Source organism: Equus caballus, chromosome 3 (genome assembly GCF_041296265.1).
Source record: "Equus caballus isolate H_3958 breed thoroughbred chromosome 3, TB-T2T, whole genome shotgun sequence".
Taxonomy (NCBI): domain Eukaryota; kingdom Metazoa; phylum Chordata; class Mammalia; order Perissodactyla; family Equidae; genus Equus; species Equus caballus.
This window is the reverse complement of record NC_091686.1, coordinates 68,112,072-68,225,563: the sequence shown is the minus strand read 5'-3', so window position 1 is coordinate 68,225,563 and position 113,492 is coordinate 68,112,072. Positions and strand designations below refer to the sequence as shown.

General features: G+C 37.1%; 1 protein-coding gene and 1 long non-coding RNA gene across 9 annotated transcripts; one reads left to right on the top strand and one right to left on the bottom strand.

The window, feature by feature from the left end:
• The first annotated feature begins 47,538 nt into the window (after window positions 1-47,538).
• Window positions 47,539-113,224, top strand: ALB (albumin). 7 transcript variants are annotated; one of them, XM_070261695.1, is made up of 16 exons: window positions 47,539-47,714; window positions 94,156-97,265; window positions 97,970-98,027; window positions 98,905-99,037; window positions 100,355-100,563; window positions 101,125-101,257; window positions 102,086-102,183; window positions 103,945-104,074; window positions 104,983-105,197; window positions 106,416-106,548; window positions 107,682-107,779; window positions 108,807-108,945; window positions 109,544-109,767; window positions 110,935-111,067; window positions 111,717-111,784; window positions 113,057-113,224. In XM_070261695.1, exons 2-15 carry the CDS (start codon window positions 97,187-97,189, stop codon window positions 111,756-111,758), a joined length of 1,824 nt encoding a protein of 607 aa, XP_070117796.1. In that variant the 5' UTR covers window positions 47,539-47,714; window positions 94,156-97,186; the 3' UTR covers window positions 111,759-111,784; window positions 113,057-113,224. The 7 variants fall into 7 exon arrangements, with proteins under 7 accessions (XP_070117796.1, XP_070117797.1, XP_070117798.1 ...); XM_070261696.1 differs by having other exon boundaries at window positions 47,549-47,718; XM_070261697.1 differs by lacking the exon at window positions 47,539-47,714 and adding an exon at window positions 76,249-76,364.
• LOC138923640 (uncharacterized) lies at window positions 50,467-80,726 on the bottom strand. Of its 2 annotated transcripts, XR_011437551.1 has the most exons (3): window positions 80,441-80,726; window positions 61,726-61,805; window positions 50,467-50,831 (listed from the first exon to the last, which is right to left on the bottom strand). It is a non-coding gene; the product is annotated as an uncharacterized lncRNA (long non-coding RNA). The 2 variants fall into 2 exon arrangements; XR_011437550.1 differs by lacking the exon at window positions 61,726-61,805 and having other exon boundaries at window positions 80,441-80,694.
• Window positions 113,225-113,492: the final 268 nt, after the last annotated feature.

Below are 113,492 nucleotides of genomic sequence, written 5' to 3'. Positions count from 1 at the left end.
TGCCCAACATAGGCAACTACAATGAAATGGCAGCATAATATGTTTAAGCAGAGAGGACTAGGCAGCATTGATAACCACTCCCCCTCCTGCATCTTGCTTGACTACAGTGGACTGAAAAGGAGATACAGAATGTAAATTTGGTGAGAACCCAGTTGCGTTCCACAGGCTTGCCACAGGGCAGGGTGAGGCAAACTCATGGCAGAGGCTATGGTGTGAATCCATGGAGGGTCCTATTGAGAAGACACTGAGATCCATAAGTTCTGGAATAAGGGCGAGGGAAAGCAATCACACTTTGAGAGAATAGATTGCAAGTTGTATCAACAGTGGACCTTTCAGCAATAGGTTTAGACAACAAGAAGTCCACTTGCCCCTCTGCAAATGCCATGATGGTGAAGAACTTAGATCCTGCAACCAGATAAAATCTTAGAAGAAAACAGCCTAATAATACCTTAAACTTTTGAATTCCCTGAAGTTGAGTCCACAATTGATATGAAATTGAAAATGGACTGTTAAACTAGAGGAGAGTAAGAAATCTTGATATGGCAAGGTTTGGGTTTTTATTCCTGACTAATAAGTAAAATAGTCCTAGTGTCAACAAATGACACACTCTGAAATGTAAAACTGCTGGGTCTAGGTGGGATGCACAGTAATAAAGATTCCTTGGCTTTAGCTAGGAGCTTTGGCATTACTTACTATGTTGTAGCAAGCAAGTAACCTTTTGTATTTTAGGACTTAGACAATGTCTATACTGTGATTGAAATTTTAGGGAAATTGGTGGAAAAATGTCACAATTTTGGAGTGTGTCCATTATTGAGGTCCTACAAGTAAGGGATGCACTTCATTTCAAGCTAGCTATCTGAATGCCGAGGAAAGAGGATGTATTTCTAAGATACCTCTTTTCTGCATGTAGTCAGTAAACCATGTAGCTGAGAATCAAAATGAACCTGCATCTTGCAGGTTTGGGAAACCCACATTTTCTTTTCTGAGCTTAAGTTAGTGCAGACAAAGGCAGGAAGTTGAAAACACAGTATCCTTGATCACCTCATGCATCTCTTGCTGTATATATCCTGTCTGACAGAGCTTGACAAATTAGTCCTATTGCAAGGAGCCATTCGCTGAGCTGCAACATGGGGGCAAGGGGACAGACATAAAACCTAGCTGCATTCTTCCTAAGCTCCTGCCTCAGCTTATAATTTTGGATGCAAAGGCCAAAATAGAAATACTTAGTTTAGTTGGCTGGAGGATAGGTATTATAGAAATATGTAATTAAGTTTAGTTGGCTGGAGGGTAGACATTGCATGCCAGTCTTGCAACCCACTGGTAAGGGACAGAAAACAGATTTACACACCATCTCTGTTTTTGGTTTCTAAACCACAGAGTTACCAAAAGCAAAGTGACCAACAGCCAACTAAGATCCTAAGAGAATTGTATTGACAATAACACCAAGCCCTGCAAACAAAGGCCTACAATTGCTTAATTCCAATACCCTCATGTGTAGCAAGGGATAAGGAAGTGTCTTCCAAGGAACAAACTCAAGACCACTGTATTAACTGACCAAGAAGTTCATCTACTAGCTAATTAGGGTACCCTTAATCACTTATTCTCCTTATTAAGTATATACCAATATCTAATAAAATTATCTTTATTATGCTGTACCATGAAGAGCTGCATCCAGATCTGGCCAAATGAAAAGCACCTCATCCAGAACTCTTGGTTTTCATGCAAGAATCAATAATTAGATAAGACTTTGGCATGCGTACCATTGGGGAGGGGAGTATTTCAGTTGCCCATGGGCAACCTAATTACATTATCTTAAGCTAGGGCATTTTTAAAATTGTATGTAGTGAAAGAAGCACAATTATAGATGCTGGGTAGCCAAGGGGTGGAGTGCAGTAGACAACAATTGCTTTTTGCCTGTCCATCTTTTCAGGAAATACCTTTCGTCTACCTGATAAAGCTTTCAATGATGTGACTCTTTTTTTCCCCCTGCCGTAAAGATAGGACGTGAGCCAAGCCAATCTTTCTAGTCATCTAGGAAAAATTTTACTGAGGCCAGAGCTGCTGCTGACCATCTTTGACCCACCATGGAGCAAGACTATCTTACTATGTAACGAAACCAGAAGAAGACAAATACGAGCAATAGAAAGTAGAGTCCAGATGATATCATTTGAAATCCGGGATCATATAATCACCCATTGTCTTTCATAATTAAGTGGCCACTAAGTTCTACCTTTTCTCCCACCAACCCCTGCCACCCTCATTTAAGCTATTTTAAGGTAAATTTTATTCTTTTGCAACTACAGTAGTCCTGACTAATATGTCTGGGTGGCATAGTCACATTTTTAGAGAATCTTACAGAACAAAGACTGAAGCAGTAGTTACAGTTGTCCCACCAACACCACCATGGAGACATTCCTTCAGTTGCCTTCCTTGGAGAAACTGTGTTTGACTTTATTAAGGAAGATAGTGATTTAAGATTACTTCCCAGTCGCCAAAGTCTAGCCTCTTTTCAGCCCCTACCTTACCTGACCCTTGTGGAATTAGGCATCAATTGTTGCAGTTTCCAAGGGGGCCCCAATAAAACAGTTTCCCTCTTGCCCAGCCTGAGCAATATGAGAAATAAAGGATAGAAATAGGGGCCAAAATATCACTTTATCACTGATAAAACAGTTGGTTGATGTTACTTGGTGTGAAAACCAAATAGACTTGGCAACTGATCCCCAGAATTAGGAGCTGTATACCTCCAGTTCCTAGCAATGCTTGACAAGGACAGCATAGAGGATCAAATGAGAATTCGGCCTCTGGACAACCTCCTCTTGGAGGTTGGCAGACAAAGCTAAGTCAAACATTCCTCACAAATTTACTAATCATATAAATCACTCAATCTCCCTAAGCATAGAGAAAGACCTGGAACTGTTGAGGTCCTTTCACAGGAAGCAAACATCAGAAGCAAGCAAGATGTTTTCTCTCCTAGCATCCTTGAGCAATTCCTGCTTGAAACCCACTGTTTTTAGTTTCCGTGATAGCTTCCTAGTTGCTTTATCTATCTAATCAATCCTACTTAGTATTTATAGGCCTTTCTTCTATCTGGCTCTTAAGTATTAAGAGTTCCCCATGATTCAGGCCATTGCCCTATTTCTATTTTATGTACTCTCCCTAAGGAATCTCATTTAGTTTCACAATTTCAGTTACCATGTTTAAGTCTAATGAATTCATAACCCTTATCTCCAACCCATATAGATCCAGGGTACCAATGGAATTACCATGTTTAAGCTAATGTTCCCTTAACTGTGTCTTCAGCCTAAACATCCAAGATTACCAAACCCTGTTCGTTCTATGTCCTTGTATCTAATTACTTTTTTTTTCCCCTGAGGAAGATTAGCCCTGAGCTAACATCTGCTGCCAATCCTGCCCTTTTTTTTTGCTGAGGAAGGCTGGCCCTGAGCTAACATCTGTGCCCATCTTCCTCTACTTTGTATGTGGGACGCCTACCATAGCATGGCTTGCCAAGTGGTGCCATGTCCACACCTGGGATCCAAACCCGCAAACCCCAGGCCACCAAAGCAGAACGTGTGCACTTAACCGCTGCAGCACCGGGCCGGACCTAATTACTTTCTTTGTCCTTGCCGCCACTGCCTTAATTTGGCTTGTACCATCCTTCATCCATACCATTGGAATAGTCTATTAGTTTTCATGCCCCTGATTCTACTGTACTCCATTTTTCCACCACATTGCCACCTGAGTTACTTCTCTACCTTGTAAAAACAATTTATTTTGGAATACAAAAACAATACATATTCATTGTAGAACACTAAGAAAATATAGAAAAGCACACAAAGAGGAACATAATTCCATCAGCTAGAGATAGCCACTGATGCATTTTAGAGCAAACCTTTTCAGTGTTTTCTTTTTTTTTTTTTTTTAAGGATTAGCATCTGGGCTAACAACTGTTGCCAATCTTTTTTTTTTTTTTTTTCTGCTTTATCTCCCCAAGGCTCCCCTGTACACAGTTGTATATCTTAGCTGCAGGTCCTTCTAGTTGTGGTATGTGGGGCGCTGCCTCAACATGGCCTGACAAGCGGTGCCATGTCTGCGCCCCGGATCCAAACCCTGGGCTGCTGCAGTGGATTACAGGAACTTAACCACTCGGCCACGGAGCCAGCCCCTCAGTGTTTTCTATGTGTATTTTTTTCTCTAGTTTCCATCTTTAATAAGCAAAATCACAATTACATTATTTTATAAAAGGAAGTTTTATATTTTATAAAAAGAAGTTTGGAAACTATTGGAGAAGTGGGAAAGGAAACAAGTATTTCTAGCTTCCTGTAGTTCACTTTGCCAAGTTGGCAGCAGGTTTATTCTTTTTCTGGAATTGTTTTACTTTTTCATTGTTTTTTTTTCCCCACATTTAATTGTACAAACCATCAAGCTTTTCTTCTCCCAATAGACCTAAGTAACACTGGATGCTTTCTTTTCGTTTTAGACTGACCAGCACGGTTCTCAATAAATTAATTCAGCCAATTTGTATTTTGCTTTAAAGCAGTAAATAAATGTCTTGAGTGCCTACTTTGTGCCAGAGTCTATGCTAGACTTTGGGACTCTATGTGTATTTTTAAATAAAATGAGACGTCTGCTGCTGCTTTATAGTATGCTTTTTAAAGGAAAAAATAATATATGTGAGCATATTTTCGTCCTTAAATTAAATGTCCTTGATAATATCACTCATATTAAATAGATAAGGGATATATCAATTTATTTAAGACAAACATTGTAAACTGGCAGCCTATAACCAAAACTGGTATATGGACATGCTATAGTTTTTCATCATAGCATTTCAAAGTTGTTTCAATTTTGAATGCCTTTACACAAGATATGCTCTCTTCAATTCCTCGCAGTTTCCAAAAATTCCTATTATGTTATGCTCAGTATTCCCTCATTTTTGTCACCTACCTGTTTTTATTTTGTTGTTGCTGTTTTTTTTTTTTTACGTTGGTGTTTGAGTTGAAAATGGACAAGTTAGCCAACATAAGAATATATTTTCATTCATTCACCTAGTATTTGTTGCCTACCTACAATGTACCAGGCGCTGTGTTAGGCAAGAAAATGGTGAGCAACACAAACATGGTCCCTTATACCTTCAAACCTATCGTCTAGTGTGAGAGACATGCAAATGAAATAACTGCTACAAGGGAAACCTGGCCTCGGGACTCTTGTTTTGTTTGCGGGATGGAGTTTTCCTGAGGAAGTAATATTTGAACTGAGGTCTATAGTAGGAACTACTTAGGCAAAAAAAAAAAAAAATAGAGAATATTCCTGGCCAAAGGACTATATATGCAAAAGTCTTGAAAAGAGAGATATCAAATTGTGTCAAAAGGGCTGAAACACAGAAAGTGAGTGGAATAGTGTTTGCGAGATGAAGGTGGAGAAGTTAGCAGAAGCCAGATCATTCAGGGCCTTGTGGACTATGCTAAGGATCCTGAGACAGATATTGAGAAGAAATCTGCCTTCGTCTAGTTGCTATCCATCCAATGACTCTAGTCTTCCTCTTTCCTTCTTTTTTGGTCACTCCTAATATGACACAATTTTGAGATCTCCTTCACCCTGTGATCACCCTTTTTTAGAATTTATAATTTTCTTAGTCTACTGCTCTGGAAGCAGAGCCAAGTAAGAAATAGTTAAGCTGAGGGGCAGGGGGATAACAATCTAACACAAATAGTAATTAACTACTGGCCACTTTAGTAGAACACAGTTGCTGCATAATTCAAAATCAATTAAATGTTATTGGGTCATGAATATATATTTTATGTTAAATTTTCTTTTGTTCAAAAATGTATCATCTCTTAAAGTTTAGGTTAAAATTAAAATAAGTATTGCTTTTCTGTTTGTACTCTTAGGTTGGGTAAAGAAGGGAAAAAAGCAATGGAAAAGCTTTTTTCAGAGATTCCTGGATAGCAAGAGAAAGCCAGCCTGTGATTAAATATATGCCAAGGATAATCTACAACTAAATAATGTACATTAACTCTTGGTTATGAAGCAAATAAGCTACCCACATTTAAGTTTTCTGCTCCATTTTATGTTTGTTAGTTTGACAATTTTTGTTCCTGTTTGTTTCAAAGATTTAAAGTAGTTACTGCATAGAGCAACTCCTATATAAAGATTTGTGAGTTCCTGAATTTTTTACTTTCAAACTGAATGTCAAGAGAAACATTTTCAGAGTTCAGATTGAGAGAAAGCAAGTATATTAACAACTAGCAAGAATATGAAAAGTTAAAACACTTCCTGGCTTGTATCTTTCTCAGGAAAAACTGAGTCCATTAGAAAGTTGGGGAGTGGTCTGGTAATACCAGAAAGAATTTAGGGATTCCTAAGGAAATCTTTGATTCATTCATTGATTATGCCACAAATATTTATTAAATACCTACTGTGTGATATACACTATTTTGGGCACTGGGTATAGCTCCTACAAAAGTGCATTGTTTATGAATGCATTTTTGTGCAGGAAATCGTACAATAGACCCTTGATGTACACATAAAAGATTCTCCCAGTCACCTTCTTAAATCCTCAAATAAGCAAATATTTTATATCATGTAACTTAACCCAGGAAATAGAGGAAAGTATAACTAATCTTTAATATTTTCACAAATAACAATAAGTTTAAAAAACAGGAAAGTTTCTGGTCTAGCTTATGAGGAGCTTAGAAGTTGGCACTCTGTCCTGGTAACAAGTAAAAAGCTGAACAAACTGAAAAATCAACAACTCTTAGATCCATCAGAGCAGTGAGGTCACAGGGCAAACCACTTCCCCCAAAATTGGAGAGACAGACAGATGGACATAGAGAATCACAGCTTACTGGAGCAGAAATCTCCACAAGAACCAGTGCTGGGGTAGGGAAACCTGAACTGTAATTGACAAATTGCTAGAGGCTTAGTGTGGCTAAGACTTGAGAGTTAGAAATCCAGGAGGATAAAATCATAAGGGATCCCCATGCTTTGGTGAGTTTTACTTCCAGGACCCCTACCAGGTCCTCACAGTGAATAATACTGTTCATGTTTCTGGCAGGGGGAGGAGAAAAGTAATGATTTTGAAGTATACCAGAGCATTATGGTCTTAATAAAGCCTGCCCTCAGAAGAAACTATTTTACCAAGACCTAACCTGCTGAGGTTTTATCAGATCCTAACCTAATTAGGGGAAGGGAAATACCCAGGTCTAGCTCCCTCTAGCTATCCTGTCCCACCTTAGGGGGAGTGCGAAGGGGAGAGACTGAGCAGCACTATTCACTATTGAGGGACACAGGCTCACCAAAGACTGAGACCTAATCACAGGACTATAGAACACTTCACTTCCCTCCATATCTTACCACTGCATTTCCAAAGGCCTAATTACTACAGTTCCTTTTACCTAGTATATCATGTCTAGCTTTCAATGAAAAATTGCAAGGCATCCTAAAAGGCAAAAATCATACTTTGGAGAAACTGAACAGTCATCAGAACCAGAGTCAGATATGGCAGGAATGTTGGAATTATCAGACCAGGAACTTAAAAATTCTGTGATTAATATGGTAAGGCTTTAATGGAAAAAGTAGACAACATGCAAGAACAGATGAAGAATGTAAGCAGAGAGATGAAAATTCTAAGAAAGAATCAAAAAGAAATGCTAGAGATCAGAAACTCTAACAGAAATGAAGAATCCCTTTGTTGGACTCATCTGTAGACTAGACACAGCTAAGGAAAGAATCTCTGAGCCTGAGGATATAACAATAGAAACTTCCCAAACTTCAGAGAAAAATCACTGAAAAAAACAGAACAGAATATTCAAGAACTGTGCGACAACTACAAAAGGTGTAACATGCATGTAATGGGAATACCAGATGGAGAAGAGTGAAAGCACCAGAAGCAATATTTGAAGCAATAATGACTGAGAACTTCCCCCAAATTAACCTCTGACACCAAACTACAGATCCCAGGAAGCTCAGAGAACACTAAGCAAGATAAATTTTTAAAAACTGCACCTAGGTATATAGTATTCAAACTTGAGAAAATCAAAGATACAGCAAAAATCTTGAAAGAAGAAAGAGGAAAAAAAACCTTATCTATAGAGGAATAAAGATAAGAATTACATTGTTTGTGCATACATTCGATTACATACATTTCTCCTCAGAAACCATGCAAGCAGAACAAGAGTAAAGCGAAGTATTTAAAGCATTGAGAGAAAAAAACACCAACCTAGAATTCTGTGTACTGCAAAATTATTCTTCAAAAGTGAAGGAGAAATAAAGACTTTCTTAGATAAGTAATAATTAAGGGAATTCGTTGCCAGTAGACCTGCCTTGTAAGAATTGTTAAGAGAAGTTCTTCAGAGAGAAGGAAAATAGTATAGGTCAGAAACTTGGATCTACATAAAGCAATTCATTGGAGAATGAATAAGTGAAGGTAAAATAAAAACTTTTATCTTTTCTTATTCTTAATTGATCTAACAGATAACAATTTGTTCAAAGTAATAATACCAACAGTGTATTTGATTATGTAGACTTATGTGTGTATGTGTGTCTGTATACATATATATAAGCATATGTATAAGTGAAATAAAAGACAGCAATGATACAAGGGATGGGAGGAAAGAGTTAGGAATATTTCGTTATAAGGTACTCACATTACCCATGAAGCAGTGCAGTGTTAATTGAAAGTGGGTTTAGATTAGTTGTATATTGCAAACTTTAGGAAAACCACCAAAAAAAGTAAAGAAAAAAAGCATAATTGATATGCTAAGACAGGAGACAAAATGGAATCAAAGGAAATGCTCAATACCACCAAAGACAGAAAAAGTGTGGAAGACAAAAATAGGAACAAAGAACAAGGGCAGCAAATAGAAAACAGTAACAAATATGATAGATATTAATCCAATTGTATTAATAATAACTTTAAATGTTAATAATAACTAATTAAAACACAGAGATTGTCAGAGTGGAGCAAAGAAAGCAGGTGGTGAAATAATAGAATAAGAATACAGAAATAGACCCCATGCAAAGCAAGCCCAGAATCAGAAACATACGTATATGGCAACTTGGTACAGAGAGGAGATTATAATTCAGAGGGGGAAATGGACTATTTAATAAATTATATGACAACTGGGAAAATAATAAAATTAGAGCCCCACTTAATACCATACATAAAACCTAACCCTAAAAAGCAGGAGTTTAAAACTCTTAGAATAAAATCACGGAGGAGGATAGGACTTCTTAAGCAAGATACCAAAAGCATAATCCATAAAGGAAAAATATGATAAATTTCACTACACCAAACAGAAACATTCCACATGACCAAAGATACCCGCAATGGATCTAGTGAATTTGCTGGCTCACCGTTCATTTATTCATTTAATGAATATTTATTTGCTTAGTTGGTGGGGTCCCAGCTGTTGACAAAATAAACCAAATTCCTGCCCACATTTAGCTATTCCAGTGGGAGAGTAAAACATGAAGAAAAATAAAAAAGAAAAGGAAGATAGGGCTAAATGAGGGAAAGACTTGTAATCTACCACAAGATAAAGTTAGGAGAAGCTGTACTCTAAAAGTGACAGCTGAACAAAGAACTAATGGAGGGACAAGAGAGAAGCGTGCAAGTACTTGGGGGGACAAGCATTCCAAGCAGAGGAATAGAAATGCCTAACTTCCTTCTAGTATGTCTTTCTGTACAGAAGATATTGAATAACTGAAAACTACTTTACCCAGCCTGCCTTGCAAATAGGGGTTCAGATCTGATGGAGGTTCCTCCAATCAGATATGTACAAATCACAAAAGACTTGACATCAGAACTGAGTAGAAAGAAGGATGGAATGTGGACATGCATTTTGCCGGTACAAATTTTGGCAGACGCTTCTGAAACTTGAAGATTTGGCAGGAAGTTATCTGATCATAACCAAGATGGTGTGATTTTTCACCCAAAAGCTTTAGCAACAGAGGTAGAATGGTTTTGGAGCCAGATGCTTTAGTTATGATTTAAATTTGGCAGGCACCTTCCTGATCTTGGCAGGAGCAGTAGCTCCCCTGGTAGCCCTAATGTGATGTGAGGCTTTAGGTATTAATTCTGGAAGTTCACTTAAAATTCACTTCATCTGTCCACCAAAATAATTCTGTAAGCCATTTAATGTCCACTAATATACTCCTTTCTGCTGAAACTACAGTATATTCTACTCTCTTCAACTTAATTCTGACCAATAGAGTAGTACCATCAATGGCTATAGATGACATCCTCTCAAGAAAATGGGAACCTGTGATGGATTTTCTGACCTCGGTGGGTTTTTAAGGAAGCAAGAATACTAGCATCAGTTGATGGGACCCAGAAAATCTGTTACTTAAGTGATCACCTGTGATTGCCTGGAATGAAGTGCCTACTGAAGGCAAGACTTGCAAACCATATTACTATAAAAGGGAGAATGAGTAATACAAGGTTTGTGGGGTGGGCCATCTGCTTTTAACTGTACCAAAAAACCTTAAATAAAGACAATGACAAACCAGGATTTAAAATTCCAGGCTCCAGGCATGATTACAGATTCAGGGAGCTTCTGTAATTGCCCTAAAATAAACTCTTGCATCTGTAGGTCCAGAGCAACCATATCTGAAAATAAGATATAGAGTCTGATCTTCCAAGTTTCAGAGTTACAATGGAACCTGATTTTATAGGATTTCTGGAGCTTATATGTAAAAATCAGGGACTACTGGGGATATAGTGAGACCCAAAGAGCATTTGGATTAATTCAGATAACTGGGATCCACAAAACGTTGACTCACTGAATCCCCCTTGCCAGCAGCCCCTCTTCCCTTTATGTTGAGGCTGTCCTTTCCCTGCCTGAAATCCCTGGAGCAACCTCACTTGAGGAAGCTACCTCATGCCTCACCTCTGCCACTTCTTATATCCAGTCCAGATCTATAACTAGAGTCATGCTCCATTAAGAGAAGCTCTGTCACATGACAGGGACAAGATTTTGCTAATTTTCACCTCCAGAAAACTGGGAATATGTATAAAGATGGAGAAGCAAAGAACAGGATTTTTGATAGAGTCAAATTTGTTGACAGAGGATTCTCAATTCAATGTGTTTAAAATTATTTTGGAGTGGTTATAATCATTTGTTTGCTTGAGTGACTGAAATGTATTTTCAATGGTGGACAATGTTCAGTGGATTTGAGACGTCAGAAGTTCCTTAGCAAAATGCAGAAGAAGGAAGAGAAATATTTAAGGAGAAAGGAAAACTTCAGTGGATTTATAATGTTCACTTTTTCTCCTACTCTCCATTGTCTCTCAGAAGGCCCCGGAGGATACTCCCTCCACCAAGATATTGAGAAAATAGTGACAGAAGTATCAGCAGTCTTAAAAAGGTCAGCGCTCTAGTTTCCGTCATCTAAAGACTAGTAATAAAATGGGGAAAAAATGCTATTGAAAGAGGTTCTCTGATTTTAATAGAAATGATTTTGTCCCACAGTAGCACAGACCAAGTTATAGCATATAAGCAACAGAGGCAAGGTAGCTGTGATTGCCATAACTGTAAGACTACAATGGTATTCAAAGTGAACGGATCTTTTGTAATAGCAAATTGACCATGAAGTTCCGTAGGACTTAAATAGATAGGCAGCTCACAGGAATAATCGGGGTTGCCACACTGTACATAGCCCTTAGCAACATTTACGTTATAGTCTATGTAGACAGTGTCTTCTGGAGCACAAGACTCACTGTGATGAGAATTGTGCACCCTTGAATTGTGCAAAATGGTGGCCTTGATATAACTTAAAACGTACTGAAAATCGCAGCTTCTTACCTCGTCTCCAGTCCTGAGTCATTTCACAGTCCTTAAGAAGCCCAAGAAGGGGTCACATGTGGAAGATACGTGCATCACAGGTACATGTTGTAAATCTTTCTCCTTTCCATAAGCAACTCATGGACATTTGCTAATGCTTGGTCCCACTTTTTTCACCCTATCTCCATCCACACCCTTGCCATGTCCTTACCATAACCAGAGTATAGTTCCTGCCCCCTCACTTTGGGCTCAGTGGTGTGACTTGCTTTGGCCATTTTCATGTAATGAAAGTAACATTGCGCCAGTTCTGAGCCTAGGCAAGTATTTGCACATGTATGCCTGACTTCTTGCTTCTCTGTCACTGTCTTGAGAACACATCCCAGCTATTTCACTGATCCGAGGAAAAAAAGAGTGGAGCAGGCCCACACCAGCAAACTTGCAGCATGGAGCAGAGGTACCCTCAGCTACACTGCAGATAAATGAATAAGGCTAGCTGAGATCAGCAGAGCCACCCAGGCACGGTCTTTCACCCCCTACCATTAAAAAAGAAGGGCAACACCCAGTGGACCTCCTTAGATTTTTGAAGATAATATATGGCATTTGTGTATGCTGCTCCAATCTATTTATTCTAGACTACAGCAACTGACCCACAGATGTGAGCAAGAATAAATAATTGTGTAAACCACTGAATTTGGGGGTAATTTGTTGTGATCAGTATGATACCTGTGCATTGGGAAAAGGGAAATACCCAGAAATTACTGGACACTGACTCTTAGCATACTTGAATCTCCAGGACTTGGAATGTCACTATGATCCACCAATTAGTATGGCTGCTTATGGAAGTCAGGTGTTAAATGGAGTCTCAGCCTGGGACTGCCTCATGATGGTTCATAAACCCGTTGTCTTGTTATTTGTCCAGTGCTTTTATGGACATATATGACATTGTAGGAATACCTACGTTACCTTCCTAATCTTTGAAATGAGGGCATTTGTGGCAGGAAGGGCCAGATGAAAGCTTCTGAAACTAGTTCCCTACAAAATTAGTAAAGCTGCATTCCTTGGGAATTTGCAGAATTAGTGCTACCATAAAAGACTTGAAAGACGCAGTAGCAGTGATTCCTGTCTATTCACATTTATCTATCCTCTCTTGCCTAGGTAGAAACAGATGAGTCTTGGAGATAACAGTAGATTACAGTAAATGTAATCAGGTACTGACTCTAGTTACAGCTGCTACTCCAGATATGGTCTCTTTAATAAAGGAAATCAACACAGCCTCTAGCAGTTAGAATATGGCTATTAATCTGACAATTGCTTTTTCTCTCCATCGCAGTGAGAACTCCAGAAGGTGTTTGCTTTTACCTTGTAGGAACACAAATATATTTTCATTGATCTTTTTCAGCTCTCCAGCTCTGGGTTACAATCTAGTCTGCAGAGACCATTACCATCTCACCATCTCATAATGCTGTATAACATCAGACTGGCCAACTACTTTGATGATATTCTCATAGAACTGGGTGAATAGATTTCAGAGACTGGATAATAAACTCCAATGAAAATCCAGGTAACTGTGACCTTACTGAAATTTCTGGGGATCAGGTGGTCTCAAGCATCTCATGATATTCCCTCCAATGCAATAGGAAAAGTGCTGTACCTTTTTCCCATATCACTAAAAAAGAGATAAAGCACTTGATGAGCTTCTTTGGATTTTATAAGTAGCATATACTACATTTGGATGTGCTACTCCAGTCTATTTAATGAAAATTAGCAAGTTCGAAAGGTCCTCAAAGCAAGAGAACTTTCTAGCTGGTCTAGGCTGTAGCATGAGTGATTGTCATTTAGCTGCATGACCAGTGATTAAGAGTCTATGGCAATCCCTGATGAACATAGATGCAAAAGTCCTCAACAAAATAACAGCAAACGAAATTCAACAATACATTAAAAGAGTCATACACCATGATCAAATGAGATTTATTGCAGGGATGCAAGGATGGTTCAACACCACAAATCAATCAATGTTATACACCATATTAACAAAACAAAGGATAAAAATCATATTATCTCAATATATACAGAAAAAGCATTTGACAAAATTCAGCATCCATTTATGATAAAAACTCAATGAAATGGATGTAAAAGGAACATACCTCAACATAATAAAGGCAATATGTGATAAATGTGCAGCTAACATCACACTCACTGGTGAAAAACTGAAAGCTTTTCCTTTAGGACCAGGAACAAGACAGGCATGCCCACTCTCACCACTTTTATTCAACATAGTATCATAAGCAATTAGGCAAGAAAAAGAAAAAGAGATATAGGCATACCTCATTTTATTGTACTTTGCTTTATTGCACTTAGCAGATGTTGCAATATTTGTGTGACTCATTTTATTGCAATATTTGCTTTATTGCAGTTGTCTTGAATCAAAAAGCCATCCAAAATAAGAAAGGAAAAAGTAGAACTGCCACTATTTGCAGATGTCATGATACTATGTATAGAAAACCCTAAAGATTCTGCCAAAAAAAAATCTTAGAACTAATAAATGAATTCAGTAAAAGTTGCAGGATACAAAATTAATTTACAGAAATTGGTTGCATTTCTTCTATAGACTAATAATGAGCTATCAGAAAGAGAAATTAAGAAAATAATCCTATATACACTGGCATAAAAAAATAAAATACCTAGGAATAAATTTAACAAAGGAGGTGGAAGACCTATACTCTGAAAACTGTAAGACACTGATGAAAGAAACTGAAGATGACACAACTAAATGGAAAGATATACTATGCTTATAGACTGGAATAATTAATATTGGTAAAATGCCCATACTACCCAAAGAATCTACACATTCAATGCAATCCCCATCAAAATACCAATGGCATTCTTCATAGAACTAGAACAAAGAATTCTGAGGTTTGTGTGGAACCACAAAGACCCTGAATAGCCAAAGCAACCTTGAGAAACAACAAGAAAGCTGGAGGTATTGCATTCTCTGATTTCAAACTATACTACAAAGCTATCATAATCAAAACAGTATGGTACTGGCACAAAAACAGACACAGATCAATGGAATAGGATAGATAGCCCAGAAATAAACCTATGCCTATGTGGGCAATTAATCTATGATAAAAGTGGCAAGAATATACAATAGGAAAAAGACAGTCTCTTCAATAAATGATGTTGTGAAAACTGGACAATTACATGCAAAATAATGAAACTGGACCCCTATCTTACACTATGTACAAAAATAAATTTGAAATGGATTAAAGACTTGAATATAAGAATTTGAAATGGATTAAAGACTTGAATATAAGACCTGAAGCCATAAAACTCCTAGAATAAAACATAGGCAGTTAGCTCTTTGATATCAGTCTTAGCAATATTTTTTTGGATCAGTCTCCTCAGTCAAGGGCAACAAAAGCAAAAATAAGCAAATGGGATTGCATCAAAATGAAACCTTTTGCACAGCGAAGGAAACCATCAACAAAACAAAAAGGCAACCTATTGAATGACAGAAGGTATTTGCAAATGATACATCTGATAAAGGGTTAATATCCAAACTATATAAAGAACTTACACAACTTAATATCAAAAAAAAAAAAAACCCAAACAACTTGATTGAAAAATGGGCAGAGGACTTGAATCAACATCTTTCCAAAGAAGATATATAGATCGCCAACAGGCACACAAAAAGATGCTCGATATCTTTAATCATCAGAGAAACACCAATCAAAACCACAATGAGATATTACCTCACACCAGTCAGAATGGGTAATATAAAAAAGACAAGAAATAAGTGTTGGCAAGGATGTGGAGAAAAGCGAACCCTTGTACACTGTTGGTAGGAATGTAAATTAGTGTAGCCACTATGGAAAACTTTATGAAGGTTCCCCCCAAAATTAAAAATAGAACTATCATACAATCCAGCAATTGTATTTCTGGGTATTTATTCAAAGAAAATGAAAACACTAATTCAAAGAGATATATGAACCACTATGTTCATTGCACCATTATTTACAATATCCAAGATATGGAAGCAAGCTAAGTGTCCATTGATAGATGAATAGATAAAGAAGATATGGTGTATACATATGTATACACACACACACACACACACACACACACACATATATATACACAATGGACTATTACTTGGCCATAGAAAGAATGAACTCAACATGGATGGACCTAGAGGATATTATGCTAAATAAAATAAATCAGATCAAGAAAGACAAATACTGTATGATTTCAGGCTCATAGATTCAGGAAACAAACTGGTGGTTACCAGAGTGGGGAAGGGTTGGGGGTGTGGGTAAAATAGGTGAAGGGGATTAAAAGGTACAAACTTCCAGTTATAAAATAAGTCATGGAGATGTAATGTAATGTAAGGATAGGGAATATAGTCAATATGATTGTAATAACTTTGTATGATGACAAATGGTAACCAGACTTATTGTGGTGATCATTTCATAATGTGTGTAAATATCAAATCACTATGATATACACCTGAAACTAATAGGATATTGTACATCAATTTAAAAAAAAAAAAAAAGAGTTTATGACAGATCAAGATGCTGTTTGGAGCTTGTGGCAAGCCCCAGTAAGAGAATCACAATGTAGGCCCTTAAGGCTTTGGATCAATGGTATATAACTAACTATTCTCCTTTTGAGAAACTGTTCCTGGTTTGACTTGTGAGCCCTGGTAGAAATTGAACACCTTACCATGAGAATTTAAGGACTTGAAGTCTTGGATGATGTCACAAACGTTATTAGTTTTATCTAATCTAACAAGCTATAAAGCTGCATATACCCAGAATCACTCTGACATCAACTGGAAGTGATACATAGGAGATTGGAGTAAAGTTGGCCCTAAAGCCACTAGTAAATGATGTAACCAAGGAGGTAACTCACATTACCAGCTGCTTACTCTTTCTATATTGCCGCCATTCTATCAATTCACACTTGTGACAACAGTGGGAATTCTCTATGATCAGTTGATTTAGGAAAAAAAAAATTCAACCTGGTTTGCAGATGCTTCTGGAAAATGAACTGGCTCCTGCCAGAAGAAGATTATCATAGCATTACAGTCTCACTCAGAGATTTTTGCTGAGCTAACATCTGTGCCAGTCTTCCTATATTTTGTATGTAGGATGCCACCACAGCATGGCTTGAAGAGTAATATGTAGGTCTGTGTCCAGGATCTGAACGCACAAACCCTGGGCCACCAGAGCAGAGTGCATGAACTTAACCACTACACTACCGGGTTGGCCCCTATCTTTTCAAAAATTGTTCTTAGTTTTGTTGGTCTTTTTTAAACTGTTTTTTGGTCTCTATTTCCTTTATTTCTCCTCTGATCTTTGTTATGTCCTTTCTTCTGCTAACGTTGGCTTAGTTCTTATTTTTCTAGTTCCTTGAGTTATGTTAGGTTATTTGTGAAGTTTCTTTTTTTCCTTAATATAGACATTTATCATTATAAACTTCCCTCTTAGAACTGCTTTGGCTGTATCCCATAAGTTTTGGTATATTGTGTTTCTGTTTTTATTTGTTTTAAAATATTTTTTGATTTCTCTTTTCATTTCTGTTTTGATCCATTAGTTGTTCAGGAGTGTGTTAATTTCCACATTTGTGAATTTTCCAATTTTCCTCTTGTTATTGATTTTGTTTCATAACATTGTGGTTAGAAAAGATGCTTGATATGATTTTGGTCTTCTTAAATTTGTTAAGACTTGTTTTGTGTCCTAACATGTGATCTATCCTGGAGAATGCTTCATGTGTGCTTGATAAGAATGTATATTCTGCTGCTGTTGGATGGAATGTTCTATATATATTTGTTAGATCTATTTGTTCTAAAGTGTAGGTCAAGTCTAATGTTTCTTTATTAATTTTCTGTCAGAGTGATCTATCCACTGTTGAAAGTGGGAGGTTAAAGTCCACTATTATTTTGTATTGCTGTCTATCTCTCCCTTCATATCTGTTAATATTTGCTTTATATATTTAGGTGCTCCAATGTTGGGTGCAGGGGTTGGGGGGAGGATGGCAGCCCTGGTTCTGGGGCAGTACAACAGTGGTTCCTTTGGGGTGAGTGCTGTAGCAGCATTTCCCTCTCTGGGAGTCCCTGGTTGCTGTGGCAGTTGGTTACCTCAGTGGAAAAAATCTGGATGTCCCATGTGGACTAGTCTCCTGGGGTCTGTGTGGATGAATGCTAAATTGTCTTTTGCTTTGAAAGCTGCCGAGTCCACAGCTATTGTGGGAGCTTTTGAGGTTAGCAGTTATAAAAGCTCCCAGGGTCCTCCACAAAGCTGGCCACTAAGGACCACAGTGGCACCTGCTGCGAGGTTGATACTGATAACCTCCACCCTTCTTCTTCATTCCTAGCTGTCTCCTGATGTCTCAGTTATGCCAGTCTCCCCAGCAATCCTTTCTGTGCAGTTAGTCTTCATTTCTTGCTCCACTATTTTGCTGCAGGTTTTTAATTTGACTCTGAGCTGTGTGGGCTATTTTTGCTCCTGGAAAGCTATCTAATTGTTATTTTATGTGGAGGGGTGAAGGCTGGTATCTCCTACGCCACCATCTTGCTAACATCACTCTCTAAGAAAAAGTCTTTATATTTACTCATGTAGTTACCATTTCTGGTGCTTTTCATTCCTTTAGGTAGATTTAGGTTTTCATTTGGTATTATTTTCCTTTTGCTTGAAGGACTTCCTTTACCATTTCTTATAATGCGGTGTTGGTGATTAATTCTTTCAGCTTTCTTTCATGTCTGAAAAAGTCCTTATTTCATCTTTGTTTCTGAAGGATATTTACAAAGGGTAAAGAATTCTATGTTGATTTTTTTCTTTTTAGTACTTTTAGGGTGTTGCTTCACTATATTCTAGCTTGAGTTGCTTCTGATAAAAAATTTATTCTCATCTTTATCTTTGGTCACATTTATATCATGTATCTTTTTCCTCTGGCTGCTTTTAAGATTTATTAATTATTACTGGTGCTAAGAAATTTTGCTATTAAGCTGTGTTAGGCAAGACCAGAACAACATTTAGTCTAGGATTAAATCTTACTCACCACTAAGGCAAGACCCTTCTTATATCCTGTCTGATGTTTCTAAAACATGAGGTTTTCCACTCTGGCTGTTGGGGACAGGTGCTGTCCTAGTCCATGTGTGAGCTGTGAATACTCTTTCCTCCAGTGCTTTTGGGTGGTTCTTCCCCCAGCGTTGGGTAGTTTCCTCACATGCATGTGCTGATCAGTTCTCAACCAAATATTCAAGAGACACTCTCTGAAGATCTCTGGAGTACTTTCTCTGTGCAGTTCTCTCCTCTCTAGTACTATTCTCTTCCAACTCCAGCCTCTTTGACTTCCCAGCTCCTTCTCCTCAACTCAAGGTTATTCCTCCCTGCATTGCAGACTGGAAATGTTCTCCAGGCAGTAAGCTGGAGTTATGGTATAGCTTACCTCATTTATTCCCATATGACAGGGAACAAATGTCCTTCATTGCCTGATATCCAATGTCTTGAAAGCCATTATTTTATAAATTTTATCCCTTTTTATAGTTATTTCAGACAGAAGGGTAAATCTAATCCCAGTTACTCATCTTCAGCAGAAGCAAAAGTCCAGAGTGATTTTTAAAAAGAGCACAAATCTTTTCATATTATGTTCCTCATAAAACCTGTCAATGGCTTCTCATTGTTCTTAGGATAAGGTCCATAGCCTTTAGCAAGGTCTCCAAAATCTGGCTGCTTATTGCTAATCTTATGCCACTCTCCCCTTACCCTTTCTGTTTTAGCCACAGAAGCCTTCTTTCACTTGCTCAAACTCAACAGACACTTCTGCCTGTCCTCCCCTAGCCTCTACACCATACGTTGTATACCCACTTTTCACCCAGTAACTCAAACCTATACTTCAGAATTTGCCTTGACTGTCATTTTTTCGAGGAAACTGTCCTTAGCCTCCCTCAATAAGTTATGTTTTTATGATTGTCCCCATAGGCTTAGAGATCAACATCGAGATTAAGGAGATACTCTGTAATACATCAGGGTGTCATGTGAAATAATTTCTGAGGGTCTTTCAATTATAAATTTCTATGATTTGATATACTGCACATTCTTTAAAAACAAATGAATGCATCATTTTGAAAACTATCTTACTTACTAAGACTATAGTATTTTGCTAAATTTAATTGTAGAAGTGTTAAATGGGATCTGGTAGCATTCAACTTCTCAGGAAGGCTTCTTTGAATGGGATTAAACATTGCCATACACACTGCACCTCACCTACAATTTGTTATTATTTGCAAACTCTATGTATTGACTAGGTACTCAGTATTATAAGCACCAGAGAGGTAATACAAAATCAATTCCATTCCTCAAGAAAATTAAGATTTGTTTAGAGAGATAAAGCCTTCATGTAGGAAACAACAAGGAATTGCCAGTTATTTACAAGATAATGATGGGGCCAGCCCAGTGGCGCAGCGGTTAAGTGCACACGTTCTGCTTCTCGGTGGTCCAGGGTTCATTGATTTGGATCCCAGGCACTGGTTGGCAAAAGCCATGCTGTGGTAGGCATCCCACGTATAAAGCAGAGGAAGATGGGCATGGATGTTAGCTCAGGGCCAGTCTTCCTCAGCAAAAAGAGGAAGATTGGCAGTAGTTAGCTCAGGGCTAATCTTCCTCAAAAAAAAAAAAAAAGATAATGACTAAATGCATGTGAAGTTGTATATTCTGTAAGTCCTGCCCTTGCTACTCTGAGAGTGAGAAGGACTAAGACAAATTGGGTAGAGACATCAGCCACTCAATTTTACGCTAAAGAAGGGACCCCAGAGGCAATATCAGGTAGGTTTGTTAATTATCTGGAGTAGCTAGAAGCAAAAGGAGGCAAAAGATAAGTACAAAGCATTTCCCAAGGAGAAAAGCTGGAAAGCAAGTCGATGAAACTGAATCTGTTATCAGGTGCAAGGAATGAATGTTGGGCCAAAAGCCAGAAGGCAAATCAGGGGTCATGAGTTGTGTCAACACAGGAATACAGTGGGAGAAAGGAGCAAGATGGCAACGAGGCTGGAAGATTCAGCACTCTGGATGTGAGGAGGGCTGAATTACCTGAAGCTTTCTGTAACTTACCAGGGAAGCTTACCTGTTACTGAAGCTTAACTATTATTGAGTATAAGGCCGGCTGACTTAAGGAAACTGGTTAGGGGGAATTTGCCCTCTGACTCCTATAGAAACACCCAGGCTTGCCCTCTCTAGGAAGGGAAGACTTTCCCAGGGCTTGCCCTGGAAGGTATCAGTTCTCTTTGGTAAGAGGTTCTGTTCTACCTCTGTGCCTTAAATGAGTCATATATGGCCATGTGCCCCGGCATTTGCCTGCTGTGATCTGTTCACTATAATTATTGTGTACATGCCTCCCTGGTTCGTCATCTGTACTCATTCATTGTGTAGTCCGTCTGGCCTCTGACTGTGGCTCCATTCCCAATTTATAGTTCTGCTCTTGTCCTTTGAACTAGACTTTGGTGTTTGGTTTCCTCTTTCTGGTTATTGGCTTACTCTCAAAAGAGTGTTCTAATGATCATCCCCACTTCAAACTACTTCACTTTCACATTCTGTAGAGACCCAACCCCCATTTCTGTAGAGACCTTTACCCCTATTTCTAGTCATGGAGCAGTACCTCAACTCAATCCACTGGATCGTACACAAGGGATTCTCATCAGTGGTTGTTCATATGTATTTCCTCTATTAAGTGCTGTCTCTACCAGTTGAAGTACCAGAGCTAGCTATAATAACAACGAAGTCCAGGTCATTCCCTACTCTGTACTTTGGCTCCTTGTATGTGGCAGTTGGTTAAGTTGCAAAGGCACTAAGTGCACAGGGATTAGTGAAAATGAATTTGGGATGCAGGAATGGTAAACCTTGAAGTGGAAGGCCCCACTTTATGGGTCAGGAATCTTGTTCTCCTACAGGCTAGAAAGTAGTGATGGGTGGTTCATGCCTATTATGAGAAGAGCCACAGAACCTGCTTTTTGTATTGTTTCCCTTAGTGTTCAGGACTGTCAACTTAAGCTTTCACTTATTTAACAGATGCCTATTGAGTGCCTACCCTGTATGTGTTTGGCACTGGGCTAGAACTTGGGGATACAATGGTGAGCAAAAATAGGAATGGTCCCCGCTGTTACTGAGCTTACAAGCTAAGTGGGGGAAAGATATTATATATTAATCCAAAGATTATTTAATGGAAATTATTGCTAAATACAATATAATAATATAGCTATCCCACATAAACAAATGTAAATATAGTAATATAACTATAATTAACGGAAAACTATAACTATGTTAAGTGCTTTAAAGAAGAAGTACATGGTACTATAAAACAGTATAATAGTGCTTTCCTGGGAAATTATGATTGATCTGAGATCTTAAGGGAAGACAGGAGTTACCTAGGTAAAGAAGGGATGAAGTATATCCATCCTAAGTTCCTTTGGTAAAAGGAACCATGGTGGATTCAAGTAGTTGAAAGAAGGCTATTGTTGTCATTTGTGTCAGAAAGCTATAAAAAGCATGTTGCCAGATGAATCTAAGAAGCAGGTAAAGGCTGACCATAGAGGGCCATTGTGAGGATTTCTGTCTTTACCTAATAAAAGATAGGGTGCCATTGAAGTATGTTAAGCCAGAGAGTGCTATGATTTGTCTTTTGAAAATATCATCCTAGTCCTAGTTGCTCAGGTGGAGGAGGCCAAAAGGATGTAGGGAGACCAGCCAGAAGGCTGATTTTGTATATTCAGGCAAGATATAATGCTAGCTTAGACTACTGTGTTGATGGTGGAGGTGGCTGGAAGTGGTTGGATATATTTTGAAAGATATATTTTGAAATCAGAGTTAATAGGAGTTGCTGATGAATTAGAAATGAAGTGTGACAATTTCCTCAAATCTCTGACCTCTACCCCCATCCTTGATCACTTTTAGAAGATGGTGTCATCTCCTATTTTACTAAAAAAATGGAAGCCATTAGACAAGAACTCCCTCATTTATCTGCCGTCAAACATGCACTAGAGAGGGGCCTAGGGCACTCAGTGCCTTCAGGCGAGAGCCAGATTTCAATTAAAGCAAGGGAGTAAAGTGAGAACTCAGAGAAATTTCTAAGGATAAAGGAGTGTGTTGTGGATAAGCTCTCGCTGTTGTATTGGGCTTTTTACTAAAGTCTAGAATTCCAGGAAAGAGTGAGGACCGATCTGAAGAAAGGAAATGGAAAGTGTTATGGTGATAATGGTGAAGTAAAGGATGAATGACCATACAATCTGTCATATAATGGAAGCATGGGTGAAAGGTATGGTGAATTTTTTTGAGGGGGCACAGATAGTGGGAAGTGGTCAGAGAATTTGACCAGAATGGTCATAGATGTAGAAATTGGCAACCCACATGTTGGAAGGTCTGGACAGTGCAGGCTGCAGAATCTGAAGACTCACATGCTGCAGGGCCTAAGTGATGGTGGGTATGAAAACCAAAGAAGCCAGACTTCTATCAGGAGATGTCCATAGTTCCTTTGGGTTGTTTTGGATTTTTTCTGGGAACTGACACGACAAAGATTATGGTGATGCTAGGCATGAAGGAAAGCAGCAGACATGAAATCCATATTTGCTGAAGAAGGGGTGTGTAAAGATTGTTACAGACCAACTTCTCAGTTGTAAGACAGGTGATGGTTTATTTGATATGTAGCCATGGGAAGTTTTCTTTTTGCTTCCAATCGATCATTCTTTTTAACCCTTATTTGTGGATAGTGATTAGGAGGGGGTGAATTCAGACATGGAAGGATCTGAGGGATGCACTCTAGAAACACAAGACTAATTGCAATACATGGCCTCATTCTAAATTATCAGGTAGTGTATGGAGATGGAACACCTCCTTAATCAGCAAGGCAGCAGGGTCTGAAGTAGAATATGCACCCATGTACAGGATACTTTGTGCACCATCTTGGTGAAAGCAAAAGAATTATACTAAATCTCTAAGAAGGAAAAGGGCTATGACAAACCATGATAAGTTTCTTAATGAGCTCTGAGAGATCAAGGTATAATTTTTCCTGGGGCCTCCTGAGCTGCTTTGATTCTAGATGTAAATCTTGCAAGCAGTGGTATGCATCAGAATGCTGTGTCAGAAAAAGGATTACCAGACATCCTCATGGGCCATGTTTAAGATCTTGAGTGAACCTCAGTTTCCACCAGGTAACCATTTGCCTGGGCTTCACTTTCGTGAAGCAGCATCTTGACTTTTTGGGGCCCCTTTCAGTAATTCTTGAGCTCCTGCAGATGCTGCTTGGCCCAAGGGTTTGCCTCTTATCACTCCCAATGAAGTCTGTCGCTTCTAGCTGTGGTTGTAGGGCCATGTCAGTCTTTGAGCAAAGACCCTCAGACATGAATAACCTTGCCTTCAAAAAATTCGTAGATTCATTTTGCCCTGTTTGTACCTGGTGAATACATGATGTGGAATTTGACTCCCCAGAAGAATATGACACACTGCACCTGATATGTGCTTAGTTCTGTTGTCATTTATGCTGTCCCTTGTTAAGAACATCAGGTCATAGGGGAGTTTTAAGCCCTCTCAAGTGAGTATATCTAGACCTTAAAGACAGTATTTATGGTGTACATGTCCAGTCTCATATATTATGTAACTAATTATTGCCATAGACAGCTTTCTCTAGAAATATGTGCACAGGCAAAGTTCACCTCCACTTGAGGCACCCTTATGGCAAGGATTCCTCCATGGAGATGATGGAGAGCTCTTTTAATGATGAGAGGAGGAGATGGATGGCCGCGTACGATTGAGATTAAGGTGAGAAAGCTCTTTCTTCCTTGCAAGGTAAATACCATTTGTAGACCAATGATATCTTATCTGGTTCCTCTAACTTTTTTGGCTGGAAAGGGTATCATTCAGGATTCTGACAGGATAATAGAGCCGCTATAAAATTTATGGGAATAAGAGATTTATTAAATGTGCAAGGAGCTGTGGAAATGAAAGTCTGGAAGAGGGAAGTCAGAGATTCAGAGGAATCATCACTAATCAGTAGTTTCTAAATACCTGCCCAGTGGACAAGTCCAAGCTTGCTGGGAGAAGCAGGAAGCCAAGTACTTCAGGCTACCGACGTGCAATGGCGAAGGGGGAGCTTGTGGTGAGGTCTATGGAAGCTACTGCCTCTGGGACATTTTTGCCTTCATGTTGCTACTGCCTCTGTGGGTCCATAGCCAAGTACCTGGTGGAGGGCCTAGGGTCACTGTTGGCCAGCAGGACCAGCAGCTGGGAAGATGACCAAATGCAGGGAAGGACAAGCTAGGACCTGCTTACATTCTGTGTCAGTTTGCACCATGTCTAACCACAATGACCTTATGAGAATTATGGCTTTTGCTTTACTTTTGCCTTCCAAATCTTGTGCAGTTCCTCTTTGGGTCAACTCTAACCTAGTACTATAGAGGTAAGGGAATTTTTGGAAATGTAGCTTTTGGCATTAGCTAAATTCACATAACACAATCCGGCACAGACATTCAAACCCAAAGCTCTCAAAAATTCTTTTACTTGAGTTTCCTCAGAGGTAAAGATGGCATAGTAGTCCTAGGGCCACAAAACTCTGGAAATCATACGAAGCTAAATTTTTTAACATACCTAGATCATGGAGACTCAAGAGAACACCTGAGTGTTGCAATGCCTGAAGAGTATCACCAAACTTAAATTGCTCCAAGCGTGTCTGCAAGACCGTTTCCCTGATAACATTCCTTGAATGTGGATTTGATTTCATGCTCCCTCTGAGTTGGTCTAAGGCCTTGGGGATGGACAGTCTCATACCAGCTCAGCTTTGCAGTTGCAATAATTCCTGGCAGAATTGGGGTTTCTCATTCTTCTCTTAAAGAGTACCAGGTCTCCAGCAAAGAGGCAAAGAGGGCTGAGAGTTTGCCACAGATATTTCATCTATGGAATTCCAAAGGGCATAGAAATCTTCTAAGAGTGGAGTACATTCCCTTTTTTTTAAATTTGAGCCACAAATGCAAAATAGATGATGTATTCAACTCTTGATTTACAGTTATTATCTGCTTCTTGTTTCAAGAATGCCATTTAATAGGCCAGATTTTATATATACATACTCCAGAATGAGAGCATCAAGTTAAGTAGTTGTTCTTTGGCCTGTGGGAACGCTAGGCTCAGGTGAAGTTCAATGTCTAAGGACTCCAGGAGTTCACAGCGTTGTGTGTCTCTAGTTAGTTGATGATAATAGCCCTCTAACAGCAGATGCTTATATAACATATATGCCTGGACTTGTTCTCCAAAAATGTTCTATCTCAGTACAAACTCAGCAGCTGCTATCGCTTCTTTTTTCTTCTTTTCTGCTGTCCTCCTCTCTACTTGTCTATCTACACTGGAAATTCATCCTGCTTCTGAGAAGGAAGTCATAGCTATAGGAGGTCTGATTAGGTGGCTATGCAGGAAGTCTGATGAAGATTTTTAATGAGCTTGTTCAAGTTTCTTGGAGGAGCAGTCCAAGCTATCTTATTCCAGTATGATGACACTGTGATACAACATCTGGATTCCTTTCAATGAAGGACTGAGGCCTCAGCTGCTGAAGGGGCTATCTGCAGACAACCTTAAGCTTTCAGCACCTTCGGAGATTGCCTCAGTTGCAGAGATCCACATGAGAAATCCCATACCCAATAACTGATTGATGTAGGGTAGAAAAACCTCACCATCTGGAAGACCATTCTACATCCAAAGTTTCCAGTGGGTTTGGCTGGGGCTGTTACTTGACTTCTCCCTTTCCTCACTCCTGCTTCCTTTCCCTTTCTTTCACAGATGCCAATCCCATGAGTACTCCCTGTACACTAAACTCTGTCTTAGAGTCTACTTTCTTGGAATCCAAGCTGCAACACCTGTATAGCTTGTGAGAATCTTTCTTGGAGCTGTACTTGAAAAGCCGGATGGTTAATCCTCCTCTCAGCCTTCCTCCCCTCAGATACTAGCCTTGCGGTGAGGTTATGGATTAAAGATGTATTGTTAGAGTGAAAAAAAGTGCTATTGACATTTAGAAGGAAGAAAGTGATCAATGAGAGCTCAAGCGACAAAGAAAAGCTTTCCAAAGACTATAGTATTTATGTGGTCTTTGATAGGTGGTAGAGCATGTCGTGATTGTATGACACAAGAGATGATCCTGTTCTCCATTTCCTCCTCCAATCTATTCTCCACTCTTCAGCCACATATTTTCAAATTCAAATACGGTCAGATTGACTTTCTTCTTAAAATCCTCAAAGTACTGCTCATTACTAGTGGTATAAAGTTGAAACTCTCTTAAACAATCTTTTGACCTGGATCGTGTCCTAGTTCTCTGGCCTCATCTCTCATTCCTCAAGTCTACTGAATTTCATTCAGTTTCTCCAAAGTACCGTGTTAATGCGTTCCTGGGCCTTTTCACATATAGCTCTCCTTGCCTAGACCACTCTTTTCTCCTATCACTAAACAGACTTCAACTTATATTTCAGGACTTAACTTCAATGTCACTTCCTCTGGGAAACCTTGCCTGACAATGTAGTTGCCTTCTTTGGCCCTGCCCTAGCCTCTGTACTTCCCCTGGAATACCAGTTACCCAATTTTGTTTTTCTTGAACACTGTAAGCTCCCCAATAACAACACCTAATGTTTGTAGAGGGCTTACTATGTGCCAGGAACTGTTTTATGCACTTGACATGTGTTATTTCTTTTAATCTTTACAATAAACTTATGATACAATGTTATCCCCTTTTGACAGCTAAGGAAACAGAGGCAAAATGGGGGTTAAGGAACCTCACAGTAAGTGGTAGAACCTGTATTTTAACTTGGTTTGTCTAATTCTGGAGGCTGTGCCACCATTACATTGTGGTTCGGTGCCTGCCCCCTGCTAAGAACTCAAAAAATATTTATTGAATGAATAATTTAACAGGCCCAACCAGAGGAGGAGAAGAGCACTCAGAATTATTGGGAATAAAGTAGAAAAGTTAGGTCCAGATTATGGAAACTCTAGGACACTGAGAAGTAGTTTAGACTGGAGGTGGCGGGAATAGGGATTCATTGTTGAAAATACTTTTTTAAGGAGATTAGATTGGCAACAGTTTGTGCAACTTTTACTCTGTGTCTTCCACTTCAACCTTCAGCTTGAAGTTAGAACATATAGAAAGAGGAATGATGAAACATTAATAGGAAAATTCAATAGTGCATAAAATGTAAAGGTTGAAATTGTGTTTTCTTTAACCGAAGGTCATATACATTTAAAGAGGCAGAGAGTATCTTTTTCAGATAATTTTATGGTATGGCTATTAAGATTTTACATTTTTAAAGCAGAAATAGATTTTTAAAAACATTACTTCCTACAGGATATTTAGGGGCAAATCACAGTTTTTAAGAATTTAAGTGACATCTCCTTACCAAAGCTCTTTTTTTGGGGGGGATAAGGAAAATTGGCCCTGGGCTAACATCTGTGTCAGTCTTCCTATATTTTGTCTGTGGGACACTGCCACAGCATGGCTTGATGAGTGGTGAGTAGCTCCGTGCCCAGGATCTGAACCAGTAAACCCCAGGCTGCCAAAGTGGAACGCATGAACTTAACCACTTAGCCACAAGACCAGCCCCCCAAAGCTCTTTATATATGTATATATTTTTTTCATAGACTCCTCTTTTGAAAACTTTTTTTTCAAGTAGGGTTTTAGAGTTCCTGTTAAATCCAAAATATTAAAATCAACTGTGACAATCTATAATTTTAATACTTTCTATTGGTTCTGTGTTCACAAGGCAAATATTACCTTTTGTTGCAAGCAAAGCCTCTGTTGACCCAAGTGTCTTAACTGGAAAACTTTGTTGTTAATCTCTAAGTGTGAAATTCCACCTTCAAGTATGTTTGTTGAGGGTGGTAAAGACTTAAAAATCATTGTCCTCTAAAGTGATTTGACTACATTGAGTGAATACCAGAGATCGTTTAAACATGGTCATGGGGCTTACCCAGGAGTAGCGTAAGCATCATAACATTCCTCTTCTTTCTTCACCCCGTCCCCATCCCCCATTTGTACTCATATTACACTGAGTGAAAAATCGTAACAATATCTTCCTCTTACAATTCTAGTTGTTCTCACCCAAAAGTGCCTTAAGTATTTCAAAGCCATTAATCAAGGGTCTTCAGTTCTTGTAAATTTTGTTTCACTTTCCATTTCCCCATACATGTACTATGTCACTGAAGAACATTGTGACAATCTAGAGATATACATAAGAGTTTTGTGAAACAGAAGAGACCAGACTAACAGGAAAAGACTTGTCTTTGCATAGCTGAAAGTCACTTTTTATTGCCCTGGGCAGTATCTATATAAATCTATACATTCTTGTTTTTAGAATTTTGGAATACAAGGGTTGGGAAGTGAAACAGCAGTCATTTAAAATAATATAAGTAATACAGTTTATGTTTTTTATTTATATGCTATAAAAAGTTGTATGACTGTAAGTTCTATTCTCATTCTCTCTTGTTCCCTCTGTTCTTTTCACTCTCCCTCCATTTTTCTAAGTGTAGAGTTTGAGACCTGATGTAAGTAATAGAGAGAATTTACCATACTTTTAAGAATATTATCTTTAACATATTTCAATATGTATAATTATTAGTTTTAAGATACTTTTAGACTACTGAGATGCAAATCAAAATGCAGAATAATTTAAATGACTGAAAATGTAATATATAATATAAAATGATATAAGAAATATATTATGATATGATATGTATTCCAAAAAAGAAGCCTGGGAAGACCCCGTCTAAATAAGTCATTTTTGGGGGTCTTGTGGAAAGTACTTCGAAAAGATAGGCAGTAATGCTCTGGAGCAACTGAAATTGAGGCCTGTGCGACTTCAATTGTGAGACACAGGTCATATGTATTAAAACATAACGAACAAAGAAAACAGACAGAAGGTTTGAATATGAGCCTCAGTGAAAATTCACAAAGGAGGAAGTTTTGCTTTTGGACATTGATTTGCAATTGAGCTGCTTCTCTCAGAGGCAACACTATGTAGCATCTGGTGGATTGTGAGGCAGCAGGGATTTGTTCATTATTAAGGAGTGTTGATAAGTCTCCTAAGCGGTACTGGAGAGGAAAACTAGCTACATGTAATCATTTATTTTAACAGGTGACAAATCAGGTATTTTGAAATAATGGGGAGGTGAATGAGGAAGATTTTATCAATAAAGTAAAGATTAAAATATATTAAATGTTCTGAATATGATTTGAAGAGGTTTATAAAACATGGAGGAGCATAACTGGATATTCTAAATTAAAACAACTAATTGGGAAAATATTAGCCTCTATGCTGACAGAAGCAATATCTCTTATCGTGTGCGTTCATACAAAGCCATAAGCTAAATACCAAGTTCTCAAAAAAACAAAGAATATCATTTGATTCATTTAACAAGAAAAAATTAATAATTAGACATGGAAAAATTGGCCAGTTTCAGTAGTGAATGCAGTTTTAAATAGCAAAATATTATAATTTTATTCCTGTTAAGATACTAAAAATTTCAGAGAAATTAAAATGTCCGATAGCAAGGTTATCTTCAAATTGTTATTTTTTGCTGGTATCATCGTAAATGGCTCAAACCATTTTGTGAAGTTACTAGGCAGTAAATATAAAAAGTTATACAATTTCTTCTCCCTTGATTCTCTAATACTCATAGGAATTAATCTTGTGAAAAATTCCAAAGAAGAAAAAATGACCTGCATTGTGGTTTCACAGGGTGAGGAAGAGCAAAATACAAATGGCCAACAACAGAGAATTGTTTAAATTATGGTGTGGGAACTCAATAGAATCTTATACTTCCATTTGTAAGGGGTATTTGGGGTTCATGGGGACAATAGTGAGGTATTTCTCAATAACTAAGATTTAAGAAAAATAATGTTTTTGCAAAAGGGAGGCAATGAGATCAAAGCATAAGGGATCAGTGTAGAAGAAGGAGAATGGCTCCCAGGCCCAAAGTAGATATCTGTAACTAGAGTGAATTTATTGGCACATTTGTTGAAAGGATGTGTCAATTGAGGATAGGGTTGCTCAGCAATGGAAACAACGAAAAAAGGAGGTCTTGAAGACAAAACAGGTCTGCCCACCCAACACTGATTAGGACCTTATTATCTTGCTTAGAAGTGCTTAAAGCTATTATGGGTACAGGCATTCAAATTACATTAGGGACTCATTTGTTTGAAGTCCATTCTAATCAGGCAACCTCCCTATCATTAGACATTTCATGTAGCTTACCTAGAGGGAGAGAATGTGATAGTCAGGTTAAAGCAAACACAGGGAGGTAGGCTCCTATCTTTACCTCTTTACTTCTCACTGTAAATTGATAAATTGCTATTTTAGTTTCATCATATGTCAGTCTCCTGGAGGTTTGTTAGAATGAATTGATATCCCCATGTTCAATCAATTCGGGGACAGGGAACAAATTAGGTGTCCTAGTCTGTAAATGAGGAGACTGAAGAATTTACTCAGGTAAGTGGCACCTTGTGGACATGACTAGTCACCTGGCCTTCCACAGGTGATACACTACCTCATTTCATAGTCTTTGTGTATCTACACATTAAGATGGTAGTTATGAACCTGTGCAGCAAGTAGAAAAACAGTTTTGATATAATTTTAAGTGAAAAAGTTAAAGCAGAACATTTTGTCTATCAAGAAAGCAATAATTTAAAACATACGTGAATATGGGCACAAAAATAAGGGAACAAGGGAAAGAAACAGTGACTGTGTTAGGGAGCATGTCAACAATATTTCTTTTCTTTTACTGTCATTTTGTTTGTTTACTTCATAAAAATCAGAAGAAAAATAAAGGAATGCATTATATGGGTATAAAGTTTTACTATAATAATGATATTTAATACTATAAATAATAGCATATTTAATAATAATTACAAATATTAAGCCATACCAATTTTAGAGGCATTTTCATTTCTAACTGACCTATGAATCTGTTATGGTCAATACATGGTAACAGAGAAAACTCAAATTCAGGGGCTGGTCCGGTGGCATAGCGGTTAAGCTCACAGGCTCCGCTTCGGTGGCCCAGGTTCATTGGTTTGGGTTCTGGGCTGGGACCTATACACCACTCCTCAAGCCATGCTCTGGCAGCATCCCACATAGAGGAACCAGAAGGACCTACAACTAGGATGTACAACTATGTCCTGGGGCTTTGGGGAGAAAAAAAAGAAAAGAGAAAGATTGGCAACAGATGTCAGCCCAGGGCCAATCTTCCAGGAAAAAAAAAGAAACCTCAAATTCAAAATGAAGGTGCAATAGCTACATAACTATATATTGCATACCAAAACAAATATTTTCTCGACATGTGGCTTTTCAATTTTCAGTCAAGTGAAAGCATATTGAGCATTAAGAGTCATCTTCTAAACATATTAAAGACTTTGAATAATTTCTGGTAAATTACATTATAATAAATGTATAAATAGAAAGCCTGGCCATATATGCTTGAAATTTCCTTTTTAATAAGCAGGTCTACTTCTTTATTGGTAATTTAATGTTTTACTTCATTCCTGGTTTTCTCTTCCTTTTTCCTAAGTTATTAAAATAACTTAAAAGAATTTTTTTTTGCATCTCCTAGTTTCTCACAAATTAAAATTTATAAGAAATAATTTTTTTAGGGAGGAACTCATAATTTAGAAGCCTAACATAATAGTGATTTCCATTTACCCCTTTAGCAGTTAAAGGTTTTTATAGAGTATCATGATCTATGACTTAAATATTAAATGAAGATTATTGTTGAGGGCATTGGACTTGTACACCAAAATAAAGTAAAACATGAGCATTGCCCAAATATAGCTTTGAGATTTAAATTTTAACCTGAAGTATTTAAGTAATTTCATTCAAAAAGTGATTTAATATAAACAGAAGTGTTATCGCTGCAATTCTCTCCTTTCCTTTGTGTGTTTCCTCTTTTGTTTTAATCTCTCTTCTGTCTTTTTACCACTGAGTCAGGTTAGTGAAAGTCTGCATCCCACCCCACCCCCAGAGTGTGAAAATAGCAGTCACTGTTTACTCATTTTGAGGGAGAATACTCTTCCAAGAGGAAATTTGCTTATGACTCCACAGTTCTGCTTTTCAGGGTTCAGCATCAAAGGCTATTTTTATCACCAGTCCTCCTTGATTGTCCTCCTCCTGCTGGTGTGGAAGCTAAAGAAGCCACTGCATCTGAGTCAGTCACTGCTTACCACATTCAGAACAATTTCTCAGGGATAGTAGTAAACAAGGAGTCATGGACTATACAGTTAAACTGTGGTAGCTTTCTAGAAAAGTAAGGAGAGAGTAGATTTTATCGTAAGTAAGAAATGAATGGAGCAAATTGCATCTTTGGGTACATCATATCTCCAGTCAAGTCTTCAAAATATGTTGAACTCAAGTAAGTTGAAACATGTTTGTTAGTCTCTATGCTTCTAATTCATGACAGGCATAAATGTGAACTTAGAGTTTAAAATTATCTGCTTTTTATTTATTTCTAGATCGGCAGTGACTTTTACCTCAAAGCTCGGAGATACATTTGTAGGCATAGATGTGTACAGCATGTGCAAACATAGGTAGACAGAGATAGACCCAATTTCAGGAGGTTATAGAAAATACATAGCACACTATACTCTTGAATACACCAACCACCTCCCACCTCCACAGTCAAACACAGGTACGTCCTTGGGTGTCTTTCCCTTCCCTTCTACTTCTTTGGGTATACGTGGAAAAAAAACCCAGGAAGAAACGTATAAATAATTGTAAAATACAAATAGACATCAAAAGAAGAATCAAGGAAAAAAAAGTGAAGAGAAATTAATACAGCTAAAATGCTAACTTTGGATACTAGGGGTTCTACCTATAATGTTGATTTTTAAAAAATGTGTCTTGAAATTAGTTAAGGAAATAAACTTAAAAGGCTTTTGCATTGAAATAAATACAAAAGCCTTTTCCGTTGTCTCTAAAAGTTTTTAAATAATCCATGTTAAAATACTCTACATGTGGTCTGACTAATGTAGTCTTGAGGTTATATTTCTCTATGAACTGGGCTTGTATTATGTTAATGAAATCTTGGATTATATTAGCTTTTTTTTAAAGCATCCAGATTATATTTTAGCTTTTTGTGAGCCAGGCCTCCACTAAAATCCTCTAATCCTTTTTACATGATCATTGTCCAATATTTCCTAAATTGAATTTTTGAACTTAAGGGCAGAAGTTTTTATCAATGCCTGCTGAATTGTATCTCATTTACATTACTTCTTTATTCTAGTCAGTTAAGGTAATCATTTTGAATCTTGATTCAGTTATTGGTCATATTATTTACTGCAGGGGTTGGCCAATTTTTTCTGTAAAAAGCTGGATAGTTAATATTTAGGCTTTGTGGGCCATGGGTCTTTGTTACATATTCCTCTTTTTCTTTCATTAAAAAGAAAACTCTTAAATGTAAAGACCATTCTTATCTCAAGGGCCCTACAATGGCAGGCCTGGACCAGACTTGACCCATAGGTTGTAATTTAGGGACCCTGAGCAACTGTATTGATTATCTATTGCTGTATAACAAATTATCCCACAACTTAGTGGCTTAAAATACCAAACATTGTTATCTCACAGTTTCTGTGGATCAGGAATCCAGGGAATGGCTTATCTGGATGCCTCTGCCTCAAAGAATTGTTGTAATGAAGGTGTTGTAATGAAGGTGTTGTCTGGGGCTACAGTCTCATCGGAAGCCTCAACTGAGAGACGATCTGCTTCTGAGCTCACTTATTCACTGCTGGCAGAATTTAGTTCCTCATGGGCTGTTGGACTGAAGCCTTCAGTTCCTCACTGGCTGTTGGCCAGTAGTCTCCCTCTGTTTGTTGCCAAGTGGGCCTCCAGAGGGCAGCTGGATTCCATCACAGTGAGTTAGCAAGAGAGAAGAAAGAATATGCAATATGGAAGCTATAATCTCTTTGTAACCTAATTTCAGAAGTGACTCCCAGCACTTTCGCTGTGTTATATTCATTAGTATTACAGTCCTGCATCACTTAATGATGGGGATAAATTCTGAGAAATGCATTGTTGTCATTGTGTGAACATCATAGAATGTACTGAAGGGGAACAAAATTTGCTACCCCAAAATGTATTTCTTTAACATGAGGATTATTTTAGACTGATTATTTTTAAGGAACAAGGCTCAAAAATTTTTCTTGTTACCTCCCCCTTAACTGCCTAAAAGAATTCAGATTAAAAAACCTGTCTCAGGAAGCGAGCTATCACCTTAGCAAAACATGAATTAGGTGGTAGATAGGGAGGAATCTAGAAAAGTCTGTTGTTGGGCTCTCCTCTGTGTTCTTATGTTTCTGTGTGGTGAAACACTTTTTGCAAATGTTTGCTCATTTTCATCTATCTGTGAATTACCTTCCTTCCCTTTGAAGTCCCTGGCTCTCCCCACCCCCAACATCTTCTTTTGTCTTTAGCTGAGGATGGAATTTAAGCTGAAGGGTTTGGCCATTTTGATGAGTTACTTGATTTTTCTTGTGTTTCTCCCATGTATGCATGTTATTAAATTTTTGTTTGTTTTTCTCCTGTTAATCTGTCTGAAGCAATTTAATTCTGGGACCAGCCAGAAGAACCTAGAAGGGTAGAGAAAAATTTCTTCCTCCCCAACAGTACTTACTCAAACCTAGATGGTATTTAGCCTACTAAACACCTAGACTATATGGTACTATGTACTTATGGGACTACCATCGTATATGAGGTCTGTCATTGACTGAAAGGTGGTTATGCAGCACATAGCTGAATATCCATACTCTAACCAGAATTGGCAATATAAAGTGCCATAACTTTAAGTACTATATCACTCAAACTGCAATCCCACTGACAGCCCAAAGATTGTAACTCTTTCCTCATCAAGTAATATAAGAGTCATTACTTCTTGGATATATACTATGAGCCAAATACTGTGCTAAACAACTTTATATGAAGTTTCTCATCACTTCTTCTTAATAACTCTGGGAGGTAGGTGCTATTATTATGTGCATTTTACAGAGAGATTAAGCAACTTACCTGTGGTCATTCAACTAGTGAACGATGAAGCCAAATTTTAAAACCCAATAGCCTAAATCCAGAGTGCCTTCTCTTAAAACAGAGGCACAAGTGTAACATTTGTTTATTTGAAAACTGCTAAGGAAACTTTTCCTAGGAAACATGATTGAATGATTTACTAGAGTTATTATTTTTTTTCAAAGTTTGATGCCACTAGATGGCAACATTTTCAAAAGTTTTTATTGCTTAAGGTGGGAAAGTAACTCAATTTATTATTATTATTTTATTTTAAAAATTTGGCTTTATTGAAGTATAATTGATAAATAAAATTGTAAGATATTTAAAGTGTACGTCATGGTGATTTGATGTGTGACTACATTGGAAAAGGATGCCCTCATCTAGTGAATTTAACGCATCCATCACCTCACATTTTATTTATTTGTTTGTTTGTTTGTTTGGTGAGAACATTTCAGTTCTACTCTCTTGGCAAATTTCAATCATACAATACAGTGTTATCAACTATAGTCACCATGTTTTACATTAGATCCTCAGACCTTACTCATCTTATCGCTGACAGTACATACCCTTTTACCAAACTCTCTCCATTTGCCCCACTCCTCAGCCCTGGGCAACCACTTTTCTACTCTGTTTCTTTGAGTTTGATTGTTTTTTTTATTCCACGCGGTAGTTTTCTTTCTCTGCCTAGCTTCTTTCACTTAGCATAATGCCCTCAAGGTCCATCTAAATTATGACAAATGTCGGGATTTCCCTCTTTCTCATGACTGAATAATATTCCATTGTATATACATAGCACATTTTCTTTATTCATTCGTTTGTTGATGGACACTTAGGTTGTTTCCATATCTTGGCTATTGTGAATAATGCTGCAATGAACACGGGAGTCCAGATATCTCTTTGATATTCTGTTTTTATTTCTTTTGGATATATACTCAAAAGTGGAATTGCTAGATCATATGGTAGCTCTATTTTTAATTTCTTGAGGAACTTCCATACTGTTTCCCATGGTGGCTGCACTGATTACATTCTCATCAACAGTGCACAAGGATTCTCTTTTCTCCACATCCTCACCAACACTTATCTCTTGGCTTTTTGATGATAGCCATTCTAACAGTTGTGAGGTGATATCTCATTGTGGTTTTGGTTCACATTTCCTTGCTAATTAGTGATGTTGAGCATCTTTTCATGTAGCTGTTGGCCATTTCTTCTTTGGAAAAATATCTACTCAGTTCCTCTGCCCATTTTTAGATTAGATTGTTTGGGGTTTTGCTATTGAGTTGCATGAATTCTTTATATACTGTGGATATTAGCCCCTTATCAGACATATGATTTGCAAGTATTTTCTCCCATTCTGTAAGTCGTTTTTTCATTTTGTTGATGGTTTCGTTTGCCGTACAGAAACTTTTTAGTTTGATATAATCCTGCTTGTTTATTTTTGCTCTTTTTGCCTTTACCTTTAGTGTCCAATCCAAAAAAATAATTGCCAAGACCACAGTCAAGTAACTTACTCTCTGTGTTTTATCTAAGAGTTTTATGGTTTCAGGTCTTATCTTCAAGTCTTTAATCCATTTGGAGTTAATTTTTGTGTATGGTGTAAGATGAGGTACAATTTCATTCTTTTGCATGTGGCTTTTCTCAACACCATTTATTGAAGAGACTGTCCTTTCCCCATTGTATATTCTTGGCTCCTTTGCCCTAAATTAATTGATCATATATGTCAATGTAAGTCTATTTCTGGGTCTATGTGGTTTTATCCCTGGGATCTCTATTCTGTTCCATTAATCTATGTGTCTGTTTTTATGTCAATACCGTACTGTTTTGATTGCTATAGCTTTGTAATATAGTTTGAAATCAGGAAGTGTGATGGCTGCAGCTTTGTTCTTCTTTCTCAAGATTGCTTTGTTATTTGGAGTCTTTTATGGTTTCACACAAATTTTAGGATAGTTTTTTTCTATTTCTGTGAAAAATGCCATTGGAATTTTGATAGCGATTGCATTGAATCTGCAGGTTTCTTTGAGTAGTATGGACATTTTAACAATATTAATTCTTTCAATCTATGAACACTGACTATCTTTTCATTTGTTTGTGTCTTCAATTTCTTTTATCAATGTCTTATAGTTTTCAATGTACAGATCTTTCACCTCCTTGCTTAAATTTATTCCTAGGTATTTTATTCTTTTTGATGCAATTTTAAATCGGATTGTTTTCTTAATTTCTCGTTCTGATAGTTAGTTGTTAGTGTATAGAAAAGCATCTGATTTTTGTATATTAATTATGTATCCTGCAACTCTACTGAATTTGTTAATTAGTTTTAATAGTTTTTTGGTAAAGTCTTTAGGGTTTTCTAAATATAATATCATGTTATCTGCAAATAGAAACAGTTTTACTTCTTCCTTTTCAAAATGGATGACTTTTCTTTTTGTGCCTAATTGCTCTGACCAGGACTTCCAGTACTATGTTGAATAACAGTGGTGAGAGTGGGCATTCTTGCCTTGTTCCTGAGCTTAGAGGAAAAGCTTTCAGCTTTTCACTGTTGAGTATGACATTAGTTGTTGGCTTGTCACATACGACCTTTATTATGTTAAGGTATGTTCCCTTTATACTTAATTTGTTGATAGTTTTTTTTTTTTTTATCATGAATGGATCTTGAATTTTGTCGAATGCTTTTTCTGCTCCAAAAGAGATGATCATATGAGTTTTATCCTTCATTTTTGTTAATGTGGTGTATCACATTGATTGATTTGCACATGTTGAAACTTCCTTGCATTCCAGGAAAAAAAACCCACTTGATCATGGTGTATGGTCCTTTTAATGTCCTGTTGAATTCAATTCGCTAATATTTAGTTGGAGATTTTTGCTTCTATGTTCATCAGGGATACTGGCCTGTAGTTTTCTTTTCTTGTAGTGAGTAGTTTTAGTATCAAAGTAATGCTGGCCTCATAAAATGAATTTGGAAGTCCTCCTTCCTCTTCTATTTTTTGAAAGAGTTTGGGTAGAATTGACATTAGTCCTCCTTTAAACGTTTGGTAGAATTCACCAGTGAAGCTGTCTCTCCCTGAACTTTTTTTGTCAGGAGGTTTTGATTACTGATTCAATCTCCTTACTATTAATTGGTCTGTTCAGATTATCTGTTTCTTCATGATTCAGTTTTGGTAATTTGTATGTTTCTAAGAACTTATCCATTTCTTCTAGGTTGACCACTTTGTTCATGTCACTTTTATGACTGATTGGTTTCCTGTGAATGAATTATTTATCTTTGGTTAGCCAAATTATAATTGCTTTATTTGTAGGAAAGTTTTTCAATGATGTAATATAACTGTGGCAGAGATTTAAGTGGACAAAAATTTGAGTGTTATGTGCTTTTTATATTTGTTTACTTTAAGTTTTGCTTTAGTTTGAAGTTGAAGATGAGTTCTTATGAAACTTAAAATTTCTTCCTGGAGGTTTTTCTTCATGCCACAATACTGCCACCAAGTACTGTATGCTTGTTTGTTTGTTTAATATCAAGCATAGCAAACACCTTAAAAGCACTTTCAGAAAAACATTGTGCTATAACAAACTTTAGTGATTTTACAAATAAAATTTGTGCTGCCTAGAATGCACCTCTCCTCCTTTACATCATATATTCTTATATGTATTTAAGGTCTAATTTACATATATATCTTTTTCTCTGTGATACCTCTCACACTAATGCAGGCAGTTAGATCCCTCTAACTGCACCATCACAGCACCATACACATGGTCCATTTGAGCCTTTGGTACACTACATATGTCCTAGTGATATACTTATAAGTCTGTTCTTCCACTCCAATGGGACCCTCTCAAAGGCAGTCTTCTTTAAATTCAAATTTGTAACCCTTTCCCCATCCCACCCCAGTCTCTGTCCAGAGTGCTTAGCATTGTGTCTGACAGTACTCTCAATATCTGAATAAAAAAAATGACGTGATATTAAAATATCACAACTTATTCATCTAATCCTCTACAATGGCATATGAGTTCTTTTCACATTTTTGCTATTACATACAATGTTTCAAAAAACATCCTTGTTCCTGTCTTGTATGTACAGGAGAATTTCTTTAGAAGCTCTAGTAGCAGATTTGTGAATCATAGAGTACATACAGTACATATAATTTCAATTATAGTTGACATTTGTCATTCTCTTTGCCTGCTTATCACCTAATTTGCCTGCCTGTGCTTTGGGAATTTCCCATTTTATGGATGTGGTGGGAGGCAGAGTGTACTTTCCACTACAAACAGTGAAAATGTCAAATACTTGCTTTCTCAGTTTCCCGTGCACCTAGCATGTGGATATGGGATCTTGGCTCTGTACTTGGAATTAGGAGCCAAAACATCAAATGAGAGGAACTCTAGACAGACGTGTACATCATTGCAAGAAGATTAAATCTTGTAGCAATAGTTGCACCCATGCTATTGGTGGCATTTAGTATGCAGAGCCAACTCTGTTTACAATGTAGGCTGCAACAACTGATGATTGGTGGAAGCCATAGTAGGGTTCTCTTTAGACCACTTCCATAGTGTGATTTTTGGCATTGTTTTTGGTGCAAAGCACTGTCTCTAATCCTTTTAATGATTTCCTATTTTGCTTAAGTCAGTTGAACTTGGTTATTTTTTGTTTCCAACTGAAAATGCTGACTGGTATAGATAAAAACCAAGAGTAGGCTGAGAGTGTTGTTTCTAAATATCCTGAACAGTTGAAAAAAAGAAAAAGGAATGACATTTTCATATTTTTAACTTAGGGCATAGACTGAAAATTAGCTAAAATAAATCTGACCAATACATATGATAATGGAATCTGAGCATCCTAGACCAATAAAAAGGAAGATTATAATTTAAGATTTAACTGAATTTACTTAAATGAGTACCTTTATCAGAAATTTGATTTCTAATGTACTAGCTTAAACATCTTGGAGTGGTTTTAACTGTTTTCTTTTTTGGTTGTCTTAAATCTAGACAATAGCTCATACTAAAAAAAAATTAACATACCATCAAGAAAAAAGGGAAAAGAATTAAAAGATTTGAGAGGTAGAAATGTTAGATTAATTTGTTGTATGCATTCTGCTCTTGTCACTCCTAACTGTATTCCTCAATTTGGTCCAGAAGACAATCCCTTCACCAAGTCCTTGAGAAATACATTGGTGAAGAGAATGCCAGCATCTTATGGACTTCCTTCATTTCAGTGAGGATGAGAAGATTCTAGGTTGGCAGAAGCTAATTAGAAACACTTAATCAATAGAGACAAATTGGCATGATTACCGTAATGGTACACAGTAAATTCTGGACTATGAGACCAAATAACTACTTGATTAGAGTTGCCTGTGATGAACAACATGCTATCAAATAAAAATAACCAAAAAGTTGGTCATGTCCAGCAGTATTCCATCATCAAATGGGAAGTAGTATATATGGAACTGGGCCTGAGACTATCTAGAGGCACAAATAATTTGCACATGCAGATGACTCCCATTCTGAGTATGTTACTTCTGCCACACTGTCATTTCTCCCCTAACCTCACTTAAGCCCTCATGAGGAACTCCTTATTACCTAAATATTTGACTCTGGTTAACAGATTTGTCTATATGACTTGTTGGTACCGAGTGGAAGTGAACTGCTACTTCCTTACAACCACACTCGGGGCTGGCCCTTAAGGATCGTAAGAAGGAATTCATCCTAATGGGTGGAATTTTGAGAACTTCAGGTAATTTTCCAGTTTTCATGGAAGGTATGGACTGAGTCATGAATCTACACTCACTCATGGTCATTAGCTAATGGAACTGGAAGGAAGAAGAATGGAATGTTAGAGACAAGGGGTTTGAGAAATAAAACACATGGATAGACCTCTTTTAATGGACTCCAAATATGAGAACATTGTCCCAAATGAATGCTCATTGAAAGGCCTTTACCATAGAAGAGTCTCTTAATAATCAGATGGACAAAATGATGATTCCTTTAACTGTCAGTCAACCTCTTTCTATGCCCACATGATTGCTTTTTCAATAGTCTCATGAATAAAATGGCCATTCTGCAGGAGTTGAGGCTATGTATGGTTTTTAAATTCTTAATGATTTTTGAACAAGGGGGTCTCACATTTTGCTTTTGCACTGGGCCCTGCACATTATATACCAATGCTACCTGCAAGAAGAATCTTTAGCTCCAGTGAGTTAAGAGGGAGTCTTTTATAACATAATGTTAGCACGAGAATGATATCCATCACTTTTTGACGTATAATGTAATGTAATTAGAGAAGTGACATCCCATAACTACAGTCTTGGTTAGAATCAAGTAACAGGTCCTTCCCACACTCAAGGAGAGGGGATTATAAAAGGGCATGAATACCAGGAGGTGGGGACCATGAGGGCCACCCCTAGAGTCTTTCTGCCACAGTGCCATAAACTGGAGTAGAGTAGGTGGAGAGTAGGTAGCTAAAAAGGATATAGATGGAGTTTCTCTGCCTGCCATGCTTTTGTTAGCACCACTATTGTATGGAGTTTATGACTGTCTTATTTATAGTCGCTGTATCCCACACAGCACTGTCGCCAAGGAACTGATTTTATGGTTTACTGTTTATCCTTTACCTCCTGCCCAATAGGTTGTCAGAATGTACTACTGAAGACTAACTTATAGTGCTAGGCAGGGGAATGCAATATCTTGAGAGGTCAGCATGCTGTCTTGTATGATGCATTATATGCTTGGAACAAGCAACCAGTATGTGGTGAAGTTTTTCTCCTAGGCAGAATGCATGGAGTTGGGGAGCAATGCCTATAAGTAGTGGACAAAATTACACCTAATGCCCTACTTATAAGTTTTTTGCATCCTGTCTTCAGAACACTAGTTTTTACTGGTTTATTTTACTAAAATAAATTGTTCCACCAGGGAACAAGAATAAAGTTTAATTGAATTGAAAGTGGACACAGCCAATAGGCCATTTGGGCAATTCATGCCACTGGACAAACCAAAAAAGGAGGTTCTGGTGTTGGCAGGGTGATAGATTCTATTTATGAAGAGTGATAGGCTTGTTGCTACACACTGAAGGCAAAGAATAGGGATAAAATCCTTCTTTCTCTATAACTTTTATAATTCTTATTTCTTTTCTGATTTTATTGTCTGAGAGCTCCAGTATATTGTTGAAAAGCAGGGGCGTTAGTTGGCATCTGTGTATTATGATTCAAAAGATAATATTTCTAGTTTTTTGTCATTAAGTATGATGTTTGTGGAAGATTTTTTAAAAATGACCTTTAGTTAAACACATTGTCTTCTATTCTTGGTTTGCTATTTTTTTTATAATCATGAAAGTATATTGACTTTGTCTAATGCATTTTTAATGAGTTGAAATAATAGTAAGTTATTCTTTTAATCTATCAGTGTGATGAATCATATCAATTGGTTTTCTCAGGTTGAACCATTTTGGAGTTCCTAGAATAAACCCTTCTTGGGCATCTCTATTTCTATCTCTTCAGTGCTGGATGTGATTTGTTAACTTTTTATTTAGGATTTTGCATCTATATTTATCAATGACATTCACATATAATTTTTCCATTCTTATATTGTCCTTGTTCAGTTTTGGTTTTAAGATAAATTGGGTAGTATATGAGTCAGGGTTCAGTTTAAGACAAGAAGTTCCCCACTGCTTGAAAAGGGATGTATTATATAGGATGTTAAATGTCATACTTAGAGATACATTGCTGGAGCTGAAAAAGAGACTTTTATCTGAATTTCCAGGAACTACACCCAAATCCATACTGCAGAACTGGGTCATCAAGGTAATACTGCCAGTGCTGCAATCAAGAATTTGAAAAATTAAGAAGCTGCCATCTCTGCCATGATTAGAAAGCCACTGAATCAGGAAGTTACCTGTCAGTCAGGATGCCGAAGCTTCTCTATTTCCAGCCCCAGAATCACGTCACCTCTGCTAATCAGGAAGCCACCTGCAGTCAGGGCGCTGCTGTCAGCTGAGGAACCACACTGAGTTTGTCACAATCCACTGCAGCATACTGGGTGTCCTGCCCCCTGCCTCCCTCCCAATATGATTCACTTCCAAATGAAAGCTTGATGAGTTCAGTTGCACAGCAGAGCCTAAATCATACCTGGAATCTGAGCAAGAGGGATTCTGGGAAATGCAGTGTTTTACATGGTTTCTGTCTGTTTTAAGGAGGTGGAATAGGTATTGAATGAGCCAATCCACATTGGTGTTCGTGCATAACACTCCCTCGTTTTCTATGATCTGAAACAACTTGTATAAGACAGGAATGATCTGTTTCTGGAAGGTTTTGTGAAATATACCTGTAAATTTTGTCAGAGAGAATCTTTTAAATCTACCAGTTAAATTTATTTTATGTGTGAGAATAGGGGTAAGAGACGTCATATTTGTATTAATTTGTAAATGAATAAAATGTCTTTGGAAGCATTCACAAGTAAATGATGAATGTTAGGATGCCTTTGGGAGAGATGCTGGGTAGTTGGAGGATGTGATGGGAGAGAGAATTTTTACCACATGCACTTGGAGTATTTGAATTTAGAATCACGTGAATGTACCATCTATTGAAATATAAGATATATAAAAAGTATTGGCAAAAACTTGAACTATTACTTTATAATTTTTAAGAATTTCCTCTTTATTCATTTCTAATATTGTTTTTGTGATTTCTTTTATCTTTTTTCCTTTGATTGCTAAAAACTTTATTTTATTATCCTTTTCAAATAATAAACTTTCAGATTTTCTATTCCTTTTTATTGTTTCTTTGACATTTCTTCAGATTCTAGATATAACTTTATTATTTCCTTCCTGGAGCTACTTTTTTGGGTTTTCTCTTCTCTTTCTCTAATTTAAATACTTACTTGATAAATTTAATTCCCACTCTTCCCCTCCCACACTCCTGATAAATGCAGTTAAATCTTTAAATTTTTCTCTAGATACACTTTGGGTGCCTCCTACATGTTTTAATATATGGTACTGTGCTTTTTTGTTTTTTAAACTGTCAAAGCCATTTTTATTATTTATTTATTTATTTTTGCCGAGAAAGATTAACCCCAAGCTAACATCTGTTGCCAATCTTCCTCTTTTTTTTTTTTTTTTGCTTGAGGAAGATTATCCCTGAGCTAACATCTGTGCCAGTCTTCCTCCACTTTATATATGGGTCACTACCACAGCATGGCTGACGAGTGATGTAGGTCTGTGCCTGAGATCTGAACCCATGAACGTGGGCTGCCGAAACAGAGTGTGTCAAACTCAACCACTAGGCCATGGGGCTGGCCCCTATTATTGATTTTAATGAGTTAAGAAATTCTGTTGTTTACGTAAGTTAATCTTTCAAATGCAGTAGACTCTAGGTATTATGGCATCTTATTTCTATGTGCCACATTGTAAAATAAAACAATAGTTGCATCATTCTGATGTGGAAATCAAGGAAGTGAAATCAAATACTTATTTTGACACCTAAGTTAAATTCCCAGGCTGCCTTCTCTGCTTAAAAATGGTAAAAAACAAAAGACCTTTATGAAATCTAAACTATCATTGCAGTTATGTCACAACATATCTTAGTCCACAATGTTTTTCTGTGGTCAAAGAAGTGAAGACTTAGAGTTTTGTCTTATTCCTAGATTTCTCTTTTTGCAATCTTTTCTCTTCTTCAGATTCTTTGAGCTTTCTCCTCTTTATCTATTCATTCTATCAAAACCAGAAAAAATCTCAGAATCCATCATTGACACATATTTGCTGTCTGCTTACGTTTAATCTGAAGCTAATTTGAATTTCAACCTTCCATCTGCATTTAAATCCTATTCTCCATTTGTGAGTTTTAAAAGTATCTGCAAGAGGTGAGACTATACTAAGCGGAGAGTCAGGAAGACCCCCTGAAATCTCATAAATTAAACTGAGAGCCCTGAGAAGAATCCTGAAGTTTATCTTCCAGGGTAACTTGAAATGGGGGTGCTAGATAAGTTGATTTCTCTCTCTTTCTCTCTCCTCAACCCTATTTCTTTGAGGAGGCTGTTCAAACTGGAGCCCAGTTCCCAGAACTTCTGAGGATGTCACATACATGTGTCCCTCCAGACTAGTTGGCTGCCCCGTCTGTCTTACCCCAGGTGTGCCTGTTGGAATATCATCTGCCTTACATGCCCCTTGCTGCTTTTCTGCCTAAAGCCTCAGTGGGCTCTTCTTAAACCCCATCTCTCTCCCTCTATAGGTATTTATTTTATTTTATTTTTTCTGGCACATTTACCTTTAGTACAATTCAAGAGACATATGTTGATCATTTACTATGCACAAAGCACTGTGATAAGCACTAATTCTTAGTTTGTAGTACAACTTTTCTAGTGTCTAGAAATGTATGTAAACATCTGTCCTGATTCTAGATTTGAAGTTTCTGACAAAAGTGCACTAGAGCATTGCTTCTTACTATCTTTCCTATTGGCTACTCATACTACTTTGCATTATAGTTATATTGATGCCAATTGTTTCCTCTGCTGGATTTTTAACTCCTTGAGGAGACTACAGCTTTGTATTTGACATAGAATTAGAAACAGATCCTTACACTTTGTAGGTACTTAAATGTATGAACATAAAAGCCCTTGATGAATATCAGAAGCTTTCTGTATTCCTAGTGCTTCCTGGGAAATATTTAACAATGAGCTCTCTGAAAAGAATAGTATGCATATATATGTACATAAGTTTATTATAAAGTGTATTAGCATAAAGGATGCATAGCACACAATTTACAAATAATAATAAAATATATAATACTCTTTACTGTAAATTTTATATAACCAATTGATTTTCACAGAATTCTTTCATTGATTTTTACCAAACTGTTATATGTGTAGCTGTCCTACGGCTGCAACCGATGACCATGTGTAGTTCTAATGTGACATTGGTGGATATGTTCATTTACCTTAACAAATAAGATGGAAAAAAACCGAAGACTGATGTTGGAACTTCACTTGTTTGTCAATTGTGTGTGACTTTTTTACTGAATCAGATAATGATTTTCAAATACTGAAAGGATATTTCTCCAATTTTTTGTGCAACTCACAAAGTGGTATGACGTGATACACTTTTAAGTTTAATCTTCATTATTCTTTCTCCATAATTTTCTTAAATCTATCATTAAAACAACAAATTAAGACCGGATTTGTAGTGTTTCCAAAAATAAATAGAAATAATTTTTCTTCTATTTACTTACTCTGTTGGATATACATTATATTCATTGGTAGTAGCATAAATTTGAATTTTCTGGTTGAAAATAGTTACTGCTGACATCTGCTTTTCTTCAGTTTCATAGTCAAGTTGGCCTACCCAATTGTTCTTTCTTCATTTATAGATTGGTCATGTAATCAAAAAGGCAAATTCTTCTGGAAGGGGGGACCTCTTTATCAGAGATTTGAGCCTTAGTTATATAACTCTAAGTAAATTATTTTCTCTTTCTAGGCCTCTGACATCTCATTCACAGATGAGATTGAATGAGATGAAAGAGATGATCTTTCAGGTTTCCTTCAGAGTCTATGATTCGTGGTGGTGGTGGATTATTGTTCTTACATATTTGCTGCTTCTTCCTGTGAGAGGTTGATAATTCCCTATCCTATGATGTCCGACTTAGCCACATGGCCAGCAGTGCCCTTCCTTGTAGGAACATTGTGCTTTCCAGCTCAGTGACATCAGGCATCACCAGGCAACATGCATTGGCCAATGGAATGTAAACAGAAGATATGTGTGCCACTTCTGATGAGAAGCTCTAAGAGCCATCCTAGGTTCTGCTCTCTCTCTTTGCCCTCTGCCACAATGACAAAGTTCCACAGAGGCTGCTTTTTCACCTGGATCATGCAGGGAAGAGAATGTGGAACATGCAGCTAACCCCCAGCTGGCAAGTAAAATAACAACATCTTTCTTGTTATAAGCCCCTGAGAGACTGGGATTTTTGTTATTGTAGCATAATCTAGAAAAAGATGATTAGTATATAAATTCATCAATAATTGAATATCAGTTCATACTTAAAATTTAAAAGGCAATAGTGTCCAATTAAAATTTAATAGAAAACTCATTTAATAGATATGCATATATGTATCTTAATATATATATATATGCATCCTCTAGCCATCACTCCTCAATTTCCTCATCTCCCCCAGCCCTTCTTTTCCTTCCCTTCATGATCCCTTCTGTTCCCTTCATAAGATTATGTGTATATATAGATTATATAGATTATATATGCGTACATATATATGAAAGAAATTGACCTATATATCTACTCAGAATATTCCTTGAAATTTATGCCTTGAATCCCTGAATGACTCCAAGTAAAAGTGAATATTTTTCAAAAGCAATTCTTCGTTATTAAGGTATTACATGTCTACCCTAAATGGCAATATTCCTTAGCCATTCGTGATTTCCAAACGTTAATTCAAAAGCAGGACTTCTCCTGAAGTACCGTGATTTCTTGACTCTATTTGTTGCTGTCATTTTAAAGTTGATTAAAGAAGCTGAAAAGTCTCTAAGCTTACTAATACTTCATTTGTGACACAAGAATATTAGTTCGTTTTTCCCTTTGCTCGCATAGTGAAGGGAATCTGAAAGTAAGCTCTAAATGTCAATGGCAATGACTTATCCACATGAACTTGTATCTTCAATATCATCAAGGTAGCCTTTGCGGCAGTTTCACTACTTTATGTAACTTTCCTTTGTTTCCTCTTTAACTCTCCTATTTTTTGAAACCAATAATGGCTTTAGTACATTTCTGAAGGGCAGCTACGTGAGGCTTAGAGATTTGCAGTTTTTCACATTCACATCTGACTTAGGACATTCTCTCAGAATCAGCACGTGATTCTCTGCTGCTTTGTTCAAGGCAAAATACTCCTGAATGGCCATCACATACAAGTAACATTTTTTTTAATGTTTTTATTGAGATATAATTCATATGCTATACAACACCCATTTAAAATGTACAATTCATGGGCTTTTAGTATATTCACAGAGTTATGCACCCATTACCACAATCAATTTTAGAACATTTTCATTACCCTGAAAAAAGCCTCTAGCCATCACCCCTCCATCTTCTCATCTTCCCCAGCCCAGTAAGGGTCCAGTCTCATTATTTTGCGTGTGGCTATTTGCTTGTCCCAGTACCATTTGACGATAAGACTATTCTTTCCCCACCAAGTAGTCTTGGCACACTTGCCTAAAATCTGTTGACCATAGTTGTATGGGTTTATGTCTGGACTCTCACTTCTATTAAATTAATTTATATGTCTATTCTTATGCCAGTACTACATTGTCTTGATTACTTTAGCTTTGCAGTAGGTTTTGAATGATGACCTTATTTCCAAATTTATATCAATTTTCACATTTACACACAATTTGTTTATCTTTGGGTTGTGCTTGAGAGGTGGTTAGCACTAGTATATTGTTATGATTTGGAGTTTTATGGTTAGAGGCAATAAATCATAATGGTTATGGGCACAGGTGAATTTGAAATGACTGCACCGCTTCCTAGATGTGTGAACTTGTGTAATCCTCTCTGAGCTTCAGTTTCCCATCTTAAAATGGGAACAATAATGTTTATATTAGTGGACTTTGTGAGGATTAAATGAGTTAATATATGGAAAGTGCTGAATAAAGGTAGGGTTTATTTTCTTGGACAGAATGTCAATTTGCATTCCATGTTCCTTATGTGTGTACAGTGACAGTATACTGGCTCATACTTTGATTATGAAAATAGAAATAAACCTTTTTTCAACAAATAGGAGAAAAAATGAAGGCAGAAGAGGAGAAAAGTAAAGCAAAACTGCCTGTGGAGAAGTGTGGGGAGGAGGAGGCAGAAAGAATCCATGTATGGGCCTTCTCCAGGAATTTAAGGAAACTTCTTTCTCCAATAATTCTTTTAAAATAGTTTAAATAGTTGGTCTGCCTGCAAAGGCTTGCAGCCTCTTTTGCAGACATCAAGGAATGTACTTTCAAACAACCTCTTGGAATCTCTTCTTAGAACTTATTATTGAGTATGGGCCTTTATGAGAGAGAGCGGGGTAGGTTTCTACTCAACCTGTTTCAGCTCCTAGATCATACTTTCAGTCATATTTTTAAACATAAGTTATTTAAAACTCTATAAATCTGTTAAAAACAGTAATAGCAAGAATTCAGAGGCCATAGGCTAAGCATTTTTCAGCACGTAGTAACCCGTCTATTAAACCCAGGCGTTAGCACTGCTACTGTATTGAAAAGGTCTGGGGCTCCCTTTCTGTCCTATTTGGGAAAACATTTGTTAACAATTTTCTTTTCCAAATTACTCCTGGGAGGAAGCTTCCATGGCCTCATCTGCATGTAGTTCAAGTGAAAAGAAAGCCTGTTGAGGATTGTGAACAGTCAGCGATGTAACACGAGGTGGCACTCTTGTCCCAGTGAGAGCTGCAGAGCAGTGCATTGGACAAAGGATACAAAACTTCAAAAGATGTGGTTGATCTGAACGCCACTGGGAGTCTGCCTGACAGAGTGAACAGTCAGCCAGTCACACAGCCATAGGTGGACTTGAGAAAGCGGACTGGTACAATGTGTGTGTGTGTGGAGGGGGGACAAGCAGCAGTACAGCAACAAGCCGAGAAAAATAAGAACTAGTGTCCGAACAGTGCTGCAGAGTCCACTTATTAGTTACCTTTATTCTTTAGTTTAATCTTTGCAACAATCGTCTCTATACTGCTGCTACCTACACATGCCTACAACAAATATTAGATAATGACATTTCTACATAGAAATAATGGCTCCCTGTGGTCTTTAGGATAAGATCTACCTAGTCCCCAATCTTCACTCTTTCTTCATTGCTGAAGTTCCATCTGAAGTTCCAGAAATGCATCTTTCTCTCTTGCATCTGTGATTTTGTGTATGGTAGCATTGTACCTAGACCTTTCTTCATCCTTTCATCTTCGTGGAGGGTTTCTGCTCCTTCTTTCTGAGTCAACGTAGATTTCACCTCCTCCTAGAAGCCTTCCTTGATCACCTGCACTGGACAGGAATATGAGGATTGAAGCTAGTATATGTAAACTACTTAACAGAACGGTAACAAATGGTATCTAATGTTATTATACGAGTCTAATCATTTTAGTCTATTTATATGCCAATCGTTTTTATTTATTTATCATGAATATTTATTATTTTCTGGGTGCATCTTCAGGTCTGCCATGTTTTTATTGGTAGGTAATGACCAGAATGCTACTTAATATTTCCAGCGTGGAATCTTCCCCTTTATGCAAATGTAGGATGACATTTTCTGCTTTGTTTTCAGTGTTCTTCCTAATTAACTCATTCACTAAACACTTCTCAGTTCCTACGTACAAAGTGCTGTCCTAAGCACTGGGAGTATAGGATATAAATATGGATAGCATAATGGAGAAACTTATTCTGTAGTGATTCTTAATATTTTACTGTTCTTTAGAATTTCAAGATGAAATTGCATCATTGCTATGGGGAAAGCTGGTAATAATAATGCTTTTCCTGGATTATAGCTGATAGGTTGCTTTCTGCTCTTTCCTAACTATAATTTATAGTAGAATTCCCCAGCGCATTAACCCTTGCCCTCAGTAAATCTTTTAGCACTCTTCTGCTGATTAACACTGTCTCAAAAGATCCCCTTGATATTCATTATTATATCTCTGGGTTGAAAAAACAAACAGAAAAACCGCTAGAGGACTCTAATGTCAACCACAGAATTTGTCCCTTTTTCAAGATCTTTTGCAGAATTGTGTGTAGCCTTTGAATAGTCAGGGTCCTGGCAAGAATCAGAAGGCAGCTCAAAGTAGGCGACTTGAGAAAACGACTGCTTGCAAAGATATGGGAAGAGTTTAGAAAAGCAAACCATCCTGGGGCTAGCAAAATGGGGAGGCAATACTCCTCTCAGGCCTCAAGAAGCCAGGGGAAGGAGAGATTCCAGAACCCAAAGAGGGGAGCTTCAGGGAGAGGACTGCCTGAGCAGAGCTGAAACTTTCCACACAGAGATGCAGCCAATCCCTGGTGACCAGCAGGCAGGGGGCCTGGGAAATTAATGTCTTCACCTCATTCTCCAACCAACCCCCACCTGCCACCCAGGGGGTCCCATTGACAGAAGCCCCAGGGATGGAGAGGCAAGGGATTCAGTTGATACAGTTCATGCAGGTCAGCCTCTTGATACAGATCAGGTGGAGAAGGGTGTAACATGCATCTGGAGAAGTGAGTGGAAGAAACTCAGCACAGGCCTTAACTTGTCCATAACCTGGGAGACATAGCAATTGTTTGTTTTTTTTTTATTAAAAGGAATGTGAATTTATCCCTACAATTTTTTGTCATGTCTACAAGTCAGTCGCCTTTTTATGAAAATATATCCTTTCTCCCTACTTTTTCCATCTCCAATTCATTTAATCAACATTTATTGAATCCGTCTTTGGGCAGTTTCCGGGGGCACAGAAATAAAGAAAGTGTGCAATCTCAAGGATCACACCATCAGGTGGGGAATAGGAGAAATAAACAAACCATCACCTTATGGAGTACTGTAAGCACGATGAATGAGGGCAAAGCACAGGGGTGCCGGGAGCTCACAGACAGGGTGGTTACCCCAGTTACAGGTTGTCTGGGAAGCCTTCCTGGCGGAGGAGATTTGGGCAGACTACTTAGCCAAGTGTAGTTTAGTCTCTTTTTTTCCCCATGTTTGTTTAACTCTTATTTAACCCTTCAAAGATCCATGTTATGTGGCTGTGAATTTTCTTTTCCTTGCTTCTTTTCCAATTTTACCCTCTTAATTTTTTTCATTAAACAAATATTTATTTATTCTTTTTTTTAAAGTTGGGTTTTTAAAAATCGAGATATAATTGACGTATAACATTGTATTAGTTTAAGGTGTAATAACATAATGATGCGATACATGTATATATTGTGAAGTGACCACCACAAGTCTAGTTACCATCCATCAGCATACATAGTTACATTTTTTTCTTGTGATGAGACCTTTTAAAATTTACTCTCTTAGCAACTTTCAAATATGCCATAGACTATTATTAACTATAGTCACCATGCTGTACATTACTTATCTGTTTTATAACTGGGAGTTTGTACCTTTTGACTCCCCTCAGCTGTTACCCCTTCCCACTCACCTTTGGCAACCACCAATCTGTTCTCTGTATCTATGAGCTTGGTTTTTTGTTGTTGTCATTTTGTTTGTTTTGTTTTTTAGATTCCAAATATAAGTGAAATCATATGGTATTTGTCTTTCTCTGACTTATTTCACTTAGCATAATGCCCTCAAGGTCCATCCGGCTTGTCAGAAATGGCAAAATTTCACTCTTTTTTATGGCTAGTAGTATTCTGTTGTATCTATTACAATATCTTCTCTATCTATTCATCCATCAATGGACACTTAGGTTGTTTCCATATCTTGGCTGTTATAAATAATGCTGCAAAGATCATGGTAGTGCATATATTTTTTCAAACTAGCATTTTTGTTTTCTTTGGATAAATGCTCAGAAGTGGAATTGCTGGATCATATGGTATTTCTATGTTTAATTTTTTGTGGAATCTGCACACTGTTTTCTATAGTGGGTGCACCAATTTACACTCCCACCAACAGTACACAAGGCTTCCCTTTTCTTCACACCTGCGCCAGCACTTATTTCTTGTCTTGTTGACAATAGGAATTCTATCATGTGTGAAGTGATATCTCACTGTGGTTTGATTTGCACTTCCCTGATGATTAGTGATGTTGAGCACCTTACCATGTACCTGTTGACCATCTGTATGTCTTCTTTGGAAAAATGTCTCCTCAGATCCCCTGCCCACTTTTTAATGTTTGGGGATTTTGCTATTGAGTTGCATGAGTTCTTTATATATTGTGGATATTAATCCCTTCTCAGATATATTATCTGCAAATATTTTTCTCCATTTGATAGGTTGCCTTTTTATCTTGTTAATGGTTTTCTTTACTGTGCAGAAGGCTTTTAGTTTGATGTCATCTCATTTGTTTATTTTTGCTTTTGTTGCCTTTGCTTTTGGCAACAAATCCAAAAGATTATCACCAAGATCGATATCAAGGAGCTTATTGCATATGTTTTCTTCTGGGACATTTTTGGTTTCAGGTCTTACATTCAAATCTTTGATCCATTTTGATTTAATTTTTGTGTATGGTGTAAGATAGCGGTCCAATTTCATTCGTTTGCATGTGTCTGTCCAGTTTTCCTAACACCGTTTTTTGAAGAGACTGTCCTTTCCCCATTGTATACTCTTGGCTCCTTTATTGTAAATTAATTGACCATATATGTGTGGGTTCATTTCCGGGCTCTCGATTCTGTTCCATTGATTTGTGTGTCTGTTTTTGTACCAATACCGTACTGTTTGATTACTGTAGGTTTGTAGTATAGTTTGAAATTAAGGAGCACGATGCCTCTAGCTTTGTTCTTTTTTCTCAAGATTGCTTTGGTTATATGGGGTCTTTTGTGGTTCCATACAAATTTTTGGATTGTTTGTTCTATTTCTGTGAAAAATGCCATTAGAATTTTGATACAGATTGCATTGAATCTGTAGATTGCTTTGGGTAGTATGGACATTTGAACAACATTTATTCTTCCAACCCATGAGCACAGAATATCTTTCCATTTATTTGTATCTGCTTTAATATGTTTCACCAATGTCTTATAATTTTCAGTGTACAGGTCTTTCATCTCTTTTAAATTTATTCCTACATATTTTATTCTTTTTGATGGAATTGTAGATGGGGTTGTTTTCTTAATTTCTCTTTCTGATAGTTTGTTATTAGTGTATAGAAATGCAACAGATTATTTATTGATTTTGTATCCTACAACTTTGCTGAATTTGTTCATCTTCTTAATTATTAATTATGCTTTATTAGGTTGCTTAAAATGAGTATTGGCTATTTGTATTTCACAAATTGCTAGACCAATCTCTGGAAATATTTTTTATTATCCTGCATTTGGAATGACCATGGTGATCTAACTTTATTTGACTGATTTTGGGGGGAAGGTTTTAGTGTCTTTGGAATTGTTTAATTAGGAGCTAGACTAAAGACTTTCTATGTAGGTATCATTTACTTATGCAACTGCTCAAAGGACAAGGGTGAAAAGGAGAACCCTATCTGCATAGGACATGTTTGTGTGTGTAATTAAATTTTAATACTGTCGTGAACCACCATGAACATAAATTTTTGGGCACATCTCTGAATCCGATCTTTAAATAAGCTGCAAAGTATGGATTACCATGTCAAATGGTATGACCATTTTTATGGTTCTGGATACACATTGCCACATTGCCTTCAGAAGACTGTGCACTGCTATATACAAATGTCACACGCTTTCATTATCACTATGAATGATATATTTTTGATATTTTCTAACTTTTGTGTGCTCCTTCCTATTAGCTGGCTGTTGTCAGCTTCACTCTAACAATGGCCTTTTACCCTGGCAACAGCAATTGGTTCCGGTTTCCACCTTTTTAATATATTCCCAGAACTAGCCTCATTGTGCCGCCTCAGAAATATGAGCAGCTGTAGTGTGCCCGCTCTTCAGATGTCTGCGTCCCAGCTTCCTCCAAGATTTATTATAATAATTTTTCTATTTTGCGTATGTTTGAAGTTTCCTATCACGTATTCTGATAAACTCACAGTTGCCCTTTGTTTCTAGTCCATTTTGCATTGGTGGTTAGAGTTTTTGTTCATTTGTAAGAGCTCAATCACCTGGTCTCTCATGCCTGGAGACAGAAACCCCCACCTCCCCCTTTATTAAAATCTCTGTTGTAACTTTGGTTATGTGCTCTTTTTTCAATTCAGATTTTTTGTGCTATCTCTCTCTCTCTCTCTTTTTTTTTAAATCGATTGTGCCCAAGGTTTGAAAATTTTAGTCATATTTTTAAAGAACCATGTTTTGTGTTTAATGAATTTCTCTGCTGCATCTTCCCTATTCCATCGACTTCTGCTCTTATCCACATAGTTTCTTTCTCATATACGTTAGTCCTCCTCCTGCCTTCTAATTTCCTTCTGAAGACCCATTTGGCAGATTTTAACAGGAATTAGCTAACAAAGGAGAAATGCATTTTTAGAGTCCCAGTCTCAGCTTTACAAAATATAGAAAAAAATGAATGGGTTTGGAGCTGAAAGATGATTGCTTAAGAACCAACTAATATGATCCAAATGATATATTTTTGGAATTTAACTTTTATTTTCCAGGGGGGAAAGGTATGAAATTTATTTTTGCTCCCCCTTTTCTCTCTTTCTATTCTCCTCATCTTCCTCCTCCTCCTCCTTTTGTTATAACTCTAGGCGTAGGTAAAATAATGAATATATGTAGAAGAATTGGAAAAGTCTGTCCTAGCATTCATTGCGTTCTTGAAACACCGCATTTGCTGCAAGATTTAAGGAACTGCCCCTGCACTAATGCACTAATGCACTAATGGCATTGTGAGTGCTAAGAGCCGGGTGCTTAAGTCGGATCTGGATTTGAAGCCTTGCTTGCTTACTTTCTAATTAGGTCTACGGCCTTGGGTGAGTTACCTAACTTCTCCAAACCTCAATTTCCTTACTTACTGTGAGGGTTAAGTGAAATAATACCTGCAAAAGTCAGCACTTGGCACATGATAAGTGCTCAGTAAATGCTAGCTTTTAATTATAATTACACACACCAACCACTATGGAATATTTTCCCTCTCATACAAAACATTGTAGAAATACCTTAACGCCCCAAAGTCCAAAGGTAGACGAACTTAATGTTTAAAAGCTACCATGGCTATGGAGTGAACATTTTGTGAGAAAACAAATATTTGGATAAATACCAAGAAAGCCAGAGGTGGTTGAAATATTGGCTGGCTGACAAAATAACTTGTGTTGCTTAATGGTCCACAAAGGCAATGCAAAGCACTCTCTTTAGATGTGTTATATCTTCACTTTTAAGTTATTTCTAAGGTTCCTAAGAATTAGGGAAATAAGATATATTTATAACGTAAGTGTTTGGGTTATGGTCACCTTGAGAAATGTTTAATTCCTAAAAGTCAAAGAAAAAAGTTTTTTACAGTGTTATTTTGTTTTTCTTTTATATGAATTGCGTTACTTGTAAATTCCTTGCCTTGTAATTTATGTACCACTTGAAATGTATTAGACATTTAAATAATTGTCTGCAAGAAACAGCAGCAATTCTCCTGGCCCCTTGGAACTGGGTAGCTTTCCTCGCACAAGCCTGTCTGTATACTCAGGGGCAGTCAAAGACTGTATAGTTAGTTTAATTCCATTCCACAAACGGGGTCTGAGCACCTACAACAGGCCCAAGAGCTTTGCAAACAGACGTGGCATCTATGGACCAAAAGGTTACGTGCACATGTATTGCTGGCAAAAGAGAGCAGAGCGCACCAATTTAAACCACCATGAGGGGTATCATTTTAGTAAAAGCACGTCAACAGTGTACTAGATGTCTGCTTAGGCTCTAAAACACTGATTCTCAATCTGATTACAATAGCAACAATTTTTGATTTTTTATAATACTCTAAGTGACTTGAGAAAAACTTTGAGGCATTATTATTATCATTTTTACAAAAGATTAGTTATTTGAATACATGAATTTTGCAAAATTAATTTGCAAATCCTTAGGAAGGGGGAGACATTATCTGGGCAAAAATAACTTGCTAATAGATAATTACTGTACACCTTTTTGGTTAATTAAAGCTAATGTTTATGAAAAATTCCATGCCCTTTGTTGAATACTCTGTAGTATTTTCCAACTTATTTTCCTCTTATCACTTCTTCAATAAACTTGCTGTTTTTCTCTCAAACTCTGATTTCCATCAAGCTTGTAGAATTAAATTAGCCTTGTTTAATATTGCTGCTAATCAGACCCCTTCCACAATGACCCTTTCAGTCGCCTTTGGATTGTGATTCACAAGCAATAATGTGAAAATTACGGTATACACTCTAGCTGTTTGCCTGCCAGCACTGAGGTGAGAGAGGCTGGCAATCTTCAGGATTTACAGATGATGACTGAGGCTCAGACAGGTTAGAAAACTCAACAAATTGCAGAGCAATGTAGAGCAGAGCAGAGGTTAGAACTCAGGTTCCTTGATACCCTGTTGAATCCCCTTTGTATACTCAGCAGTTTTCTCACCGTTCGAATAGTGTTGCAGAGCTTTCCCACATACCCCAGAGAGCAAATACGAGATTTAAGTATTCCAAAGTGTTTGGTTTCCCTGTCAAAATATATTTGCATCATTTATCTTTTGAGATTTTTCATGGAGTGTGTTTAATAGAAACAAGATTGCTTTAACTTTGTTGTAAGAAGCCATCTGGAGCTCTTGGTATACAGTGTGTAACTGGGTAAACATTGGAAATAATTTGTAATTTGATGAGACACCAGATGAAATTAAAAACAAAGTGATTAGGAAATTATATTATGAAAGTTCTTATAATCTATACGTTTTCTATTTTAAAAATAATATAGAAGTGCAATAGCTACATTATAGAATATTTAGAAACTTCAATGGAAGAAAAATTCTGGATCAATTCTAGAAATATAATCACATCACCATTTTGCTTCCTAGTTTATACTCTCTCCCTATATATCTATTTTTTAAAAAATATAATTATACTCACAGTACACATATAATTTCCATTCTGACTTTACTTACTATCATAACATAATGAGCATTATACTTTGAAACGAGAAAATTCAAAAGGAAAAGTTAAATTTTCAAAAACTTTTGTTTAACCATGAGTCAGTTATAAATTGGTCACTGAAAGGATGATAAAGTTCTAAAATATGAAAGATGTTTAAGTGAAAGTTTTTAAACCAAAGTAAGAACACAATCATAAAATAGTGCCTACTATTAAAGATGAAACAAAAGTTTTTTTATGTAAAGCATTTAACAATGAAAACCATGGGTCTTTTAATCTGGTGATTCTCCAGTTTTCCAGTAATTTTTTTCCTGTGCATTTTTATGCTCGAAACTTTTTCCTGGTTAGCCTATGGCACCTACTTGCTATTTTTGGGGAGTTGGTGGAATTTGGACTTACGAAAGGAATGAAAAGGGAAAGAAAAATGATATGATATCTGGAATTTGTTTAAAATAGTACAGAGGAAAAAGTTCAGTTATAGATAAAACACCACCACAAAATTTTCATAATTTCTGAACCTGAGTGATGTATACATTTTAGTATTCTCTCTACTTTGTGTAATTTTGCAAATTTTAAATAAAAAGTAAAAACAAAATAGAGTGGCACAACTTTTGTCTGTCAAGGAAAATTCTTGAAACACCTTTGAAATCTAGGTTTTGTGGAGAAAGGAAAAAGTTTTCCAAATTGCTTAATTTCCTTTAATATCAAGAACCAGATCTGAGAGACTTAGATTGCAGAGTTTCTTCCTGGCTTTGAAATTTTACTACCTCTAATGATAATGGCTAGGCTATGAGGCTTGCTATTCTAGGGTAGAAGAGGGATTTGAAGAAAGAGAAAAGCCTGAATCTGCCTATTTGGTCCCCAGGAGATTTTGAAAAGGCAAGAGAGTAAGATAGCCGTGAGATACACATATCCCAACCTCCCTTCTCTAGGCTAAAATCCTGGCGAGAAGTGTTAGATCAGTTGAGGGCGTGGTGCATTTATTCTGGTGAGTGGGCATTGAGAGCAGAGGGTTTTTTGCCTCATTCTTGTGGTCTGCTGGGTGTCCACCACTCTGCAGGGAGGCCCTGCTCCCCCTTGAGGCAGCCCCAGCAGAGTAAAGGGGTGGAGCAGTGTGGATGGGCAAACAGGGTGTGCTTCACACTCCTGATCATTCCTCTAACTCCTCTGTCTGTGTCCTCCCTCTCTACAAACTGTAGACTCAGGAACAGACAGCAAAGCATCCAGAGATGGGTTCTTACCAACCACACCACAGGGGCAGGCACTCCTGAAGTATGACTGAAGACCTCCCACTTTCCCCAATGCCCCGAGAGCACGTGAACCCTCTCCATTCATACAGCTCGATGCTACTTGGGGAAAAGTGCTGGGGGTGGGGGCAACTTGAAAGAATAGACTTTTAAACAAATAAAACAAAACAAAAACAACAGAGTTAGGAAGCAGACACTTTAAAGTAGGAGAGATAAGGAAACTGCGATGGACTGAGTTGTGTCCCCACCGAAATTCATGTATTGGAGCCCTAACCCTCAGTGTGATGGTATTTGCAGATGGGACCTTTGGGAGGTAATTGAATTTAGATGAGGTCGTGTAGATGGGACTCTCATAATGGGATTAGTGTCCTTATAAGAAGAGACACTCTGGCTTGTTTTCTGTCTCTGCCATGTGAGAGCACAGAAAAAGGGTGACCATCTGCAAGCCAGAAAGAGAACTCCCTCAAGAACCTGACCATGCTGGAATGCTGATGTCAGACTTCTGCCCTCCAGGATGATGAGAAAATTGATTTATGTTTTTTAAGCCACCCAGACTATGGTATTTTTCTATGGCAGCCTGAGCTGACTAATACAGATACTATAATTAAAAAATTAAAAATTTATCCCTTTACTACTCAGTGGAGAAAGACTCATGACTATTTCTGGAAAACAAAAAAACTATATTTTTATCACTCATCTGAGAGTAGTGAGAATAAATTTTTAATGCCATTACAGTAATATACATATATGCTAATTATTCTAAACAATGTAAAATGGTTTACCAAATGAGTAAGCTATTCTCTAACCTAGCTTCTGGGATTCCATTCCATCACTCCAGAAATTCTTCTTCTTCTTCCAGAAACATTCAGTTCACATGTAAGCACATTTGTCTGTGGGAGAGACTGCCAGTCGTTCACCAAAACCCACTCTCCTTTCTTCCTTTACTAACAAACTCCCAAGTTCAGCTGGGCTCACGCAGCTATAGACTGCACTTTCAGGCTCCCTTGGGATTAGTTTGGCTGTGTCACTATGTTCTGGCCAATGGGATGTGAGTAAAAGATGATGTGTGCCTTTTCTGGGTATGTGTTTAAAAGGAATGAGCCTATTTCCCCCTAGCGTGTTCCCCCTTCTTGCCAAGTGGGGCACGGAGAGAGTGGAACAGCTACCTTGATTCCAGAGATGGGTGACATCATGTCAAGGATGGCACATCAGTACCGGACTGCTAATATCTGGATGTTATTTTAGAGAGAAACAAAATTTGTATCTTATTTAAGCCACTGTATTTTGAGGTTTTCTTGTTACAGAGGACTAGTACCATAAGCAATATTATACAAATATATCTTTTTTAAAAAAGAAAAACACGGGCCAGCCTGGTGGTGTAGCGGTTAAGTTCATGCACTCCACTTGGGTGGTCCGGGGTTTGCCAGTTTGGTTCCCAGGCATGGACCTACACTCCACTTATCAAGCCATGCTGTGGTAGGCGTCCCACATATAAAGTAGAGGAAGATGGGCACAGATGTTAGCTCAGGGGCAGTTTTCCTCAGCAAAAAGAGCAGGATTGGTGGCAGATGTTAGTTCAGGGCTAATATTCCTCAAAAAAAAAAAAAAAAAAAAAAAAAAAGGACAAACAGAAGCACATCCTAACACTAGTATTTTGTATTTTGCTTTGTTTTTTAAAATCATTAATATGCTTTAAAAGTCTTGTATGATTTCTTTGTTATTCTTATTTTATCCAGTGTCTCCAGAAATTCTACACATCTCATTTATTCATTCGATAAATGTTTATTGGGAGCCTGATATGTGCTGTACCCCCAAGTACCTGCTCTGACAGTAAATGAGGAAAAGCTGGGGATTAATGTTCCCAGAAACAATCTTAATCAACGAGGGATGGTGCTGATGACAATTTTGAAGCGTGTTCCGTATAGTCTCTCAGGAGCTCTCCAGTGACTTTGAGCCCCAGGTGCCCATGGTAGGAACCCACTCACCAACACATCCTTCCTTGGCTTTCTTGTCTTCCTTACCTTACTTTCTGATTTCCTCACTCTGTCTTCAGGGATCACCTCCCAAATAAACTCTTTACATCCAGTCCTGGTCTCAGAGTCTGTTTTGGAAGAAACCAAACTAAGACAGTTGTTCAGGAAGGTTTATTTCTCAGGAGGAAACTTCTGAATAGAAGTCTGAATGCTGAGTGAGTAAGCCTTGTGAATATCTGAAGGAAGAGAAATGAGAAAATCTGAAGTGCTTGAGGTGAGAACATGCTTGGCAATTTTGAAGAACAGCAAGGAGGCTACCTGGCTGGGGTGGGGCATGTGAGGGCAGAGTGATAGGAGATGCCTTTGGAGGATTAAGCTGTGCCTGATCCTTGTGGACTATGATAAGGATTTAGGATTTTATTCTAAGTGTCATGGGAAGCCTTTGGATGGTTTGAGCTGGCTAACGATGTAATATGATCTAACTCGTAAAAAGATTAATTTTGATGTTCTGGTTACATGTGCATTGAGCACACACATTTATCTCTACTGCCTATCAAAACAGTACAGAAATAACAAAAACACAAACTCACAAGGACAAAGAGAACTGGAAAGTATGTAGCAATGCATAAGAAATATGCAACAAAATTTTGAGATCTGGAAAGTGGATAGAAACGATGTTGCATTTAACAGACTGGAGAAAGCCAAAACCTAAGAGAAGTGGGGGGAGAGGCTGTTAGCGGTTGAATTATATCTCCCCAAAGAAGATATATTGAAGTTCTAACTCCTAGTACCTCTGAATGTGATCCTATTTGGAATTAAGGTCTTTGGAAATTTAACCAAATTAAGATGAGATCGTTAGGACGGGCTCTAACCCAGTATGACTGGTGTCTTTATAAAAAGGAGAAATTTGGATACAGAGACATACACATACAGAGGGGGAGGATGGTGTGAAACCATACAGGGAGGACGTCATTTGAAGATGGAGGATTGGAATGATGCATCCATAAGCCAAGGGATGCCTGAGGCCACCCGAATCTAGGAGAGAAGCATGGAACAGATCCTTCTCTGGCACCTTCAGAGAAAGAATGGCCCTGTTGACACTTTGACTTTGGACTTCTGGCCTCCAGAACTGTGAGACTATAAAGTTCAGTTAAGCCACCCAACTTTTGGTACTTTGTTATGGCACCCCTAGAAAAATAATACAGAGGTCTATAAAAATCAAGCCAATATATGCCACAGAATTTAGGCTGTCATTATAAAAGGAGAGACTGGTAACCTTAAAGGTGGATGTGAAAGATAGTAGGGATAACTGAGGGGTTAAATGAAATTAAAAGAGCACTTATCTCCCTAGATCCCCCTTCCTCTTCACTTACGTGTCCAGGTGACTATCCCTCCCTTACTATAGCATGAGATTGAAGAGTTAGTCAATAAAGTTGTTGAACCAGAAAATCTCTGGACTCAAGAAGAAGCAAGGATGAGACATCATATTGAAAATAGGGAAAATAAACAAAGTCCATATTTTGAAGAGTGAGATTCTTACCCCTTTTTCTCCACTGATCTCCAGAACAGTGGCGGCCAACCTTACATATCTAAGCGGGAAATTAGGAAATTTCCTCTCTGAGGAAAATAGCAGACACAAGAGCAAAGAACAATAAAAATGTCTGGATCCCATGACCACCCTGAAGCAAAGCCCAGAGTCAGTAAGTTCCACAAAGCCTACAAAATTTCCAAATAATATTTACTGTCTTATTTTAAATATGTATGGAAAACTAAGAATCACTAGACATTTGAGAGGAGTCTCTTACATGGGAGATGGAAAACAAAACAAGCAAACACACATAATCTAGAGGATACAGAAAACACTAGCAGCAGAAGAAAACAAAACCAAAATCTATAGTTAATCTTAGAAAGAGAAGAAAATATATCATTTTCTGGATGGATTCTGCAGGTGGAATCCTTTCACAACACATACATATAACAAACCATCCTGCTGTACACTTTAAATATCTTACAATTTTATTTGTCAAATATACCTCAATTTAAAAAAGTGAAGACTCCACAGAATCTGTGAAACAAGAACAGGAGGCTATAGATGCACGAACTTAAGAAGTAAAAACAAACCAAATACACGACAGAATAAAAAAAAAGCTCAACAGAATTTGGATTGGAATATTAAGTTGAGAAAATTGCCCAGAAAGTAGAACAAAATGACAAAGACATAGAAAGTGAGAAGGAAATGATAAGAAAGCTAGAGTTGGTGCAAGAGTTTCAATATTCGAAATATAGAATTTGCAGAAAGAGGAAAGGAAAGGAGATAATCATCAATGAAATAATTCAAGGAAGTTTCATAGACCCGAAGGATGTTAATGTCTGTTTTGATAAAGGCCAATTGTGATCCAGTACAATGGTTGAAAAAGACCCATACCAAGAAACTTTATGAAATTCTAGAACAATTGTGACAAAGTCTCAGAATCTTTCAACAGCAACAGCTACATAATTTGTGCAGCTCCGTGCAAAATCAAAATATGAGGCTCCTTGTTTAAAAATTATGAGGAATTTCAAGAGTGCAACAGCAGAGCATTAAGCCAAGTGTGGATGCCTTTTGGGTGTGGGGTCCCGTGTAATTGCACAGGTCACATCCTATGAAGTCCAGGTTCCCAGGAAGAAAAAATATCAGGAAATCAGAACGAATGCCTCTCCTCTCCCCCTCATTCTAAGCTACGACTGTGATTCTTACTCCACTCAGGACATAGAAGCAATCAGAAAAGACCTACTTCATCTTTCCAACTCCAAAACCACAAGCCTGCCTCTCCCTGTTTTTAAACTTTGCTTTCTCTTCTTCAGTGACTGAACTATCCTGGCTCTTGTCTAAAGTCTTTTCTTCAACTTGTGTGCTGGATCCCATATCATCTGGCATAGTCAAGGTTTTTCTCCTTCATTTCACTCTTTTCTCCAGCATCATCAGTTTTTGCTTTTCTTTGGGATCATTCCTATCAGAATATAAATACCACCATCTTTGAAAGGTACTCACTTGGCCGAAGACCTCTTCCAGCTACAGCCTCCTTTCTCTGCTCCCCTTTATAGCAAAATTCACAAAAAAGAGTTGTCTTTATGTACTGTTCCACTTCTACCTCCTCACTCCCATCATCCATTCTGTCTCCTATGCTTCAATCAGGCTGATATCCACATGACCCACTGAAACTACTATTGTCAAAGTCAACAATGACCCCCCTCTTATCAAAACCAATGGTCAAATCTCAGGCGTCATTTTCCTCAACTTTCAGGAGGATTTGAGATAGCTGATCATTTCCTTGCCCTTGTTCTTGTCCTTTGTAGGACATCACACTCTTCTGGGTTTCCTCTTACTTCCCTGACCATTTCACTTCCCTTTGCTTACTTCTTCCTTATATCTGAGCTTGAACTGTTGGTGTAAACCAGAGTTCAGTCCTTGGGCTTCTTTTTCTCTACCTACTTTCTTTATCTAAGCAATTAATTTCATCTCATCATATAATTATCATCAATACACTGTTGTATCCCATATTTTGATCTTCAGGCTTGGCTCCCTCCTTGAGTTTAAATTCATATACCCAAAAGCCTACATGAAATTTACTTGGATGCTTAACAGGTAACTCAGATATAATATATTCAAAATAGAACTCAATTGCCTCTCTCAAATCTCGGATCTCATCAATCCAATAAAATGGACCCATCATCCACTCAGCTGCTATGGCCCAAACTCTGACAATTTTTCTTAATTCTTCTCTTTCCCTTACATGCCACATCAATCATTGATTCAGTGAATGATTCATCTACGATTCATCGGTCATTAAATCATGTTGGTTCTAATTCCAAGATATATCCTGAAATTGATGATTTCTCAGCACTTCCGCCATTGCTCTGGACTCACCCCTCAACAACTGCCATAGCCCCTTAACTACTCTCCCTTCCTCCTGTGTTGTTTCCCTACTAGCTACTCCTCATGTAACAACCAGAATAATGTTCACAAAACCCTAGAGTGTAAGTAATATTTTTATTACTCTCTGTTACAGATGAGAACACAAGCTGAAAATGGTTAAGGAACTTGTCCATGTTCACATAGCTCGTAAATGGTGAAACCAAAATTTGAACCTTGATGCTTTTCTAGAGCATCCTTCCCTCCTCCCCCACCTCTGAGTGCTTATACTCTTTCATCTTGTGTCTGTAGTGCCTATCTCTGTACTCTGAGTAGCACCTGACACACAGTAGGCACTTAACAAATATTGGTTGAGTTAATTAACGAATAGCACCTGGCACACAGTGATTACTCAGTAAATGGTTTTTATATGAGTGTCTTAGAATATAAGCTTTTAATGTAAGATTTTAAAGGAACAATTTTACTATACATCTTATTCACATAGAACTTCATAATTTGCTATTAGATCGTACTTATTGTGCAGGAAAAATATTAAGTTTGATACATTTTTCTGCTCAAAACCCTACATTGGCTTTCCATTTCACTCAGAGAAAAAGCCAAAATCTTTTCAGTGGCCTATAGGATGCTCTATGATCTGGTGTCCGTACCTCTCTGACTTCCTCTCCTACTCTCTCCGCCTCTTGGTCATTCTGTTTTAGACCTACTGACTTTCTCAATGTTCCTCCAACACATCAGAGGTGCTCCTGTCTTAGGGCTTTTGCACTGATTGCTCTCTGCCTCGAACACTCTTTCCCCACATGTGTATGTGGCACCTCCCTTATCTCTTTCAAGTCTTTGCCCAAATATCATTCTCAGTGAGGTCCACTCTGCTTGTCTTATTTAAAATTGTGACAAATCTACGCTGCCTGCATACCCAATCTCCCTTAACCTGCTCTAATTTTAATTTCATCCATAGTACTCAGCACCCTCTAAAATATTATATAATTTAGTTGTTTATTTTGCTAATATTGTCTATCTACCTGTAAAATGCCATGATGGTAGGAGTGTTTGTTTTTTTATTAATAGGTAGTCAATAATATTTGTTGAATGAATGAATGAATGAATTAAAATTGTGAAACAATCTCAGAAAGTTATTTCCTTTGTGAAGTGTTGAGAATTTGTATTTATAGAGCTCAGTTTATTAAGAGCACATGTGAACACTTGCTCACTTATAGATAAATGCCATATATTTGAGTGTTGGTTAAATTTGCTCTACCAAATTTGGAGGAACATTAAGGGCTATTAAAAATAAATAGAACTATTATTTGTGACTTGATTGTCACAGCTAACCTCTACATGGATGAGATAAGTTCTTTCTGTCCATCCATGGTTGTTAAAATCAAGTTATTGAAATCAAGTTACTTCACCAAGACTCTCTTAATTCTTTAGATTATCTCCTCATTTCAAAATAGAAGTAACTTAATATTTGGGAGACTACTCTCAACCCCACAAATTCCTCAAATTTTGTTTTTTGACCATTCTGCATGACTCTACGAATTTTGTTGAGGATAAGCAGTCTTACTTAGATAACAAGGGAATTTTAAATTTATTTTGAACCTGTAGTTTGCCATGGTTATTGACCTAGGCTAGGATTTTTCAAATGTTTCTGCCACTACTTTGTGAACATAATGCATTTTGTATATTGGAACCCCAATAAATACACAGATAAAAGAAGGTCCCTATTACTATAAATTTACTTTATAGATTCAAATTAAAACATTTAATAATATGAACTCGATCAATGAGAACAATAAGGCCGTTTTGATTAAACATAAGCCTGAGTAATTGGAGCTCATGAATGTCAATTACAGTGTTTTTTATAGCCTCCTGCTCGATTTATGTCTGGAGGAGCATTGGTTGCAAGGTTTCAGAAAAAATAGTTGCAAGAATCTGGAGTGACGTCACCAACATGGTGAAATAGGAGGCTCCTGACTTTCCCATGGATGCAGTGAATATACAGCTACACAGGATCAATTCCCTCTGCGAGATATCCAGAACCTAGTTGAGTGATCTCTACACATTGGGAGACTGAGAAAATACCCCCATCAAAATGAGTAGGAAAGGCTCAGACACCATTTCACCTCCCTTGGCACGATAAACTCCACCCTTGTACAATGCCTTACAATTGAGAGGGAACCTCCAACTCCCAGCTTCTCCCTGAGAAGCGAAGGGATTGGACTATACTTCTAGTCCCTCACCTTTTAAGGTTGCTGCCCGGAAGATGGGCCCCCAAATCACCTAGCCCCGAGAACCAATGAGGCTTGCATCCATGAGTCCCACAGGACCATAGCGAACAAAGAAGCACTGTTAAATGGGCATGACAGCACTTCCCCTGGCTAAACCTCACCCCTAACTCTGCTTAGCTCAGAGGAAACAGGCAAAAACACCTGTCTCCCAGTTTTTACCCTGGAAGGGGTTTGGCTGCATACTTTCCCAGATGCTGCCTGAGAATCCAGCTTTTAATCATCCTGCATCTGGGTGCTAACTGGGATCCTCCTGGGAGCCTGAAAGAGCAGGTGGGCACTTCCCCTGCCTTATCCCTTCAGCTTACTCCAACAATAAAACCAAGTTACCAGCTTCTCCCTGGAAGGAGTTTGTTCACACATTCAATGCACCAACTTTGCCAGCTGCCATCAGAGAGAAGGGCTCCCAAATCACTTAGTACTGATAGCCAGTGGGCTTGGCATTCACAAGTCCCACAGGACCATAGCAAACAAAGAGGCAGGTAAGTGGGCGTGTAAGCATTCTCTGTGGGGAGTTGTTTATGGATAGGAAGAAATAATATTGTTAAAATGTCCATATCACCCAAAGTGATCTACAGATTCAATGTAATCCCTGTCAAAACTTCAATGGCATTTTTCAAAGAACAACAAACAAGCCTAAAATTCATATGGAACAATAAAAGACTGAATGTTAAAGCAATCTTGAGCAAGAAGCACAAAGCTGGAAGCATCACACTTCCTGATTTCTAACTATACTACAAATTGACAGTAATCAAAACAGTACTGTGTTTTTACTGGTGTCAAAAGAGACGCATAGATCAATGGAACAGAATAGAGAGCTCAGAGATAAGCTCACACATGTGTGGTCAATTAATTTACCACAAAGAAGCCAAGAATATACAATGAGAAAAGGACGGTCTCTTCAATAAATGTTGTTGGGAAAACTGGACAGCCACACGCAAAAGAGTGAAAGTAGACCCCTATCTTACGTTATACCCAAAAATCATCTCAAAATAGATTAAAGACTTGAATGTAAGACCTGAAACCATAAAACTCCTAGAGGAAAACATAGACAGTAAATCTCTTGATACTGGTCTTGACTGATTTTTTGGATTTGACACCAAAAACAAAAGCAACAAACACAAAAATAAACAAGTGGGGACTACATCAAACTTAAAAGCTTCTGCACAGCAAAGGAATTCCTTAAGAAAATGAAAAGGCAACCTACAGAATGGGAGAGAATGTTTGCAAAGCACGTATCCAATAAGAGGTTAATATCTAAAATATACAGGGAACTCATACAACCAAATAGCAAAAAAACAAATAACCCAATTAGTAAATGAGCACAGGACCTGAATATACAGTTTTCCAAAGATGACATACAAATGACCTATAGGCACGTGAAAAGATACTCACCATCAGTAATCATCAAGAAAATGCAAATGAAAACCACAGTGAGACAACACCTCACACCAATTAGGATGTCTAATATCAAAAAGACAAGCAATTAATGCCTGCAAGGGTGCAGTAAAAAGGGAACCCTTAAACACTGTTGGTGGTAATGTAAACTGGAGCAGCCACTACAGAAAATGGTATGGAAGTCTATGTGAGGTGGTGAATATGTTAACTAACTTCCAGTGGGAGTCCTTTCACATTATATGTATATATCAAATCATCACATTGTATACTTTAGATATATTGCAATTTAATTTGTCAATCATATCTCAATAAAAGCTCAAAAAAAAATAGTTGCAAATGGTAATAGTTAAAAAATAAAACACAAGGAAAAACAGCATGATTTGCAATCTTAAAATATCTGGTTAACAGGAATCATAGAATAATTTTATTTTATAGATATATCACCAACCATATCTAACAACCACTTATATTATTAACCATAAATATGTCAGACAAGAAACATTCCAAATTTATAGTAAGTGATAAAGTGATGATACTCTCATGATGCTATCTGTTGGAAGTTCACTTGTCTTTGCACATGTCATTATTACGATTTGAGAAAAGTATATAATAGGCAGATATGCCTAAAGGTTGATTGACATTTACTTGAGCATGGCACATGCATTTCTAAGTCTTAATTTGTGTCTTCCTTTCCCCCAAATCCCTCAACCAGGGCTCACAAAATTCTTTCATTCATAATTCAAGATCTCTTCTTTTCTGCCAGTATGATAGTATTGGTGTGTATGGGGGTGGGTGTAGACATACAGAAAGATTTGGATACATAATTGAAGAACAAACTTCCCTACCTTTACGAGAGGAAATACTCATGACTAGAGAAGAGGGAAGAGAAGGAATGACACAACTGTCCCCTCCCACCAACCAACCAAAGCAATGGCTCCCATCACATGCTCTAGCACCAGGAAGCTGGATGGAACCTGGGTGAGTTCCACGTTGTTTTTATTGTTGTCAGATGGTCAGGGCTGGTCAGCAGAACTCAGCCTGTTCTCCATCATTTGTCAAGTTTGAAGCAACATACTCTGTACCTTGAGCCTCTGCTCAGCCCCTCAACAGATAATCTTCTGCCTGACAGTGTCCCAGGACACTGGTAATGCACTCACTCCCAAAAGTGGGAACCTTTTAGCCATGTTAAGGGGTGATGGTCACTTAAAGCAAAATCCTTCTCTTGACCCAAGAGGGACTAGATAGACTCAGTGTGAAACTGCCTACCCAGCTGGGAAAGCAGACTAACAGGACATGTCTTTACAGAGAATTTTATACGTTTGAATATGTTCAGTTCTGAATTTTGGAAAAACACGATTGCAAAGTTTTAGCTTTCCTAAGCATTGACATTTTCAAGAAGTTCAAATATACGTGTAGATAAGATTTTTCCTAGATTTGTATAAAAATGAGCTGTCCTAGCCATATGAAACATCGAATGAAATGTTTGTCTCCAATGAAACATTGTCTCCAAAGTCTCTAATTTGGAGATAAAATGTATAAAATATGTTTATATGTATTATATATAATATATACATATATTTGTGTGTTTGTATATGTTATATGTAATGTATATAACATACACAGGTACGTATGTAAACAGTGTTACTGTTTTCTTGCGTGTCCTTCCAGATTGTTTGAATCAATGCAGATTGTTTTATCATGAGTTGGTCAATACTAATACATATGTCCCTCCCAACATATTTCTTTTTTTTAACTAACTAAGTGGTAGCATATTATATGCTCTATTCTTATTTTATTATACACTTTGCTGTTTTTCCTAGACAATGCCTTAGATAATTTCACATGTGTTTATGAGGGGTTTTTTCTTTCTTTGTATAGGGCATAATATTCCATTGAATTGGTGAACCATTGCATTTAGATGTGAAAATCATTTTAAAATCAGGATAAAATCCTTCTTAGTGTGGAAAGTTGTTGGAAGAATATGATTTACTAAGAGATGTCCTAATTACCCCATTGGTGGTTTTAGAGACTTGGAAGACTGAGACCTAGTCCTCTAGAATGGTAGTGGGTCACACGTGTGGTACTTTGATTCATATTCGTCTGATGGCTTCAGAATGGCAAATGATACTGGTTATTACCCATTTATGCTGTCTCCTGCAAGGCCAGATATTTTAAAATCCCACTGAATAGCAAACTTAGAAGTAAATAAAGGGTCAAAGAGAGGAAATTCTTTCCATGCAAGTGAGAAAGGTAGACTCATATATATATAAAAAGGAAAGTTAGTAACTCATATAACTTGTCTGGAAGTAAATGCCTAAGGTCTGTTTGAAATAAAGGCGGTATGACACTTAGAGTGATGAGAAAATACTGGGAATAAGAGTGGAAAAAGTAGGAGGAAGGGACACCTGTCCCAGGTTTTTTTTGTGGGAGGAGTGAGCTCTATCTAGGTCATATGTGACCTCTAATCCTCATGGTTAGTATTTCCTGGCCAGAGTCAACAGGCTTTTGGTAGGAGTGGTAAAATTTTGTGGTAGAGCACATAGTAGACAAATATGCGTGGGCGAGTTCTCTGGGATAAGTCACACAGTGAATGTTCTAGATTAGTTTTCCATGTGACATTGGACTTATTGATTAAGCTGTTGCCAAAAGGACTGTTACCCCCTAATGGTTTGGGCCGCTGTGCTCGAGACCTGTCCAGAACACTGTGTTCTTGTCACAGGGCAGTCCAAGAGGGACATATGATGATCCAAATGATGACCAGTGTTCAGTACTTCATTTCTTTTCTGACTTGGAGCTAACCTAAAGGAATGATTAGAATTTAGCTTCCCAAATCTGCCAAGTACATATATAAGGGCCCAAATTTTACTGCTCTGGAGTACTTTTTAGTCTTTTTCTCCAGTATTCATGAATTTAATTCTCCTATTCCACAAGATTCTACAATGTAGTATCCACACGGGAGAAAATTCTGAAATTCAACTCTCTGTACCTAAGATAAAGCTCTGCGAGGACCACATTTGTCTACAATCAGATACAATAGTAGATGAATTTACCAAACAGGGTTCTCCCACCCCAACTTCAAACCCGTGAGTTGGGCGTATGAGCTTAGTGTCTATACTTCTCATTAGTTTATGTAAAAGGTGATTATAAATTAGCAAGACACCATATTGTAGATCATATAATAAGAACTCTTTCCATCACCATGCAATTGTGTTAATTTCTGCTCTTCATCGGCCGCCTCATGTTGGCCCAAGTGGATACCCTGTGAGGGAGTCTTCTTTCTAAGAGTTCCAAACGGGAAGCTGTAGAAATTACTTTTGCTTCCTCTTCAACGTGTCTGTTTCCATCTTCTCATTTCTTTCTTCCCTTGTTTGGGAATAATAGGTTTCAGAGTGACATTAGCCATGTATCCATCCAATTCCCATTCCTTTTAAATTTCCCTTTTGCTCCTCTTATTCTTCCTCTGGCAAGGCTCTCCATTGTGTTCCTGGGTAGAATGGAATGTCCCTTAGGCACATTCAGATTTCCATCTGAAGCCCATAAAAGAAAACAAAGACAATGTAGGTTGACACTGTTCAAGTTTTGCTTTTGGTATGCAGATGAACAAGATTAAAGAGTAAATCTTTCTCTCTGAACAAAAATCTCTCAAGATTATTGTGTCACTGGAAAATCCTATAATGATGAATAAATATTAGCACTTCTTTCTCCTTGCATTTCTGCTGTAAGTTTTAGTGCTCCCCAAGGCATTGAAGAGGGAGAAGATCATATGCATGGAACCCAAAAAGAAAAATATTTCAAAAAATATTATTGTTAAATATGTACCTGTTTTCATGTCTTTTTGTAATCTGCCTCTGCCTTTTTGCCTTCAGTAAATTGGCTTTGTTCCTTAACATTTGCTTCAGAAATAATTGTATTCTCTCACTGCAAGATTTTTCTCTCCATGTCTCCTGGAGGTCCTTGTGGATCACTAACGGCATCCAGATCTTTAGGATATTGCTTCTTTTCCCTTCCTCTGGCCCATGCCATCTCTAAGTTCACTGCGTCCTCTGCCTTCCCCTATTATCCCCACGCATGTTTGGATCCCCAATCTTTTTATCCCAAGCCTATTTCTTATCTCGTCTATACACTTCCTTCCCCTAATTGAAACCTGGCTCTCTGGTTAATTGACAAACATTTACTGAATACCACTTATGTACAATCTTCTCCTTTGGGCAGTTTGTATTTCACCAATCTGTTGACTTTTCACTGCCTTAAAAGAGGCTGCATTCTTCATCCCAAGTTGGTGGAGTGATTCAGATTCTGAAACTCCATCATTTTCTAGGCTGAAGAGATGCTACTTCCCTTGGTGTACCAAGCACAGGGTATGGCACATTATTAGTTTTGATTTTATTGTGTAGGCAATGGAGAATCATAAATTTTTGAGTGAAAGAAGAGTAATGATTACACATGGTATTCTGGGAAGACATTTGTGGGATTGACGTGAAGGACTGCTTGTGGTTGAAGTGTGTATACCCATTAGTGCATTACTATAATAAAACAGAAACGAGAGAAGAGTAAAAAGCGAGACTGAGAGAAGAAGGAACTAAATGATTTCTGACTGATTCAACAGAAAGCAAAGAAGCCTTGGTTGGAAGATAAAAATAAGGTTGTCAGCAAACAAGAAAGAGAACAATTGATTCAAGACAAAGATGGGGAACTAGAATAATGTAATTCCATGGAGGTCAACATAAAAGAGGGGAATCAAATGCAATTGACTAATTCCTTTCACTTACATGAAACATGCAAAAACTTTCCTAATGGGATTGAATACTTGACCTGAGATTCAGTTTCAGAGCAGTCGTGGAGATGGAAATCATTTGGTGGGAAATGAAGAGGAAATGAGTAGTTGTCACAGAGATGTCATTAACAGGTCATTGTGCTTGCAGGAACCTTGGGTATGACACACTCTTCTTTTAGTAGGATCTCACTACACGGTGAACTTAAAATTCCTGAGAACTGAGCTCTGTATGTTGATTCATGTGCCTTGCAGGGATGGGGAGGGCCCAGGACTTTCCATATTAGCATTCTGTTGACCTTAGGAAGGCCTGCCTCTGCTATTGTCCAGGCATCTGGTACTCCCAGCACTCCTTTGCCAGAGCAGGAGTGAGGCTTACAGAGCTCCAGGCTTCCTGACACTCCCCTGATTGGCTGTGACTGTACTTTTTTTTTTTTTTTAACTGAGGGAATTATAATATTGTAAATGTTTCTAGATTTTAAAACAATCAATTTTCCCTTAGTTATCATAATCAAAGAGGATTTCCCTGAAGTTCTCTTTGCTCTGATGGAAGACCAGCCAGCTTAACACAGGGGTTAGAAACTCCACCGTCTACTGAGACTGGGCAGGTGTGACACAAATGTGTGAATTAGGCTAGGTATAAGACTATTGGAAGTGATGTTCCTGTAGTAAACTGGATAGGGCATGCTCCATCCAATGACATGCAAATTAAAATGCTTTTAAAACACCCTTTACTGTAGGGTAAAAAATATGAATACATATGTGTTTGAACAATGTGTTTTAATATGTGTTAGATTGAGGTGTGGAGGGAAGGACTTCCCACTGAATTTCTTCTCCTTTTACATTATGGGCTAGTCACACAACTTGCCCTGTATCAAATGGATGTATAGGTTGTATAAAAACTTCAGATTTTATATCATATCTTTGCTCATGATGAGTTAAAAGTTTAGGGAATGAAAAGGCAATAAGAGTAGTTCACTGAATTGTCACTATGATTGGCCATGGCATTATCCTAAGGTTTGGAAGAGGTCAATTTTTACATTGTTCATATTTGTAGCATTTATTCTAACCTCCACTCTCTTCTAGTCTAGTCTGAAGCAGTAGAAAAACTTAGACAAAAAGCAAAAGCGACCATGTTTAAAACCCCAATAAAAGAAAAAATAAATGAATACTGTTAGAGTCAAACATGACTGTTTATTTTCTCTTTAGTAGTTTTCTTGCAAGATGTAGTAATTATAGGCTAATAATATTATTAGTATGCTGAACATCATTGTCAATGTTTTATAGGAAATTAATTTCATTTATTTAATTAAATGATTTAAACTTTCTTTGCTATGAATTAAATGTGGCTTTAGTTTACCAAAAGGTTGTATTTTTCCCTATAAAAATATGCCTATGGGGGCCGGCCTGATTGTGTAGTGGTTAAGTTTGTGCGCTCTGCTTCAGTGGCCCAGGATTTGCTGGTTCAGATCCTGGGTGTAGACCTACAGCCCCTGCTGCGGTGGCATCCCACATAGAAGAACTAGAAGGACTTACAACTGCGATATACAACTATGCACTGGGACTTTGAGGACAAAAAAAAAAAAGAGGAAGATTGGCAACAGATGTTAGCTCAGGGCCAATTTTCCTCACACACACAAAAAAGAAGGCTGTAAGAAAAAATGTGCCTATGATAGTTTTGTGAAATTCAATAGAAAAATAAAATCATACTGCCAGAAATTTGCTTAGAAACACCTTTATATATGAATAAAGGATGTTGTAAAGCAAAAAGAATGAAATTTTATATTTATGATATCATAAGATATTTTAAAATTAATTTCAAATAAGTGTAACTTCAGATCATATAGATTCAGTCTTTTGAAGAATAAAAGAGAAAAACAGAGATGTCTTTTCATGTAAAGTGTAGATGAGAGAAAAGATGGGAAACATGAGTATTTTTTCAGCCCAGAGACTATTAGATTTGATTTGTACTATTCCATGTAATTCCTCACCAGTGAAATTTTCCATTTGTAGGCAACAACACTCATTAAACAGCATGTGTGTATGTCCAAGGGTTTGTTTAACTTAAAGAGATACAGTATCTACAAGTTTTCCAAACAAAAATGACCAGTTCAAAGTTCTATGACCAGTGGCTTGTAAACTGAAGCAATCAGTGCTAGTCTGGTGATGCTCTGTTAGAATTTCAAAGGTTACCATGTGTGGGCTTTAGAATTTGTTTAGAGAAGCAGTGATAACCTTGACTCTCTTTCAGTGGAGGTACAAGTTTATTAATCTGAGACCCATAATCTACATTTTAATCATTAATGTTTACCTCGAGATTCAGGTAAGCATATTCCAGTATAGATTACTTGGTTCTTACAGCTGGGTGACTACATTTTATATCTGCTTTTTCCTATGCCCCACCATTTTAAATTGTTCTTTTTAAAGTTTATTTTTAATTCAGTTTATTCAATTCAATGTCAGATGGTCTAACACATTTAATAGGGGTCTTCAGCGGTCTCTGTGCAAACAATAGGCTTAGGCTTGTGACTTGATTGCTAAACTCAAGTTAGGGCTTTTTCGTCTTTAGTTTCTTAGTTGCTGAAACAGAAATAGACCTTGATTTTATTCTATAAACCAGATATCTTGCTTTTAATTAAAGAAATCTTTTGTGCATTGGTTAACAAAGACTTATCTTTCAATGAAAACAGCTCAACAATAATTGGTTGAGGTTGAACCTCATCAAAATCATTTAATAGACGCTTAGTGTGCAAGCACATTTACTCAATGAGCATCTCCTAAAGTTCATTCAGGTTCCCCTTTCCCAGTTTTAATGTGATAGGTTCTCAGTTTTCTTTTAAAGTTTTTAAAAAAGCAAACTTACCTTTCCACTTTAAAATGCATAATCAAACCACAACTATTATCTCCTGGTTTCATTCTTTCTCCTGTCACAAAATACAAAAATAGCTCATGCTTTTTTTTTTTTTTGTGCAAACTTTGCTCTGAAAATATTTTATTTGACATATGTTTTTAACACATATTTCTTGGATATTTGGGTAGTAGTTGGTAAATCTTCCTATTTTTTCATCGATTATATATTTTAGGTATTTTAAATGAAGACTAGGATAATGGAAAGTTATTAGATCCCACCTAGAAGAACCAGGTTTTTTGTCTTAGTTCTACCACTTATTTGCATTTTAACCATAGACAAGTTTGTTCTTCTCTCTGGACTTTTCTCATTGCCTCTCAGTGCCGTTGGAAGAATTATATTTAACATTATACAAGAAATTATGTTGCATTGATATATAGCAACATTACAATTATTAGAAGGTCCCAGAATAAAAGTTTAATGCCAGTTTCATTAAAATATGTGGATCATACTTTGAACTAAAAATAAACACTCATGGTCTAACAAATGACTTTTATTTGTGAGTTTAAATGGCAAGCCTTAAAATGTATAAAATTAAATCATATTCAGCTGTGTTTTTGACTAAAGATAATATTGAACACAATAAAATTAAATAAAAATCAATTTGTCTCAGAAAATTTGGGTGGAGATTTGCCGTACATAGGGATCAGATCCTTTGGTTCTGAAGGCAGTAAATTGGTAAATAAAATACTGGGGGTAATATTGCTGTCCATCAAATGTATTTATTTTATTGTAAGAAGAGGAAACAGAAGAAAATTGGCTACTTGTCTAAAAATAATCTTATATGTTTTATATTATTAATTCAGCAAACACTTGTTGGACATCTACTCATTCATTTAACAAAAAATACTTATTGAATGTCCAGTATCCTACATACTGGGGATAGAGTGAGAATCAAGACGATAAAGTCTCAGTTCTCAAGGAGCCTACAGTCAAGAGGGAGAGCTGTTTTGTAACTAAGGGTGAAAAGCTAGATCCACTGAAAACCTTCAAAAGGCCAGATGGAAATTCAGATGAAGTTCAGACTGTAATAAGAAGGATGGCCAAGAGATCTGAATTCCTCATGGGACCTCCATTTTCAAAATATAATAACAAATATCATTATAACGTTGAATGGAATTTCAGGGTTATAATATCATTTTTTTTTTCAAGGACAAGTTACTTTTAACCATAGTTAAATCAAATTTGCAACATCAGGAATTTTGAGTCACATTTCTTTCCAGAGCTCTGACAGCACACATTTGGTTAACCCTGCTTTTCGACCTTGGTTAATATGTACAGAACTTAGAAGAGTTCACTGAGTCTGAAATCATCAGTGTTAGTTACAAACATAAATTCTGTGGGCTCTGTGAATCTTAAGCATGAAGCAGAATGGAGTGGTTAAGAGCACTGATTTTGAAGTCAAATTGCCTGGGTTTACGTCCTGACCCCACTATGTATTAGCTGTGCACCTTTGAATAAGTTAAACTACTTAACCTAATACTTCAAGCTCTTCATCTGTTAAATGGGCATAGTAATAGCACCTTGGTTGTGAGGATTAAATGCATGCATATGCATAAAGCGCTTAGAACAGGGCCGGATCCATCGTAAGAGATATTTGAGTGCTTCTTTTTGGAAGTAAAGAATCATTTTCCCTGCCCGATGCTACCCAGCCTTGTCTCTTGGGGACCTGTTAGTTTTAGGCATGGAGAGGAAAGTCTGTACTTTATAGTAGTTTCAGAAGAATCAAAATAGTGGAAAGGACCTTATGAATCGTTCAGCCCAATCCCTTCATTTTATAGGAAAGGAAATTGAGACCTAAAGAAGTTGAGTTACTTGACCAATGTCATTTTAAATAAACTTCTATTAGGCAGGTAAACCCAGTGTAGCTTTGTTACTTATGGTCACCCTAATCTAGCCAGGATCATGAGATATCCAGATGACTTGAGCCCCCCTGGGTTACAAAGACCTGCCAAGCTGAACTGAGATCTAAAAGCTTTAATTTACTTGAGGCTACAAAGGGGATAAGAAAGGCTAAGTAAAGCTCAATCTTCCTGATTAGCATTCCTTGTCTTTCTCTGATTCAAGATGCTCCATTTTTGTGCATTTAGATTTTTATGTGTGCAGTAAAACTTATTAATATGCAGCTTCAAGATTCCAGAATTCAAAGCCTCCTGCTTTGTGGTGTTTCCCCAGGCCAACTCTGACTTTTGCTCTCTGGTACTTCATGTGGGTTGTCTGACCCCAAAGATGAGAGTCCTTCTTAAGAAGGAGAACAGTGTCAAGTTACAGATGAATCAAACTAAATGAAATATTTCTACTCTCTTTGATAAAAAAACAAAAAGGATTGGTGGATTATGGAAAATACAGAGTACTGAGGATAGAGCAGTAGTAATCCAAGGCATTTTGTATCAGGAATGTACTTTATCAATGTGTCAATTTATAGCAATATCAAGAAAAATTTATAATAAAAAAGAGTATTCTCACCATATTTGATAAAACACTGGGAAAAGTAATTTTATTGCAATGCTCGCGTCAGCATGAAAACTTTTAAGTATATGGATTAGCTAAATTCAATCTAATTCAATTTACCATTCAAGATCTTGTGTGCCATACTGAGGAAACACCCATAAAGAGATAGGCAGTAACAATTGTGTTGTGTTAAAGGAGAACCATTACTTATAAGGAGTATGTGCATAAAAGTATTTTTTCCCTAGGATTTTGATATCTGTTAGTTCTTTACTGGAGTCAACTGAGTCTCTTGTTGACTCTTAGACAAGGAGTTTACTGTTATGTCACTCTCCTAAGTTCAATATGTATCTGTGGTGCAGCTCTTCATAAAGAAGTTCCGTCCTAGCTCCTGTTTAAATGCTCATCTTATATTCAAGATCTGCTAGGTGCCCAGCACTGTTCTAGGCACTCACCATGTATATATATAATATTATAAATAAAATTTTCCAGTGCTTTTAGATTTTTTTCCCCTTAAGGCTTCTAGATTAATCTTGACTGCTTCTAACTGTATAATTCTAAGACTTTGAAACAGGAAAAATGTAAAATTTCTTTACAAAGAATGTGTAAGTTAGCCTTGCAAATATGTCGTAGAGTTACCTGTGCACGTATCGGTAATGAATGGGATATATGAGAGTGGGAGTGTGCAATCTCTCTCTCTCTCGCCACCTAACGCATTTTCTGCTTGCTAAACTTCTTGAACTCTTCATGCTCATTTATTTGCTTGTTTTTTTTTTTTTAAGATATCATAATGTCCACATACACATGTACCTGTGTACTTACAATGTATAATAACAATAATAATAGATATAATAATCATAGCCAACATTTATTGAATACTTGCTCTGTGTCTGGTACTTTCTGGGCACCTTATATGTATTTAATCACTGAATCCTTTAAAACACCCCATATCCCCAATTTATAGTTGAGAAAATTGAGGCATAAAGAAGTTAAGAAACTTGCCCAATGGCAAAGACTATTAAGTGGCAGAAGGAGGCTCCTACCTTGGCAGTCCACGTGTTTTTTGCTTCTCTCTCTGAATATAGAGGTGGTAATATAAGAGCTGTGCAGTCTTCTTGTCCATCAGGGGGTTTTGACAGCAGGTTAGAGGGGAAAAGAACTTCCACAAATGAAGTTTAATGTCTCTGGAATCATTTTTATTCATTTATTTAGTTAGTTTTTGAGGAAGATTAGCCCTGAGCTAACGTCTGCAGCCAATCCTCCTCTTTTTGCTGAGGAAGACTGGCCTTGAGCTAACATCCATGCCCATCTTCTTCTACTTTATATGTGGGATGCCTGCCACAGCATGGCTTGACAAATAGTGCATAGGTCTGCTCCTGGGATCGGAACTGGCAAACCCCAGGCCACCAAAGCGGAACGGTGCAAACTTAACTGCTGAGCCACCAGGCTGGCCTTCTCTGGAATCGTTTTTTAAATTTCTGTGTAAATGGGTGCAATGGCACCCATTGCAATATTTTTAAGATTTTTCACATTGGAACAAGTAAAGCGATCTTCCAGGTGTTGTAGAAAACTGATGTTGTAATCCCTCATTTTGCTCTACCATGTTGTGCCTTACAAATGTCTCTCCAATGTCTTAAAAATTAGCTCAGAAGATCTGTGAGACATGAGTATTTTTTGGTGTTTTCTCAAATTAGATTACAATCATATTTAAGTTAATGATTGTTTTATTGTATTCATCACTGGAGCTTTTCAGAGTTGTTAGCGGACACCCATGTTGTAGAATGATGCGACTCATTTGTTGAATTTCTGCCTGTACATCTCTCTGATAACACAAATGCCAGACTCAGCATTTCTTCTTCTCTCAAAAATAGGCCACTCGCTTCGAGGTCATGTTTTGTGTGGACTTTCTGTAATTCATTTGCCCAAAGTATACTTTTCAATGGACATAGTTCATTCTTTGTTGATTAGAGTTGTAAAGTATTTGCCATCTGCCTGTGTTTTGCAAATTATCTGTGGTAAAGGATTAAAGTGTAAACACCAGGTCATTGGCCTTTACACAGTGATATTATAGTTTAAAAATCTTTACTGAATTCATCCTTTAATATATTGAAGGATTTCTACAGGATGCTGTTTTGTATGCAAAAGGCATTAACTATGGTCAGAGGTGAGTCTGAAGTTTAAGGGGTTGGATATTTCTATATATTAAAATTTAAAAGTACCATGAATGAATAGGAGTGCATATTGCTTATACCTCTATTTAGCAAATCAAGGCCTAATGTCTTATAGCTTCTTTTGGCCCGTCTATGCTTTTTAATTTGCAAAACGCTCGGGAGAAATTACTGTGCATATTCATATTTTTGTGCATTTGATAAAGGCTGCAAATTGTTTCTAATACAATGTGTATTCTCAAGAAAGATTTTGAATTAGTTATTTGTCCAAATCAAACACAACTATTAAGCTATCTTGTTATTTGCACAAGATTATTTAAATCTTAGGATCAAGATGTATAGGCATGGTCACCAAGATAGGTATTGCGTCACTAAATCAGAGGGTGTGACGAGACAAGCCAGTAACAGTTCATGAAGATACCTGAGTGATATTGCACAGAAATATCCATTTGCAACTCTGTGGGGCTACAAGTAAGTAAAATGGAAATTTATTATCTTCCCTATGAAGATAAACTTGGTTTTCATTGCGTCGCATATATGTATACCCAATCAACAATCAATTACCTTGTGAGTTCTCACCATATATTTAGCCCTACTAAGTACTGTTGGTGATACAGAAATGAAATAACTACAAACTTAAGGCTTCTGCTATCTTCAAGGTACTTATAAGGTAATTATAGGAGTCCTAACTATCACTCACCAGGAACACTACTTTGCAAAAGCATCTGAGTCTTCTTTCCTAGACTTCTACATCACTGGCACTCTTGACTTCTCTCTCACTTCACAGTTGCTCTTTCTCCTTGGCCCCTCCTACACCCTCAGACCTCTACATGTTGTAGTACAGAGGGTTCTTTCCTCAGCACCCAGCTCCTCTGTCTACACTCTCTTCCTGGGTTATCAGATGATCTCCTTTAAATCCGTGGCTTTAAACACATCTATGTTTAAACACATCTATCTTATCTATTTTTTTCAAATTTTTATTCAGAGCCAGAACTTCTCCCCTGAGGGTCCGATTCATATACTGAACAATATGACATTTCTACCACGATATCTGACAGATATTTTAAACTTAACAAGGCCAAACAGAATAACTACCTTCCTTAAACCTGGTATATCACCCCACCCCACCTTCCACTCCTCCACCTCTCCTCATAAACGGCTCCAGCATTCTCTCGGTTGTTTAGGTCAAAATTTAAGAGTCATTGTTGAGTCCTTTTTTCCCCTCCTGCCTCACATCCAATTTATCAGTAAGAGCTGACAGCTCTACTCCCAAAATACATTCAGAATCGGACCGCTGATCACCATTTCCTTTGCTATCACCCTGGTTTAAACCACCATCATCTCTTGCCTGGGCTACAGCCACAGCCTGCTCTTTTCCCTACCCTACACCTGCCCACTGTGGTCTGTTACATCCAGACTGCGGTCTTTCCAAAGCTTAAATCAGATCCTGTCAAGCTGCTGCTTAAGAATTGACGTATGACTTTGCACAACAACCAGAATAAAGTTCAACCTCCTTCCTCAGGTCTAGGGAGCCCGGTGTCTGCCTCCCTCTGGGCCTCATCTCCTTCTATTCTTCCCTGTTCACTGCATTATGCCCCGCTCGCCTCCTTTTCATTTCCTCTTAGACCTTTGTCACTTCTGTGTCTTTTACTTTGAATGCCCCTCGCCCTCTGACCCAATCTCACCATGCCTATCTCTTTGTCATCATTCAGATCTCAACTGAAAGGTCACTTCCTCAGACAGGCCTTCTCTGACACTGTGAAGCTACAGCCCTTCACTAGTTACACTCTCTCTCAGAATTTAATTTTATTATCTTCAACTTATTAGTACATGAAATTAGCTATTTATTAATTTATTTACTTGTTTCTTTGCTGTCTTTCCCACTGGAATGTAAGCTCCTTCAGATCAAGGAATATATACGTTTTGCTCAATGCTGAATCTCCAACACTTCCAGAATAGAGGCTGGCACATAGTAGGTCATCAAAAAATATTTATTGATGGGCTGGCTAACTGACCTTTATATTCTTATCTATAAAACAAAAGACATAGAACCAATTATCTCTAAGGACTTTTCCAGTCCTAAAATTTTGCTCTAGTCTCTTAAAAACTGGTTAGTCTGAATAATGAGGATAGAAAAATGTCCAGGTCAAAATTACATTCTAAGACCTGGATTAAGCTGCACCTCTGACCAACCTGCCCCACAGAGCTTTCTCTGGCCCTTCCCATGTGGACAAATTTAGAGTCTCTAAAGGCCAGTTTGTGGTTATCCCTATGCTGTTTTGCCTTCTTAGTGCTGTGTTGGTCCCAGCCTGCTTTTCCTCGTGGTAATAATGATAATACTAGCTAAAATTCATTGAGTGCTAATATGTGCCGGGCACTATTTACTTGGGATGCATTAAAAAATTTATCCCTCATAGTGATCCCATGAAATAACGTTATCCCCAATATGAAGGAGAGAAAATCAAGACACAGAGAATTGAAGTAACTCGTCCAGTTCCTCATAGCCAGTGGTAGGGATGGCATTTAAACTAGGGAAGTCTGTGCTCTTAACCAATACATGATAATGTCTCATATGGTACCTAGTATAGACACCAGAAATATATGGGAAATATAACAGGCATTAGATATTTATTTGAATGAACTGCATGAATGAATAAGAAAGAAAGAAAAATCTGCAGCAGCAGGTCTATGCAGTGGCTGTGTACTTCACCCAGCAAACTCCTAGATAATTGTTACTGAAAGGACAGTCATTACTATGAGTACCTTATTTTCTCTGATTGCGTCTTCATGAGGCTTGCATTTTTATTTATCATTTCTGTCTCTGCTTAAGCCAGCGGTTTCGTATCTGAGCACCCATCTGTCTTCAAACAAATTCCACAGATGTCTCATCTAGCCTACTTAACCTGAAATGCAATCATTGCTACAACTGAACTGAAAACAAACCACCTGGGAAGAGCAGGCCTTTGTGTGGGTTAGAAGGACTTTGCCTTTAGATTTATGAAAAGCATTCTTTCTGCGTGTCTTCTAGCAGTGGCAAAGCAACAATGGAAAGGAATGTTAGTTAAAATATTATAAAATGAAGCTTCATATGACCGTTTTCAAAATCGTAGAATAAGTGATATGAAATAGCAGATTTCAACTTTAACTTATTGTCATACAATCTGAAATTTGAAATATTCATGAACATTTTAGTGCCTAATTCCCAATGTTGTTGCCAGTGCCTGTTTTCCTCTTCAGCTTCTACTGCCACCTCTATCAATTATCTTTGTTGCTACTGCAGCCACTGGGCTTGTTACCAAGGCTTCTATGACACTTGGAGACCTTATTTTAGAAGAACAAACAATAAAGCATAGGACTAAAAGTGTATATCCTCATGCCAGCTTCTACAGCTTAAACCCAAGGAAAAATATTTTTACTGCCAATGTAAATGGATATTGCTTTCTGAATACAATGAAAGTTTTTAGGGACTTTCAGTTGAGAATAACTGCCCTAACTTTTGGAAGATGTTGTAGATTAGATCTATACCCTCCTGACCCGAGACTGCCTGAGATCACAGTCTTTGCTCTGTTGCTCACTAACTGTTGACCTTGGGCAAGTTACTTAATCCCAGTTACCTTACCTTGAGTTTCCTCGCTTGTAAAATAGAGATAAGAACAGTGCTGCCCTCATAAGATTCTTCTAAGGAGTATCTGAGCCAATGCTGGTAAAGCACTGCTGAGAACAGGGACCCGCACATGGGAGGCACTTTATGAATGTTTGTTAAACAAACTGCTGTCGTTTTCCTCCTGACACACTCAGCAGTGCTCCAGTGGAGTTGATAGAGTTCTAACCTAATGTAAAGGCACTTGAGGTTTCAGTGAGTATTTGAGGCCTTATCATGAATAAAAGCAAAATTTATATTATTATTTTTTGCAGTATGGACAATAAGCTCATGACTTTCATTATGCTTTCATGGATGTCAAGGAGTTGATGAACACCAGACTGCAAACTGTTTATCTGTTTGTTTATTCATTCATTCACTCACTGACATTTCTGGAGAACCTACTACATGACAGGAATGTATGTGATGACTTCCGTGAACCTTAAATTTGCTAGAGATGAGTATTTAATAAACCTTCTTAGGTTTTTTCCCACAGTACAATCACTTTGCAAATTTTTACTCATTTAATTTAATTGATAAGTTTAGTGTCTATCTACTAAGTGTCTAGTACTGAACTGAAATTTCTGTGGAGAATACAATGAATAGGACAAATCTTTACTCATAATAAAACCACAAAATTCAAGAGATATGACTAAGAACTAAAACAAAGTAATAGAGATTATCAGAAGAGATTGAGGAGAATTTAAGATGGGTGAGGAGAGAAGATTCTAGGGTGTGCTCTAAAGAGGAGGAGGATTTCTATAGATAGAAGGCAGGCGGAAGTCATCATGGTGGGAGCCAGCCTAATAAGCAGAGACTCTGGTCTGGAGATGAACTTGGTATGCTGGGAAAGATGGAGGTGGCCTTATAGTGCCCTTCACAGTCTTCTCCCCTAAGATGCTGTTTTATACTGTGTACACTTGCAAAAAACGTTACAACGAATATTACCGACATTGGGGGGAACTTATATGTGAAAGAGAAAGAAAAGACTATGCTACAGAGACCGGTCCTTCCTTTATTTGTTCATCCATGCAAGAAATATTATTGACCACATGCTATGTGCCAGTCATGTGCTATCCATTGGGGAGATTGCAGGGATGGAGAAAGACAGAGCCTCTGCTTTCGTGGATCATATAAACCAGTAGAACAGGACTACTGAATTTTGAATACCAAGATAAGCAGCTTGGAATTTATTTAAAATGTTATGGGGAAACATTAAAAAATTTTAAGGAGAGGAAAGTTCTAGGATTAATCGGGTACACAAGGACTTGAGGTTTGAACATTAATCAGGAGTTTATTTTAATAACTCAGGCACAATTTGGTGAGAGCAGAAACAGAGTGGTGTCAGTGTCCTGGAGGATAAGGATAAATGTGAGATTTTAAAGGTTGGGTCAAAATTATTTAGAGACGTATTAGATACTTGAGGTTAAGGAGAAGGAGGTATTAAAATTACTATAAGGTTATGGGAATGAGTGATATGGAGAATTGTGGTATTGTAAGCCAAATAGGTAAATTTGGAAAAAAATTAGATGACAGTCATCGTGGGAAGACAGGAAATTGATTTTGAACATAATGACATATTGAACTTACAGCAGGTGGATTTCAAGAATGGATCTTCAAGTTTTTTTACAACAACCATAGTAAGAAATACATTTTATGTGATAACTCTCCTTAGATATTCCCACAATATGATCACTTTACAAATTTTTTCCTAATATAGCTATATATAGCAAAAATTTCACAAAATGTTTCTTATCCTATTATATGTAATGCACTCTGATAGATTCTAATCATTTTATTTTATACTAAAAAATACTGGTCATGACACACTAAGTTTATTTCATGATCCTGTTTGAAAAACTGATCTAAAAGTAGTTGAAAATCAGGATCTTACGTAATACATGTGTTGTAGAGATCTCTGGAAATAAGGAGCTTGTTGTGGAAGATGATCAAGACTACAAATAGAGAGACTCCAGTACATGAATGAGTCAGTTAGACATACTCCAGGGTTTGAATAATAACAAAGAACGTTAGAAACAGCAGGAAATCTAATTATTATTTTTCCCTATAAAAACATTTTTTAGTTTAAAAAGCAGGGTATCTGTGTTAATGTCTGACTACACCAAATTTTTCCTATTGAGTAAAGAGATGTTACCCATAGTCTCCCCTCCTCATCTTTGCAGATACATTTCATATTTGATATTTTCCAGGAATATACTCACAATTTTAAAGTATAGTCAGAATCAACCAAAGAATAACCTCTGAATGGACAGATTTAAGTTATTATAGCCATCAGTTTAATTTGGCTGATGAAGAAGCAATTGCACCTATGTGGTTAATAGTCATGAGCAAGTTTCTCTACAGATGGCCTTGCATCACTGGGTACTTGAGCCATTGGAAAGATTTTCATATTTGAACTCCTCCAGAACTCCCTCTGCTTACTCCCCAAAGCGGAATACAATAGAATACAAATGGGAATTAGTATTGGCTTGGGCCTTGGATTTGGGAGGGGGAGGGTAAAGAAGTGCCAGGCATATGACACGTGCTAAGACCTGAGCGACATTCTGGGCGGTGAATGTGGCTGGTGGGCCAATGTGATATATCGCTGGGCTCTTTAAATAGACCCTACTATGCCTAATGGCTAGAATGTTTTTAACTGCTTCAGTTGGTCAGGATTAAAGGAAGTCAGCTTCTGCTAACCTATTTACCACCATTTATCCTTCTAACTAAACTAATTCCCAGACTGCATTCCAATGAGAAAAGGAAAATGTGGGAGGGCACGTGTTATCAAGTTGCTCACGGCTTCTTACCACATGGGCGCAGTTGCCTATTGATCAGTCGAATTAAACTGACAGTGAATGAAGGTTTTGAATGGCTCCTAAATCCAATGCATGCACTGGATGTGGTGTTAGACGTAATGAGCATCAGATATGGTTTATACATTCAAGGACCTTCTTATATTGAGGATGTAGGACATAAATTGTTGCTTTGCAATTGTAAGAAAACATTGATCTAACAAACTCATGCTCTAAAAAATAAAAAGAGAAAAAGAAGTTTCTGAACAACCAAATAGAGATTCCAAAGTTCAAGCACCAAAGTTCAGGTGCCAACGGCTATTTACAGGGTCAATTAACCTCTGTCCTAGTGGGATAGGACCTTCGTGGTGAGATTTGAGGAACCATGGAGGCACTGCCTCAGGTTCTTCTCTTCATTTTGTTACCTGTCTGAGATTCCACCCGTTAGGAATTCAGCAACAGAACAGCAGTCCCTTCTCAAAGACCTCTATTTCTAGGAAGGTTAGGTGTGGTTTTGTGGAGGAAATAGTGTTGGGAGCCTGGGACATATGGGGCTGAGATAAGAAGAGACTCATAGATTTTTCGGAGTTACTTTAATTAAGATTGTTGATCTTTAACACCTATCTGAATTTGCCCACAAGTTAAGAAATGACAGTTTTGGCATGGAGTGTGCATTAGAGAGGAGTCACATAGAACTTACAGGCAGGGTACTAGGGGGGCCAGAGGATCCTAAGAGGAGAGCAGTGGGGCGCTGAGTCTAAGGCATGTGTTTGAGGAGTACAGAGGGCGACAGAATGGGAAAGAGGGATTGTCAGGGGCCCCAGTGAGGGGATGGAGAGGGAAATGCATACCACAGAGAAACTTTTCTTACTTTTCAATTTAGCCCATGGCAAAAAGTCTCTGCTCCGTGCATGCCTTCATTTTTCATGACTACTCAACTTTCTCCATTTTCCTCAAATATTCAACTCAAAGCCCTTCATTCTTAGCAACACTGCCCCCCTTTGCAGAGAAAATAGAAGCCACAATCAGTGGAACACTTTTCCTTGGCTTCTAACTGCTCACAAGTAAAACTTTTCATTGACCTTCAACCCCCTTCAGCTGCCTCCCTTCACATCCAAATTTCTAGGAAGAGATATCCATACTGCACTTATTTATTGCTCACCTCTCATTCACTTTTCTAAGCTACTCCAGTCTGGATTTTGGTCTCATCATTCTATCAAAACAGCTCTATTAAGGACACCAGTAATCCCTATGCAACAGATGTTTTTTTCAATTCTTATCTACTAACCTTGTCAGTAATATTTGTAACTCTACCTTAAACATTCTCTTCCCTATGTTCACTGGTATAACACTAACCTTGATCATTTTTTTCTTCTTCTGTTACTACCTGTTCTTTGATCTTGGTCTTTCTCAAGACTGTATAATGGGCCTTTCTTGTCTCATGTTACACTCTCCCCATACTGTCTCAATCCTGCACTGCTTGATGATTCACAAATGATATTCCATGCTTAAACTTCACCTATGACCTCTAGACTTTATATCTATAACTGTCTACTTGACATCTCTGCTTAGAAGTCTCAAAGATGCCTGAAGTCAAACATGTCCAAATCATACTAATGATCTTACATATCTCTGGTCTTTGTCTAAACCTCCTTAGACCACTGAGTTGTACCACAATCATTGAATTGTGCAAAGCAGAAAGGTAGAAATCCTCATGACACCTCTATTTCTCTCATCAACCAATTTTAATCCATCAAGTCCTACGAATTTTATCTCCTTGGAATTTTGTGCTGGGGAGAACCAGCTCCTACCTCTGGCCCACCTCTTCTTTCTGCCCAACGTTGGCTCCATCCTGTACTATGAAGGGGCCTCTTTTATGTGCATGTGGAAACTCCACCCCTGATATTCCAGGTCTGTCCACATCTCCTCCAAATATCTGCCTCTTCACCACTTCTCAGGCCCAGGGGTAAATACATCAGTGACACGGTCTGCTCGTGGAAAGATAGACTCATAGAAGAGGACTTCTCAGGCACTAGATGAGATTCAGGGCAGTTTGGACAGGGAATTCCAGAGTCAGGTTGCCTGAATCATGGTCTAGAAAAGGAAGAAGACAGGTTTTGGTGGGCGTATACCCTTGGTTTTGTGGACTTTTTGCCCTCTGGGGCAGAGAATAGCTGGAAGAGACCGGAGGACGCCTTCTAGAGCATGGATTTTAGAGAAGGAGATCTCTTGCTTGGGTCCATGGCCAGTACCACACTAAATATCTCTCCAATTTTTCCACTTCTCTCCATTTCTGTATCATTGATATAGCTCAAGATCTCATCATCTGCTACTAGGACTATTGCATTAGTCCCCTCACTAGTCTTCCTATATATGCCTTTGTCTTCTCTAGTCTCCTCTCCACACTACAATCAGAGTAATCTTTCTGAAGCATAAATCAGATTATATCATTGAGCTAATAAAGTCATTCAACTTCTCCTCATTGCTTTTAGAATGAAGACCAAAAGTACTTACTGTAGCTAAGATGACTTACAAAGCCATCTACTCTTATGTTTCACCTTACACTGTGCTTCCCTTCACTCCATGTCTAGCCTTTCTCAGTTTCTTTCAGGCTCTTTCTTGCCTCAAGCATTTGTATGTCTGTTCCCTGTGACTGGACAGCTATTTTCTTCCCTCATTACTCATGCCCATTGAAAAAATTCTCAGTTTAAAAGTCACACCCCTAAGAAAGCCCTCCCAGACTCCCAGCAAAAGGTATTATTAAATAAATACAGCTTGAATCAGGAGCACTGTTCCTCACTAATTATCTGGGTGGTCTACCAACTATGTCTATCATCTTAGATAAACTATTTCACTGTGGCACTTTTGTAGCTTTCTACAAGGACAATATCTTTTTGGGGGCTTGTAATATTAAAATGACCGTTCCCATTCTTAGCTTTGCCTGGAGATCCAAATAATTGCAAACTCTGCTTTTCTGCCTGCCAGCCTGCCTTTCTTTTCTTTCTTACTCCTGCAGAAAGTTCCACCATTTTCTAAACCAGGGCCTAACTCTTTGCTTTATGTATTTTGGTCTCTCATCAAATATTTAGAAATTATACACCTTCATACCCTCCATACTTCCCTCAGCCCTCCACCTACTCATTCCATTTCTCCAGACAAAGTTGCTTCACAAGCAAACATGAACTTAGAGAACGCAAATTTGAAGGTTTGCAGTCTATTGATTTGCTGAGTTAGCTAAACAGGTTAGAGCTCATACATCTTATTTATGCACAAGATTCCCCTTGGATTTAGAGCTTTTCCTCTACTACTTCTGTATCACTCCAGGAGTACCTTCCACTCTACATACACAGTCATTTACAGTGTTGCGTTATAATTATCTTTCTATATGTTTTGTCTCCTCCATTATACTGTGGGCTCGTTGAAGTCAAGGACTGTGTCTTATTAATCTTTTGTGTTCTCATAGCCTAGCAAACGCTTGGCATTTAGTGGGTACTCAATAAATTTTGAGCATGAATGAAAGTCTAGGTGGTGCTACTTAAAATAAATATGAAACATTGTTTTCTGGATTGTGCCCTGTCAGCAAGAATGCTGGTGTTCTTAAATAAATAGTCCATTTGTTGATGCCAGAACAATGTTTGTTTTTAGATAGCACAGCCTTGTTGTGCATTTCTTGCCAATTTTCCACACAACAACAGAGAGAAATTTGGACTCATCAATAACAGTCGTTTGCCTTCAAGACATTAAATGCTGAGAGGCTAATTTATATAATTTTAATGAATGAGTGAATATCTAGTGTAAATATAAAAATTAAAATTTGATTGAAATAGTATTTGTATGTATTTCATCTAGTAATTTAAGCTATTGATGTTGAACTATACTGGATATGCCACAACTGTGAATCAGAAGCATTTTGGAAAGAGAGCGCCATTGCCAACATCGTATGTTACCAAAATTACCTCTTTATGCTATTTGAATGCATATTTTTTTATTCCAACATATTATTATTAAATAAACTATTTTTGTAAACAAAACCTTGAAACCTATGAATGTTATTCTAATAAAAGAATTTTGCTTTTTCAAAGTCTATACAATGAAAAACTAATTTTGAACAATTCAATGCTTATATGTGCAATAATAATATTTAAAAATCATTTTGAAAACATTTACATTATGTAGTTTATTATAATTAGACTAGAGATGAATTTATCTCCAAAAAAAAAAAGAGAACATAGGCCAATTATTTATTTGATATATTTCTTAAGAGCTACAAGTTTTTACGGATCAAACAATTCATTTCTTCATGTTAGCCCATACATAGATACTTGAAAAACTGACAAGAATTTCAAAAGACTTAAATTCCAAGGCTCAGTTGGGGGCAGATCAGAACAGTTTTAGGTAAAGACTGACACTCGGAGATTACAAATCATCTAGTACATTCTAAGCTTTAGAAGACATCAAGGAGAAAAAGATTTTCTCCCTCAATGAAAACTTTCTAAACTTGTTGTACTAAAGTTTAAACATGGGAATATTATAGTTATGCAATGTTTGTTGTTTTACAGAAGGTTAAAAAAGTTCAATTTTGTAACTTTCACCTTCTTTTAGGTGGTAAGTCTCTTGAATTACCTTTGGAAAAAATATAGAATATGAATAGACTAAGCACTATTAAACTCTCAGCAGAGTATTCATTTGTTTTTGATTTCCATCTATAGCTATTTTAATGAGGGAGGAGTTACCAGCATTAATTTCTATTGATATGTTTGTATATTCTACTTGTTAACTTACATAAAGAATGAATAACCATGGATTTCAGGCATTAGCTATATTTCTCTTGGGTTGGAAAGACAATAAGAAAGATATGGGAAAGCGTTATTTTATTTACTTAGTTTAGACAAGTTTAAATGACTTTTGATTTCTTAAAAATGTTAATCTGAACTAGATGGAGAGTAATGCCTGAGGAGCCATTGGACAGCTCAGCAATGAACAAGTTCTTAAATTTGAATCCCAATTCCCTAACTTGATATATTCATTCTAATACCAGTCAGATTCTTTTCTCATTCTATAAGACTGTTACACTGGAAATGTGGAATCACAGAATGTTCAAAGTAGAAGGGCCCTTGATGATAATTTAATCCCACTTGATCCATATGGCTTGGAGATACATACGGATTTGCATGTCTGAGTTCGGAACTAAAAAGTCACATTGAGTTGAATTAAACTGTATAGTAAAGAGTTGAGAAATTTGAAGTGAATGGTTAGGAAATCTGAGAGGAGGTAGATGTAAATTCTAGAACCCAGTGTACCATGAAGAAAGGGGAGGAAAAGGGACTCTCCTGCCATGGGAGCTTTAGAGAGAGAGGGACTTAAGAGATGTGACAAGCCAAAGGTGGTGATCTAGTGCTTTGTTTTCTTTTTTCCTTGAGGAAGATTAGCCCTCAGCTAACATCTGTGCCAATCTTCCTCTATTTTGTATGTGGGTTGCTGCCACAGCATGGCTGACTAATGGTGTAGGTCCACACCTGGGATCCAAACCCATGAACCCAGGCTGCTGAAGTGGAGCATGCTGAACTTAACCACCATGACATGGGGCCAGCCCCACTAGTGTGGTTTTTATAATGTAAACTTTCCTCTCCTCGTCGTCTATGAAATCTTCATCAAATTTTATATTTCTTACTGATGCAAGTGGGTATTTTGGGGGGATGACTTACACAAGGAGATGATATCTGGATCACATTACAATTTTTCATTTGCATTAGCAATGCCTATACAAGTTCATAGGTTTTGGACAATTTATTTTCTTATTTTTTAATGGGAAATGTCTCTTCACAAGCGAATAAGAAATTAAATTGCTTACCATGTTTGAATTGGTTAGTTTGATGCTTAGTGGTTTTTCACTTTTCCATCCTTCCATATTTTTCAGAAAGTGGTCCAGGCCCTTCATTTTATGTTGGATCTGCATATGTGCATAGTACTATAGGAGGAGTGCTAAGAAAAGATTTTCCTGTCCCCAATTTTATCTCCAAACGAAACCAAATCACCCATATTTTGGAATCACTTTCAGATAAGTGGTTGTCTCCAGAAAGTCTCTGTTAAAATACTGAGGATATTATTAGGCACTGCTATCACATTTTTATGCATATATTTCACTTTATTTCTAGGAGAAGGTGACACAGAAGTAGTAATCTATCACAGAAGAAGATGGCGTAAGGGCTGGACTGAAAAGATGGCCAGATGGAGGGAGTGACTTTGTGAGAAGCTTCACAAATCCAGAGGGGAGTAGAGGGTGTAGTTTAAGGTTATGATTGGGGTTGCAAAGAAGTGCGAGACAGGTCCAAATACATATTTTATCTACTTCTGTGCCTTTTCTATCCTGTCAAAATAAATGCAAAACAAAGGACAAAAGGGATAAAGATTTAGATTTAATTCCCAGTTATATTTATGGTTCAATTGAGGTATTGTTTTTTCTCTTCTAAATGATCAATACACTGTGATTCTTTTCACATCAAGTAATTTTATTACCTACTCTCTCTTTTTAAACTTCTCCCATAAAAAATGGGAAAACATTTTAGAATCATTGGAGCTAGTTTCCTGTTTACTTAGAAACCAGATTCTGTAAGCCATATTTATAATTCTTGGTTTAAATATTTGCCGTTACCCTCATGCCAGAGTCCTTTGATGACTAACTAAATATAAAAGTTTAAAAGCTTGACGAACAGAATATTTAGAAACAACCAACAATTATGTGGTTTTATTTTTCTCAATATAGAATGCACATGCAGAATTAATAGAAGAAAAATGTAGAAATTCTTACTTTGGGAATCCTCAAAATGCAAATGTTCAAGAGTTTATTGTTAATAAATATGAATTTTAAGCAAACAGTGTTAAGAATTAAATATTTTAACTTTTCAACCATTTGCTAATCTTTAATAAGAATACACACATGCAAAATATGTTATTGGTACTGTAGGAAAGATTTTTTCAGATATTTTCAATTTTATCTTTTAAAGCTATGAGATCTTCATTAAATATAGGAAAATCAATTCTAAGTTGCTAGAATCATGATGAATTTTATATATTTTTTGGTTTTCTATATTTACCATTGCATTAAGATATAATATTGCAATGCAAAGTAGAGGGAGACATTAATATTATGCCTTACATTTGTTAAATGAAAAAATATGCACAAAGTGTATGTGTGTGTGACAAAGGTTTGATTTTGTGAATTGGTAATAGTGAATTAGTGAATTAGTAATTGTGAATTAGTAATGTGAATTAGTAAATCATATTAAATGACAAGGATTTCATGTTTGATCAAGCGTTCCTTGGGGCCTCATAAGGAAAGGCTAGGGTTGGACACTGACTTCAAATAAAAGATGCCTACTCTTTCTCGGGAACTAAAAGTTGACATAATTTATCTAAAAAAGAATTATTTTCTCTATTTAGGACAATAGAAAGTTAGAATAATTTCCTTTTTTCTTTTCTAATGTGGGTTTTTGGGCTTTAAAAAAATTGGTTTTCTCCAATGGAAACAATTCCATAGGCGGACTTTCTTCTAATTCTGTTCATCTGCGACCTGAAAGACAAATCTGGCTCCATTATTTAGGACTCTCTTGAGCCACTTAAAAAAATTCCATCTATCTATCTGTCTGTCTGTATATCTATCTTTCCATCTATCTATCATCTCTCTCTTTCTCTTTCTCTCTCTCTCATCTATCTGTCTCTCCATCCATCTATCATCTCTCTCTCTCGCTTTCTCTCTCTCTCTCTCATCTGTCTCTCCATCCATCTATCATCTCTCTGTCTCTGTCATCTGTCCATCTCTGTTGTTTATCATCTGTCCATCTATCAATCATCTATCTATTATCTCCTCTTCTGTGCTTGATTATCTAATTACCACTCATAACTGAAAATGAAATAAAATAAAATACGATCATAGAAAGCATATTTCTTTCATCATATGATAAAAGAGGAAAAATAATGCTCCTCTTGAGTATTTGTTAGTCTCCATGTCTATATGCACCATAGAGCAACTTGACTGACAGTTTTTGTTGACTGGGTTATGTAATTAAATGAAACAACTGGCTTGTTACTAATTATTGTAGTTCTTCATCTTTGGATCAAAAGGCCAGGGAGAGAATAGCCCATTAGAGGCAGAGATCAGAATCTTGGGTGGGGAGGGTAGGGAAGGAAGTTTGAAAAAATATTTTTGAAAAATTATCTTTGCTTTGCTTTGTTTTTAGACATAAGGCTAAATTTATTTTGAAATTTAAAATAATGTTAAAGAAGAGCAGGTGACTTTTCTTTTTATTAAAAGGGAGAAAGGAAAAAAGTGTGAAACAAGGATGGAAGGACTATGATGCCTGGTGAAGAGGGCCTAGGATTCTTATAACCTCTCGAGGTGTAATCAGGGCTCAGACTGTCCTGTGTATATTATGACGGTGAAGTCATCATTACCGTCATTTGCACCCATTTTCTTCCCCGTCTCTTTAATGAAAAATACAGTGAGAGATACCTGCCTTGCATCTAAGCATCCGACTGCAGGGACTGAATCACTCATGGGCCAGTGCTGGGATGGAAATGCAGAATTCATGAATATCCATTTTAGTTGTTGTTATGGCTTTTTCTTAGTTTGCAGCTTTTTCAGACAGAAGAGTTTCAGAAGAATGAAAAAGACATGGATGCCCTCTGTGTGTGTGTTTGTGTGTGTGTAAATTTTTCATTATTTATCAATAAAGACACATTTGGAATTAGTAATGGATACAATTCGGAGCTGAGCTCTTTTAGTATGCCTTACTTCCAAGCTAAGGTGTTGGTTTGGTTAAATTTTTGCAAATATTGAAAACTAAAATGTTCAAATGGGAAATCACAGATAAAGAACATGGTAATGAATAATAGGTACAAATCGTTTAAACTCTTATGTAAAATTTGATAAGATGTTTTACATAACTTTAATGAATTGACCAGGTCTTGTGAAGAAAACAGTTCCAGATGGCAAACATACGCAACAGATTAGTCAAACAATTGTTTGGCAAGAATATTGTAAATTTTGTAATCAGTTGGGAGCCAATGAATACAAAGATGAGTCTAGTTAATAATCTATAATTATTGGTGAAAGAAGTATATTAGTGCTAATTTCTCTCTATTTCTCCTAGCTTTTCTCTCCTATCAACTTCACAAGCCTTTGGCACAATGCAGTGGGTAACCTTTGTTTCCCTTCTCTTTCTCTTCAGCTCTGCTTATTCCAGAGGCGTGTTGCGTCGTGATACACGTAAGAACTCTATTTTTCTACTGTTCAACTTGTATTTTATTTTCCTAGTAAAAGAAAGTTTCAGTAAACCCTGCATCTTTAAAGAAGTAAGTTTTTCTTTAGCATCTATTTCTAGTCTGTGATGATATTTTGTATTTATGAATCCTTAGGAAGTTATTAATATATTTCTAACATCTTAGGTGAAAAAAATGGTCAGAATTGCTTAGTAACTGTAATTTCCTTTTGCTCATGAAGGAACTTAGAAGGAGTGGCATAAACCTCACAGAATACAGTTGAAGCTCTGGATTCCTAAGGGCCTACCTACTGCACCTTGCTTTATAAAATCAAAACCAAAATCTGTGTCATTAATCTTATAAATAGAGTTTGTACTTATATCTTTCATTTCAACGGTCCTCTCAGTCTCTGTTAATAGATTCTACAAGACCATTAGATCTTCTCCAAGTATGAATATAAAGCTATAGATATTTGATGATTTTAATGATTTTTCAAATAATATCATTGATTGAATAACACTTCTGTTTAAATGCAGAAGAATAGTTTACCATCATCCTAAGATTTTCTGTAGGGATCAAAGACCAATATTTTGGGGCAAATGAATACCTAAATCAAATGGAGAGAAATAGAAAAAGGAACATTATAACCAGTTGTTTTCTTCAGAATTTAAACAAATCTTTTGGTGCCTTCTTTTTCTTTTTTTCCCCCAGACAAGAGTGAGATTGCTCATCGGTTTAATGATTTGGGAGAAAAACATTTCAAAGGCCTGTAAGTTAAAATATTAAACACTGAAGAGTCAAATTTAATGTTTCTAGTAGTCTTGGTTATTATTCTGAAGTTTTTATGTTCCCTTGTCATCAGGGTCCAGACTCTGGAACAGTACTGTCTAATAGAATTTTCTGCATTGATGGAAATATTCTGTATCAGTGTTGTCCAATGTGGTCACCATTGGCCACATGTGGCTACTAAATACTTAAAAATGGCAAGTGCAACTGAGGACCAAAAATTCAGACAATATTTAATTGTCATTTATTTAAATCTATGTGGTCACATGTGGCTAGTGGCTACTCAATAGGATAGCGTGGCTCTGGAACTCTTGTATAACGTGCACGGTGGGGAAGACTTTACTGTATGGTTCCTTTCACAACTCACTTACTGCATTCCCTTACCTAGCAAATTCATCTGTGGTTTCTTGAGAGCATTTTAACATTGTTTTAATCTTGTAAAAACTGAGAAAACAGTTTATTTTTTAAAGGTCAATCTCATTCTACAGCCTGATTAAATGAGATTGCGTGGTTTTAGTTTTTTGTTTTAATCAGTCAAAGGGTCAATGTTATGCTCCTTGTCTTAACAATTAGATCCATTTAGAATACATTTGGCTTGCTTGTTCTATATGTGTACGTCTACTGACACGCACACACATATATTTAAACTTGGTGGAAATACACAGCTTCTTTGCTTAGAAAGCCACATGTGCCTGGTTAGGCCTCAGATAATAGCTGATGTGAACAGGCTTTCTAAACAATAGTAAGAAAGATGTATAAAATATAGAATGTATACAGATACACAATTTGTTCTCTAGCATAGTAACCTACTTTACGTTAAAACGTTATTATGCTGCGTTTTTCTATGTCCTTTGTTTCAGGGTGCTGGTTGCCTTTTCTCAGTATCTCCAGCAGTGCCCATTTGAGGACCACGTAAAATTAGTGAATGAAGTAACTGAATTTGCAAAAAAATGTGCTGCTGATGAGTCAGCTGAAAATTGTGACAAGTCACTTGTAAGTGCATTCTGATTTTGAATATTATTTCTTCTTCTTTTATGTAATCCTGAGCATTTCAATGGAAGAAAATCTCATTTTAGTTATCTCAATTATTGCTAATGACCACATTTATAAGCAACACTCAGAAGGGGGTAGCCATTGTTTCTTCTGTGGTAGACGCGTTCTAGCTCTACCCACAGTTTTAAAAACGTTTCTTTATTGAGACCACACACAATAGCCATAATTTACTTAAATGGAAATTTGTCATTTGTAAAAGTCTTTTAAAGTTATGACTTCTTTTCAAAGAGGTTAATAATTATAGCATGGTTTTATGTTTAGAAAGCACTCAACTGATTTCCTTGCTGATTTGTTACCTGGATAAAATAATAGTGCATCTACATATTCCTCATTTTAGGGATATTTTTACATACAATAAAAACTCAGGGCATTGATTCATTTTGAAGGACTTTGGAGTTTTGGTATTTCTGGATAGGTCTTCAATATAAGGAGAGGTTTATATTTCTCTCACCACTCAATCTGTGAACACTTTCCTGGGAACAAGCCCATTTTTAATTTATCCCTGAAGCCTTTCTTCCTCCTATTTCTCCCTATGCGTATCCCTCCCTCAAAGCAGAATCAGTACTTTAACTCCACACAATATTACGGCTCTAAAGATGAATTTAAAAATTGCGTGGTTTTTTTTTTGAAAATTAATAAATTCTGTCTTGAGCAGTGTATTTTCCCTGAAGTTACAATTATTTCATAATAAAAATTAATGTGAATAGAAAGGATTCATTTAATGGAATGGGCTTTTAGGCAAATGTTTCTAGGATGAAAAAGATCTTTATTTTAATGTAATAACAATTAATATATAGTAGGTTGTGTTACTCTTGGGCTGTGAATGGTCTCTACTAAAAAGCTGTACCTCTCAAAAAGGATCACATCAAATGAGAAACTATCTGAATACTTTCTTCCCTAATGTAAATTCACTTGCCACTTGGAGGATTATTTTTTCTTGATTTTTCATTGTAAGGATCACTCTCCTAGCTGTTATCCTCAATTGGAAATAGAAGTAATGTTCATTCCTTAGAGCCATTGATGGTCTTTTTGCCCTCCTGTTTTATCCGCTGTAAGTAATAGTGTGCCAGTTAACTCTGATGAAAATCGCACATAGACGGTTCAATCAGGAGAAACTCTCTAAACCTGAGGCAAAAGTGGATTTTTATGATTTCCTGACCAAGGTTTACCAGTATATTAAATTTTTTATACTGTTGTTTGGGTATAAAGAAAATAAAGTACTGCCCAGCAATTTGAAGCCTGCTGTCTTCCATTTAGCATACTCTTTTTGGAGATAAACTGTGTACAGTTGCAACTCTTCGTGCAACCTACGGTGAACTGGCTGACTGCTGTGAAAAACAAGAACCTGAGAGAAATGAATGCTTCCTGACACACAAAGATGATCACCCGAACCTCCCCAAGCTGAAACCAGAACCGGACGCTCAGTGCGCCGCCTTCCAGGAAGATCCAGACAAGTTTCTGGGAAAGTAAGTAATCAGGTTTTTGTCCTTGAAAATTAAAAATTATGGAATCGGTCAAGACATGATAACAATGACTATAACCAAAAATATTTTCAACATTAAGACTTGGAAGCTTTTGTTCTAATGACAATTTTCAAAGAAGGAGTAGTTGATACTATACAATTCTACACCATAAAAAATTTCATTGAAGATCTTTTAGAGTTTATTGAAAGAGGATATAATCTATATGAAAAAATTTGAGATTGACATGTGTTAAAATGTTATGAAGATATATATTTATTTATTCTCAGGTTTGATTTCATTTTAGTCAATGTTAGATCACCAAAATTTAACTATTTCATACAGATGCATGTATACATATGTATATATATGTAAGTTTGTACATAAGTTTAACCTTTTCACTGATTTAAGAATGACAAAGGCAAGGTCATCATATGCAAATTGAGCTTAATAGGTATATTAGATGTGTTTGGGTTTTAGAGGCTCTGAGGAGAATGGTCCATTACAATTGTTCCCGTAATACTGTCTGCTATAGAAAAATGACTGTTTTTCTTTTAAAACATTTAGATACCTGTATGAAGTTGCCAGAAGACATCCTTACTTTTACGGCCCAGAACTACTTTTCCACGCTGAGGAATATAAAGCAGATTTTACAGAATGCTGTCCAGCTGATGATAAAGCTGGCTGTCTGATACCGAAGGTATTCCCCAGAAGAATAGAAGAACTAATTCATAATCTAGCCTCAGATTTGGATGATCTTGTGGCCATATTTAGGGAAACTAAGTCTCTGATATAAACTTCTTTACATGGTCAAAAAAGCCTTCTTCACTCTTATCTTCCACAAAGATCTTTCCCATTTTGAAGGCCTCCGATCTCCCATTCCTCCTTCTAAAGTTTGTCAAAGTGGATCTGACAGAGGGCATCACTGTGTATGCCTCTAAATATTCCCCTTCTTTTTATGGTGCTGGTCACTGTCATGAAATACAGAAACTCATCTGTAAAATTGCATGGCAAGGAGGCACAGTTTTCGTTTATCTTTTCATGAGCCTTTTTTATTGGAGGAGAGGGGTGATGGAATTCTAAGTAGAGAATTTAACTGCATCTAGAAGCCTGGGTTTATTCGTTCACTCCATAAATATTTATTTTGTATTTTAGGGAGTTTATTGATGTTATGAAAGTTGGTGGAAGAGAGATTGAAATGAATTACATGCAAAATTAAGAAATCAGTAAAGTTATATTCCCTGAGATATTAGTGTACTCAGTTCTTCCATTTTTCTTTTCAGTTCCCTTTTCCCTGGCAATGCCTCCATCCTGGTTCTTAAATACCTAGAGTCTTCTGCTAGCGCCAGGCTGATTTTTCCTCTCCCTACATAGCAAAATAATTATTTACCAATAGTGAGCACTTGGCAATTTAGGTGTCAGTTATCTCTTTAAAATTTGATTTGGCATAGTCTCATCTGAACTTAAGAAGGGGTTTTCGCTTAGAATTTTTCTCTTTTAATTTTTCTAAAATAATTTCTTTTTACAGCTTGATGCTTTGAAGGAAAGAATACTGCTTTCATCTGCCAAAGAGAGACTCAAGTGCTCCAGTTTCCAAAATTTTGGGGAGAGAGCTGTCAAAGCATGGTATTTTAAACTTAGTTTGCGTCTTTATGATGTAAATGATGATGGCTCAGTTGACAAAATTGTGCATTTATATAGTATTTTACACAGTGCTTTCACATGCATCCTTTTGGTTGTCTAAAAGGTAAAAATTTAACAGAGGTGAAAACCAGAGCATCAATCACAATTCGCCATTATTTTTTATCATATTTTTTCTAAGTAGTCAAAGAACTTACAGGACATCTTTTTTGTCCTTCTACGACAGGTATTTAAACCCCTATTTATCTCTAAAAACTAAGGATCTTATTCTAACAGTCCACAGTTTTTATAGAGCTATAATTAGGAGCTTTCATTTAATTTTATCTTCCCCTCCCCCCAATTATCTGAAAGTGTCTGTCGTTTTATATTCTGATAATTAAGTACAGCCATCAAGGTTACTTCTCATTTTTCATAGCTCCAGCTCTACTCTTAATCTCTTTTTTTCCCCCAGGCCCTCTCTTTTCATATGACTTAGCTGGTTCTAGAAGCAACCTTTAATAGTATCCAAGCCAAGAAAAATGCCCCCTCCCCAATCCTTTACTTGCTAGTCAACAATGAACCAATGTGAACAGGAGATAAAATAAAAATAAGCAACATTTTGCAAGCTCCTTGGAAACCATCCTTTGAACTGTCTTTGCATGTAATCTCTACCTTCTACATTATCAAAATCAACCAAATCCATAAGCAAAGCAACCCCAACATGAAACGATGCACAGTCAAACAGGTTATGATTGCTTTTGTGGAAGAAGTACCTTTTATCAGATTTATGTAACTCTGAAAGGATTTGAGAAATCATATGGATATTGGCCTTTTACATCTTGTCATCATGTTTAGAGACTGTGCTGGATTAATTTCTTGGTAAAAGTATGCTTAATCAAAACTCCCTAATTTTGCAAAAGTTATGAAATTTCTTTTCTCAGAGACCTTTAGAAGTCAGGAAGAACGTGTTGTAATTGATTAAAAAAGCTAACTAGAGGGCTGCCCGGTAGTGGCACAGCGGTTAAGTTCGTGCATTCCTCTTCAGCAGCCTTGGGTTCCCTGGTTCGGATCCCGGGTGCGCACATGGCACCGCTTGGGAAGCCATGCTGTGGTAGGCGTCCCATGTACAAAGTAGAGGAAGATGGGCATGGATGTTAGCTCAGGGCCAGTCTTCCTCAGCAAAAAAGAGGAGGATTGGCAGCAGATGTTAGCTCAGGGCTAATCTTCCTCCAAAAAAAAAAAAGCTCACTAGAGTTTGTATGGCACTTCCCAGTTTATAAAATGCTTTCATATGCATTATGTACTTTAGTCCTCAGAACAATCTTTTGCTTTAGCCTACTGTTGTGACTCTGCAGAGGCTGAAGCTTGGAGAGCTGAAGTAACCTGCCTAGGGTTATGCTACTTATAAGCAGGAAAGCCAGATCTCGAAGTTCAGATCTGGTCTCCAAACCTGATGTGGCTCAGCATGTCTCCTGTAGAATCCCTCTTTGGTTTCTGCGTTTATGCATCGCTGGACTTCTGTACACCACATACAGTGGATAATTACAATGGACAATTCTTACAATGGGTAATTCTGCTCTAAGACATGTTGCTCTAAGAGAACAATTTGGTTCAGAACTAGAATTAAAATAAGAACTAATTAATTTTACAGATTATTTCTATGTATTATTTTATCTGAATTTTCTTGTTAGAAGTAGTATTTTCCTGATGCTTTCACATAAAATATTGCATGTTAATAGTATTTTGATAGAAGAATTTCCTTTTTAGGTCAGTAGCTCGCCTGAGCCAGAAATTTCCCAAGGCTGACTTTGCAGAGGTTTCCAAGATAGTGACAGATCTTACCAAAGTCCACAAGGAATGCTGCCACGGTGACCTGCTTGAATGTGCCGATGACAGGGTAAAGAATCTTCAGTGTGCTTTTTTGTAACTTACGTGCTTAAGTTGGTTGAATCAATCTGTTTAGTATCGTCGGCGACAACTGACAGTGAGTCAAGATGGTCTCCTGTGCTGTAATCTATGCAATCCTTTCCCTGTCTTGTGTTCCTTTTTTTAAATCTGGCTAACCTACTCAGTAAGCGATCTGACAAACATTCCCTAATTTGTAATCCCTTTCCGTCATACTCTAACTGAGGACAAAGGTTTAAACTGAAGTAGAAGAGCTAAAAAGGTAAATTTCTTAGAGATTTTTTTGGGAGGTGAGTGGAGTTGGAGAAGGGCTGGTATCTGAAGAGACCTTTGGAAATTATGAGGTTTTTTCTCTATATTCTCTCTTACTTTCCTCTCTGTGTTAAATATGCAAATATTTAGCATGATATCACTTTTCGCCAAACTTAAAAATATGACCAAATACCAGAATCCTAATCTCTCAGGACGCTTTCTTGAAAATTTAAGGCAGATATTTTCCATGTGTAAGTGGGGCCTGTGACTATGATCTTGACTAATTTTTCAAAAATTTCTCACACTTTAGTTATTATGGTTTCAAAATGCCGGCACTTTATTTTGGGAAAATATTTGGAAAAACAACACTGAGTTTTAATTTAAAAACTTAAATGCCTTAATTATAAAATTAATAAATAATTGATATGAGCCCCTGCTACTGACTAGTTTTTTCAATTGAGTAGAAATGTTTTAGTCGTTCTGAGTCTCCAGGCTAAGGAAACAGGCTGGAAGTGTTCATAGAAGGCAGGTTGATGTATGTATAGTCTTAGAATACAATGAACATGTTCTGCCAACATAATAAAGTCCTGGGAAGAAAGTGTAGTGACGTCAATTTACATTGAACAATTTCCATCAACTTGCTTCTAGGCGGATCTTGCCAAGTACATATGTGAACATCAAGATTCAATCTCTGGCAAACTGAAAGCATGCTGTGATAAACCTTTGTTGCAAAAATCCCACTGCATTGCCGAGGTGAAAGAAGATGACCTGCCTAGTGACCTGCCTGCATTAGCTGCTGATTTTGCTGAAGATAAGGAAATCTGCAAACACTATAAGGATGCCAAAGATGTCTTCCTGGGCACGTAAGTGGATGAGGAATTATCCTTTCATAGCTTTTAGATGGTCTCAGGATTTAGGAAGATATTCTAGGCTTTCCTTTGGAGTTACTACAATTTCCGTGTTGTCTACAATGCTTCTTTATCCTTCCCTCTCCCAGCTTTTATAACTTTTTGGAAAAAATTAATTAATTTTAAAAAATTGTCATAACATAACACACGCATGCTCAGGGCAAAAGCTCAGTCAATAGAAAAGAGTACAAAGTAACAAATAAGTTTCTATTTTTACCCCCCTTCCTTACTCCTTAGGCATATTTCTAGAAATATCTCTAGAAACATTTTGTGTATACATAAATTACATACATATTATTTATTCATTTATTCATTCAAAGAGTATTTCTTGAACTGACCATAATGTATACGTATGAATATATGTAATACATCTTTATAGCTATCTATCTATCATCTATCTATCTATCACCTATCCTCTATCTATCTATCTATCTATCTATCTATCTATCTATAGGTATCTGACAGCAACAAAGAGGTATAAAGAGAAGTACAGAGTCTGCCACCAGCTGTTTTATATTTGCTTGAAAAGTCCAGAAATCCAGTAACATGGCAAGGCAACACACAATCAAATGACAAAATAAATGATTATATATAGTCAGTAAGCGTGGTGATAAACTTTGCATTTTTGTTGTTGGAGTATAATAGTATTCTGTGCACTAAATAATGTTTCATAAAATTATGTAGCCTTTAAGATTTCACTCATACAGAGAGGAAATAGAAAAATTTAAGAATATATCTCTATCTATCTATCTATCAGAACCTTTTAGAGGTGTAGTCAAAATCAAACAAAATATACATAATAATAATAGGTATCATTCACCCGACATTTAATCTGTGCCAGACAGTGTGTGTTTTGTGTAGATTATGTCATGTATTTCTCACAACCCGCCTCGTGGGGTCGGTACTGTTATTATCCCCTTCTGCAGAAGAGGAAACTAAGGCCCTGCTAATTTTAATAAGTTGCCTCAGGTGATATAGTAAAATAAGTGGCAGAGCCACAATTTGAATGCAGGTAGCTTTAACTCTGCACCCCAAGCCCTTAGCCACTAAGGTTTACTGCATGGAGGTTAGTCAAATTCAGATACTTGGGATATGAGTTACTCTTGTGGTTAGTTCTGTGATTTCTCTTGCTCATTTGTCCATCTAAATCTATTTTATCTTCATCTTAATTAGGTTTTTGTATGAATACTCAAGAAGGCATCCTGATTACTCCGTCTCCTTGCTGTTGAGAATTGCCAAGACATATGAAGCCACGCTGGAGAAGTGCTGTGCGGAGGCCGACCCTCCTGCGTGCTACGCCACAGTGGTAGGTTTCTTCAAGGGAAAAATGCAGCTCTTTGACTGACGGTCCCAATAATAAGAAAGAAAAATAATACAAGATTGTAAAACATTATATAGTGCAATTTAGATCTTTTCTTGAGATGGTTTCAATTCTGTACTCTTAAACATTATAGGAAAAATAGCCTTAAATAGAATGGTTAATAAAACCTAGAATAGGCTTTAAAAAAGAAGGATCTGAAGAGAGCAGTCTCATTTCATAAAATCTTGACCATGCTTTTTCTCTCTTTCACACTCCTGAGAGCAAAATAAGATGAAGTAAAATTAAATGTTAATTAGAAGAGGTTTAACTTAGATATAAAGAATATTAACCTGATTCCAAGATTTATCAAGTGTCAAGAATTAGTATCTTGAGGAAGGTTGTGAAATCTCTTCACTTACAATATTTTGAAATCTTTTTGAGAAAGTTTTAGAATAGTTTTACAGGAAATTAAGTAAGGAGTGGAAATCTTGTCTGGAGGATTTTTAGCATATTTAGCTATGTGAAAATAGAATTTTGGCGTATTTAAGATATTTAGCACTCCTAGCATATATAGTAATTTTCAAACTTCAGAATCAGAGGAAAGTCATTCTTTCCTCTACCAAGAACTTGCTATATGCCAGGTACCATACTGGAACCAATGACCAAGGTAGACTCTCTTATCTCAGAGAGCTCAGGATCCAGCTGGAGAGGTAGCTTAGTAATAATGATACTTATAACCATAGCCATCCTTTATTGAGCTTTTACCATGGTCCAGGCACTATTTTAATTTCATTAACTCAGGTGGTTTACAAAGCAGCTCTCTGAGGTGAGTTCCATCTTCATCCTCACTTTAGAGATGAGGGTTCTAAAGCTAGGAGATGGGAAGTAAAGTTGAGTAGATGGCCTGGCACAAATGCCAGCAGTCGCACTCTGGAGTCTGAGTATTCTTCATCACTTACACTATACAGCCTGGCCAAACAAAATAAACAGTTTGGGCATATTAGATTTGTCATTAAAGATCTATTTACATGACTTTGGGCAGAAAGGAGGATGGCTCTCCCTCTGCCGAGAGGAGTGAAAACCAGCCCGCCTCTGGTCCTCAGGTGGAACACTGTAAACGCAATTCTCTTATCTTTCAGTTTGATCAGTTTACACCTCTTGTGGAGGAGCCTAAGAGTTTAGTCAAGAAAAACTGTGACCTTTTTGAAGAGGTTGGAGAGTATGACTTTCAAAATGCGTAAGTATTTTTGTTTATTGGCTATTTTTTTTTAACAATTAGTAATTATTTAAGACAATATTTAGACCACCTATCATACAACTTTTAATTGTGAAAATACAGTATGTATTTCTGATCACCCTCCATCAAGAAAGAGGAGAAAGGGATAAAATAGTTGATGGAATGGAGAGGTCTACATTTGAGTGCAGTTTGAAAAATTGGTCTGGGAGGGAAAATATCAAATCTTGGGTTATAGGAGCTGAAGATGCCCCTTGAAGGTGAAGGAATAGTTTACAGGCAAACCAAATACAGCAGTGCTTTACAGAGCAGGAAAGAGTAGGCCTTGAAAGTGTAGCTCAGTAAGCTGATAAATCAATATCCTGATCTAATAGAGCCTTATCTGTGGAGGTAAAGACAAGAAAGGGCATATTATTCAGTAGATATTTATTGTTCACTTACACATGTGAGCACTCTTCTAACTATGTGTGGTAGGAGTAACAACAACGAACAACACATTGTCTCTTCGCTTGAATAGATTACGGTCATACATTGACTTTCAGTGGTGATTGACATTCTTAGTAAATGATTATTACATGCTAAGTACCATGCCAGGTTGATTGCATACTTTATTTCTTTTAATTTACTCCTTGTACCATCCCTATTGAGTCAGATATATTTCCTCCATTTCATAGGTGAGAAAATTTATTTTTGTCTTTCAAATTTAGCACAGTGCTGACATATATTAAGCTCTAAGTAGGTTTTATTGAAAGAAAGCAGCAGTTAATAAATATATTTATGTCACTGAGTTATAATAAGGTAAGGCGCTTCCCAAGATTATGCAGCGCAGGTGGAATTCAGAGCCAGGCTTAGCTAGTCGCCTGGGACAAGGTCTTCCCCCACCCCATCCCACCAACCTGGAGCTGGAGATAACGTTATGAGTGAACAATCATCTTAGTTAATTTTGGTTAAGTATTCTCTGCTTGACCTCCTATGTTAGACAAAGACGGTTTCTTGCCTGGCTAAAAACACATGGACTTTTTTGTCATAGGCTCATAGTTCGTTACACCAAGAAAGCACCCCAGGTGTCAACTCCAACTCTCGTGGAGATTGGAAGGACCCTGGGGAAAGTGGGCAGCAGATGCTGTAAACTTCCTGAATCAGAAAGATTGCCCTGTTCTGAAAACCATGTGAGTCTTTTAAATATGATAAAGCTAATAATGATGACTTTTTACCTTTAGATATTGACAAAGCTAACTTTCAGAGGCAGGGGTGGACTAACGTGTGTGTGTGTGGTGGGTGGTGGGGCCTGGGTAGTGGCAGGCAGGACTCAGTCACCCATAGCGTCCTGACCATCAGAATGAGGATTTAGATAAGATCCCAAAGATGATAAACTGTTTTGAAAAAATTTCATGAACTTTCAGTGTTCCATCCTGGCGTTTTCTCAATTTTTACTTTCTTTGTCTTTCTTTATTGTATTGTATAAGACTATTTCCTCCTCACTCCAACGCATATCTCAGGATGCACCTCAAATTATTTTAATCAATTATTTTCTCAAGTGAATTATTCTTAAAATGTGGACATATTTAATTAAAAGAGAAAAGAGTTTTAAAAGTCCCTTATTGTTTGTAGTTTTAAAGATAAGCAAATCACTACTTCAAGTCAACCTTGGATTCTATGTTGCTAGTTAAAATATAACACTTGTTTTGGTCCATTGGTAAGTAGGAGTTCATGGAGAACTTTTAATTCTGCTTCTTTTGAATTTCTGCTCTCCTGTCTGTTCTTTAGCTGGCCTTGGCCCTGAACCGGTTGTGTGTGTTGCATGAGAAGACACCAGTGAGTGAGAAGATTACCAAATGCTGCACGGATTCCTTGGCGGAAAGACGGCCATGCTTTTCTGCTCTGGAACTCGATGAAGGATATGTTCCCAAAGAATTTAAGGCTGAAACATTCACCTTCCATGCAGATATATGCACACTTCCTGAAGATGAGAAACAAATCAAGAAACAATCGTGAGGAATATTTCATTACTGCATGTGTTTGTCGTCTTGATAGTGAGAACTGTAAATTGAAATGAGCAACTTTTTCTGAAGTAGTGATTACATTCCTTAGAAAAGAGTATTTAGGTATTGGCCCTATTAAGCTGACAAAAGTGTCAAGAATAAAATGGATAGCTTTTTGTTTTCTTAGGAAAAAAACCACTGTATCATAATCCTGACTACAAATCAGAGTACTATTATGGATAAAATCTGCAGTAGAATAATATCTTAGGTGAGGTCCAGTAGAAAAAGCTGAACAATTAACTGATGCATTTGTGCAGATAGGAAATTAGGTAGTAGAAATCATAGGAGAATTTATTTCTAGGCATGAATGCTTATTCTAAGTTTGTTCTATGGCAGCCCACAGGCAAAGCAAACACTTAAGATGTGACTTTTGAGAATTCAGCTTGGGTGAAAAACAACTAGAAATGCGAGTTCTGAGGCTTGGCTCCCTATTGCTGTCACAATGGGTTATTATTCCATGAAATTTAGCAACAGAAAGTTGTTAGCGTCTCTGATGGGTTCTGATCATGGCCACAGACTTAAGAGTAACATTGTAAAATCTTTCATGCCCACAAACACTCTTCTCTAGCACTATTGTCTTTGCAGATGTCAGTGAAAGAAAAGCGCCAGCTCCCATGAATTTGGATAATCTTATTTCCTATGACCTCCCCACCAGTAACTTTGAATTGGGAAAATTTCGAAAACCAAATATAAAGATTCTCAGAGTAGCAACTTTTTAAATGGAGTCCAAGATAATTAAAATTTTAAGGATCATTTTTAGCTCTTAAATAGTTATAAAATTCAATATGGCATAACTTCCATAATCTACATAGTACGTAAATGCAATGACATAATCCTTTCCAGAGATTGATTGAACAGAGATTTATTGATTTATTGGCACTACAGATATTGAGCAATTTACATTGATTATCTATCCTTCCACCAACCCCACGAAAGTGGATTTTCTTCTCCTCATGCAAATAAGAACATTGAAGCTTATAGTGGTAAGCCTGGGCCTCAAACCAGAGTTGCTTGGCTCCAAGGTTCGTAATCTTAAGAAACAGCACCACCGCCTTCACCATCTCTATTTTTCTTTCTGTGTGTGAACTTTCTTTTATTTTTTTCATTCATACTCAGTGCACTTGCTGAACTGGTGAAACACAAGCCCAAGGCAACAAAAGAACAACTGAAAACTGTCCTGGGAAATTTCTCAGCCTTTGTAGCCAAGTGCTGCGGAGCTGAGGACAAAGAGGCCTGCTTTGCTGAGGAGGTACTGGCTTGTCTTCATTTTAATGTGTCTAATCTCCTTTGTTGTTGTTGAATTTGATCAAGCTAGGGGTTAGAAGTTTATGTATCCGAAGGACACTCCGTACATGTGAGACAGGAATCTTATTCTACATACAATTGTCTTACAAAAGACTTACATAGCTCTTGTTTTGTTTTTTTAATCTCCTGCTGCACTGTAGCATATTATTAAATGTTTGCAACATTTATTCTGTTTCCAAAGTTGTGATGTTTACGAATATAGATAGAAGTATTTGTAAGGCCTGAAATCTTTTGATAGAGACATCATTAAACCAAAACATAAATTTATTTAAGCATTTTCTTGAAAAAGGCTGTTTTGTGATTTGGTTGAAACTGAGTGCTTGTTTTTACAGGTTAGTGGGGAAGTTTGTGTGTAAATGTCTGACTGAATCATTTACTATTTCCCCCTATGACTTGACAGTAACTTATTATTCCTTTGAGAGCAATAGATGTCAGTGAGCTTTCTTCTAGAGATTCTAGTACTAAACTGGAATTAAAAGACGTGATGTGTGTAAAATTACTTCGTAATCACCAATGGCTGTACAAATGTTGATGTTTTACCCTGACAGTGATGCTAATATTTTCCCCACATTGGTCATTTTCTTTGTATTCAGGGTCCAAAACTTGTTGCTTCGAGTCAACTTGCCTTAGCCTAAAAACAACGCAATCACGAGCATCTCAGGTAACTATACCTTAGATGTTTTTTAAAGTAGTTGTAATAGTTCTTATTAAAATAGTGAAATTGACTGACCGTTTGTGAAGAGCCATATAGACCAGTGCCAACCACTGTTCTATGCTCTTTATATATTTTAAGTTATTTAATTTTCAAAATATTTGCCTGAATTGAGTACCATTATTATTCTCATCTTGCAGATGAGAAAATGAAGGGCCGGGTAAAGGCATAGGTTAAGTAATTTACCCAAGGACCACCCAGCTAGTGAGAGGTGGAGCCACAATTCAAAATTCAAACCAGAGCTTGAGAGTCAGCAACGGTCCTGTTCTAACCGAATGTAACGCAGTAGACAGAGTCATTCAGCTAAGCAATGGTTCAGTGGTGGGATGCTTTAGGTATTAAGCTATACTACATGAAAGTGCATTTTTGTAGGTAAAAACCAGTTGAATAGCAATGATTTCACATGGTTCAACCTAATAACTCAATAACAAATTCATTGCATTGGCGAATATGATAGATCTACTGTACATGAACTTTACTTTACACTGAACAATTTGCTACTAAGTTTCCACTGTGTCAACATGCTGAGCTTTAATAGAATTTCTCTTCTCATGACCCACTTTAAAATTTAGATGTTTGAACATGAACATGTTTTAGCCATTTTGGTTGTAATATTTTGGCTGAATTTTAAAAATGGGATAAAATTTATTTTTTAAAGCAAGTTGTCCAACCATTTTTTAACATGAATTCTTTTCATATTTTCCAAATTCACTGTGGCATCCATTCTGCTACCAGGTTTTAACTAACTGTTTGCCCACATGATCATACCTACATATTTTGCATTCAAGCAAGAAAGCAACTTCGTATCTCTGCAAATTTTATTATTTCAAAATGTGACTTGTTTTAGTCCTAAATGACAAGATTTTCCTTCTAGAGATCTAACTTTGAGAAGACACCTTTTCTGTTTGTAATTAACTTAGGTGAGAAGTAGGTGTTAAGTAAATGACTCTGAGGAGTAGTGATGAAAAGCCTGTGACTTTGAAGCCTGAGGAGTTTGATGATATCAGTGATGAAGAGAGGACTTAAAATACTTATTGATGTGTCCTCTGCCCTAGCCCAACAGAAGAATTCAGCTGCCATGAGTCTAGGAAATGTTTGAATTATTTTCATTGGTAGAAATTGCAGAAAGATAATCTAAGCAATTTGGCATTCATTTGAATAGATTTGAAAAATACATGCCATTTTACAAATAGTACTTATATTTGTCCTTTTGTTTTTCAGCCTACCCTGAGAATAAGAGAAAGAAAGGGAAATGAAGACCCAGAGCTTATTCATCTGTTTTTATTTTCTGTTGGTGTAAAACCAACACTCTGTCTAAAAAAACACAAATTTCTTTAAACATTTTGCCTCTTTTCTCTGTGCTGCAATTAATAAAAAAAATGAAAACAATCTAACATAATTGTCCAGGACTGTTATCTTTCAAAGATATGTGGCCATCCTGAAAATTCTGTAGGTTCTGTGAAAGTCCCATTATTCTCTCTTTCCGCACTTCAGTAGTGGACTTCTAGTTCCCTATGGGCTAATTAATTAAAAGAAACATTAATATTCTTCTAAGCTGTGGATTATAAACATTCAAATTAATATTTTAACATTATGGTAATTCTGAATAAAAGAATAAAAGCTGTGGAATAGCTAAGGCATATAAAACATGACTTTT

Coding starts and splice junctions, on each gene's coding strand:
- ALB (XM_070261695.1), top strand. CDS start 97,187: ATGCAGTGGGTAACCTTTGTTTCCCTTCTCTTTCTCTTCAGCTCTGCT. Junction 105,198..106,415: donor AAAGATGTCTTCCTGGGCAC/GTAAGTGGATGA, acceptor CATCTTAATTAG/GTTTTTGTATGAATACTCAA. Junction 106,549..107,681: donor CTGCGTGCTACGCCACAGTG/GTAGGTTTCTTC, acceptor CTTATCTTTCAG/TTTGATCAGTTTACACCTCT.